At 42.7% G+C, this 108,350-nt stretch overlaps 3 protein-coding genes and 1 pseudogene across 3 annotated transcripts; 1 reads left to right on the top strand and 3 right to left on the bottom strand.

Annotated features, from left to right (window-relative positions):
- Window positions 1-28,301: 28,301 nt before the first annotated feature.
- Window positions 28,302-51,717, bottom strand: LOC110521791 (uncharacterized). The gene is made up of 2 exons (XM_021599658.3): window positions 51,152-51,717; window positions 28,302-30,157 (listed from the first exon to the last, which is right to left on the bottom strand). Exons 1-2 carry the CDS (start codon window positions 51,368-51,370, stop codon window positions 29,318-29,320), a joined length of 1,059 nt encoding a protein of 352 aa, XP_021455333.1. The 5' UTR covers window positions 51,371-51,717; the 3' UTR covers window positions 28,302-29,317.
- Window positions 51,718-73,089: 21,372 nt separating this feature from the next.
- On the top strand, window positions 73,090-77,961 carry LOC149984005 (tetratricopeptide repeat protein 22-like; annotated as a pseudogene).
- Window positions 77,962-78,604: 643 nt separating this feature from the next.
- LOC110520997 (hsp70/Hsp90 co-chaperone CNS1 homolog) lies at window positions 78,605-83,840 on the bottom strand. The gene is made up of 4 exons (XM_090231961.1): window positions 83,460-83,840; window positions 79,796-80,034; window positions 79,455-79,539; window positions 78,605-79,332 (listed from the first exon to the last, which is right to left on the bottom strand). Exons 1-4 carry the CDS (start codon window positions 83,571-83,573, stop codon window positions 79,195-79,197), a joined length of 576 nt encoding a protein of 191 aa, XP_090088087.1. The 5' UTR covers window positions 83,574-83,840; the 3' UTR covers window positions 78,605-79,194.
- Window positions 83,841-87,750: 3,910 nt separating this feature from the next.
- On the bottom strand, window positions 87,751-91,222 carry pars2 (putative proline--tRNA ligase, mitochondrial). Its single transcript, XM_036969336.2, has 3 exons — window positions 91,083-91,222; window positions 89,844-90,433; window positions 87,751-89,717 (listed from the first exon to the last, which is right to left on the bottom strand). The coding sequence occupies exons 2-3, from the start codon at window positions 90,408-90,410 to the stop codon at window positions 88,836-88,838; spliced, it is 1,449 nt and encodes a 482-aa protein (XP_036825231.2). The 5' UTR covers window positions 90,411-90,433; window positions 91,083-91,222; the 3' UTR covers window positions 87,751-88,835.
- Between the last annotated feature and the right edge of the window lie 17,128 nt (window positions 91,223-108,350).

The following is a 108,350-nucleotide window of genomic DNA, read 5'->3' on the forward strand; positions in this document are numbered from 1 at the left end:
GCTGAGAGCCTAACACCACATAACGGAGAGCCCATTACTCCCCTTCTACAGTACACCATTAGTCCATTAGTCCAATTGTTTGTAGGTCGCGAAAGTGAGATGCACATGCTAGGAACAGAGAGCCTTTGAAAATGCCCATGGCCAGCGGATAAAGGGAGCACATACAGACTTAATTTGATCACTCTTTAGTTGCTGAGAATTGTCCTGCACAGCAGGAAATGAAAACATGTATTCAAGGTTTATAAAGACTTCTAAAGTTTGTCATTTCCACTTAAATGTCCGACTTGATTTGCCCAAATGTATAAACCCCTACAAATAAATGTCCATTAATTATAATACACATAATAATTCACATTTCCTGCTGCTGCAAGATTATTTCCCTGCTGTAGCAAACTGGCTGCAATTAAGATTGTTTGGCTGCCTCTCTGCGATGACCAGGACAGTGTCAGACGGTTAGTGTGTGTCTGTGTGTGTGTGTGTGTGGACTTCAGCTTTCAGTAGCTCCCAGGACTGTCTCTTTAGGAGGTGTTTAATACATTACTGGCAGGACCTAACATTCCTCAAGTGCACTGGAGGCCCACAAAGACAGCAGAACAATCACATATATACTGTATAGTTGTTCAATATGTGATACCTGTATGACCCTATGAAGTCACGATGCTGAAGGAACAGATGTAATGTTAAATGTTAGTGAGCAATGCTGTATTATTAAACCAAAACTCAGTGCGGAACCTCAATACAGCCTACAGAACTGATATGAGACCTTTGAGCCAAATTGAATGCAGAATTGCAGTCTGCCTGCAGAGGTTTGGTCAGGGCTGAAGTGCTGGTCTGTGATCCGCTCTTGACAATAAATGCATGAACCAGATAAAGAGTTTATCATTCAGGGTTCACATTGCAAGGACATATCAAGCTACCTCCTTATTCGACTCAATATCAAGCTATAGCTAAAGTCCAAGCAGCCTACAGATACGGTCAAATATATTGGCACCCTTGCGTGATATACTATTTATTTTAAAATAAGATGAAATTGAATTGTTTGGTGGGTGTTCACAGGACCAAAAGTAACTTCACAGGACCAAAAGTAATAATATGAAATTGAGATGTTTCACTTCAAAGTAAAAATGGCATGGACTAAATTATTCAACATTTAAATTAATGTGGTTGGAGGCAAGTGATTCTCGTTTACTGGTCATTTATCTCACTAGTTGTAAGTTACAGGTGCCAGAGTAGAAATAGCCATTCAACCAGTTTTGAAAAGAGAAAACCTAAGGTTACTTGAGTTACCCCGGTTCTCTGATGATATGAGTGAGATATCTCACTTATGAGATTCGCTCCGGCGATCACAAATGAGGAAGAAATCAATCTTACAAAGTTAGTCAGAGACAGACAGGTCGAGTGAGGAATGATGTGAGCTCCTCCCTCCTTATAAGGAGCCACCTGTCCACACTCTGGTCACTCTTGAGCATGCCTCTATTCCTTGCGCTCTTGCGAGCAGGGAAATGTGGTGAGATATTTCACTTATATCATCAGAGAACCAGGGTTATGCAAGTAACCTTAGAAGCGATTATCTTAAAGAGAACCTCTCTCATTTATGTGATATGGCCAACACCCGTATCGCAGACATGCTCTCCGAAGCTAGGGTAGTCCCAACAACATTACCCCTCAGAGGCTCTGAAACTGAGGACAGTATGTGCCAACAAAGGTACAGTGACATCTAGTCAGTAAAACCTCAAATGTATGCCTCAACGCAAATCTCTCATAAAGAGATGTCCGAGAGTTAGCCAAACCTCTGGTAAAATAAGCCCCCTGGGGCTGTACCCTTGCTATTATAAGTCAATATAATAGTTTCCACTATACAGTGAGATAGCCGTTGATGAGAGAGGGAGGTTCCCCAAGAAACTAAGAGTTGGTTGCTGTTGTGTAAAGCTCTTGTTATATCCAAGTAGAACGTTTTATCCAAGTAGATGAGCAAAGCGCTTCCTGTGTTTCCGGTGTCCTGTGTGAATTTAAGTATGCTCTCTCTAATTCTCTCTTTCTCTCTTTCTTTCTCTCTCTCGGAGGACTTGAGCCCTAGGACCATGCCTCAGGACTACCTGGCATGATGACTTCTTGCTGTCCCCAGTCCACCTGGCCGTGCTGCTGCTCCAGTTTCAACTGTTCTGCTTGTGATTATTATTATTTGACCATGCTGGTCATTGATGAACATTTGAACATCTTGGCCATGTTCTGTTATAATCTCCACCCGGCACAGCCAGAAGAGGACTGGCCACCCCACATAGCCTGGTTCCTCTCTAGGTTCCTTCCTAGGTTTTGGCCTTTCTAGGTAGTTTTTCCTAGCCACCGTGCTTCTACACCTGCATTGCTTGCTGTTTGGGGTTTTAGGCTGGGTTTCTGTACAGCACTTTGAGATATCAGCTGATGTACGAAGGGCTATAAAAAATACATTTGATTGGATTTGATTTGACACAAACGGTGGAGACGCTCTTCTTCCGTAGAAGTGAAGGTCAGCTGATGGAAGTTCACAAGCTCCAAGGCGAGACAGTGTAAATTGTCACTAACCTTAGGTATAAAGGCTGCTGTGGAATAATGTTAAGCACAATAGAAAAGGTCCCAGGGCAAGAATAAAAGCTTGTGAGAATGTGTGTATGCGATACACTCCCTTCATAAAATGACATAACAGGGTATGTCTCCCAGTGGAGAAAGCCTTCACTCTACCCAAAAGGTCCTGGAAGAACCATAGAGTCATGGAAAAAGGGCATGGGTAAGGGATGATCTGTTCATGGTCACACCAAGTCTCAAAAACGTGCCAAGTGTATTAATACAGTGAGCGTGTAGAAGGGGCTCTGGCACTCTGGATAGTGTAAATCAGTGGTTCCCAAACTTTTTTGAACCCGTGGCACCACATGATGAGATATAAAATTAAGTGCCACACCAAAGATTTCCCCATTTTGATTTATTTTGTGGTAATGACCTCCATCTCATTTCAGCCATACTGCAAATCATATATTTTCCACGACAAATGGAAAATAAATTAAATTGGGTTTATTTGAACTATTTTCATAGTCGCTTACTCATAATGATTCATTAGTATCGCCAGTAAAATAAGTCTTTAGTTTGGGTTTGGTCTAGAAACGAGTGTTTTTCGGCATTGTAAAAATAACAGGATTTAGTCAACTGTGATGAATGTTCACCAACTCACCACTTTTTCCTCATTTTTTTTTTAGGTTGAATCTCCTACTGGCATTTTGTTGGGCTCTGTGTGTGATGTAAGTGCTGCGAGCACAAACTTGTTCAGAGCTGTTCTGTGTGAGGGGAGGAACAGCAAATGTATAGCCTGGATGATGTCCAGCCCTGATGTCCTTTTGCACTGTGATCCAGCCAACCCTCAGACCCCAGCATGACTACTCTTTTAAATGCGCCAGAACACAATGCAACACACCATCTGACATAGGCGCAGCACCCCCCGGGCTACATTGGTGCTGTGACTATCAGAACTTCAAGCATCTACATAAGCTCGATCACTGTGGGACACCCATTTATGTGGTCCGTTTCACTTTTGCCGGGTGCATGTGTTAAAACTATTGGACTTTTTAATCAAAATAATGAGGGTTATTAAGTCAATTTTAGTGTAAATACCATCCTTAGTGTAATATTTTGTATTTTCCCACCATTTTCTTGTGTACATTTTATTGTGTACATTAAGTGGTGCAAGGCTCAGGTTTCAGAGGGAAATGTATATCCTACTATATTGAGTTTGGGAGAGGGTGGTTGTTCAGAAATGAAATGCTCCCAGAGTACGTCTGATGAAATCCCCCAATTTCTGTTCTACCAGAGTACAAGGTGTGCCTCCTAGATGCACACACACTCCACCAACCACTAGTAATGTAACCTAGGTAGTCTCATCACACAGCTAGCCAATTCAGATTGTTCAGTCAATAACAGCTCAGCTGTGTGACATGGGTAAACGTGTTGGAGACAATGATGCGGCAAAGAGAGTGTCAACAGTGCGCAGAGCAGGGAGGGACCTACACAGTTACATCTCACAGGGGTCAAGCTGGTGATGCAGTCTGTCAAAGAGCCTCCATGCTTAAGGGGAGGTGTCTCAGACAAATGTTCAGTACGTGAGTGGGAGGACGGGGCTATATCTTCTGAAGAGGGTAATACCAACACATGAGCATCTTGGCCAAGCTATGGGGCAGGCTCATGATGTTGATGTAAAAAAAAAATCACATTGCATAACAACCCCTATCTTGACTCTACTCAGACCCCCCACGTTGTCTTTGACATCTTGAAACAGCACTTGTGAACTGAGCATACCCCTAGCCATCTTTTAACCAAAGCTGAGAGAAAGTGCAATGGCATATTGGATTCGGTTGAGTGCCTACGGGGACAGGGCCGTAGTGTTGAAGACAAGGCTTGAGAGGTGACTGTCCAGATCCTAGGCTTGCATGTGTGTCCCTCTTCAAACCACCAGTGCAATGGACAACCAATGATGTCCAGGAATGGCTAGATGGGTTCCAGAGAGAGATCGGAGGGCACAAACATAGGTTAGATCAAAGTGAAGAACGCAATCAGCCAATCCCAGGCTGCCATGTCAGAGGAAGTGGAGACAGCAAATACACCACAGGTGGGTCCCACTCAATCTATTCAGGCACCAACTCCTTCAAAACTCCTAACCTGCCTAAATGACTACTGCCCCGTGACACGCACGTCGGTAGACATGAAGTGCTTTGAAAGGCTGGTCATGGCTCACATCAACATCATCATCCCGGAAACCTTAGACCCATACCGCCCCATATCGCATACCGCCCCAACAAATCCACTGATGATGCAATCTCAATCGCACTGCCCTTTCCCACCTGGACAAAAATAACACCTATGTGAGAATGCTATTCATTAACTACAGCTCAGCGTTCAATACCATAGTGCCCAAAAGTTCATCACTAAGCTAAGGACCCTGGGACTAAACACCTCCCTCTGCAACTAAATCCTGGACTTCCTGATGGGCCGCCCCCAGGTGGTAAGGGTAGGCAACAACACGCTGATACTCAACACGGTGGTAAATCTGCACTTTAAGAGGGCCATTGTGGGAGTAGGGAGTAGGGCAACAATCCCTAAAGGAAGAAGACTTGGATCTTTTCTACACAAACACAGCAGAGTTTCAAGTAGTAGTTCAGGGGTCAGCAGAGGTGCCAGCTTTTAGTGAGTTGTTTTATGCACAGGTTTTAGTTAGTGACCATGTTGAACTGAAAGGCATGCTTGGTTCAGGTTCTATTGCTTGCACTCTTGGTGAGACAGCAGAACAACAGTTGAGAGGAGCAGTTGCCCTTCCAGACAAAAAGCAGACAACAGAGCAGACCGTTTTTTTAGTTGGCTGTGGGGGGAAGCAGACCCATCCAAAATGCATGTACAAGCTGAAGCTACAGCTCTATGGAGTAAAGTGTGTTGTCCCTACTCCAGTAGTGCCAGGCCAGGGTCCCGAACTCATCATAGGTTCAAATGCCCAAAAACATTTAATGCCTCAACTGAAGAATGATGACGACCACTGGAGACACATATCCAAGGAGGATTATCATCCATCCCCTGAACATGAGCAGTTTCATCAAGATGCCAAACAAGGTGGGTACAGTCAAGCTGACACAGGGAGTCACCCTACTCCCGAAACAAGAACACCCAGTGTGGGGAAGGCTAGCTAGCAACGTTCCCATCTCTCCAGGCAGCAAAGTCATGTGGAGCCATGTTCATCTCAAGTTATAACGAGACATCCTCATGCAGAGGGTCATCACACCGATGTGGGGAGACAAGTGGATCGGCATGAAAATTACCAACCCCCTGTGAAAGCCCTTCACACTTAAACAGAACAGCATCCCTGTCTGTTCGGCAATCCCAGTTCGCCCTCACCGCTGGACAGAAGAGAAGAGGAAATACTAGAAACGCTGGAAAGAACCCAAGCACTTACCGTAATTTGAAAGCGTCCAACTGGAGCATGGAATGTGAAGAGGCCTTCAACAAACTCAAGAGCTCCTGAACTGTGCAGTGCTGGCTCCTCCTGACTTCTCCAGGCCTTTGATCTTGTCTGTGGATGCATCTCTGGATGAACTTGGAGCAGTGCTATCCCAAATTCATGCTGGAGAGGAAAAAGCATAACTAATAGCTTGCACTAGCAAGACGCTCAGCAGGTCTCAGCAGAGATATCCGGCACACCGCTTGAGTTCCTGGGTCTGAAGTGTGTCAATGACAAGTTCAGTCACTGGATGAAGGGCCACAACTTCACAGTATGACTCTACAACAACCTGCTCACTCGTGTAATGGCAAAGCCCAAGCTAGACACATGAGCAGAGGTGGAGAGCCAAGCTTGCCTCCTACACCTTCGACCTGAAGTATATCCCAAGTCTGAAGAACAATGTGGAAGATGCACTGAGCCGGGATCCCTTTGCAATCTCCATCAGCAAACGGGTCACTAAAGAACCCCGTGATCGTCCGAACATATGGAATGGTTCTAAGATGGTCATACCAAGGATCATTTCGTTATTTGATTTTGAATTTTAGGACCCCTTTAGGTATAACAAATATAAGAAAAAAACATTTTATGAAACATTGAGTTTGGCCTTACTGCTATTAGCCCATAGAAACGCTTTGAAAAACAGATTCATAAATGTAAAAACAGATAGTCAAAAGATAAATGAAAAATACATTTGTTTTAGTGTTTGTTGTATGTATATATATGAGGCCCTAATCTATGGATTTCACGCCTGGGAAAACAGATATGCATTTGTTGGTCACAGATACCTTAAAAAAAATGGGCATCACAATGGGCCTCAGTATCTTGTCATGGTATTTTAGTGCATTCAAATTGCCATCGATAAAATGCAATTGTGTTCGTGGTCCGTAGCTTATGCCTGCCCATACCACAACCCCACCATCACCATGGGACATTCTGTTCACAACGTTGACATCAGCAAACTCCTCGCCCACACGACGCCATACACGTGGTCAGGTATTGTGCCAGGGTGGACATACTGCCAAATTCTCTAAAATGATGTTGGAGGTGGCTTATGGTAGAGAAATGAACATTTAATTATCTGGCAACAACTCTGGTGGACATTCCTGCAGTCAGCATTACAAATTCATGTTCCCTCAAAACTTGATACATCTGTGGCAATATTGAACATTTTATGAGGCCTTTTATTGTCCCCAGAACTCATGCTGTTTAATCAGCTTCTTTTATTTATTTATTTGAATTTTACCCCCGTTTTCTCTCATATTTCATGGTATCCAATTGTTAGTAGTTACCGTCTTGTCTCATCACTACAACTCCCGTACAGGCTTTGGAGAGACGAAGGTCGAGAGCCATGCGTCCTCCGAAACACAACCCATCCAAGCCACACTGCTTTTTAAGCACACATTCAACCCGGAAGCCAGCTGCACCAATGTGTCGGAGGAAACACTGTGCACCTAGCGACCTGGCCAGCGTGCACTGTGCCCAGCCCGCCACAGGAGTCGCAAGTGCGCGATGAGACAAGGATATCCTTACTGGCCAAACCCTTCCTAACCCGGACAGCGCTAGGCCAATTGTGCTTCGCCCCATGGACCTCCCGGTCGCGGCCGGTTGCGACAGAGCCTGGGCTCGAACCCAGAGTCTCAAACCTTAGACCACTGCGCCACCCGGGAGGCCTTTAATCAGCTTCTTGATGTGCCACACCTGTCAGGTGGATGGATTATCTTGGCAAAGGAGAAATGCTCACTAAAAGGGATGTAAACATATTTGTGCCCAAAAGTTGAGAGAAACAAGCTTTTTTTTGTGTATGGAACATTTCTGGGATTTTTTATTTCAGCTCATGAAAAATGGACCCAACACTTGACATGTTGCATTTATATCTACATAGCTACTCTAATAGTGCTATAATTTGAATGTAGGGTGTCTGCAAATATAATTTTAAAAGTTTACCCTATTCATCTATGGCATAGATACTTATACTGTATGAATCCCCTTTCATCTGTGTCTGGCGTTAGCTAGTTACGGGCTAGCTATGTTTTCAGCCAGCATGAAACAAGAGGAGGGAGGGTCATTCAAAACTCTGATACAGTTGCCATGGCTACACGTCCGTGCTGCTGTGAACAGACCGCATCACAAAAGACATGCCAAATGGGAGGTATAAAAATAGATAATATCATTGATGCAATTTCAGTGTTGCTTTGTGAATCACCAAATTAGTGTGAGATGATTTTACTGCAACACTGCATCCAAGTTGCTTGACATTGGTGTTTTAAAGAGTTGTCAGTCAAGGCGAGCTTATGAATATAAGCTCCCCACCAACTGTCTGGGAGCGTTTGAGCGGATCAATTCTGTCAAGTCAGTGACCATCGTTGGGCACCACCTTTCAAAGTGTGTTGCATTATGGGGATAACAATTGTCTGGCTTGTGCCTACATGTCGACTGCCTGAACTTTACAAAAACCATGTGATCGAAGTTCATGAAGTTTTGACTTGCTGTCGACTGAACATTTTTACAGTTGCTCTTCCAACTCCATCCTGCAGAAATAGCTTGCATTGTAGGGGAGCTCTTTTTTCAACCAACAATAAGAGTGTTTTTGTTCAACCCACGTGAACGTGGCCAAAGACGTGACTGGAATAGGAACCACCTTTGCAGTGATTCATGTATACAGTGGATATGTACAAACTAATGTGATATTAGAGGCTCTCTCACACATTGATTGTACAATGTACACACATATATGTTCAATTTGTAAGTGTGTTATGTAGAGTTTGGAGGCATGTTCATTTCAACATTATAAAGAAAAAAGTTTCTGAACAATGGCAACACTGTCATGTTACACTGAGCCTTGCTGTTGGAAAACAAATATGGATAATAGTGATGTGCAGTTCGCGAACGATTCATTATTTTTTGAACAAATCCTTTTACTGACTTGAGAGTTATAATTTGTTTTTCTAAGTGATTTGTTCATTTTAGTCGTTTGTTTGGTCTTGCTGGTTGGTCGCAAATAGTTATAATATGCGCTCCTCTGGCTCAGCGGCTCCAGAGATGTGCTCCGGCCAACAGCTGTCTATCATACATGTGCGCAGAAAAATACTGTAGATCATGCTGCAGGCATTAGACAGAAGAAAATGACATGTTTAGAACTGATAATTGATTGCATGCTGCAAGAATGAGTACAATTAGCCTCATTAAAATGGACACAGCTTTGTAGAACCAAAACGTATGCACAGCCTTTGCTCAACAAACTCGAGAACTAATCGTTAGGTGTGCTGCAGTTCGAAAACGATATTGTGCTTATCACCCTCACGGGCAGTCAAACAAGTCCTTCACAATCTAGTCCGGTTGCAGCCACAACTACATTTAATTTTAAATGTATCAAGAAATAATCTTATTTGTATGCCTAGCCATCTACAAATGTACATTGTTTAAACTACTCTTTTACAAATGAATAGCTCCAATAATCCCCTTATGATAAACAACATGTGAATGAGAAGCTCGTAGAATCATGACTCTTTCAAGTTTTCAGTTCAAGGTTCGCCAGTAGGGGTCCTGCGTGCTCCGGACATTGCTAACTCAAATTAACGAAATGAGTCAAAAGATTTATTATTTTCACTCAACGAGTTGAAAAGATCTTAGTCAGTAAAGAGCCGAACTTTCCATCACTTTTTTTTATTTTTAAAGTTGGGTGTATCAACAGCAATGGGTGTAACATTAGTGCTCCATAGAACAGCCATAGCCAGATGCACCGCGGGTCAGCTTAATGTTTACAGCGCAGGATAAGAGAACTAATGTATCGAGTTAAGAGAATTAACATCAGGATAATTCATGTGGCAGGTTAAGTGAATGAGGTTAAGGTTAAGAAAAGGGTTGGGCTTAACTAAAATGGCCCAGGACCAAGTTTGGGAAACCCTGATTTAGCAGAGACACTTATCCAGAGGAATTAGGGTTAAGTGCCTTGCTCAAAGGCACATTGACTGATTTGTTTTACCTTGTCGCCCCAGGGATTCAAACCAGAGAACTTTCAGTTACTGGCCCAACGGTCTAAACCGCTAGGCTTACCTGCTACCCCAAATCAGTGTCTGATCTTTGGCTGTCGCACATGCACCTCCCACAAATTCACTCCTCGAAGTTTGTCTGTTGCTTTAGCCTTTCCACTTGAAAGCCTAACGACAGATTTCGCTCCCGTCCTTTAACAAACAAAATGTTGTTAAATATTAATTACATTGCCTTGCGAAAGTATTCGGCCCCCTTAAGTTAATACTTTGTAGCGCCACCTTTTGCTACGATTACAGCTGTAAGTCGCTTGGGGTATGTCTCTATCAGTTTTGCACATCGAGAGACTGACATTTTTTCCCATTCCTCTTTGCAAATCAGCTCGAGCTCAGTGAGGTTGGATGGAGAGCATTTGTGAACAGCAGTTTTCAGTTCTTTCCACAGATTCTCGATTGGATTCAGGTCTGGACTTTGACTTGGCCATTCTAACACCTGGATATGTTTATTTTTGAACCATTCCATTGTAGATTTTGCTTTATGTTTTGGATCATTGTCTTGTTGGAAGACAAATCTCCGTCCCAGTCTCAGGTCTTTTGCAGACTCCATCAGGTTTTCTTCCAGAATGTTCCTGTATTTGGCTCCATCCATCTTCCCATCAATTTTAACCATCTTCCCTGTCCCTGCTGAAGAAAAGCAGGCCCAAACCATGATGCTGCCACCACCATGTTTGACAGTGGGGATGGTGTGTTCAGCTGTGTTGCTTTTACGCCAAACATAACGTTTTGCATTGTTGCCAAAAAGTTCAATTTTGGTTTCATCTGACCAGAGCACCTTCTTCCACATGTTTGGTGTGTCTCCCAGGTGGCTTGTGGCAAACTTTAAACAACACTTTTTATGGATATCTTTAAGAAATTGCTTTCTTCTTGCCACTCTTCCATAAAGGCCAGATTTGTGCAATATACGACTGATTGTTGTCCTATGGACAGAGTCTCCCACCACAGCTGTAGATCTCTGCAGTTCATCCAGAGTGATCATGGGCCTCTTGGCTGCATCTCTGATCAGTCTTCTCCTTGTATGAGCTGAAAGTTTAGAGGGACCGCCAGGTCTTGGTAGATTTGCAGTGGTCTGATACTCCTTCCATTTCAATATTATCGCTTGCACAGTGCTCCTTGGGATGTTTAAAGCTTGGGAAATCTTTTTGTATCCAAATCCGGCTTTAAACTTCTTCACAACAGTATCTCGGACCTCCATGGTGTGTTCCTTGTTCTTCATGATGCTCTCTGCTTTTTTAACGGACCTCTGAGACTATCACAGTGCAGGTGCATTTATACGGAGACTTGATTACACACAGGTGGATTGTATTTATCATCATTAGTCATTTAGGTCAACATTGGAACATTCAGAGATCCTCACTGAACTTCTGGAGAGAGTTTGCTGCACTGAAAGTAAAGGGGCTGAATAATTTTGCACGCCCAATTTTTCAGTTTTTGATTTGTTAAAAAAGTTTGAAGTATCCAATAAATGTCGTTCCACTTCATGATTGTGTCCCACTTGTTGTTGATTCTTCACAAAAAAATACAGTTTTATATCTTTATGTTTGAAGCCTGAAATGTGGCAAAAGGTTGCAAAGTTCAACGGGGCAGAATACTTTCGCAAGGCACTGTACATTTCTCAAAACTATTAAATAAAGTGCACAGAATTGGAAATATGTTAATTATATGTTGAGGAAAATATTTGATAAAAGGTAAACGTTAGCCTAGTGGTTAGAGCATTGGACTAGTAACTGGAAGATTGTAAGTTCAAACCCCCGAGCTGACAAGGTACAAAATCTGTCGTTCTGCCCCTGAACAGGCAGTTAACCCACTGTTCCTAGGCTGTCATTGAAAATAAGAATTTGTTCTTAACTGACTTGCCTAGTAAAAAAAAGCACTCGGCAGCATGTTTGTTAGTATTCTCATAGAGAATGACTGGTGGTGTTAGCATATTAGACTGTAGCTAATGGTCGTTATCCACACGGTGTGTGTCCCTTTTTAATCAAAGGTCAATGCTAGAAATGGCAATGTTGTAGACACAGAACATCAATGACAAAAGAAGGAAACTGTGCCTAAATGTTTTTTGTAGATAACAGGATATTTGCAATCTGTTGTGCCACAAAGCTAACTAGCTAAAAGTACCAATCATTTATGATTGTAACCTAATGGATACTGAGACCTTGGAACCAAATGTATTTTATGGGATGAATTGATCCTGTAAAGTTGACAAGATCGATACATCCCTTTTAAGGACAATAACATGGTGTGAATGATGTGTATAACCATGGAGGAATTCTTATTTACAATGACAGCCTACCACGGCCAAACCCTAACCCGGAAGAGACTGTGCCAATTATGCGCTGTCGTATGGGACTTCAAATCATGGCCGGTAGTGATACAGCCTGGAATCGAACCAGGGTCTGTAGTGATACCTCTAGCACTGGGACACAGTGCCTTAGACCGCTGCTCCACTCAGGAGTCCAAATCTTTCACAGTATATCTGAAACTGTGAGAGATGGAGATAATCCCCACAGACACGTGAGGGAGTGCGCACACACACACACACCTCAATAACATAAAACAGCTTCCTCTGTAACCATATTATGGGATATTGTTCATCACAAACTGTTGGGGTTGGGTAGCCATTGGAGATAGAACAACAACGCCCCACGGGCTACCCTCTAACCTCGCCTAGCTTCTGATTGCATCACTTTGTGTGAACTCCGTGGCCTACTTCTGCCCCTTAGTTCACTTCCCCCCTAATTCCCCCCATCAGGTTCCATAGAGACAGGCTTCCCCATAGTATCACACTGGCAACTCAAATACATAATAACTATAGCTGCAATACAGGGTGTGGAGGGGACAACCCAGGAAATGTGAATATGAAAATACTACAAGCATGTGGCTGTAAGAATGTGTGTGACACTGATCATTTTCAAGCCAGAGCAAAACAACACGTATGCCAGACTCCAGATAGAGCAGAGTTTTTTTTTCTTCTGTCACTGTGGTCTAAGAGTCAAATATGTGTGTGTGTGTGTGTGTGTGTGTGTGTGAGGGACTGGGAGGAAGGCCAGGCAGAGTTACGGTTTGGCCTAAGAGACGAAGCAATACCGCGGGCTTTCCACACACAGTACATCCAAAACAAAGCTCTGTCTGTAACTATCGAGCTATTCTCCACTGTTCTGGATTGTGGTCCTCTCTCCCCTAGGAGTACTACGTCAACATTGTAAACATTTCTTGCAGAGGGAGTCCAAAAGGCCCCTCTGGTGTTGATTTGTGTTCATTTTAGATGAATGTTGGATCCCCTGCTTTTTTGGTCAGCATCTGTGATGGAATCCCCCCCCCCCCCGTCCTGATGTTGTCTAGCCCTGTACTGAAGCTCTTTTCCCCACTGTGTCTATGCTCTTTTACTGCCTCACAACAATCTGGGTACAATGGGTAATACCCACCGCTGTGGTTGGAGTCTGATGGTTAGATTCCCTGGGCCAACACTTGCTGACACGCAGACGTCAACACAATCCACATGTGTTTAGCCTGGAGCTTTAACAGTGTGCGGGCCTTCTTGTTCTGTACTAGCATTCTTTATTAGCCCAGCACCTATGTTTTTTAAGGATGTGCGCATGACCACAAACTTTTCTATAGTCTGTAGTTATACCACACATTATCAGATTCAGACACAACCACTCAGTCTCCAGATAGTTAAAATAAAAGGCCCTGAAACTACACCAGAATCAGACAGGGTCAGGCATCAAAGTGGCCCGTCACGGCTGTATCACCGCCTGGTACGGCAACGGCACTGGCTGCAACCGCAGAGCTCTCCAGAGGGTGGTGCGGTCTGCCCAACGCATCACCGGGGGTACACTGCCTGCCCTCCAGGACATCTACAGCACCATTGTCACAGGAAGGCCAACAAGATTATCAAGGACCTCAGCCACCCGAGCCACGGCATGTTCACCCTGCTAGCAGGCGGAGACAGTACAGGTGCATCAAATCTAGGGCAGAGAGAATGAAAAACATCTTCTGTCTCCCGGCCATCAGACATCACTAGCCTACCTCCGCCCAGTACCCTGTCCTGCACCTTAGACACTGTCACTAGTTGGCTACCACCCGGTGCTATACCCTGAACCTTAGAAACTGCTGCCCTAGGTACATAGATTCATTGAACACTGGAAGCCTAGTGGTTAGGGCATTGGGCCAGTAACCTAAAGGTTGCTGGATTGAATCTCTGAGCTAACAAGGTTAACATCTGTCATTCTGCCCCTGAGCAAGGTAGTTAACCCACTGGGCGCCGTGGATGTCGATTGTGGCAGCCCCCTGTACCTCTCTGATTCAGAGGGCTTGGGTTAAATGCGGAAGACACATTTTAGTTGAATGCATTCAGTTGTACAACTGACCAGGTATCCCACTTTAATAATGTTTCCATAATGTTCATTGTTCTGAAATCGTTTCTGTAGTTAGATACAGATATGATAAGCATTTCTGCAACATTCTGACATTTCATTTGATCTGAGAAATTAAGCTTATTGATTACTCACTTTATATGTACATACTGTATTCTCAACATAGCTCATCCTATATAACAACTGTACGTACCTTTTTCCTACATAAAAAGTGTCCATACTGTCTATGCACGCCACATATTTATCATTACTGGTTCTGATATTGTTCGGATATATCTTAATTGCTTCCTTCTATTTTGTGTATTACTATTGTGCTGACATTTACTGCACTGCTAGAAACACATGCACTTCGCTGCACCTGCTTTAACATCTGCTGATCTGTGTACGTGACAAATCAACTTGGATTTGATCAGTGACTGAAAAGGCTGCATACGCTCTGTTTGTCTATAATGTGGCGTACATTCAGCCCCGTTTACATACACAGATCACAAGCTCACCCTTGTCATCCCCCTAGGCATAATCCAGATGAAAATGTGATTTATAAACACAGTCAAAGAGCAATACACAGAGGTGCTTATCAGAGCTGATACAGTCTGTTCACTAAAAGCTACTCTCAAAAGGATTAAACAGTCTAGTGACGCTATTACTGTAACCTCAATTCATATGTTCTGTAGGGCTAGAGGAAGGCTATAGTGCAGTATCGCTCTATCAATTCACTTTTCTGAGGTGGAAGGTCAATTCAGTTTGGTGGAGTGTAATGATGAACCCTTATAGTATGTAGCTATGGCATTGAGTGTCATGGTTGCCATGGCACCGTAAAAAGAGAAGCCTAAGCAGAAAGCTCTGTAAATATTTGAGTGATTAAGTGATTTTTAAAAATGTTTTTGATAACTTGTTAAGGGGTTGAGCTACAATATGTAAGGGATGTATGTGGTGAAGAAGTCCAGGTGTGTGCAATGATGGTTGCCAGGTGTGCACAATGTGGGTTGCTAGGACAGGTGGTTAGTAGACCGGGGGACCAGGAACCACTGTCCTGAGGAGGAAAACATGAAGAGGGTGAGATGTTGGGGAGTTCTAAAGGTTACCTCATTCACCCTCCGGAGAACCTTGAAGGGCTCCACAAACCTGGTGCTCAGCTTCCTGCAGGGCAAGCGGAGCGGGAGGTTCCTGGTGGAGAGCCAGACGTGAACACCAGGATGGAACACTGGAGCCTCACTGCGATGGCGGTCCACCTGATCCTTCTGACTGCAGATGACGCTCTGGAGCCTCATGTGGGCGGAGTGGATGTGAGTCAGACCGATGGAGGAGTGACGAAGAGAGTTCTGGATGTATTTCGCCCAAGGAAGGAACCGGGCCCACTCCCCCTGCTGGACCTGGCAGTGACTCTTTAGGAACCTCCCCAGCTCTTGGTTGGTCGTCTCCACCTGCCCGTTAGACTGAGGCTGGTACACGGATGTGAGGCTGACCATGGCCCCCAGCTTCTCCATAAAGAATTTCCAGACCCGCAACATGAATTGGGACCACGGTCGGGAACTATGTCTTACAGAAGGCGATAGTGCCGGATGACCTGCTGGAATATTGCGTCAGCAATCAAAAATTAGGTAGGTAGACCAGAGAGAGGGATAAAACGGCAGGATTTGGAGAATCTGTCAACAACAACTAGAATAGTGGTAAAACCGTCAGAAAGGGGACGATTCATTATAAAGTCTATGGACAGATGTGACCAAGGCCGCTGAGTCACAGAAAGGGGAAGTAGTTTACCGTTTACCTGCTGGAGCGTGTTGGGGAGATTAGGATAGAGTACATACCGAACATGAATTGACATAGTGGGCGACATCCTGCACCAAGGTGGGCTACCAGTATGGATTGGATGGTGCAGGGGATACCTGGGTGTCCAGCGGGGAGGATGTGTGTACCCAGGTCAACAGTCGATCTCTCACCCCTATGGGGACATAGATACGCTATGGAGGGTAGGTGGCAGGAGCGGGTTCCCTCTCCAAAGCCAGGTAGATGGCCACATGTACATCCCAAAACACAAGGCCAATAATACGGGAGGACCACTTGATGGGCTGGAGGACACTCACAGGGCCCTCCACCGACATGGAACCACAGGGTGCTTGAAAGCATGTCCTCTGCATCCTGGCCCCAGGCAGGGATTCTCATCTTTGACCAGAAAATGGTGGGGTTATGAAATTGGAGCCACAGGAGGGTGAGGTTGATCTTGTGTGTGGGTGTGGTGATGATGAAGGGAAGGCTTTCCTGGTGCTTGGGTTCCACGGTGAGGGTGAGTGGTGCTGTGACGTGAGTAATTGTGCCAGATCCCAATGGTCGCATATCCAGGGCTTGGACAGGAAAGGAGCGGAGAGCGGGTATGAGGTTAAGTTCAGGGAGGAGGCGAGGGCCTGGTCGATAAAGTTCCCCGCGGCACCAGATTCCACTATCGCTGTAGCGACAAACACTTGAGAGACAGTCGGCCAGTGAAATGGGAACCAGAAAGTGTTTGGTGGAAAACGATGATAATGGAATACTCATGCCTACCCTGGGAGACGGAAGGTCACGGGGCCGCCCCTCTGCTCAAGTGGACCTCGGGTTAGGACGCACCAAACACCACTGAAGGATCACCTGGCCGCAATAGGGACTGAGCCAAAGCTGTCTCTGGCGACGCCGCTCTGCTGCAAAAAGGTGTTTGGCCCCTACCTCCATGGGTTCAGGCTCTGCCAAAGGAGGGAGGTGAGTGGCGAGGTGGACACCGACCCTCCCGAAGAAGGTTATCCAAACGGATGGCCATCGAGATGAGAGAGTCCAAGGATATATTGTCATCCCGACATGCCAACTCCATCTGGACCTCTTTGCGCAGTCCACTGCGGAATAGAGTGCGGAGCGCTGGGTCATTCCATCCGCTGGAGGCTGCCACAGTCCGAAAGGTAAGGGTGTACTCCGCAGCGGTGTGGGCACCTTGCTGAAGTTGGAAAAGTTGCTCATCTCCCTCTCTGCCCTCTGGAGGATGGTTGAAGACCACCCTGAACAGAGCCCTGAACATCTTATAGGAACCCAGATCCTCCTCTCCCCTCTCCCAGATGGCCGTAGCCCACTCCAACACCTGTCCGGTCAGCAGGGAAATGACCGTGGCAACTTTGGACCTCTCGGTGGTGGGGCCTACCATCTCTGATAGGTGAAATAGAGGGAGCACTGAAGTAGAAAGCTACCGCATTTCGATGGAGTGCCGTCATACTTCTCCAGAAAGGACACTGGGGCATCGCTGACTTGGGTGGACAGCTGGGTAGGCCGGGGGACTGGCTCACTGTGACGACCATTGGTAGGAAGCCCTCTGTCAGAGGTATGGAGAACCTCGCTGGTGGTGTCGAGGCGGTGGAGAACGAGAAGGAACTCCTTCATAGTCGTACCCAGTAGAGCCAGCTGGTCGTAGTGTTGGTAGAGTAGATGACCCTGTTCCTCGACCGTCTGGAAGAGGGCATAATCATTTGTTGCTTCCATTGTTCCTTGAGGCAGTATTTTATAAGAAGATGCAGGGAGTCAGGAAGCAGGTACAGATGGTGAGTTTAATCATAACGAACATGGAGTGTTACAAAACAAGAGCAGCATTTGGACATGAAAACAGAACCAATACTGCCTGATGACTGAGGTTGGTGAGGGCTATATGAAGGGAGATTAATCAGGGTGGTGATGAAGTCCAGGTGTACTTAACGATAGGGAGCAGATGTGCTCAATGATGGTTGCCAGGTGTGTGCAATGTGGGTTGCCAGGATCAGTGGTTAGTAGTGTGAGTGCTGGAGGGAAGGAGCAAGGAGCAGGAGTAGGGGGGATAGTTTCTCATCTTTTGGTTGCTAGAGATGCGACCCAGTCGTCCGTTCGATTAGTTCGATATTTACGGACGCGACCCAGTTGTTGCTCGCAAGGTTCTTGTCCCTTGCTTGCTAGCTATCCAACTAGCTATGGCTGACACACTCACAACCTCTGAAACCAGAATAACAGCAAAGTAGCGTCATTTTCATTTGTATAAGCTGTTTACTATTGACATTCATTTGGATACATCCATAACAATGAGCTGATGATGCCTGATTTTGCATGTCATAGCTAGAAAAGTTTGCCTTCTCGTCAGGACAATGTTCATTACGAGGAGATCACATTGCATATCGAACACTAGTGTGAGGATCGACGCTGGAAACAGGAAGCAGGTACAGGGAGAACATTTAATAAATTACGTACATGAAACGGGACAGGAACAGCGTCTGGACTGGATACAAAGTAACGAAATCATTGCAGACAAGGGAACAAACAGAGGAGACAGACAGATAATGGGGAGGCAATCAAATAATGACAGAGTTCAGGTGGGTCAAATGAGGTGCAGGTACGCGTAACGAAGGGGACAGGTGTGCGTAATGATAGGCAGTCTGGCTCCCTCAAGCACCAGAGAGGGAGAGTGGGAGCAGGCATGACAGCTAGGCTAACATAAAAAATTAGCTAAACAAGTTTGATGCTAGCAAACCAGCCAATATGGCAACCAAATTAAAAAATACCTGGTCCAACTAGAAACATGGGTAGAATTAAGAGCATAGCGTCGGTTGTGTCAAGACTGTAACAGTAAGGACAAGAGAAATTCATGTTCATCACATTTGGTCATCAGATGCTAAAAAAAAAAACGTCTCTGCAAAAACAAATCAACGCTAGCTAGCTAGCTACGTTTTTCCTCGTTGGACCTGCGTTTATCAAACATAAAATATATTTTGATATGTTTAACACATTTTTGGTTACTACATGATTCCATATGTGTTATTTCATAATTTTGATGTCTTCTATATTATTCTACGAAGTAGAAAATAGTTTTAAAAAATAAAGACAAACCCTGGAAAAAATAGGTCTCCAAACTGTTGACCAGTACTGTACATCTTCAGTGTCATTCAGTCTATTTCTTCATCCTTTGCGGCTGCTCAAATGGACTTCTTCCCTTCTCTCCCTTCATTGGCTGCTCTCTCAAGCTACCAGCTCTCACAGTTTTCCTCAGAATTAGATGTTCATCCATGTTTCTCAAACGTCAAATTTCAAAGTTGTTCCAAACGTCAATTTTCAGTGTTTATGGTTACGTTTAGGCATTAACTGTACATTTTTAAGGTTAGGGTTAAGTTCAAGCATTAACTCCAAATTCTTTAAGGTTAAGAATCAACTCCAAAGATTAAGGTTTGGAATAGGCTTAAATCAAAAATATCAAAAACTACTTGGAATCAGAGGGAGGTACTTACTTTGGTCACATTACTAATCTTGTGTATGGTTCCTAGAAACAAGGGGTGGCTCAACTAGCCTTTTGGCTAAACTTATCCCACTCTCCCCTATGAGTATAAAACTCAAATATTGGTATTTCATATGAGCTTGGTTACTGACAATAGTCTACTAGGTTGTAAGACATTTTTGCATTTTATTATCAGATGCCCAGTATTGTATGTTTACTTATCAGGTGTCCAGTGTATAATGTTTGGTTTGACTCCAGGTGCCAAACACTCATAATCTATTCTGAGCAGCAAGCAAACAGAACATGATTGTACACAGTAACAGATATCGACTCAGTTACCATGGTAATGATGATCCCAGGTTATACATATTAGAATGTTAGTGGCTGTAATGTGTGTGTATTGACTTTGTGCTACTAATAAACAAGACAATGCTGTCATGCCCAAATGCACAAAATACTGTATTCCCTATCCTAGTAAAGTACAGTTAAAGGAAATGGAGTTGTCTTCATTCTTGCCTCCTGAATGGTCTTATCAGTGACGTTGCCAACAGGTCGTCAGAAATGTTCACACCAACCATCATTCTATGAACCTGTAGCAGCTCGTCATGGAAGATATTATCATCTCTGTCATAGGGGAAGCGTTTAACCAGTAGCCTTTCAGCATCGGGTTGCATACAGTATTTCCCACATTCCAGATTAGAAATCCAGGCTGTGTTTCAAACACATAAAAGACACACCCTCCTCCACTTACTCTCACCTTATGCCCTTTGGGGAATCCCCGGGGCCATCTTTGCCGTTAGTCCAAACAATTAGCCAAGCAAGGGAAGTTGGCAAAGTAAGCCCCTCAGTCCTCGTTTGCGATCGAGTGTGCGAGTGTACAATTATTTTCACTCCGGGGCCTGAAAGCCCCCATATTTCGTTTCACGATGATTGTACATCTGCTAAGAAAAGTCAGACAAAATTGAAAACCAACATCAATATGGAGAACTCAACATACAAGTGTAAGGAAAAAGTAATGTAAATGAGTTCTAAATTGTGCTACTAATGCACATGACGGCAAAAACACGTATCGTAAAAGTAATGATGAGAGGGAATCTGATGACGGACCTTTGGTTGGTGGATGATCATTGGAAATCAGAAACAAACGGTGAGTGACGATTGAGAGACAAGGGGGGAGTTAACATAGAAATACTCCTAGACGTATACCTATTGGTTGAATGAACGGAAAGGGATTATTTCACGAGTAAGTTATTCAGGAAGCGTGGTGGAATTGCCTTAGTGCGCCATGCTCATAGGCTGAAGTTAATAGGTGAAGGACATTCTGCACGCTTGCTAATAGTGAAGGAGGAGAGACGTGATGCTATGCTGACGAGGTCACAATAATACTACCATGTAAATGCCTGCTAAGCTGATTAGGCAATGTTAGACACTACCATAAAAATACCTGCTATGCTGATGAGATAGCAATATACACTACCATAAAAATACATGTGCGATAGGAAGTGATGTGAATTATATTGTGCTTACTAGATACAATTAAAAGTGACGAGCCATTCAGAACAGGCTTACTGATTGAACTTCCGTAAACTACATTTATTGCATTCATCTTAAGATAGCTGGGTGAGACAACCACATATCGCAGTCAAATATACAGGATACGAACATTCCATTCCATCCAAACAATGGATATATAGCATTTTGCAACAAACCTCATTTTAATGCACATCTAAAATCTATTCGTAAAAAAAATCTAAGAACAGTGATATTTTACACACATTAAGGTAAGCAACCATTTCTGATGAAAAAACACAAATGTGAAAAATGTGTGTGTATATAGCTTTTTGGAACTAAACTCTTCATATATATTCTTACAGTGGGTCTTGTCTCAGTCTGTAATACAAGTTAAACCATTAGGAAAATATCTGGTATTTATATATGATCTGACATGTTTGATGATCATGTGCTCCTACACTAAGAATCTGTTTCCTCCATTTGGGGTGGGCTAATTTGAGAAGAAATCCACAACTAGGAGGGAAACACTGACTCGTTGGCATGCCATGACTTAGTACCAGCCAACCCATCTGTTAAATACCATACATAACGGGACACCCAACATCTAACCATGGACAGTCTATTACTTTACTTACAGGCATGCACATTCTATTTCTTACCATAGGCCCAGACAGAGAGAGAGAGAGACAAAGGAGACGATAGGGATTTAAATGATGCAGTCATGGGTCTGTAAGGCAAAACATAAATTTGGAGGCCAGTTTTGGCATAGTCCCCCCTCCTCATCCCCAGGATTGAGTTATGGCCATTGTATCCCCCTTCCAGTCCTTATCGTACCATGGCCCTTGAGTAGACGAGCACTAAATGTGCATGTTGGCACTGGACATGTATTTCCAGCAAGTCATTGTGGTGGAAAGCAGGATGAAAAAAACTGGAGGAGGAGAAAGAAAAACACAGTTTTAAAGTGAAGGGGGTGGAGTGGGGGGATGGAAATAGGGACGGGTGGGTGGAAGTGTGGCCAGTGACGTGTGGTGAGGTCAGCGGCTGGGTAAGGACTGGCTATTATCAAAGCCAGATTTACTCACAAATAAACCTTGATGAAGCCCAAGTTCACCATACAACATATAGCTCCAACAACCAGAGTGACATTGGTTATTAACCAAAATTGACAAAACCATTTTCACCAAATGTAAATACAAATGTAGCCAAGGTACACAAGCGATAGTCTCCGATGGCGGCATATTCAAATTACATCCGATAAAACGACACACTGCTCAACTCAGCTCAGCCATAGACCGATGTAGCATCAGCAGTTACAAGTGAAATGTGGCACTAAAATACCAATATTGGCACATTTCATCAGAATAATTTGCAACACAAACTCCATAGTCTTTCACAATGGATTACCAATTCTTCCAATGCACAGCGTGCGCAAACACACACACACACATAATAATATTATTATGTGAAATATTATTACACACACATATAAAATAAACAGGTTTCTAACGAAATGTCCATATCAACAATCTAAATGACTGAAAAATGCAGTTCAAAACAAAACTCTAGCTTGATAAATCAAATGCACTCAAATGGATGTTGTCTATTCTCATGATTCAACAGTAGCCCAACCTGCAAATTGCAAAGGAAAATAAATTTAGTCCTACCTTGTAAATTCAGTACATATGTCTGTCCTTCAACATGGAAAATAGTTGGAGGTGCAATAGTGTCCATCTGTCAGGTAACATGTTGTTTTTGTTAGCTAGCTAGCTTTGTTCAGTTCAGGGGAAGATGCGAGTGCCAAATTATGTAGATGTGACCGATGTAGATTGTCTCTGCGTTGTGTTTTGATCGGCTTACATATGACCAAAGGATCAAGGTTGCTGTTGATCTTTTATTCTCTGATAATGACAGGAAATTGTATATTGTGATATGTACACTACCGTTCAAAAGTTTGGGGTCACTTAGAAATGTCCTTGTTATTGAAAGAAAAGCAAAACAAAATGTCCATTAAAATAACATCAAATTTATCATAAACACAGTGTAGACACTGTTAATGTTGTAAATGACTATTGTAACTGGAAACAGCTGATTTTTTTATGGAATATCTACATAGGCGTACAGAGAAACTGAAGATCTCGTACAACACTGTGTACTACTCCCTTCACAGAACAGCGAAACACTGGCTCTAACAAGAATAGAAAGAGGAGTGGGAGGCCCTAGTGCACAACTGAGCAAGAGGACAAGTACATTAGAGTGTCTAGTTTGAGAAACAGACGCCTCACAAGTCCTCAACTGGCAGCTTCGTTAAATAGTACCCGCAAAACACCAGTTTCAACGTCAACAGTGAAGAGGTCACTCCGGGATGCTGGCCTTCTAGGCAGAGTTCTGTCCAGTGTCTGTGTTCTTTTTCCCAACTGAATCTTTTCTTTTTATTGGCCAGTTTAAGATATGGACTTTTCTTTTCAACTCAGCTGTGCTAACATAATGGCAAAAGGGTTTTCTAATGATCAATTAGCCTTTTAAAATGATACATTTTAAATTAGCCAACACAACGTCCTATTGGAACTGATGGTTGCTGATAAATGGGCCTCTGTACACCTTTGTAGATATTCCATTCAAAATCAACCATTTCCAGCTACAATAGTCATTTACAACATTAACAATGTCTACACTGTATTTCTGATCAATTCTATGTTATTTTAATGGACAAAAAAATTGCTTTTCTTTCATACCTATATAACACCCACGACTGCGTGGCCACGCACGCCTCCAACTCAATCATCAAGTTTGCGGACGACACAACAGTGGTAGGCTTGATTACCAACAACGATGAGACGGCCTACAGGGAGGAGGTGAGGGCCCTCGGAGTGTGGTGTCAGGAAAACAACCTCACACTCAACGTCAACAAAACTAAGGAGATGATTGTGGACTTCAGGAAACAGCAGAGGGAACACCCCCCTATCCACATCGATGGAACAGTAGTGGAGAGGGTAGCAAGTTTTAAGTTCCTCGGCATACACATCACAGACAAACTGAATTGGTCCACTCACACAGACAGCATCGTGAAGAAGGCGCAGCAGCGCCTCTTCAACCTCAGGAGGCTGAAGAAATTCGGCTTGTCACCAAAAGCACTCACAAACTTCTACAGATGCACAATCGAGAGCATCCTGGCGGGCTCTATCACCGCCTGGTATGGCAACTGCACCGCCCTCAACCGTAAGGCTCTCCAGAGGGTAGTGAGGTCTGCACAACGCATCACCGGGGGCAAACTACCTGCCCTCCAGGACACCTACACCACCCGATGTCACAGGAAGGCCATAAAGATCATCAAGGACATCAACCACCCGAGCCACTGCCTGTTCACCCCGCTATCATCCAGAAGGCGAGGTCAGTACAGGTGCATCAAAGCTGGGACCGAGAGACTGAAAAACAGCTTCTATCTCAAGGCCATCAGACTGTTAAACAGCCACCACTAACACTGAGTGGCTGCTGCCAACACACTGACACTGACTCAACTCCAGCCACTTTAATAATGGGAATTGATGGGAAATGATGTAAATATATCACTAGCCACTTTAAACAATGCTACCTTATATAAATGTTACTTACCCTACATTATTCATCTCATATGCATACGTATATACTGTACTCTATATCATCGACGGTATCCTTATGTAATACATGTATCACTAGCCACTTTATACTATACTATGCCACTTTGTTTACATACTCATCTCATTTGTACATACTGTACCCGATACCATCTACTGTATCTTGCCTATACTGCTCTGTACCATCACTCATTCATATATCCTTATGTACATATTCTTTATCCCCTTACACTGTGTACAAGACAGTAGTTTTGGAATTGTTAGTTAGATTACTTGTTATTACTGCATTGTCGGAACTAGAAGCACAAGCATTTCGCTACACTCGCATTAACATCTGCTAACCATGTGTATGTGACAAATAAAATTTGATTTGATTTGAACAAGGACATTTCTAAGTGACCCCAAACTTTTGAACGGTAGTGTACATATCACAATATATTAGTGGGAGACCATTATAATACACTGTCAGTGAACATATAAACTCATTAGAAGTGTTTTAACGTATACAATTGATAATGATTTCCATGGGACAGTTTTACAGTAACCTAACTCTTCCGCATACAGTTGAAGTCAGAAGTTTACATACACCTTAGCCAAATACATTTAAACTCAGTTTTTTCTGACATTTAATCCCAGTAAAACTGCCCTGTTTTAGGTCAGTTAGGCTCACCACTATATATTAAGAATGTGACATGTCAGAATAATAGTAGAGAGAATTATTTATTTCAGCTTTTATTTCTTTCATCACATTCCCAGTGGGACAGAAGTTCACATACACTCAATTAGTATTTGGTAGCATTGCCTTTAAATTGTTTAACTTGGGACAAACGTTTCGGGTAGCCTTCCACAAGCTTCCCACAATAAGTGGGGTGAATTTTGTCCCATTCCCCCTGACAGAGTTGGTGTAACTGAGTCAGGTTTGTAGGCCTTGCTCACACACACTTTTTCAGTTCTGCCCACTATTTTCTTATGGTATTGAGGTCAGGGCTTTGTGATGGCCACTCCAATACCTTGACTTTGTTGTCCTTAAGCCATTTTGCCACAACTTTGGAAGTATGCTTGGGGTCATTGTCCATTTGGAAGACCCATTTACGACCAAGCTTTAACATTACTGATGTTGCTTCAACATATTCACATAATTTTCCTTCCTCCTGTTGCCATCTATTCTGGGAAGTGCACCAGTCCCTCCTGCAGCAAAGCACCCCCACAACATGATGCTGCCACCCCCCTGCTTCACGGTTGGGAGGGTGTTCTTTGGGTTGCAAGCCTCCCCCTTTTTCCTCCAAACATAACGATGGTCATTATGGCCAAACAGTTCTATTTTTGTTTCATCAGACCAGAGGACATTTCTCCAAAAAGTACAATCTTTGTCCCCATGTGCGGTTGCAAATCGTAGTCTGGCTTTTTTATGATGCTTTTGGAGTAAGCTTCGTCCTTGCTGAGCGGCCTTTCAGGTTATGTCGATATAGGACTCGATTTACTGTGGATATAGATACTTTTGTACCTGTTTCCTCCAGGATCTTCACAAGGTCCATTGCTGTTGTTCTGGGATTGATTTGCACTTTTCGCACCAAAGTACGTTCATCTCTAGGACAGAAAGCGTCTCCTTCCTGAGCAGTATGACGGCTGCGTGGTCCCATGGTGTTTATACTTGCGTACTGTTGTTTGTACAGATGAACGTTGAACCTTCAGGCGTTTGGAAATTGCTCCCAAGGATGAACCAGACTTGTGGAGGTCTACATTTTTTGGGGGGCTGATTTCTTTTGATTTTCCCATGATGTCAAGCAAAGAGGCACTGAGTTTGAAGGTAGGCCTTGAAATACATCCACAGGTACACCTCCAATTGACTCAAATTATGTCAATTAGCCCATCAGAATCTTCTAAAGCAACAACATAATTTTCTAGAATTTTCCAAACTGTTTAAAGGCATGTCAACTTAGTGTATGTTAACTTTTCACCCACTGGAATTGTGATACAGTGAATTATAAGTGAAATAATTTGTCTGAAAACAATTATTGGAAAAATGACTTGTGTCATGCACAAAGTAGATGTCCTAACCGACTTAGTAACACTATAGTTTGTTAACATTTGTGGAGTGGTTGAAAAACGAGTTTTAATGACTCGTTTTTTTGAATGACCTAAGTGTATATAAACTTCCGACTTCAACTGTAGATACAGTAGACAGGGAAGAGGTAAGGGGGCCAGGGGATGTTGAGTGTGAGACATTAAAAATACACTTACGACAACACATGGAATGTACACTAATATCAGACATGGGAACTTTTCAGATTTTGTGTAATTATATAAGATGAAATGTAACACTCATCACATGGACATGGCCAAATATGCACAGCTTACCCCAGGGCAATACCCACACAACATATTGAGGCAATACGCACGCACAAAATATGACATCTGTCTTCAATGAAGCTACTTCAAACTGGGCAAAGCTGAACCTGTCCATTAACAGTGACTGGGATGGAATCGGGAAAGGCAGTGCACATCAAGGATTTCGATGGCTTTGATGGATGGAAAGGCATGGATACCCTGGTTCCTTTCCTGAGGTTTTGATGCAGTTTTAGGAAGTTATTTGACTTTTAAGCGTGTATAATTATTTCGCAACAGCTTTTTTTTTTTTATTAGACTATCACAGGGTAAGCACTGCCTACCCTGCCTGCCCGTCACGGAGTCTCGCTGAGGTCTTCAAGTGAAAACTCATCTGAAACATATTAAAAGGCTGCTCTGATAGGAGTGCTGAGTGGTACAGAACTGGAGCCACGCAAGCAAAGACATCACACAGAGACAGACACCCTAGAAACATGGAACTAAGACCGCTAACAAGGAAGTAAAGGCATGAGTATACAGAATTCAAAACATCACGAAGGGAAATCCTAACTTAATTCAATTGAAAACACTCCTTCCTAAATTGATTTGTTACACTAATCTCGTGCCATGACATGCAGAATAGATCTGATAACATTCACAATGCCTATGCAATACACAAACCTTATCTGGTATCCATTATCTAACAAATACAGTGCATTATATGACTAATGGCGACAGGGTAGAATGGGATGGGATGGGAGAGGGTGATGGGGTGAGACAATTACTATTCATTTCTTTTACATGTTTGATTCTTACATACAACAGATAGGTGCAGTGAAATGTGTGGTTTTCCCTTGATGAAAAATAAGGGGATAGCCTAGTAAAGAACAGCCCCTTGAGACACCTCCATCCTCATCTAAATCTAGCAGAGCAGCTGTGCACAGCAGCCAGTTGCAAACACACATATGTGCACACACACACACACACACATCAATGCATAGACGTGCACTCACACAGACACACATGTACATACACACGTGAACTCTCTCTCTCTCTCACCCTCTATCAGTTGTCCTGGCAACCCCTCCCTTGGAGTGTTGAGATATTATTAGCTTTCAGTGGTGATGGTTCTGTGTGAGAGTGGGTTGTTTAGAACCGAATACAAAAGGCTTCGAGGGAATATCGCTTTCCTTCCCTGATGACTGTATTAAGCTTTTCACACATTTTTCATGGTGATTTTTTTTACCAATAAACCAGTCAGCACATGACATGCAATTTTCACCCACCTAAATGACTAATAACTTCACACCACTCAACACCGAAAAAGAACAGAGACAGTTGGACTCATTAAGACAGCGGAGTACTGAAAGAGGGCAAATCAGTCATTTAAACCATCAGGATTATCAGAAAAACAGTGCAGTTAACTTGGAATGGGAGATACAGGCATAATAGTTTAGGATTACACCGATGACAACATCTGCTTTCCAAATGAAAAATACTGTATAATCCACAAAATAACAATATTAATACTCAGCCATATTGACACATTTTAACACATCCACCCACATAAGAACCTGATGCACAGATTCATTGCATTGTGATTCACTGATTATACATATTGCATTGACTGGTTAAGTACTTTAGGTAGTTTTAGGACATCCACAATAGCAATCGTGTGCAAACAGTAGGAACATTCTAGATGCTCTTTGCATGCTATGGTATAGTATGTATGAGAAGGATTCAGGTATCTATAATTCATAGATAGGGTGTTTTACAATCATTTTGACATGGGATTGATCAGTAAGGGCAAACTTTGGTCATTAACTAGGTTCTATAGATGTGTATGTGTAACAAATATATTTTATTTTGGAAATTGTTAATTTTCCATGGTACTGTATATTACAATGCACACAGGAAGAGAGGGTAAACAAAATATCAACTTTATCCCAAATATAATACTGTCAATGTTCTAGAAAGTTAGTGCAGTCACATTTAGAGTGAATAGAACATAATGTAATGGTGTTGTACTCTCCTACTCATCCACACCTGGTGTATTGCACAATGGCAATTGTAGAAGTTTGTATAATAACTGCAACCAACCACAACACCAGTCCAAGACCCATCTCTTTTAACCTTTGACCTGTTCGGTCATTACATGGGAGCAGGCTAAGCGTCTTTAGTGGCGTAATACATCCACCTCACAGAAATGTAACATCATCCTGCGACTGCACCCATCGCCAATGGGCGTCATACTCCAGGTGCATTGTGCCGTTCATCTTGCAGCCATCCAGGTCGATCTTGCCGTTCTTATAGGGTTTGAGTTTGGGGCTCTGGTTTTTCCCCAGCTTCTCAGCCAGGCAGGCCCGGGCCGAGTCAGCAAGTCCTCCTGCTTGCCTGACTGCCTTCTCCAGGACGCCATTGCTCTTACTGGGCTGCTGCATTTGGTTGGAGTCCTTGGTGCCCTTGGTGATGGTGGTTCCTTTCACTACCTCTTTGGCCTTAGTCCAAATGGGAGGCTCCTCTTTGGGGATCTCTGGCTTGACTTGGGGAGCCCCAGGCCCAACAACTACCTTGACCCCTGTGCCCGGGCTTAACTCAGCTCCTGCCCCTCCTGTCCCAGCCAAAACCCCTGCCCCAGACACTGCCCCTGCTCCAGCACCTCTCCCCACCCCTACCCCAGCACCTGTCCCTCCGCCAGTCCGAGTGGGCATCTCAGTCCCCAGTGGAGTAGAACACAGCGCATACTCAGAACTAGAGGGGCAGTACTCATCCATGTCGTCCGCCAGGGTGTCCAGGTAGCTACCTATAGAGATGTTATCCAGCTTGTCGTTGAGGGGGTCCTGCAGGCTGCTCCAGCTGTCTCTCCAGGAGGTGTCTCCTCCAGGGCCCTCTCCCAGGCTGTACTGGCTGCTGGTCAGGCTGCTGCAGCGGCTGGCCAGGGTGCCGCGCTCCTCCAGGAGCCACTTGCATGCCTCGATCCCCTCGTGCACCGCCAGCAGCTGCTGCAGGATCTTCACATCCACCGAGCGCAGGTGGGCCTATGGAGAAGAAGATGACTGTACGTTATTGATCCAGCAGAGAGGAGAGAGGGTAGGAGAAAAGAGGAGAGTGTGGGAGAAAAGAGGAAGTGGGAGAAAAGAGGAAGTGGGAGAAAAGAGGAAGTGGGAGAAAAGAGGAGAGAGTGTGGGAGAAAAGAGGAAGTGGGAGAAAAGAGGAGAGAGGGTGGGAGGAAATCAATGGACCCAGGAGAGAGGAGCACCCTTAAAAAGAAAAGGTTCCTGGAGGATCCTTTACGGGTTCTTCAAATTGAAACTAGGGGGAACCCCTATAATTTCTTTGAAGAACCCCCATTAACAGTTCCAGAAACAACCTTTTTGGGGTTCCTTTTTTAACCACCCTCTCCCTCCCCCGTTATTATTATTAATAATAATCATAACAATCAGCACAAAAACAACAACAATAACACAATATTTTACTTGTCAGTGTTTATTAGGATTTTAGTGGCAAAGCAGAATCTAAAAATGAGGTACACTGCCAGCCCCAAGTCCAATTGGTATATCCTCTGGCGTGTTGATGTTGATGTCCTCTGTAGGCTATCCATAGCCAGAATGATTTTGCAGTGCATGGTGATCGAACAGGTTTCATGTTATATTCATCAAAGGTGTAGGCAGGGTGAAGTCTGTGAATACAACAAAAATATATGCAATTACACAGATGATTAACAAAATGTGCACATGACAGTAGTAATATCTTGGTTTTTGTAGTTAAAAATGATGTGAATTAAAAAAACGTCACTTTTGACACGGTTTTCATACACATACCTTGTCCATAATGTGAAGGCCTCTGGGATCTTCATTGAAAAGGTAACGGAGGAGGATGGCTGCTGTGACTGAGTCCTATAAGGTTTTAGAGAAACCATTCATTCAAATTAATTGTAGATGATACATGTGCATAACATTATCAGACAAACCAATACCAATTGTTCATACCTTTGTGTGCCTCCTCGTCAGTATACCTGCAAACAGACACACACAAATATGTGTGTCCATTGAATTGTGTTCATTTTCTGGTTTAGAAATGTTTTTTTTAAAGGGAGAAAGTCTCGAATAACACAACCATCTGCACAAATATAAAAAGATAGATGGTATCATCATAAAACAATATACATTTAGATCGTAAAGGGAGGAACCTTACCTGAAATTGAGGAGATCTTAAAATGTTTCTGTTAAGTGCCTGCACCTGCTGTCCTTCAGTTGGGCAGTTAGGTTCCAGCAAGAATCCCCACCTCCTATGGGGTTCTTGGAAGTACTTTTTGGGGGCATTTTTCAGTGCCAAAAGCAAAGGTTTTACAAGGAAGTTTGAGGATTTTAGAAGAACTGTTGTTGAACCCCTAATTTTTTGAGTGAGGGAGGTGTGAGAGAGTTAGGGGAGAGATAGAAGAGGTAGATATGGGTTAGGATGGAGGGGTAAGAGGAAGACAAGGAGAGGGAAGAGAGAGGTGAAAGAATAACGGAGGGAGAAGAGGATGAAGAGAGTAGAAATGAAAGTGTCCGGATATATACAATGCCTTCAGAAAGTATTCACACCCTTTGACTTTTTCCAAATTTTGTTGTGTTATAGCCTGAATTTAAAAAGTATTATATTGAGATTGTGTCACTAGCCTACACACAATACCAATAACCAAAAATTGGGTTTTTCAAAATGTTTACAAATTAATAAGACATGAAACATTGAAATGTCTTGAAAATAAATATTAAGCCACTTTGTTATGGCAAGCCTAAATAAGTCCTGTAGTAGAAATGTGCTTAACAAGTCACGTAATACGTTACATGAACTCTGTGTGCAATAGTGTCTAACATGATTTTGTAATGACTACCTCATCTCTTTAACCCACATATACAATTATCGGTATATTCCTTCAGTCAAGCAGGGAATTCCAAACACAGATTCAACCTCAAATACCAGGGAGGTTTTCCAATGCCTCACAATGGGCACCTATTGGTTAAAAAAAGCAGACATTGAATATCCCTTTGAGCATGGTTAATAATTACACTTTGGATGGTCTATCAATACACCCAGCCACAAAGATACAGGCGTCCTTCCTCCTTAACTCTGTTGCCAGAGTGGAATGTAACCGCTCAGGGATTTCACCATGAGGCCAAAACAGAGTGAAAAGAAGGAAGCCTGTACAGAATACAAATATTCCAAAGCATGCATTCTGTTTACAATAAGGCACAAAAGAAAAACAGCAAAGAATCTGGCAAAGGAATTAACTTTGTGTCCTGAATACAAAGAGTTATGTTTGGGGCAAATGCAACACATCACTGAGTACCACTGTTCATTTTTACAAGCATGGCAATGGCTGCATCATGTTATGGGTATGCTTGTCATCAGCAAGGACTAGGGAGTTTAGGATTTAAAAAAATGGAATAGAGCAAAGCACAGGCAAAATCGTAGTGAATCGTAGGTTCAGTCTGGTTTCTAATAGACACTGGGAGACAAATTCACCTTTCAGCAGAACAATAACCTAAAGCAAAAGGCCATGTATCCACTTGAATTGCTTACCAAGAAGACATGGAATGTTCCTGAGTGGCCTAGTTACAGATTTGACTTAATCGGCTTGAAAATCTATGGAAAGACGTGAAAAGGGCTGAAGGGAGGAGCTATATGAGGACGGGCCCATTGTAATGCCTGGAATGGAATCAATGGAAAGGAGTCAAAGATGCTCCTCCCACCAGCCTCATCTGCCCTCCTGGCTTCATCTGTTCCTCCTCCCCTCTCAACTTTGAAAACACTTCTGTTTGACACCGTTCGATTCATTCCATTCCAGACTTTATAATGAGCCCTTCCTCCTATAGCTCACCAGCCACCTCTGGGGGAGATATACTTTTTCTTAATAAAAATAAAGTGAAAGAGAGAAAAAGGTATAAGGTGAAGGGTGAAAGATGAATGTTGTAGCAGGGTGATGGGGGCAAGAAGAGAAAATATAATTAGGGGTAAGTTTCATTCCTCACAGACAAAAGAAGTTGCCAACAGCAGTAAATTACATTTTTTTTTAAAGGGTTTATTTTATGAGTCCACTTATGGAAATAAGGAGGCACCACTGCTTTTTTAATGCGTGTAGGAGGGATGTTGAATAAGCTAAAGGGAGAGAGAAGAGAAAAAGCAGTGCAAGATGGGAAATCCAACAGAACACAATAGCAGAGATGTGCTCCAGTCCAGTCAGGAGCTAGGGCCTCTCTCTCTCTATAAGTTACATGTATAAGAGTTGTTCTGCTGATGGCAAAGTCACACTGACTTTGCTGTAGTAATGAGTGCCTCCCTGTCTCTGCAGACCCTCCAAAGTATACTCGGCTTTCTGGACTGGCCCCAGGGATAGCAGAACCAACTGCCAACTGAATACATCACACTCTTAGAATGCAACTGTGAGTCTCATAGCCTAAAGTCTACAGTTCCAGGACAGTGGATTAAGTGCGCACACATAAAGCACACAAGATCTTTGATCTTTTACAGTCTTTGTGTACCCCCCCCCCACCATGACCCTGCAGGTCAAGTCAATGAAAAAGCCTATTGATGGATTTCTAGAGCCTTAAAACATGGTCACTACATAGTATTAAAAGGCTGTCCCTTCAGGTCTCTGCATCCCTTAGGCAGAGCAATACATCAATCAGGTGGATATAGATCCGCCATTCATCTAGGTCAGGCTGCATCATCATAACTACAACCACAAAACACTCATTTGGAAATAAGAGAAATGTGATAATATGAGAAGCACAGACGTAATAGAGGACAATGTTGTTTATCAAATCAAATCCAATTTCTTTGGTCACCTACACAGGGATGTTATTGCGAGTGTAGCGAAATGCTTATGCTTCTAGATCTGACAGTGCAGCATTATCTAATTGATAATATCTAACAATTCCACAACAAAACCTAATATCTAACAAATTCCACAACAAAACCTAATACACACAATCTAGTAAAGGAATGGGATGAGAATATACAAGTATAAAATATATGGATGAGCAGTGACAGAACGGCTAAGATGCAATAGATAGTGAAGGACACAGTATATACATATGTGATGAGTAATGTGAGATATGTAAACATTCTTAAAGTGGCATTATTAAAGTGACTAGTGTTCCATTTATTAAAGTGGCCAATGATATCAAGTCTGTAGGTATGCAGCCACCTCTCTGTACAAGTGGTGGCTGTTTAACAATCTGATGGCCGAGAGCTGTTTTTCAGTCTCTCGGTCCCAGCTTTGATGCACCTGTTCTGACCTTGCCTTCTGGATGAACAGCCAGTGGCTCGGGTGGTTATTGTCCTTGATGATCTTTTTTGCCTTCGTGACATCGGGTGTTACAGGTTTCCTGGAGGGCAGGTAGTTTGCCCCTGGTGATGCGTTGTGCAGACCGCACCACACTCTGGAGAGCCCTGTGGTTGTGGGCGGTGCAGTTGCCGTTCCAGGCGGTGATACAGCCCGACAGGATGCTCTCAATTGTGCACCTGTAAAAGTTAGTGAGGGTTTTCAGTGACAAGCTACATTTTTTCAGCCTCCTGAGATTGACGAGGCACTATTGTGCCTTCTTCACCACACTGTCTGTGTGAGTGGACCATGTCAGTTTGTCTGTGATTGTACACCGAGGAACTTAAAACTTTCCACCTTCTCCATTGCTGTTTCATCGATGTGGATAGGGGCCTTCTCCCTTTGCTGTTTCCTGAAGTCCACGATCATCTCTTTTGTTTTTCTGACATTGAGTGAGAGGTTGTTTTCCTGACACCCCATTCTGAGGGCCCTCACCTCTTACCTGTCTCGTTGTTGTTGGTAATCAAGCCTACCACTGTAGTGTCGTCTGCAAACTTGATGATTGAGTTGGAGGCGTGCATGGCCACACAGTTGTGGGTGAACAGGGAGTACACGAGAGGGCTGAGAACGCATCCTTGTGGTGCCCCAGTGTTGAGGATCAGCAAAGTGGAGATGTTGTTTTCTACCTTCACCACCTGGGGGCGGCCTGTCAGGAAGTCCAGGACCCAGTTGCACAGGGCGGGGTCGAGACCCAGGGCCTTAAGCTTAATGAGGTGTTTGGAGGGTACTATGGTGTTGAATGCTGAGCTGTCGTCAATTAACATAATTCTTACATAGGTATTCCTCTTGTCCAGATGGGATAGGGCAGGCAGTGTGATGGTGATTGCATCGTCTGTGGATCTATTGGGGCGGTAAGCAAATTGAAGTAGGTCTAGGGTGGAGGTGATATAATCCTTGAATAGTCTCTCAAAGGACTTCATGATGACAGAAGTGAGTGCTACGAGGCGATAGTCATATAGTTCAGATACCTTAGCTTTCTTGGGAACAGGAACAATGGTGGCCATCTTGAAGCATGTGGGGACAGCAGACTGGGATAGGCAGAGATTGAATACGTTCGTAAACTCACCATCCAGCTGGTCTGCGCATGCTCTGAGGACACGGCTAGGGTTACCTAGCGAAGGTTAACACGTTTAAATGTTTTACTCACGTCGGCCCCGGAGAAGGAGAGCCCACTGTCTTTGGTAGCGGGCCGTGTCGGTGGCACTCTATTACCCTCAAAGCGCGCAAAGAAGTTGTTTAATTTGTCTGGGAGCAAGACATCGATGTCCGCGACGGGGCTGGTTTTCCTTTTGCAATCCGTGATTGTCTGTAGACCCTGCTGTAACGGCAGATTTCCCCTTCGTCTGAAGAGGAGTAAGGATCGGACCAAGATGCAGCGTGATAAGTGTTCATGATGATTTATTAAAAACTAACTGAACACTGAAATACAAAACAATAAACGATGTGATGAAAACCGAAACAGTACCGTGTGGCAACAAACACTCACACGGAAACAAACATCCACCAACCAACAGTGAAACCCAGGCTACCTAAGTATGATTCTCAATCAGAGACAACTAACGACACCTGCCTCTGATTGAGAACCATACTAGGCTGAACACAAAAACCAACATAGAAAAACAAACAGACTGCCCACCCCAACTCACGCCCTGAACAAACTAAATAAAGACAATCAAAGGAAATAAAGGTCAGAACGTGACACCTGCCACATACGTCTCTGGCGATTATATAAAACACAATGGATATTGTTTCATCAATCAACCTTCCACTGAGTGACTGACTGAGTGCCCTTTCAGTGAACTATTCTCCATCCAGGGAAACAAAGGGATTGGAAGTGGGATAACATTGCCTTAGACTCAACTTTTCTGGCCCTATAATTTCCAATAGAAAATGTATGCACTCCTGCCAGCTCAGGTTCACTTTTTTGTAAGTGTAGACAGCAGGACTGGGTTTTGTTCAGGATTGAGGTTGTTGAGGTTTGGGGTTTTAGCTGGCGGTTTCTTTAGAAGCTGAGTGATAAACTGCTGAGCATAGCTGTAAATATTATTCCCATGGCTCGGCACTGAGGCCCTCCAGGACATCTACAGGACCTGGTGCCACAGGAAGACCAAGAAGATCATCAAAGACCACAGCCACCTGAGCCACGGCCTGTGTGCCCCCCCCCCCCCCCCCCCCCGCTTTAGTCACCCCGCTACCATCTAGAAGGCGGAGACTGTACAGGTGCATCAAAGCTGGGACCCAGAGGCTAATGAATAGCTTCTGTCTCCAGGCCACCTTCGAGACCACTGCTCTATGAACATAAGAGTCATAGAACACTGGTCACTTTAATAATGATTACATACTGTTTCCCCCACTTTATTTCTATATAGATTATTGTAGTCTTGACTCATCCTATATAACTACCGCTATACACACCTTTTCTATCACATACATACAGTGTCTATTATTTATATTAGTTCCAACATTTCTTCATTTCTTTCTTTTTACCTTTTTGGATTATGGGTGTATTGTTTTCTATTGCTAGGTTTTAGTGCACTGTTGAAGCTGGAAACACAAGCATTTCGCTGCACCTACAATAACATCTGCAAATCTGAAATAAACTTTTGATTTGATTTGCGGTGGCAGACACACCATGCCATGTCGCTGAAGAGGCTCAGGTCTGGCAGAGTGTCCATCTGTATGCTCTCTCAATGCCCGCCTGTGTGCCAGTATCAATGCCAACCTTCCTATAGGGCTGTCTTACCAACAGTCTGCAGTAGGATGGGGAGAAGGGAGTTTATTGCCTTTGGAGTTTAGCCCTCAGCGGCTCTGAGGATTGTGGAGCTGTTTTCACAGCCAAAAAGACTCCAGTTTTCCGAAGGAGGCGCTGGGCCAGACAGCTCCCGGCTAATCCACAGGATTCTGGAAATTCTTTCACCGGCATTCGGCTTGAATTTCATGCACCATGCTGCGCTCAGCTGAACTCACACCAAATAAACAGCACTCTCTGTGTGTGTGTGTGTGTGTGTGTGTGTGTGTGTGTGTACGCGCGCAGAACTTTTAGCACTCTAGTATCCTCAGCCTTCATCCCAAAATGACAAGCTAGCGCTCGATGCTTCTTGAGATGTAGCTTTATCGACAGGGCCAGGGATAGAACCTCTTACTCTAGGGGAAAATCCGATTTCCAGGCTTGATGTGCCATTTCAACAAGCAGAAATCTAGATGTGCACGCCACTCACACGCACACAGAAACACACACAGTGTTATGATTTAGCTTGAATGCACACACAGCTGACCCTACAGACCAATGAGCCATAGACACGCTCCAATGCTGAAACCAGTCTGGCAATGTCACACTGCAAACAGGCGCCGTGGCGCACTGCTGTAGCCCTGCAGGGGAATAAAACAACAAACTCAATCTCTCAGGCTTTATTGGCATGGGAAAAATATGTTTACATTGCCAAAGCAAGTGAAATGTCAATAAACAAAAACGGAAATAAACAATCAGAAATTAGCAATAAACATTGAACTAAAAAAGGTTTTAAAAGGTTTTAAAACATTCCAAATGTTATATTATTGGCTATGTACAGTGTAATAATGTTCAAATAGCTTAAGTATGATAGGGAAAATAAATAAACAGATAAATATAGGTTGTATTTAAAATGGCTTTTGTGCTCAACTGGTTGCCCTTTTGTTGTTGCAAAAGGTCACAAATCTTGCCGCTGTGGTGGCACACTGTGGTATTTCACCCAATAGATATGGGAGTTTCTCAAGATTTGATTTGTTTTCAAATTCTTTGTGGGTCTGTGTAATCTGAGGGAAATACAGTGCATTGCGAAAGTATTCGGCCCCCTTGAACTTTGCGACCTTTTGCCACATTTCAGGCTTCAAACATAAAGATATAAAACTGTATGTTTTTGTGAAGAATCAACAACAAGTGGGACACAATCATGAAGTGGAATGACATTTATTGGATATTTCAAACTTTTTTAACAAATCAAAAACTGAAAAATTGGGTGTGCCTTCCCTGTCCCTGCTGAAGAAAAACAGGCCCAAACCATGATGCTGCCACCACCATGTTTGACAGTGGGGATGGTGTGTTCAGGGTGATGAGCTGTGTTGCTTTTACGCTAAACATAACGTTTTGCATTGTTGCCAAAAAGTTCAATTTTGGTTTCATCTGACCAGAGCACCTTCTTCCACATGTTTTGTGTGTCTCCCAGGTGGCTTGTGGCAAACTTTAAACGACACTTTTTATGGATATCTTTAAGAAATGGCTTTCTTCTTGCCACTCTTCCATAAAGGCCAGATTTGTGCAATATACGACTGATTGTTGTCCTATGGACAGAGTCTCCCACCTCAGCTGTAGATCTCTGCAGTTCATCCAGAGTGATCATGGGCCTCTTGGCTGCATCTCTGATCAGTCTTCTCCTTGTATGAGCTGAACGTTTAGAGGGACGGCCAGGTCTTGGTAGATTTGCAGTGGTCTGATACTCCTTCCATTTCAATATTATCGCTTGCACAGTGCTCCTTGGGATGTTTAAAGCTTGGGAAATCTTTTTGTATCCAAATCCGGCTTTAAACTTCTTCACAACAGTATCTCGGACCTGCCTGGTGTGTTCCTTGTTCTTCATGATGCTCTCTGCGCTTTTAACGGACCTCTGAGACTATCACAGTGCAGGTGCATTTATACTGAGACTTGATTACACACAGGTGGATTGCATTTATCATCATTAGTCATTTAGGTCAACATTGGATCATTCAGAGATCCTCACTGAACTTCTGGAGAGAGTTTGCTGCACTGAAAGTAAAGGGGCTGAATAATTTTGCACGCCCAATTTTTTAGTTTTTGATTTGTTAAAAAAGTTTGAAATATCCAATAAATGTCATTCCACTTCATGATTGTGTCCCACTTGTTGTTGATTCTTCACAAAAAAATACAGTTTTATATCTTTATGTTTGAAGCCTGAAATGTGGCAAAAGGTCGCAAAGTTCAAAGGGGCCGAATACTTTCGCAATGCACTGTATGTGTCTAATATGGTTATACATTTGGCAGGAGCTTAGGAAATGCAGCTCCGTTTCCTCCTCATTTTGTGGGCAGTGGGCACATAGCCTGTCTTCTCTTAAGAAACAGGAGTGCCAATGGCGGCCTCTCTCAATAGCTATTCTCACTGAGTTTGCACATAGTCAAAGCTTTCCTTAATTTTGTGTCAGTCACAGTGCTCAGGTATTCTGCTACTGTGTATTCTCTGTTTAGGACCAAATAACATTCCACTTTGCGCTGTTTTTTTGTTGTTGATTCTTTCCAATGTTACAAGTGATTCTCTTTTTCTTTTGTTTGGTCTAATTGTACTGCTGTCCCGGGGCTCTGTGGGGTATGTTTGTTTTTGTGAACAGAGTCCCAATACCAGCTGACTGAAGGGATTTTGATAATTAATGGGAATCATCCTAATTCTGCTCTGCATGTATTATATGGTGTTTTACGTTGTATACGGAGGATGTTTTTGCAGAATTCTGCATGCAGTCTCAATTTGGCGTTTGTCCCATTTTGTGAGTTCGTGGTTGGTGAGTGGACCCCAGAAATCACAACCATAGAGGGCAATGGGTTCTATAACCTACTCAAGTATTTTTAGCCAGATACAATCTGACACTCCAATTAGTATGTTCCTTTTGATGACATAGGCCCTTCTTGCCTTCTCTTGTAGCGGCAGGTAGCCTAGTGGTTAGAGCTTTGGGCCAGTAACCGAAAGGTTGCAAGATCAAATCCCTGAGCTGACAAGGTAAAAATCTACCCCTGAAGAAGGCCGTCATTTATAATAAGAATTTGTTCTTAATTGATGTGCCTATGAAAATGTACAGCTTTGTGGAGGTGCCGAGGTAGGTAGAGCTTATTGTGCGCTACTCAACAGTGAGTATGGTTAAATGCACACAACCATGTGATTATTGTGGATAATCAGATGAATATAATAGTTTGATTGACACGTTTACATGCTTTGCAAGAAGAATGACTTCCCTAATAATCCTGTTTCCATGGACACATCTGAAATAAGGCACTCTGATAAATGCAGAGAATGGCCAATCAAAATAAACGTTCTACCACAGCGACCTTGTTATTTTTGGGAAGCATATTTGATTCTGAGTTCAGACATACAAAGTTTGTATGTGAAAACCACTTCTAAGACGCATACATTTAGATGTTCTGAACTCACTTCACTCAAGCTAAAGAGGAAGCTTGCTCGGTTGGTGCTAGCACGTGTGCTGGAACGCCGATTAAGGTGTTTACATGTGTTTACAAGGTGTTTACAAGATTGCTCAGATAATTAGGTGTTTTAATTGGCCTATGCTTACTTCGATTTTGACCTTACGCCAAATAAGATAAGCAGAGTAAGGTGTTTACATGACTATTTCATAATCTGCCTGCTGCCATAATGAGTTTAATATCAAATTATTACTGTGCATGTAAACATAATTGTGGTCAATGTGGAATTTGTAATTACGGTCCTGGCAAGTGGACTTTTTTTGGAACACCATTATTTTTATCTTACTGAGATTTGGGGCCCAAGTCTGACAGAATCTGTGCAGAAGATCTAGGTGCTGCTGTAGGCCCTTCTTGGTTGGGGACAGAAGCACCAGATCATCAGCAAACAGTAAACATTTGACTTCAGATTCTAGTAAGGTAAGCCAGGGTGCTGCAGACTGTTCTAGTACCCTCGCCAATTCATGGATATATATGTTGAAGAAGGTGGGTTCTTTCACGCTATCTGTCGCCAATTCGTTTATATATACACTGCTCAAAAAAATAAAGGGAACACTTAACCAACACAATGTAACTCCAAGTCTATCACACTTCTGTGAAATCAAATTGTCCACTTAGGAAGCAACACTGATTGACAATACATTTCACATGCTGTTGTGCAAATATAATAGACAACAGGTGGAAATTATAGGCAATTAGCAAGACACCCCCAATAAAGGAGTGGTTCTGCAGTTGGTGACCACAGACCACTTCTCAGTTCCTATGCTTCCTGGCTGATGTTTTGGTCACTTTTGAATGCTGGCGGTGCTTTCACTCTAGTGGTAGCATGAGACGGAGTCTACAACCCACACAAGTGGCTCAGGTAGTGCAGCTCATCCAGGATGGTACATCAATGCGAGCTGTGACAAGAAGGTTTGCTGTGTCTGTCAGCGTAGTGTCCAGAGCATGGAGGCGCTACCAGGAGACAGGCCAGTACATCAGGAGACGTGGAGGAGGCCGTAGGAGGGCAACAACCCAGCAGCAGGACCGCTACCTCCGCCTTTGTGCAAGGAGGAGCAGGAGGAGCACTGCCAGAGCCCTGCAAAATGACCTCCTGCAGGCCACAAATGTGCATGTGTCTGCTCAAACGGTCAGAAACAGACTCCATGAGGGTGGTATGAGGGCCCGACGTCCACAGGTGGGGATTGTGCTTACAGCCCAACACCATGCAGGACGTTTGGCATTTGCCAGAGAACACCAAGATTGGCAAATTCGCCACTGGTGCCCTGTGCTCGTCACAGATGAAAGCAGGTTCACACTGTGCACATGTGACAGACGTGACAGTCTGGAGACGCCGTGGAGAACGTTCTGCTGCCTGCAACATCCTCCAGCATGACCGATTTGGCGGTGAGTCAGTCATGGTGTGGGGTGGCATTTCTTTGGGGGGCCAAACAGCCCTCCATGTGCTCGCCAGGGGTAGCCTGACTGCCATTAGGTACCGAGATGAGATCCTCAGACCCCTTGTGAGACCATATGCTGGTGCGGTTGGCCCTGGGTTTCTCCTAATGCAAGACAATGCTAGACCTCATGTGGCTGGAGTGTGTCAGCAGTTCCTGCAAGAGGAAGGTATTGATGCTATGGACTGGCCCACCCGTTCCCCAGACCTGAATCCAATTGAGCACATCTGGGACATCATGTCTCGCTCCATCCACCAACGCCACATTGCACCACAGACTATCCAGGAGTTGGCGGATGCTTTAGTCCAGGTCTGGGAGGAGATCCCTCAGGAGACCATCCGCCACCTCATCAGGAGCATGCCCAGGTGTTGTAGGGAGGTCATACAGGCACGTGGAGGCCACACACACTACTGAGCCTCATTTTGACTTGTTTTAAGGACATTAAATCAAAGTTGGACCAGCCTGTAGTGTGGTTTTCCACTTTAATTTTGAGTGTGACTCCAAATCCAGACCTTCATGGGTTGATACATTTTTCACACAAAATAATTTTTGTGTGATTTTGTTGTCAGCACATTCAACTATGTAAAGAAAAAAGTATTTAATAAGAATATTTCATTCATTCAGATCTAGGATGTGTTATTTTAGTGTTCCCTTTATTTTTTTGAGCAGCGTATATATATATATATATATGTTGAAGAAGGTGGGGTTTGTTCACAAAATGGAACAAACACCAAATTGAGACTCTGCATGCAGAATTCTGCAAAAACATCCTCTCGCTCTCTCTTTCTCTATTGTCCTGCAAACAGAGTGAAGTGGACATCCTTGAGCAGGGGGATACTATCTCTATCTAACTCCATCCATCTCTCTCCCTCTATTTCTTTCTAATAAGAGCACGTTCAGATACAGCAGAAGGGTGACCTCTCAACCCAGCCCTCCCGCTGTTCCATCTGTTTGCATACTCCCTTCCGCTCTGTTTCTTTCTCTCCCTCTATCGATACCTCCCACTTTCTCTCTGACATGGAAAAGTACATGTCAGTCTCCACAGACTTGCACCCCTCGATATACATTGACTCTCTCCCTTCTAAACACTCTGGCTTCCTGTGAGTCGGTCTGTCCTGCCATCACTCTCTCTCTCGCATTCTTTCGCTCCATCTCTGTGAAAACCAGTGGCTCTTAGAGACTGAACAGGCCTCTCGCCACAGCCAACCTTCTGGTCTGCACAATGTCACCCTATCTTTCCATCTCTCTCTCGCTCTCTCAGACAGACAAAGGGAAGAGAAAAACTATAGTATAGCTACCTCGGCCTAAACATCAGCACCACAGGTAACATCCACAAAGCTGTGAACGATCTGAGAGACAAGGCAAGAAGGGCCTTCTACACCATCAAAAGGAACATCAAATTTGACATCCCAATTAGGATCTGGCTAAAAATATTTGAATCAGTTCTAGAACCCATTTCCCCCTATGTTTGTGAGGTCTAGGGTCCACTCACCAACCACAAAATGGAACAGACACCAAATTGAGACTTTGCATGCAGAATTCTGCAAAAACATCCTATGTGTACAACTTAAAACACAAAATAATGCATGCAGAGCAGAATTAGGAAGATTCCCACTAATGATCAAAATACAGAAAAGAGCAATTAGATTCTTTCAGCCACCTAAAAAGGAAGTGACTCTCAAATCTTCCATAACAAAGCCCTCACCAACAGAGATGAACCTGGAGAAGAGTCCCCTCAGCCAACTGGTACTGGGACTCTGTTCACAAACACAAACAGACCCCACAGAGCCCCAGCACAGCAACACAATTAGACCCAACCAAATGATGAGAAAACAAAAATATAATTACTTGACACATTGGATAGAATCAACAACAAAAAAGAGCAAACTGGAATGTCATTTGTCCCTAAACAGAGAATACTCAGTAGCGGAATACCTGACCACTGTGACTGACCCAAAATGAAGGAAAGCTTTGACTATATACGGACTCAGTGAGCATGGCCTTGTTATGGAGAGCGGCCGCCATAGGCAGACCTGGCTCTTAAGAGAAGACAGGCTATGTGCCCACTGCCCACAAAATGAAGTGGGAAACGACCTGCACTTCCTAACCTCCTGCCAAATGTACAACCATATTAGAGACACACATTTCCCTTAGAATACACAGATCCACAAAAAAATGTGAAAACAAATTCCGTCTTGATAAACTCCCGTGTCTATTAGGGATATGGCTGTTTTATCTGCCTGCAGACCATCTCTCCCCTGTGACTTCCATCTGTGCAGCACAGCAGCAGTCAGTGAGAGGGAGAGGCAGGGAGTGAGTCATCCACTGGGCTACGACAACGCTTTGTAGCATTCACATTCACAGGACTTGTCATTTTAATAGGACACACACAGGTACAGTCGGCAGACAGTAGCCTATACGTGGACATAAACGTCAAAATAAGTATTTTTTATTTCATTACAGTTGAGCTCCAGACTGAAAATACAGTCAAAGCCAAACAGGCAGCTACGTAGCTGTCTGATATATAGACAAGAGGCTTGTCTATATGTCTTAGTCCCTATGACAGGGAGCTGGCTGCCCGTCATTGAGGACGGAGCGTCCGTTAACTTTAACTCAATAAAGCTGTTCAGAAAGACAGCTGAGATTCGGCAGCAGCTGTGGACCTTCTGGAGGGAAAGTAGTCCGACAGTAATCAGACAGCCTGACACTGAGCTCATAACAGTCTCAGACCAGACTCTGAGAATGATCTGCGTCTCGGTCTGTCTTCACCTTCCAGGGTGTCGCAGTCTGTCTCAACTAAGCCATTTGTGTCTGAACAATATGATCAACTGATGACGTACGTTCAAAATAACTATTGGACTGGAGTTGAGGGGGGAAAAAAGACTCACATGGTAATAGATCGCTCGTGTTGTGTCTAAATTATTGAGACATAACAGAAAGTTTGCACGTAGGAATGTAAATATTTATGGAGTGGTATTCTCTTACTGTCCTAGCTAGCCTCCCTGTGACCTCCAAACGAAACAGACAGACGCTTCGTCTCTGCGGGAGAGGGTTACACGGACGGACGGACGGACAGACACAGACACACACCACGCATTTATAATCCTATCGTGGAAGCAGGCCATTTCAGAGTGTTTAACTGAAATCCATCATGGAGAGACTTTTAGGAGTCTCTCTGATACTTGGGCTAAATAAACAGAATAGTCTTTATTAAGGAAAGATTCCCTAGCTGTCTGCTCATAACAGAGCCCTGTGTTAAAGTGTTAGCAGTTCTCACTCTGCTCTGGTGGTAGTATCTGGTGAGTCCTCAATGATTGTCCATCCATCCATGTGTTCTGTCCACGCACATGCCCGAGCAGGCACGCACACATGCAGTGAGACAGGTGAGATTCAGTGACAGCCGGCTCCCTGCGTTAAATCCGGGCACATAATCAGAGGGCAGTTAGAGAAGGTGAGAAAATGCAACAAAGGACAGCGCTACCGCCCTATGAGTGGGAGTGTGTGTGTGTGTGTGTGTGTGTGTGAAAAGACACTCAGCGGGCAGGAGCATAGGTGAAAAATGGCGACAAAGGACACCGTCGCCAGTAAGAAGGTGAGAGTGTGACAGAGCATGTGCAAGCAGACGTGTGTAGCCTATTCTGTGTACGCAGAATTCTGAATTCTGATGAGAGTGCAATGTCCGGTACCCCTCTGTTCTCCTGCTACCCAGCCCCGCTCAGAGAGATGAAATACAGGTCCAACACAGAGCAGCCCAGCCCAGCCCTGTACTGGCTAAGAGGTACGCTAGCTCTTAATCACTCGAGCATCTGGCAGCATCCCAAATGGCATCCTTTCCCTATATAGTGCACTACTTTTGACCGGAGCTCTGGTTAGAAATAGTACACTATATAGGGAAAGGATGCAATTTAGGACACAGCCTCTGTCTGCATCCTCTGGCTCAGCAGGGCTGATGAAATCAAGGGGTTGTTATGTGATGCTGGCCGCCCATAGATTTATGACCCTCTTCATGCCCTCTAACCTCCAAACCCTCCCTATTTAGTTTGATCAAACCACTCACTATTGGTCCACCATGTCAGCATTGTGTAAAGTACCATCAGCACTCAAATCATACAATGGCTGTCTATTCCCTTTAGGTAGGCCTATTGACTATATTGCTGGCAAAGCAAGAAAGTTGGGATTAACATTATAGACTGGATTGTTATGGGTACATTTCCTACAACATATGGCATTTTATGATGTTAATTTGACCAGTATTGTTGAAGCAAAAAAATCCTGCAGCAACAGGATTTGAAGGTTTAGTCCATAATGTTGCTTGATCTTTGGTTAGGCTATTAGCTGCCAAAAATCTGGCCACATGAAAAGTGCAATACTGTTAATATAGCCTTGTGTAACTGCAAATTTTCAGTGAATTTATGTAAATCACGAAGCTCTGCTCTGCTTTTCCTGTGTTTAAGAAATTAAGATCCTTTGTATATGTAAACTGCTTTGTGTGTTTTCAATTCAAACCAAGGCGCCAAACGTGTCTTGTTTAGGTTTTTAGAAGGACACATCCATCGGGGCCTTTTGTGTAAAAGCTTTCCAATGCCACATTGATGTGCTGTCAGAACCAGTGGTGGCCACTAATTGGTTGAATACCCGGGGCGCAGGGTGGTTGAAGTTGTCAACAAAGCAGCATGACAGAAATATGACACCACATTTTCGAACTACCGGTAGTTTCTTTGAGAACATACATAAAGCAATCTGTGCATTTGAACAAGATCTTAAATTCACCCATTTCACTGGCTGCCACTGGTTTAAAACAGATTAGATTATACTATTCAGAATTGAGCAGCAGGGTCACGAAAGAGCACAGCCATGGGAAGTAAGGGTACTGAGGGGGCTGCAGCACCATTAAAAAAAATATTATTTTTTTTTAAACATTGAGCCTTAACTAGTCCTCTATTTGTGGACCAATGCAAGCCTCTGTAGTGCATGTAGATTGTTGTTTTAGCTATCTACTTATCAAAGGTAGATAACTGGCTAATTTGACAAAAAATCTACCAAACTATTTCTCAATGTTTTTCAAAATTACTGTAGCTGGCTAATTAATTTGATTGTGCTTTATGATACACACGGTTTTATGTTGTTTTAGTCCACACAACATGTCGCCCTGTAACCTACAGTGGAACCTGAGGGAAACGATCAAATTGGCCAGTCAACGTCATGCTTTTTTTGTCCTACCAGATCCATGATGAGAAGGTTCTAGCTATTGTATTGCTTTGTCCGACTCTTGTTGGATGTAGATGTCCAGTTTATCAGCTCCCAGGCTCCCATGACTATTATGATTATTTATTTACAAGTTAATTACAATTTTCTTTTAGCTTTAGCGCTATCTGTACCTGTTAGAGCAGATCGAGTCTCATTTTTGCTAAAAATATTATTATGTTATTGATCAATTGACTATGACTTTTCAGATCGCCCAGTAATGCTATTTGCAGGGTTAGCTTCAGGAAAATATTGCAATTCTTCAGCCATTCCTGGACTTGTGATCAAAAACAGCTACATATGGACAGTACCAAAACAAATGATCTAATGATTCTGCCTCTTCGCAGCAAAATCTGCAGAGCTGGGAAGGTTGTATCTGTCACGCATTTATCTGTTTCACCTGTTCCTGTGATTGTCTCCACCCCCTCCAGGTGTTGCTTATTCTCCCCAGTGTTTTTATCCCTGTGTTTCCTGTCTCTCAGTGCCAGTTCGTCTTGTATGTTAGTCAAGTCAACCAGCGTGTTTTTATCCCTGTGTTTTCTGTCTCTCAGTGCCAGTTCGTCTTGTATGTTAGTCAAGTCAACCAGTATGTTTTTCCTGTACTCCTTTTGCTATTCTCTTTTTGATAGTCTTCCCGGTTTTGACCCCTGCCTGACTCTGGACTACTTTCCCACCTGCCTGATCATCCTGCCTGCCCGGACCTTGATTCTGCCTGCCCTTTGGTACCTGTTGGACTCTGAACTGGTTTTGACCCTTTTGCTTGTCCACGACCATCCTCTTGCCTTACCCTATTGGATTAATACATATTGTAAGACTCCAACCATCTGCATCTGGGTCTCGCCTTGTGTCATAATAGTATCCCCCATATAAATAACATTCTGTTGGTTGCAAAAATTGTGTAGAATAATTTAAATGTAAAAATCCTACGTTTTGAATCAGGCGTCGTTTTGCATATCGGTTCATAAACCATGTGCCATGGAATCGGTAAGTCAAAAATGTCTTCCCAACTATTTTGCAATCTATATGGCACGGCTATCAATTTCTTTGTCCTTACAAGCCCTTTTAACCAACAATGCAGTCTTAAGAAAAAAAGTGTTAAGTAAAAAAATAAAAGTAACATAATTATAGAGCAGCAGTAAAATAACAATAACAGGGGGTACCGGTACAGTCAATGTGCAGGGGCACCAGTTAGTCGAGGTAATTGAGGTAATATGTACATGTAGGTAGAGTTAAAGTGACTATGCATTCCTCATGAAACTGGTTGAGTGAATGCCAAGAGTGTGCAAAGTTGTCATCAAGGCTACTTTGAAGAGTCTGAATTATAAAATATATTTTGATTTGTTTAACACTTTTTTTGGTTACTATGTGATTCCATATGTGTTATTTCATAGTTTTGATGTCTTCACTATTACTCTACAATGTAAAATAAAGAAAAACCCTTGAATGAGTCGGTGCGTCCAAACTTTTGACTGGTACTGTATATACACACTGAACAAAAATCAAAACGCAACATGTAATGTGTTGGTCCCATGTTTCATGAGCTGCAATAAAATATCCCAGAAATGTTCCATATGCACAAAATACTTATTTCTCTCAAATGTTGTGCACAAATGTTCTTATAATCCCTGTTAGTGAGCATTTCTCATTCACCAAGATAATCCATCTATCTGACAGGTTTGGCATATCAAGAAGCTGGTGCACCTTGTGCTGGGGGACAATAAAAGACCACTCTAAAATATGTAGTTTTGTCACACAACACCATGCCACAGATGTCTCAAGTTTTGAGGGAGTGTGCAATTGGCATGCTGACTGCAGAAATGTCCACCAGAGCTGTTGCCAATGAATTTACTCTTAATTTCTCTACCATAAGCCTCCAACATCATTTTAGATAATTTGTAGGTACGTCCAACCGGCCTCACCACCACAGACCACATGTAACCAAGCCAGACCAGGACCTCCACATCTGGCTTCTTCACCTGGCAGTCACCCGGACAGCTGATGAAACTGAGGAGCATTTCTGTCTGTAATAAAGCCCCTTTGTGGTGAAAAACTCATTCTGATTGGTTGTGCCTGGCTCCCCACGGCTGCGCCCCTATCTAGTCATGTGAAATCCATAGATCAGGGCCTTTTGAATTTATTTAAATTGACTGATTTCCTTAAATGAACTGTAAAATTGTTGAAATTGTTGCATGCTGCGTTTATATTTTTGTTCAGTATAATTTCAACATTTGTTTTTGCCATGTTTAATCTAGATACTGAATGCTTTTACGTTACATTATGGGAGCTAAACATACAAATAAAAAAATATATATATTTTTTAATATATATATATATATATACACATGTATAAAAAAATCCTGAAAGTATATATTTTTTTGAAAGTACTTAGGACTAATGTTACATGTAAGTTTGTCTTTGAAACATTCAATTGAAATACTGTAGAATTCCATTAATTCCTATGGAGGACTGATTTTCTGAGGAGTGCCAATTTGGCCGACCAGTAGCTTAAAGCCTGTCATTGGCCAATACATAGCATCAACAATCCAGGGTTTATATACATCATTGGTCCACTGGCATCCGGTGTATACAGGCCAACATCACATGCGAGCAATGGCACTCAGTGCGCACAGTGAGAAGAACGAGCAACGACGACGTCATCCAAAAACATGGCAGACATTGGATGAATTTAAAATATCTTCAGCTGTGAGTGATGAAGAAAAACAAATCGGCCTCGGGGACAATTATTTGAATAGTTCAATTGATATTTTACGCACAAAAGTGATGACCAAAATGTCTTATTAGGAATTTCCAAATCTGCCTTCTCCATGTGGCCTTGTATGGAAATTGTATTTTTGGACCGGGCGTCAGATAAACTGCAGTACCGAAGCAAAACTATAGGACCGGAACCCTGGCCCCTTACCATAGGAATGCAAGACAGGGGAAAACAACAGCAAGCCCAAAATTCTCCGCTGGAGTCCTGTTTTGCACCGGGGGGAGAGCTGTGATGGCATCTGTTATAGTAAACCAGGAATGTATCTTATCAATGAAAGATGGCTGGCCAGGCCTGTAATAGGCTTGGGAGAAATAGGCTAAGTAATCGATAGTTCGATTGTAATTTAAATAGAATGACAGATGTTTGCCATTATCTAATAGAATATTAATTTACCAGGAATAAAACTCCATCCTTGGACCTATTAACAGGTCAGGTCTCAAACAATCATGACCTGTCAGCAAGAATGAATAGAACCACAACTTTATGGTTCATAGCAGTATGTAGGTCTGTAGCCCAAGGGCCAAGTTATGCTTTATTTCCTCGCAACTTCAGCCAACTGCCGCTGTTTGCATGGTGAAGGGCCATTCTCCTCGGTCGTAATAAAACGGATTGTTTCCGGGTTTCAGGGATACAGTATTTACAACCTAACTTCCGTTTACCCTGAAAACGTATTTGGGGTCTCCACTCAGGTGACGTTAGGTTAAAGACCAGCTGAATTATTGATTGGATGGATGCCTTATTATCAGGAAGAGGATTTAGGACTAAGATGAACAGTAATAAATATATTGTTCACGGTAGGCCTACTGACCACGAACAATATACTTCTGAGTTATTAGGGGATATTTAATATTACATGCCAAAAGCAGAGCAACTGTTGGAGCTTGCTCATAATCCATCTAACAGCAAAATAAAACAGCAGGTAAATAACTATATAGATAGGCCGACAAAAGTCATAGCCCCAATACAAATCCTTACCATATCGACTTTTAGTTTTCTAATCTTCTCATCTAGGCTCTTCCTCTCTGTGATGTCTCCGTCTTTGGTCTCCGGCGAGTTCAACTTGGCATCTCCGCGTTGCGTTGACGCCTCTTCCCGCATCCACTTTAGCAAACCCTCCGGTGTCTTCCGTCCGATTTTCACCTCCAAATCTTTTAAATCTGGAACAGAGTCGTTGGAAACTGTGCCTTCATCCATAATCTTCCGTTCTTTGTTAAATCAAAAGTACACTACGTCCTCAGCTATGTTTCTTGGATATCCTTGTCTGTTAAACTGCAATAACAGAAATCTCTTAAGTGTAATGTCTGGCATCCTATGACCTACACAACTCCTCCACAATCAATGCGCCAGAGAGATAATAGGATAAATAATGCACCAGGTCCTTTTATAGTTTTTTCAAATATGCCGAACACTGGGAAACATTAATAGACTATACTGCTGTTGAGCTCATGGATGTAGAACATAACCTATTACCATTGCAAACACGTCGATATGGTGAAGTTAGTGCGCTGTTATAGCCTATTCCCAGTATGCAAAATGACGTTCCAGAACTTTGACATCAAGTGCATTTCAGATGCTGAATTAAAGGTTAGAAGACCTATTTTCCAGACGTTGAAAATATGTCATCTACAGGATATTGAAAATAGTATTTTTCCATAATTGATCATATGTCCAAATTTGAACTACTATACATTCTCAATTATCACAACAATACTTTTTTATACTTAATATCAAAGAGAACCTAATTGAAGATTCCTTCCATCTATTTGCATTTATGTTAGCTTTTTCAAAACCTTTGAAACGTGCAGCAATTATTTTCAGATTAGTCTATACAACAGACCAAACCAACAGACCATTTCAAATACAATAACATTCTGAGTAACGGTTACAGATTTGTTTTATTGCTATGACTGATATGTTATTTATTTAGCTTAGTTGAATGCACTGACTGTAAAGCACTCTGGATTAGACCATCTGCTGAATTACAAAAATACAAATGTATTTGTTTATTACTTGCAAAGCATGCTGGGTATTATTATAATGTTTTCCGCCCCCAAATAAGTACAAATTTGGCTGTTGCGGACCAGATCCAAATCTGAACTAATCATAGACCTCGGGTATGTTTCACAAGTTGGAACATCACTGTACAGTACAGCACAGTTTAGTACAGTAGAGCATAGTAGAACACAGAAGACAATGTACAGTACAATACGGTACAGTGGTTGCTCAACTAATTGTTTTGAGATTATGCTGCGGAATTCAGAGGAAATTTGTGGTTTAGTACGGTACCCTGCATCACTGCTTCATTGCTCCAGACCAGTGCAAGGGGGAGTTAGAGCACTGATTATGCTTTTGGGTCCCAAAGCGCTAATATGTCACTAACTGACAATGAATGGGCGACATAAACCAAATAGAAACTGATAATTGTGCACAACTTCAAAATGTAATTTCGCCTCCCGGGTGGCGCAGTGGTTAAGGGCTCTGTACTGCAGCGCCAGTACAGCGCCAGCGACTCCTGTGGCGGGCCGGGCACAGTGCGCGCTAACCAAGGTTGCCAGGTGCACGGTGTTTCCTCCGATACATTGGTGCGGCTGGCTTCCGGGTTGGATGCGCACTGTGTTAAGAAGCAGTGCAGCTTGGTTGGGTTGCATATCGGAGGACGCATGACTTTCAACCTTCGTCTCTCCCGAGCCCGTACGGGAGTTGTAGCGAAGAGACAAGATAGTAGCAACTAAAACAACTGGATACCACGAAATTGGGGAGAAAAAGGGGTAAAAATTAAAATAAAAAAATAATAATCATTTCAATGAACTGAATGATGAGGATGAATAAGGTGATTGAATTTAGAACAATAGTGTAAGAATTGCTATTCCTCTGTCCTGCACGCACACCCCAGGAAAAATACACAGGTTTTTTTGTTTCTACTCGTCAGTAACACTAAGGTTTTTATACCCAGAGAAACTAAAATGTTCAATTATATTCCATGATATTCTTATAGTTGATGGTGCAGTAATAGCCTTGGCACTTACATAAAGCTGAGTGACTCACTCATTCATTGCTTTGGATCAAAATAAATAAGGATAAAGATTCTTTCTGATATTCTTTAATAAAGAAATGTTTTGGTTATCCTGACCTGGACACCATGTCTCTAAAAGGAAAAATATTACCACCGTCTTTTGCGCATGTCACTTTCCATATGGATCCATAACAAATTACTATGGGAATAAATATCCCTGAATGACAGAAATATTGGAACAAAGTAGGCTAATTGTTGCTTACTGGAAAATACTCTTTCAAAATTATTGGAAGAGGCAAGTGGAAGGGGGAAAAGACAGCATTCAGAGGTCAAGATAGCGCTGTTCTGAGACAAGCATGGGGACTGGTCTTGATAAATTAACCAGATTTTTTTATTTTCACTGAATCTCCGTTTGGGTATAGGTTAGACTACAATTAGGGTGTGGAAATGTTATGATTATTTTGGTATTACTGTAGTACTATAGCCTACTCCCGACCGGTCACGTTGTACAGCGCCATTATGGGCTATTAGCAGGACAATGGACTCTTGCCAAGAAGGAGGGTATGGGGAGAATTGTATCATAAAATGTATGTCTTAGTTAGGTTGGCTGTATCACAACCGGGAATGATTAGGAGTCCCTTAGGGCGGCAAACAGTTGGCCTAGCGTTGTCCAGGTTTGGCCAGTGTAGTCCGTCATTGTAAATAAGAATTTGTTCTTAACTGACTTGCCTAAAGATCATGTTGTACAGCGTTATATTTTCCTAACAGAAATCTGAGGGTTTCGTTTTTAGTTGTTCTTGGAATAGAAACACCATAATATTAATCAAATTAATTAAGCTAAATTTCTTCAAATCAATCCCACATACTATGTTCTTACAAAAAAGGTTTATGAAGCGACGGTGGGCTTTTGGTTTCTCTCCCTATAAAAACCGAAATAATTCTAAATAACAAACTGACTTTATTTACACAATTAGTAAGAATGTCTCACCTCATGTTTAAGCCTTTTTCTCGCTCACATTCGGTTATTTGAAAACCAAATCATCTCCAAAATATCGTTATTTTTTAAAGAAACCATAGAAAGTTGGTTGCAATTTCAGTTTAATCCACTAGAAAAGACAGAACAAATAATAAACAAATATTGTTGTTAAACTCAAATATACAAGTTGATTAAAAAATATATATAAATTGGAACCTTTAACAAGTGGAAGGGGGGAAAAGTATTATTAATAACCCTATTTTCAACAGGCATAGCAGGCTGTGAATTCTGAAAAAAAAACGTTTCTAGGAGGTGCTGTTAGTAGGACAATATATATTTGTCATATTAGTCATGGCTCCTGATTGGCACAGTGGTCTAAGGCACTGCATCTCAGTGCAAGAGGCGTCACTACAGTGCCTGGTTTGAATCTGACCATGTTTGGGAGTCCCATAGGGCAGTGCACAATTGTCCAGGTTAGGGGAGGGTTTGGCCGGCCGGGATGTCCTTTCCCAAAAAAATAGGCACGGTGGGCTTTTGGGTTTCTCTCCCTCTAAAAACGGAAATAAATATTTTGGCTTTTATAAATATTATTTTGGCCTTTATTCAGATTACAATCGCTCACTTTCGGTTATTTGAAAATGAAATCTCCAAAATATCGTCATTTTTTAAACAATGTGATTATTATTATTAATTCATTTAGAATTATATAAAAGCGCCTTAGATATTGTCACAGATCAGATTTGCCCTTACGAAAAATTCCCCTTAGATATTCATTTAGAATCCTCCATTCTCTAAATGTAATTATTGGCAGAGAGTCACATCATTGACATTTTTTTTTTTACATATACTGCAGGCCTACCGTAGGCGACATGAGTCTCACTAGTGTTGAGTAATATGCTGATAAAAGTGGTGTAGGTCTTATTTATTTAAAAAGCATATTGAAGTTAGAAGCAATAGGATTTGAAGCAATAGCCTAACCGTGTGGGGTCAACTATTTCAGCACCGTTTCGCGCTGCTTTGAGACAAGCATGGGGACTGGTCTTGATAAATCAATGAGATTTTATTTTCACTGAATCTCCGTTTGGATATTGGTTAGATTTTTTTTTATTTTTTTATTTTACCTTTATTTAACCAGGTAGGCAAGTTGAGAACAAGTTCTCATTTACAATTGCGACCTGGCCAAGATAAAGCAAAGCAGTTCGACAGATACAACAACACAGAGTTACACATGGAGTAAAACAAACATACAGTCAATAATAAAGTATAAACAAGTCTATATACAATGTGAGCAAATGAGGTGAGAAGGGAGGTAAAGGCAAAAAAAGGCCTTGGTGGCAAGGTAAATATAATATAGCAAGTAAAACACTGGAATGGTAGTTTTGCAATGGAAGAATGTGCAAAGTAGAAATAAAAATAATGGGGATTACAATTAGGGTGTGGAAATGTTATGCTCTTAGTACTGTAGCCTACTCCCGACCGTCATGTTTTACAGCGCCATATTTTCCTAGCGGAAACCCTGAGGGGTTTGTTTGTCGTGGAATAGAAACACCATAATATTAATCTAATTAATTAAGCTACATTACTTAAAGTCAATCCCTTAAAATCATTCCCATTCTTACAAAAAAAGGTTTTACATTTTCTAGTACAGCCAATATTGAAGACTATCAAATGATTCTCAAAGATGCCCTCTGGTGTTCAAACTAGCACTAACTAGCATTAATGGCAACAATGGCTGACAATTAAATAACCATAGAATTCTGCGGCAGCCCACAAGGTGTGATGCAGTATGACGCAACTTTTACAGGAAGAACCACTGTATGATACGGTACAGGACAGTAGTTTTATTCATTAGAGCACAGTATGGTACAGTATAGTTGACTTTAATTTAGTACAGTAAACTCTACTTTACTTTTATTTACTGTACTCTAGTGTTCTCTACTGTACTATACTCTATACTTTTCTTTACTTTACTGTAATCTGCTGTTCTCTACTGTACTGTCCAATTTGTGAAACATAGATGTCTATATTTGGCCTAAATCAAGGCCGGTTCTAATCGCACCCAAAAATACGGTGCCTTGCGAAAGTATTCGGCCCCCTTGAACTTTGCGACCTTTTGCCACATTTCAGGCTTCAGACATAAAGATATAAAACTGTATTTTTTTGTGAAGAATCAACAACAAATGGGACACAATCATGAAGTGGAACAACATTTATTGGATATTTCAAACTTTTTTAACAAATCAAAAACTGAAAAATTGGGCGTGCAAAATTATTCAGCCCCCTTAAGTTAATACTTTGTAGCGCCACCTTTTGCTGCGATTACAGCTGTAAGTCGCTTGGGGTATGTCTCTATCAGTTTTGCACATCGAGAGACTGAAATTTTTTCCCATTCCTCCTTGCAAAACAGCTCAAGCTCAGTGAGGTTGGATGGAGAGCATTTGTGAACAGCAGTTTTCAGTTCTTTCCACAGATTCTCGATTGGATTCAGGTCTGGACTTTGACTTGGCCATTCTAACACCTGGATATGTTTATTTTTGAACCATTCCATTGTAGATTTTGCTTTATGTTTTGGATCATTGTCTTGTTGGAAGACAAATCTCCGTCCCAGTCTCAGGTCTTTTGCAGACTCCATCAGGTTTTCTTCCAGAATGGTCCTGTATTTGGCTCCTTCCATCTTCCCATCAATTTTAACCATCTTCCCTGTCCCTGCTGAAGAAAAGCAGGCCCAAACCATGATGCTGCCACCACCATGTTTGACAGTGGGGATGGTGTGTTCAGCTGTGTTGCTTTTACGCCAAACATAACGTTTTGCATTGTTGCCAAAAAGTTCAATTTTGGTTTCATCTGACCAGAGCACCTTCTTCCACATGTTTGGTGTGTCTCCCAGGTGGCTTGTGGCAAACTTTAAACGACACTTTTTATGGATATCTTTAAGAAATGGCTTTCTTCTTGCCACTCTTCCATAAAGGCCAGATTTGTGCAATATACGACTGATTGTTGTCCTATGGACAGAGTCTCCCACCTCAGCTGTAGATCTCTGCAGTTCATCCAGAGTGATCATGGGCCTCTTGGCTGCATCTCTGATCAGTCTTCTCCTTGTATGAGCTGAAAGTTTAGAGGGACGGCCAGGTCTTGGTAGATTTGCAGTGGTCTGATACTCCTTCCATTTCAATATTATCGCTTGCACAGTGCTCCTTGGGATGTTTAAAGCTTGGGAAATCTTTTTGTATCCAAATTCGGCTTTAAACTTCTTCACAACAGTATCTCGGACCTCCCTGGTGTGTTCCTTGTTCTTCAAGATGCTCTCTGCGCTTTTAACGGACCTCTAAGACTATCACAGTGCAGGTGCATTCATACAGAGACTTGATTACACACAGGTGGATTGTATTTATCCTCATTAGTCATTTAGGTCAACATTGGATCATTCAGAGATCCTCACTGAATTTCTGGAGAGAGTTTGCTGCACTGAAAGTAAAGGGGCTGAATAATTTTGCACGCCCAATTTTTCAGTTTTTGATTTGTTAAAAAAGTTTGAAATATCCAATAAATGTCATTCCACTTCATGATTGTGTCCCACTTGTTGTTGATTCTTCACAAAAAAAATACAGTTGTATATCTTTATGTTTGAAGCCTGAAATGTGGCAAAAGGTCGCAAAGTTCAAGGGGGCCGAACACTTTCGCAAGGCACTGTATGTCCAAAAGATGTTGCCTGAAGTCAATTGCTTTTTGGGTTTAATTGATGTGCCCATCAGCTGAAATAAATACACTTTCACTGGGCTGTATTATGTTACATTCCCACTGGAATTGATCAAAAAGTACATTGCTTCTCGGTGGAGGTATATCTATAATAATGTGAAGCTTTCTCAGAAAAAACAGTCTCATAAACCTATGAAATAATAGCATGCACTTATCTGTAGTCCAGACGATTGGTTTTGCTTCAGTTCTCACTATGGAATAGTCCTTTCTGGGTAAGGCTAGTAATTAGTTACGCTATTCATGAAATATGCAACAAAGAGCTGAATCCAGGAGTCCAGATTCCACCTGCATGATGACATTGACAGCCGCAGAGAGAAGGGAGCGCACAACTTAGCTGCCATAAATAGCCTACTGTAAAACATCTTTATTGAGTACCACAGTATGAGTCATAATACCCATAAAACCTAGCGGTAAAACTCGGAAGTAGTTCCAATCGTTTTTTCACCATTCATTTTTTTGTCTCTGAGAATTTTAACTACTTCATATAAGGTCTGTGTTTCGTGTAGGCTTACCCTGGAGTGACGTATTGATAACCATGCAAATCTCTCTCGGACAAGATAACTTATATCAATATGTTTGTCTGTAATTGTCCCACAAAAATGAAACACTAATTAGCCACTAATGTGGCTATCATACAGAACTACACATCCTGTCGCAAGCTTTGGCGTCATCCCTCAAAGCATATTTCACCATGCAGTAACCTGTCAAGTAGATACTATAGCCTTTTTAGTTTGATATCCTGTATTTCTTACGTGTATTCTTGTTTAGAATTTTTCAAATTACCTAGCTAGCTACCTTAAATACATTTAATTACTAGAATTACCATCTGGACTTTGTAGCGAACTAGCTAACCTTAGGTCTCTCCGTCGATCTGAACCCAGCTAGCACAGTGGATCTGGGCCGATTCCGGCTGAGTGTCAGGGCACTCGGCTGAGAGTCAGACTCGGCCGACGTCTTGTCCACCCTTGGCAGTATTACCTACGGCTAGGATGCGGGGAATGAGCTCGGAACGATTCTGGTGTAAGTTATCTGGCCCAGATGTATTACTAGGGGCTCGGGACGATTCCGGTGTGAGTTATCTGGCCCAAATGTTTTACTTGGGCCTCGAGCCGATTGTGGCTACTCTCTGGCAGATGATTACAAGGGCTGCTTTATATAATTAACATTTCATTATTTATTTATTTTTCCATATTTTCCTCATTGTTTCCATGATAAAACTTTTTTTTTTTAATAAAATAGTTTAAGAGTCCTGTTTAAGTAGTATTTTAGTATTTTGATACTTTGTGCAAGGCTGGATGTGGCGCAGTATTATTCTAACCTCATAGTGTGGAAATAAATTTAAAACACAAGAAAATCAAGTTTTTGACTGCACTGGACCTTTAAAACTGCACCATTCTCTACGCCCCATGGCAAAATGTGTAGAATTGCAGGAAATGTATTTCAAAACATGACATTCTCTCTCCACTGTCAAGAGGGGGGCCAGTAAAATGTTTTGTAGCAATGTGGGGGGCCTGTCATGCCAAATAATGTCCCCCGGCCAAATAGTGACCCCCTCTACGTCACAATGGATTTCGATAAACTGTTAGCGTCCATTGCTATATCAACGGTGGGATGACCTAATGATTCAAATTTTGTAGATCATTTCAGCCTAAATGACGATCTTTTCATCATCGCTATGCAAACAAGGCTGATTTCTGCCACAATTTCGCTGTTTAACAAGTTTTGTTAAGCTAATAAAATGGAAACATTAATTCGAACAGCTTTTGGGTACCTTGTTAACCTTACAACATGAAATCCATGTCTTAAACATTGCTACATTTCGGGAATGGCGAAAAAAAAAAGTGTAATCTTTTTGATACATTAAAATAACTTACCTTACAGATCAGGAGTTCAGCTAATTTCCACTCCATCCATATGCAAATCTGTTAGAATCATACTCTGGCTTGTCTGGCTGTCATGTTTTAATTTGAACCTGTCCTTCCCTTATCTACACTGAAATAATATAATATCAGTCGTCCTCTATTATGATCATTTGTTTCTGTCTGGCATAGCTCATTAGTATAAACCTTGTGGTTGAATATATATGTATCTATTGTAGGTCCTAGGATACAACAATGAATAATGTGGAACAAATAAATACCATTCAAAGGATACCTTACAACTTACAATAATGAACACCTTGTGAAACAGCTGTGAAAACCAACCTGGCAATATTTAAGATTTAAATACATAAACTTTGATCGTTTTTTGGTACAGTTGTGTCATTAATATTTTTTCACAGATTTGTTGTGCACTCACATGGCAATCATAGACTAAAATACTTAATTCTGGTGTGTGGAATAAAGAGGTGGGTGCTGTGTGGGTGGGAGGGAGGTTCTGCCTGTCACTTGTTCTCAACAGGCAGCCAGTCTCAGAAGGGGGACTTGAAGAGGGAGACTGCAAAGTCCAGGCGCGGCTGCTCTCTTTGTTCTGAGTGTTTGCAGTGCTAGTGTTTTTAGATTTATGTGCCCAGTATGATAGTTTTCTTGCTCTTTCTTAGCAGATAATGACAACAACAGTAGCTGTAGATGATGTAATGAAAAGTTGGAGGGTGGTTGGTAATGGAGGACATCAGGTGGATCCACGTCTGGGTGTTAGAGCCAAAATAGAGCCAAGCAACCAGCATAGCAACGGACAGTTTGGTTCATTACGTAATCCGGTCAGAATGTTGCAAGTTATAGCAACAGAAGCTAGAACTCATTGAATCCCATTGTGACACTATTTGGCATGGCCCCCCCAACCAAATCTCACTTAGGGCCCCCTAAAGGCTAGAGCCGGCCCTGTCTGGCTGTTTAACTTTTTCAGGAGTAGGGCCATTTGAGGTTTTTATTCGGCAGGTGATGAAATACCAATTTCAAAAAATAAATGCATTTGATATATTTCACCTCCAAGTCATCGAATTTGCTAGGTCAATAAAAGCTAAAATCTGTGACAGTCTCTGAGGTCCTATAGAGATCAGAGATGGTCCCTAATTTAGAGAGTCTCCGATGCTATAAATGCTTTTGCTTTTACTACAGGCTATGGCAGTGTTTTTCATTGTTGCAATCCACCCCATTGCAAAGTGCACATTAACTTCCATAACATTTGTTCTAGGCTACCAGAATGTAAGAATATCATCCACAATAAAACTGCAGTACAATGAAATAATGGTTGTTTAGTTAATGGTATCTGGTAGCTTGCTGTGTTTGTTTGCTTCTAATGGTAATCCTTCGTCTGTGTTAGTAAATTGCACCGTTTATTGTGCTGCACATTTTCTTCTGTTCTACTGAATGCTTGTTTGATGTTCTATTATGACTAACTCAATTTGTTTTGAGAATTTGACAAATACCACGTAGGCCTTCAGTATGTAATTTATTATAATAGTCTATTACAGTCCACCAGGTTTTACAAAATCAAATTTTTCACCACATGTATTTCCATCAATAATTATTCAAAAATTATTACACCTGAATTTTACAGTGAAAATATTACCAGTATATTTTCCCTTAAAGCTTTTAAGCAACTAACATAATGTGTGTAGTAATTGTATTTTTATTTCAGTAGCTAAATGAAGAGGTAGGCATATCAGCTTTAGCTAAAACTTGGATTGGAATCTGTTCTTCACACGAGCAATAAGATCTGTGTGCAGGCAGCCTGCTTGTTCAAGTGCACTGGTCAAAATACCATACAACAGTTTGGACAGAGCGCCCAGTAGGCTACACAACAACAGTGCTGGAAAACAATGACAATTTCTCTAAACTTCGAAAAGATTTTACTGCTAAGTGGTAGTCCCGGTTCTCCTTCATTCATGTTTTACTTTTGTAAGTAAGGTGGTGTTTTGTTGGGGAGAAGAACGTCAAGGAATTTTTGGGGGGCTAATTTTAGCTAGCTAACGTTAGCTCACTGGCTAATTCTCCATGGACATAGTACGTTTTCAATTTTACCTGTTGTAGCTAGCTAGCTAACGTTTTGAAATGTTGATATCTGTTTAGTTAATGACAGTGTGTGTGTGTGTGTGTGTGTGTGTGTGAGAGAGAGAGAGAGAGAGAGAGATGGCTGGATGGAGAGAGAGAGAGAGAGAAAAACATTGATTAATTGATTTTGATTTATTAGTTTTGTGCGTAAATGAGCAAGCGAGAGAGAGAGATGGTTGGATCCTTATATGTTTGTGTATTTTGTATTTGACAATCCAATACATTTTGCCTGTCTCTGCTCCCTACCAGCATTCATTCAACATTAATTCTAACATTACAACTCTCAACTGCTTTTTTCAATTTCAATTATTTTTTTTCAGGGATCTTCTAGCTTGGATGGAAGATTGGAGGAGGGAACAAATGGGAGTACAGTAGTTATCCAGCCTGCTGACTAAGACATGTAAATAGTCTGTATTTTGCTGTCTATATCTCTCCGAATGTCAGCCTGACTGCCAGATTGCTGAGGGGCAACATAGTCAATGTCCTTGCTATGCTAAGTCTGACTTAGTGAAGACCTTAGGTAATGGTTAATCATGATTTGTTTCTTTCATTACAGTTCTTGAAACATGTCAATGACCTCTATAGCAAGTACTTGGCCAAGTTACCAGTGACCTATTCCGCCACATCGCAGGGAAAGGAGAGAGCAGAACCACCCCTCCTTAAATCCAGTCATTGACTAAGTTTAGTGTGCAAAAGTTGTTTTTTTTCCGTTTGATCCTCTTATCTTCAATGTGTATTGAATCTTTCTAACCAGCTTTGTAAGAGCTAGGTTTGTACAGCTATGCTGATGATCATTAATGTTTTTTCTCTGCATCAGGTCTCACTGAGACTGGATTCCTCAAGATACATGATATTCAGCTGCCCATGATTGCCTGATTTTACACTCTTAGCCCCTTTCTTGCTATCTAGAACCTAAAAAGGTTAATCCGCTGTCCGAAAAAGGAGAACCTTTTTTGGTTCCATGTAGAACTATGGGGACAGCCGAAGAACCATTTTGGAACCATTTCTTCTAAGAGTGTAGTGTAACTAGATCCAATTGAAACAGCACCACTTTAAATAATATACGTTTGTAAAGCAAATTAAATCCTTTAACTCGCCTTTCTTTTCAGGTTCAAACCCATTCAACAGATCAACAGACCTCCCTTGGTGAATAATGCGAGTTTCTCCCATTTCTCTCTTGCTCATTCTCCATGTCCCTCACTCAAACACGTGTGCAGTTACAGAGAAGAGGAAGAGATTTGACAAAAACACAGTTTTCTAACAATGTTTGTTGAAGGAATGATATATGAATGATATATGACAGACAGCTTTTAAAAATATATAATTTGTCTATTTATTGCCTCTTTACACCTCTTTACACATCCGGGTCAATCTCCTCAGGATTATGGACGGTGCTGATTATAAAAAATGTTGTTTGAATATTACCACATTTATTAGGATTAAGCAAAACTTTACCATTTAGAGATGAATAAATAAAAAAAAAATCATTATCCAACTACTGTCTAATTTTGATATCCTCTTTCTTAAAATGTTTGAGATTGATGACCAATTAGTTAACGTCCCTCTGTAATATAAGGGACAGAGGCGCAAACATGCCTTTGCTACCACTTGTGTGCTCCGTTGTAGTTGGTAAAGAAATCTGAGCAGTTGTGACATAGACAATGACAATGATACATTTTAAGTAGATTCTGACCGTCAAATATATGTTACTGTTCTGTCGTGTCCTGCATGCCCACATTATTCCAACTGTTAATTTATTTTCTTCTCTTTTTATGTTTCCACTATCAACTAAGGTTGATCAAAAAATAAAAATCTCAGTCAAAGCAACTAGAGCATTTCTGTAACCGTGACAGAGTTTTGTTGTAGTTAAACAGGCTTACTTGCAATTTTATTGTAGTATTACAAAATACATGAATTGAACTTCAGGCCAATGAAATGCAAATAAACAAAATAGGGTATTGAAACTATTGAAATACCTTCATCAAATACATCCCAGTGGGCAAAACCTGGTTGAAAAGACATCAGCATGACTTCTTATTCTGGTCACAAACTAGTTGAAAAATGACTTTTTTGTTTCATCTGCAACATAAGAACATAAAGAATGTTGTTGTTGATAAGGACACATTGGTCTTCAAGGCATTTTGTGTTAGTAACAAGATACCTTTTGATGCATCTCTGGCTAGTGCAGAGTATGTTACTGCACTATTTACAGTAACTTACCACCAGCTTGCTGTTACTGTAATATCAGAGCAAAGACAGTACAATACCGCAAAATTTGCCTACTATACTGTAAGAAAGTAAATGCTACTGTAATCCTAATATTGATATTTTACTTTAATACATGGGATTGGTGCAAGCAGGTTGGCTGCTAGAAATGTATATTACAGCATATTTATGAATATTGGGTGTTTTATATCAATTGTACTGCTACAGGCCTAAACAAAGGCTTACAAAGTGGCAAAACACACCAAATGGACTTGGCAAAATATTCAACCAGTAAAGATTTAAGACTTGCTGCCACAGTGATCTGTCCCCTATACAAATTAACCTGTTAAGGCACTACTATCACATATTACTTAAATTGGTACAGCATTCTCACTAACGGGATGCAACAAATATAGCTAGCCATTTACAAGGCACACCTCAAAATATGTTAACAAGCAAATTACAGTAGCTAACTAATTGTTTTGAATGACTCAGTCATTCATCTGGTTTATCTTGATCTTTCTCTTCACCATCTGATATGCCATACTGCTAAATCGGACCATCAAATCACATCTCTCAATCACAAGAATGTGTGCACTCACACAAATGGGCTACACCCGCAAATGTGCAGTATTTGTGCGCGCGCACACACACACACACACACACACACAGAGAGAGACAGCTGCTGGCCAGATGACCTCATGCCACTAGCTATAGCTACATATCTTCCTACAACACCCACTGCCCAACATTTTATGGGTGAGGTGTTTAGGCAGTTTAGTACCTATTCCTCAACATGGTCGTATTCATTAGAGCACACCATAGCAAAATGTTTTGCAATGGAAAGTGATAACAAGCCTTTCTTAAATGGACAAGTTTAGGTAGTCCCATACTTAAAGGTCCAGTCCACGAACAGGCAGCGAGCCAGTTGGCACTAGAGAGATCTTTAGATCTCCAATCTGCAGTCAGCCAGTGCCTCTGGAGAGCTGTGTGTGTGTGTCAGGACAGACCTAGTTATTAATACGATTGATAACAGGGGCTTAGTATCCCAACATCGGTCATTAACATTTACAGTATGTTGGACACACGTCATAATCCTCCAATACTGGGAAAGTCTCTTGGGATTATTAGGGGTCAACACAGGGTCTTCCAAACTCGGTCCTCGGGACCCCAATGGGTGGACGGTTTGGTTATTGCCTTAGCACAACGCAGCTGATTGAAATAATCAAAATCATCAAGCTTTGATCATTTCAACCAGCTGTGTAGTGCTAGGGCAAAAACCAAAACGTACAACCCTTGGGATACCGAGGACAGAGTTTGGAAAATTCTGGGTTACCATCTCTCCTATCCTCTGCCATTCCCATTTGTCTCGGTTTGTAGGAGGCCTCTTTGGGGCTGATGAAGTATAAAATCTCATGTTAAAACTGTACTGATGACTCAAAAACTATAATGTTCAATTTTAGTAATTGCACTGGCACTCGAGGACGGGTGAATACGATGGAAAGTACAAAGAAATTAGAACATGTAAAAGTGTACAATTCAACCCCACACCGTCACAGTTACAAATCTGCCCACCAAAAAAGCTGTACCTTTGAGGTTTTACAACTGTACAACACAGACATACATTTAGAAACCCAGGACAACTCTGACTCTGTCAGATTACATGACTAAGGAACAGAAATGACTTCATGCACATCTGTTCAACAGACTAATAACAGGTAAATTACAGCAGATCGCTACAGTACACAAATGATCCCCATGAAATCCTGACTCCAGTTACATGACAGACTAAGGATAAAACTGACTTCAGAATGACTTCATGCACACATCCCTCTAGGCAAACACTGGTTGAACGTTATTTCCACGTAATTTCTAATAAATGACATTGAAGCAATGTGGAATAGACATCGAGTTGACTTCTGTGCCCAGTGGGACGCGTGTTCCCATCCTTCCCCATTACTTCTATCCGTCTTCCTTCTCTTCCTCCTTCCGCTCATCCTCTCTGAATCTCAATTGCATACTCCTTGCATCCTCTCTCCTCGCCTCCTTGTCAAAACCATTGGAGGGGACTTTTGACTTTCTCATCCAATGGGTTTTGAGATGGAGGCCGAGGAGAGAGAGGACATGAGCATGCAATTGAGATTCTCTCTCTGTCAACACTCACCTTGGTGTTCTCCCTGGTCCTTGTTCTGGGCTGATGACATCACCAAGCAGCTGCAGACAGCACAATGGTGGATTCCCTCCTGTTAAAGTCATTTATGGAGAGAAAAAGAACAGAAAAAGGAAGGCAAAAAATAAGATGGAAAAAAACACAATAGACAATAGATTTTCCAGCTGAGGTGAGCATAACCATTTGGCGGTAGAGGTGGAGGGAGTCTGACTAAAGATAAAACGTCAGACCAGGAGAGAAAGGGCTCCGATGTGATGTCTGTTAACACACTTTACAACCTTGGCCTCTTAGAAATGGTACTATTACAAAATTGTACTATTGTCTCAAAGGGTTCGCAAAGATCACAATTCCTGCTCTTGAAGCAATTAAAGGATAAAAGATAACTTCCAAAATATAATCTAAACTATTTTATCACTTTTAACATTTAATTCATCGCTATAGTCAGATGTTTCAGTTTTACGTCAACAGTTTTGTGTCAACACAGAACACAGTCAATCGGAGTTTGTCACACAGTATATTAATGCATGTTCACCCTCTGGTGGTGAGAAGAGGACTCTCACATAAATGTTTGAGAAAACAACTGGTGGTATCATAAGAAGAAGAAAAAAAACTCCTAATCTATACTGGACAGATCGTAATACAACAAAAAAATATTATCAGTGTTGAGAGAGAGATTATCATGTTTATTGACAGTTGGAGGATCTGCACACTGTTCTTCATCTCAGTGTACGTGCCAAGTCGAAGGGTTTCTTTGCCAAGACTCTCATGCCTTCTCATACAGCTGCAACTGTATATGCAGTCGTAAATCTAGGCCTTTCTTGAGTTGGGCTCTGGGATGGAACAACTGTTGAGCATCTGAAGTGTATGGTTGTTTGTGGAGGAAAGGGGTTGAGTGTGTATGTGTGTATGTATGTGTGTATGTATGTGTGTATGTATGTATGTGTGTGTGCATCCCACAACTGTTGCTAGGGAGTAAAGATGTTTAGAACAGTATAGGATGAATCACAACAATTTTTCACTAAAATAATAATTGCTTGCCAAAATGTAATTTTTGGAACGGCAATACTGGTAAGTGATAACAATCCTTTGCATAAACTGCCTACGTTATTACAAATATTAATTGTTAAATGAGGGCGATGGAAATGCTTTTGGCGGCTGATCTGCTTCTATTCTGTGGGTGGCACTAGCTGTGTGCTCTTTTCAAAGGATGGGTCCCGTGCTCTCGGGGGCCATGGGTTGACAACCCAACTCGGGATGAGGAGGTGGAATAGTGGGGACCAATTGGAGTTTTACTTAGTAGCAATGCAAATATCATGGTATAGCTATATGGACACTCAATCACTATGGTACTTTTAAACGGTGAGTTTACAAACATACACTGTCGTTCCAAGAGTTTGGGGTCACTTAGAAATGTCCTTGTTTTTGAAAGAAAAGCAATTTTTTTTGTCCATTAAAATAACATCAAATTGATCAGAAATACAGTGTAGACATTGTTAATGTTGTAAATGACTATTGTAGCTGGAAACGGCTGATTTTTTATGGAATATCTACATAGGCGTACAGAGGCCCATTATCAGCAACCATCACTCCTATGTTCCAATGGCACGTTGTGTTAGCTAATCCAAAATATTAGCATTTTAAAAGGCTAATTGATCATTAGAAAACCCTTCTGCAATTATGTTAGCACACCTCAAAACTGTTGTTCTAATTAAAGATGCAATAAAACGGTCCTACTTTAGACTAGTTGAGTATCTGTACCATCAGCATTTGTGGGTTCAATTGGAGGCTCAAAATGGAGAGAAACAGAAACCAGTCTCAACGTCAACAGTGAAGAGGCGACTCCGGGATGCTGGCCTTCTAGGCCGAGTTGCAAAGAAAAAGCCATATCTCAGACTGGCCAATAAAAATAAAAGATTAAGATGGGCAAAAGAACAGACAGAGGAACTCTGCCTAGAAGGCCAGCATCCCGGAGTCGCATCTTCACTGTTGACGTTGAGACAGGTGTTTTGCGGGTACTATTTATTGAAGCTGCCAGGGCTTATGAGGTGTCTTTTTCTCAAACTAGACACTAATGTACTTATCCTCTTGCTCAGTTGTGCACCGGGGCCTCCCACTCTTTCTATTCTGGTAAGAGCCAGTTTGCGCTGTTCTGTGAAGGGAGTAGTACACAGCGTTGTACGAGATCTTCAGTTTCTTGGCACTTTTTGCATGGAATAGCCTAAATTTCTCAAAAAAATAGACTGACGAGTTTCAGAAGAAAATTATTTATTTCTGGCCATTTTGAGCCTGTAATCGAACCCACAACTGCTGATGCTCCAGATACTCAACTAGTCTAAATGTAACAGTATAGCTTCCGTCCCTCTCCTCGCCCCGAACCAGGGACCCTCTGCACACATCTACAACTTCCTCCCACGAAGCATCGTTACCCATCGTCCCACAAAAGCCACGGCCCTTGCAGAGCAAGGGGAACAACTACTTCAAGGTCTCAGAGCAAGTGACGTCACCGATTGAAACACTATTAGCGCGCACCCCGCTAACTAGCTAGCCATTTCACATCGCTTACACAAAGGACAGTTTTATTGCTTCTTTAAATCAGAACAACAGTTTTCAGCTGTGCTAACGTAATTGCAAAAAGGTTTTCTAATGATCAGTTAGCCTTTTAAAATGATACACTTGGATTGGCTAACACAACGTGCCATTAGAACACAGGAGTTATGGTTGCTGATAATGGACCTCTGTACGCCTATGTAGATATTCCATAAAAAATCTGCCAGCTACAATAGTCATTTACAACATTAATGTCTACACTGTATTTCTGATCAATTTGATGTTATTTTAAATGGACAAAACAAAATTGCTTTTCTTTCAAAAACAAGGACATTTCTAAGTGACCCCAAACTTTTGAAATGGTAGTGTATATGATAAATAGATTTTAAACTTGTATTTCATTATGGTAAATGGTGAAATAAGTATAGCCTGTTATAATTTGCCATGGGCAAAGAAATTCAAAAGGGATGATGATATTAATGAACAGTAATTTTGATCCAAATTGTCCAAACAGATCGTCAAGGTAGATTTTAAATATGTTATTGGACTATAAACAGATATGGCTTACGAACTTACACGGTCCAATTAATGATGATCCACGCTTCTTTGAAAATGTATATCATTATTTAAATCAAACCTACAAGCAACACAATGCTCTATTATTATGGTGGGAGATAACAGTTTTAAATATGGACCGTAAAGGAAATCACACTAAAAACTATAACCTTCATGCACTTAATGAAATCATGAAGAAATCATGAAAATTCTCTTACATACCATACATACACTGCTCCAAAAAATAAAGGGAACACTTAAACAACACAATGTAACTCCCAAGTCAATTACACTTCTGTGAAATCAAAACTGTCCACTTTGGAAGCAACACTGATCGACAATACATTTCACATGCTGTTGTGCAAATGGAATAGACAACAGGTGGAAATTATAGGCAATTAGCAAGACACCCCCAATAAAGGAGTGGTTCTGCAGGTGGGGACCACAGACCACTTCTCAGTTCCTATGCTTCCTGGCTGATGTTTTGGTCACTTTTGAATGCTGGCGGTGCTTTCACTCTAGTGGTAGCATGAGACGGCGTCTACAACCCACACAAGTGGCTCAGGTAGTGCAGCTCATCCAGGATGGCACATCAATGCGAGCTGTGGCAAGAAGGTTTGCTGTGTCTGTCAGCGTAGTGTCCAGAGCATGGAGGCGCTACCAGGAGACAGGCCAGTACATCAGGAGACGTGGAGGAGGCCGTAGGAGGGCAACAACCCAGCAGCAGGGACGCTACCGCCGCCTTTGTGCAAGGAGGAGCACTGCCAGAGCCCTGCAAAATGACCTCCAGCAGGCCACAAATGTGCATGTGTCTGCTCAAACGGTCAGAAACAGACTCCATGAGGGTGGTATAAGGGCCCGACATCCACAGGTGGGGGTTGTGCTTACAGCCCAACACAGTGCAGGGCGTTTGGCATTTGCCAGAGAACACCAAGATTGGCAAATTCGCCACTGGCGCCCTGTGCTCTTCACAGATGAAAGCAGGTTCACACTGAGCACGTGACAGAGTCTGGAGACGCTGTGGAGAACGTTCTGCTGCCTGCAACATCCTCCAGCATGACCGGTTTGGCGGTGGGTCAGTCATGGTGTGGGGTGGCATTTCTTTGGGGGGGGCCGCACAGCCCTCCATGTGCTCGCCAGAGGTAGCCTGACTGCCATTAGGTACCGAGATGAGATCCTCAGACCCCTTGTGAGACCATATGCTGGTGCAGTTGGCCCTGGGTTCCTCCTAATGCAAGACAATGCTAGGCCTCATGTGGCTGGAGTGTGTCAGCAGTTCCTGCAAGAGGAAGGCATTGATGCTATGGACTGGCTCGCCCGTTCCCCAGACCTGAATCTAATTGAGCACATCTGGGACATCATGTCTCGCTCCATCCACCAACGCCACATTGCACCACAGACTGTCCAGGAGTTGGCGGATGCTTTAGTCCAGGTCTGGGAGGAGATCCCTCAGGAGACCATCCGCCACCTCACCAGGAGCATTGTAGGGAGGTCATACAGGCACGTGGAGGCCACACACACACACACACTACTGAGCATCATTTTGACTTGTTTTAAGGACATTACATCAAAGTTGGATCAGCCTGTAGTGTGGTTTTCCACTTTAATTTTGAGTGTCACTCCAAATCCAGACCTACATTGGTAATTTGTGTGTGATTTTGTTGTCAGCACATGCAGCTATGTAAAGAAAAAGTATTGAATAAGAATATTTCATTCATTCAGATCTAGGATGTGTTATTTTAGTGTTCCCTTTATTTTTTTGAGCAGTATATATATATATATATATATATAGTGCCTTGCTCAAGTATTCGGCCCCCTTGAACTTTGCGACCTTTTGCCACATTTCAGGCTTCAAACATAAAGATATAAAACTGTATTTTTTTTGTGAAGAATCAACAACAAGTGGGACACGATCATGAAGTGGAACGACATTTATTGGATATTTCAAACTTTTTTAACAAATCAAAAACTGAAAAATTGGGCGTGCAAAATTATTCAGCCCCTTTACTTTCAGTGCAGCAAACTCTCTCCAGAAGTTCAGTGAGGATCTCTGAATGATCCAATGTTGACCTAAATGACTAATGATGATAAATACAATCCACCTGTGTGTAATCAAGTCTCCGTATAAATGCACCTGCACTGTGATAGTCTCAGAGGTCCGTTAAAAGCGCAGAGAGCATCATGAAGAACATGGAACACACCAGGCAGGTCCGAGATACTGTTGTGAAGAAGTTTAAAGCCGGATTTGGATACAAAAAGATTTCCCAAGCTTTAAACATCCCAAGGAGCACTGTGCAAGCGATAATATTGAAATGGAAGGAGTATCAGACCACTGCAAATCTACCAAGACCTGGCCGTCCCTCTAAACTTTCAGCTCATACAAGGAGAAGACTGATCAGAGATGCAGCCAAGAGGCCCATGATCACTCTGCATGAACTGTAGAGATCCACAGCTGAGGTGGGAGACTCTGTCCATAGGACAACAATCAGTCGTATTTTGCACAAATCTGGCCTTTATGGAAGAGTGGCAAGAAGAAAGCCATTTCTTAAAGATATCCATAAAAAGTGTTGTTTAAAGTTTTCCACAAGCCACCTGGGAGACACACCAAACATGTGGAAGAAGGTGCTCTGGTCAGATGAAACCAAAATTGAACTTTTTGGCAACAATGCAAAACGTTATGTTTGGCGTAAAAGCAACACAGCTGAACACACCATCCCCACTGTCAAACATGGTGGTGGCAGCATCATGGTTTGGGCCTGCTTTTCTTCAGCAGGGACAGGGAAGATGGTTAAAATTGATGGGAAGATGGATGGAGCCAAATACAGGACCATTCTGGAAGAAAACCTGATGGAGTCTGCAAAAGACCTGAGACTGGGACGGAGATTTGTCTTCCAACAAGACAATGATCCAAAACATAAAGCAAAATCTACAATGGAATGGTTCAAAAATAAACATATCCAGGTGTTAGAATGGCCAAGTCAAAGTCCAGACCTGAATCCAATCGAGAATCTGTGGAAAGAACTGAAAACTGCTGTTCACAAGTGCTCTCCATCCAACCTCACTGAGCTCGAGCTGTTTTGCAAGGAGGAATGGGAAAAAATGTCAGTATCTCGATGTGCAAAACTGATAGAGACATACCCCAAGCGACTTACAGCTGTATTCGCAGCAAAAGGTGGCGCTACAAAGTATTAACTTAAGGGGGCTGAATAATTTTGCACGCCCAATTTTTAAGTTTTTGATTTGTTAAAAAAGTTTGAAATATCCAATAAATGTCGTTCCACTTCATGATTGTGTCCCACTTGTTGTTGATTCTTCACAAAAAAATACAGTTTTATATTTTTATGTTTGAAGCCTGAAATGTGGCAAAAGGTCGCAAAGTTCAAGGGGGCCGAATACTTTCGCAAGGCACTGTATATATGCATCTGAAATATATCCTATTCCAATGAGTGAGGTATGAGATAGACAGTACAGAACTGCATGCAATTCCTTATTCCTTCCCCTCCCAGGCCCTCCCTAGTCCCTAACCCAATCTGTATTACATGTCTGTCCCTGGGGGAAGAAGACAACAGCCAGTCAGTCAGTTGACTCTGCCAGTTTGAAGTAGTGTAAGGGGACAGAAGTCTCAGGCCGTTACTATAAAATTATGCATTCTCAATGAAATACCTGGTTAAATAGGCAATAAATAAATAGGAGGAAGCCATGGAGGAAGCCAACACACAGGAGGACATCAAGTCCCTCACCTCAGGAGTACATCCCAGGCCACTTCCACCTGGACCTCAACTGTGAGCCCAGTGGGCTGGGGGAGCTGCGGAGGAGGGATACCCAGTTGAAGGTGGACTCCCTGGGGGCAGAGCTCGAGGCAGAGTCTGGGTACTGTAACATACATAGAACTTATGGTTAAGAATGGAGGTTGGGATGTCTGATATTGTTCATTGAACTTCTCTAAAAACATAGGCGTACGCATACATTGTTGTTCACTAGCTCGGTAGCTCAAGTAGTGCTGGAGTAAACATGGAACTGGAATGATAAAGTACCTCAGTTGGTACGATGATTAATACACGACATTACAGGTACCTCCATTATTGTGTCCGTAACCTCCTGGGTCTCCTGGACATCCATTTGAACCACCTGGAATAGGCCAAAGAGGCCTTCATGAGCACCAGAGAAAGCTGGATGCAGGGGAGTGCGTAGAGAAGGTGTCCCAGCTTATGGTGAGGCGACTCAGGCGGAGTCCAGGCTGTCTGCGGCCTGATGCCTGGTAGGGCAGGCCTATCTATGCCCATCCCTATAATATGACGTTCATATATCCCAGAAGAAAAGAGGAGATGGTATTTCAAAATGGCAACAATCTATAAGGGAAATTGTGTATTGAGTCCTGAATGCTTCAAAGTCGATAATATCACCAAGTTAATGTGTAAGAATAATGTAAAGCAAATCAATCTTTCCTTGTAGACTAGATATTGAAAAGGACAAGGACTCCAGACAGTCTCACTACAATAAAAGGACTGAAGCTGCTCACAGAGACCCTGAAGTCAGAGAAAACATATCAGAAAGGTATGTATATACTGTACACTGAACAGAAATATAAAACGCAACATTGCGTTTATATTTTGTGTTGGTCCCATGTTACATGAGCTGAAATAAAAGATCCCAGACATTTTCCATATGCACGTAAAAGCAAATGTGGTGCACAAATTTGTTTACATCCCTGTTAGTGAGCATTTCTCCATTGCCAAGATAATCCATCCACCTGACAGATGTGGCATATCAAGAAGCTGACTAAAAAATATAATTTCACAGGTGCACCTTGTGCGGAGGACAATAAAAGGCCACTCTAAAATGCGTCGTTTTGTCACACAACACAATGCCACAGATGTCAAGTTTTAAGGGAGTGTGCAATTGGTATGCTGACTGCAGGAATGTCCACCAGAGCTGGTGCCAGCAAATTTAATGTTAATTTCTCTACCATAAGCCACCTCCAATGTAGTTTTAGAGAATTTGGCAGTATGTCCAACTGGCCTCAAAAGCAGACCACTTGTATGGCGTCATGTGGGCGAGTGGTTTGCTGATGTGAACAGAGTGCCCCATGGTGGCGGTGGGTTTATGGTATGGGCAGGAATAAGCGATGGACAACAAACACAATTGCATTTTATCAAAGGAAATTTGAATGCACAGAAACCGTGACGAGATCCTGAGGCCTATTGTGCAGACCTTTTAAAACATTTTTTTTTTTTTTTTAAAGGTATCTGTGACCAACAGATGCATATCTGTATTCCCAGCCATGTGAAATCCATAGATTAGGGCATAATGAATTAAATTCAATTGCCTGATTTCCTCATATGTAATTGTAACTCAATAAAAACGTTGAAATTGTTGCATTTATATTTTTTGTTCAGTATAGGAAAGGAAAACATTTATAAATTATTATTGCTCTCTCGTTCACTCTTAATCTGAAACCACAAGATGAGAGATGTGTCTAAGTGTATGGATTCATCATTCAGTATCTTCCTACCTGCCTCCCCCTTTCCCCAACAGCCCTAGCCGTGAGTGGTTACCGAGCACTAGAACAAGCAGTAAAGCCACAGCAGTAAAGCCTCATGACACATTTGTATAATGCTCAGCTGAAATAAGAGCTCATTTATCCGCCTGCTTCCTGAACAAATATAAAAGGGCTATAGACTTGGCGCCAGCTCCTGAGAGGGGTTATATTCTAGTCACCCTTGTGTGGGGTTGAAAACTTTTCATAACCTCTAGTGGCGTCTCGTAGGTTTTTATGCACCTGCCAGGTTTTACTAGAGAGCATCCCCGGTCATTATTGAAGTTAATGTAAAAGATAACGTAATATTGACTGGTTGACTGCAGGGCATAAAACTAGCCACGGACAATGTGTTCATCCTGAACAGGCTGGCCAAGGTTCTCTATCTGCTGAGGAAACACAAGATGTCCACAGGGATCTGTAACATGGCTCTCAACTTGCTGCCTGACCCTGAACTCAACTGGCAGGTCTACTGAACCCGCACCAAGGTACAGTAGGCCTACCGCAGTAGCCCTAACACGTCTAAGCACAATGTTCAACTTAGTTTAACACACTTGACACTATTATTCCAAAGCAATGCCACTTCACTAATGTCAATGTCACTATACCAAATAGTTTATCTAAGCCAAGAGAACAGGACACTCTCAGGGAGAGATGCATGACAATCACAGGATACACACAAAATGTACATAAAAGGACATGTGTATACTCTCAGATCAACATGAACGCATACAGTGGGGCAAAAAGTATTTAGTCAGCCACCAATTGTGCAAGTTCTCGCACTTAAAAAGATGAGGCCTGTAATTTTCATCATAGGTACACCAACTATGACAGACAAAATGAGAAGAAACAAAAATCCAGAAAATCACATTGTAGGATTTTTTATGAATTTATTTGCAAATTATGGTGGAAAGTAAGTATTTGGTCAATAACAAAAGTTTCTCAATACTTTGTTATATACCCTTTGTTGGCAATGACAGAGGTCAAACGTTTTCACAAGGTTTTCACACACCGTTGCTGGTATTTTGGCCCATTCCTCCATGCAGATCTCCTCTAGAGCAGTGATGTTTTGGGGCTGTTGCTGGGCAACACGGACTTTCAACTCCCTCCAAAGATTTTCTATGGGGATGAGATCCGGAGACTGGCTAGGCCACTCCAGCACCTTGAAATTCTTCTTACGAAGCCACTCCTTCGTTGCCCGGGCGGTGTGTTTGGGATCATTGTCATGGTGAAAGACCCAGCCACGTTTCATCTTCAATGCCCTTGCTGATGGAAGGTTTTCACTCAAAATCTCACAATACATGGCCCCATTCATTCTCTCCTTTACACGGATCAGTCGTCCTGGTCCCTTTGCAGAAAAACAGCCCCAAAGCATGATGTTTCCATCCCCATGCTTCACAGTAGGTATGGTGTTCTTTGGATGCAACTCAGCATTCTTCGTCCTCCAAACACGACGAGTTGAGTTTTTACCAAAAAGTTCTATTTTGGTTTCATCTGACCATATGCCAATCTCCCAATCTTCTTCTGGATCATCCAAATGCTCTCTAGCAAACTTCAGACGGGCCTGGACATGTACTGGCTTAAGCAGGGGGACATGTCTGGCACTGCAGGATTTGAGTCCCTGGCGGCGTAGTGTGTTACTGATGGTAGGCTTTGTTACTTTGGTCAAAGCTCTCTGCAGGTCCTTCACTAGGTTTCCCCGTGTGGTTCTGGGATTTTTTCTCACCGTTCTTGTGATCATTTTGACCCCACGGGGTGAGATCTTGCGTGGAGCCCCAGATCGAGGGAGATCATCAGTGGTCTTGTATGTCTTCCATTTCCTAATAATTGCTCCCACAGTTGATTTATTCAAACCAAGCTGCTTACCTATTGCAGATTCAGTCTTCCCAGCCTGATGCAGGTCTACAATTTTGTTTCTGATGTCCTTTGACAGCTCTTTGGTCTTGGCCATAGTGGAGTTTGGAGTGTGACTGTTTGAGATTGTGGACAGGTGTCTTTTATACTGATAACAAGTTCAAACAGGTGCCATTAATACAGGTAACGAGTGGAGGACAGAGGAGCTTCTTAAAAAGAAGTTACAGGTCTGTGAGAGCCAGAAATCTTGCTTGTAGGTGACCAAATACTTATTTTCCACCATAATTTGCAAATAAATTCATAAATCCTACAACGTGATTTTCTTTTCTCATTTTGTCTGTCATAGTTGAAGTGTACCTATGATGAAAATTACAGGTCTCTCATCTTTTTAAGTGGGAGAAATTGCACAATTGGTGGCTGACTAAATACTTTTTTGCCCCACTGTATATGAGGGACCTGGAGAGAGCTAAACAGGGTCAGGGAGGGCTCCCTGACAGACATAACCTGTGAGTCCAAGGTGCTTAGTTTGCACCCGTTTACACACACCTGGAGATGGGACAGGTGAGTGGGGATTGTTCTGCCGGCTTTCTTCTGTTTGACAACACACTGCAAGCACTACGACAGCTGTCACATCGGGTGTGTAGAAATACGGTGTGTGGGTGGAAAAACAATCTCTAGTGAAACAATGTTTCACTGTGTTTCCGATAGGCAAACATGAATGAATGCAGGTGTTACTACAGGTGCATCACCACACAAGTATAACAAATCTGTGTGTATCTTACCAGGTGTATTACTACATGGGTGTGGATGTCCTCCAGGAGAGCCGAATGGTGGATGAGGTGGCGTTGAACAGAGCCCTGGTGTCTGTCAGGCCCTGTAGTGTGACCTGGGGGACAGCCTCCCAAACCTCCACCACTGGGTGCTGTCTCCTGCTGAAGGACGATGAGCAGAATGCAGCTGACTGCAGGGCACTAGAGCTGGAGCGGCCTGGGAGCAGGGACACCACGGTTTGACGGTGCCTTCTGAAGTCCCTGCTGGGACTGTTCACCCAGAGCGGCCCCAAACCTGGACCAGCCATCAGTCAGTTGGAGGTGTGGGTACAGAGGGCCCAGGAGAGGTACCCAGAGAATGAAGTGCAGGCCCGAGCTGAAGAGCCTGTGCAGGGCCTACACCGGAGGTGACCGAGCTCTCCAGGGCTCTGATCAGCAGGGGCAGCCTGCTTTGGCCAGTGCAGTCTAACCGGACGGCTAGGAAGAGACCTCTGGCTAAGTCTAGCCTCTGTCCCTGGGAAGTGGGAGCTATGTCGATGGAGAACCAAAGATCAAGCGTTGATTGGAACTGACATGTTCCTTTTCTAAAGTGTTCCCAGTCTTGCAAGAAGAGAGCCATTTTACCGTTTCCTTGTTCCAATGAAGATTTTGGCTTGTGTCAAAAGACTTTGCACTAAACATGCCATGTTCATATTCTTCAGGAACCCCTGTTTCTATCTATTAGGTCTTACTTGAATCAACCCACAAAGTGAATGTGCCTCAGTCATTCAAGGAGTTATAAGACACAAACTGCTGATGACATCTGATTCATTCAGTAAGCAATGAGGACACACTTAATACTTTAGTGATGAACCATACCTTCCCGACAATGGTGATAATCACACAGCTAATTTTGACTCAACGATAATGCTGGGCGATTCAATGGTTTATTGATTTAATCTGGCCCAGAGGTTTTTATAGACCTATAAATAAATCTTCCCATGACAATTAAACTCGATGATTACTCCCCCCCCACTCTGTGTAATCACATAAAGGGGAAAAAACAATAACAGTATTTTCACAAGGACAGACAGTTTATTGGGTCGTACTGCTTTGGGGCTATGGGGTACTGTTACACACAGGCAGCTGGAGAACGTTCTTAACTTCCTACCAAGAGAGAAAAGCTGGTTCAGTCAGATTGAAGTTTGACAAGCGCACATGCAACTAACTACATGTTGTTGTGACAGTGAGAAGAAAATGACAGCCAGAAACTGTGTACATTTCATTAAGGCCTTTTAGTTAGTGACAATATTACAACCGATTGCATGACAGGTTACGCCCACTCTAAAATACAATTTGATCTCTAGGTAGAGTATGCACAGCTCATGAGCACCGCAACATTCTCAATCCCTGAGCATGGGGATGTCTCTTCTTCTATGTAATTTAACTCAATTTGTGTATTCACTGGTGAAAGAGAGAGTTCATTGTTCATTTGATTGACAGGTCTAGGTTGACTGATGAAGAGAACGTGTTAAAAGCTGTGTTTTCCTTTCTGATAAGAACTTCTCACAGAATCGTGACCCCTTTACCAGAATGACGAAGCTGGGAGTTCCTGCCTTTACACCTGTCAAATAAGCAGGGAAGAGCTGTGAGAAAATCAGCAAGTCACAGTATACAAGTGAGTTCAAACAATTTTGTGAGAAAAAAATACATTCTGTACCTTTTATGCTGAAGAATTGTAATGAGAGGCTTCTCGGGGTTGACTTGATGTAATGACTCTCTCTCATGGTCTTCAAAGAACAGCTAAGGAATAGAGGTTTCAGAATGGCAAAATAGTTGGAACCAACTAAGGAAAACAATTTCAGAGGCAGTATAACCCAAAAACTGTTGAATGAAACCAACAAATCAAAGTAAAATATACTAACCTGAAGGTTTTGGGGAGAGTATTTCCTGTTAATGTCCCAGGGTGGGAGTTTCTCTCCAAACATGAGTGTCAGGTGATCTAGGAAGCTGAAAAGCAAATGTCATGTTCATCATTATGCTACGTTACATATTATTTTGAGTAATTTGTTACTTAGCAATGTAATGTTGGTCTACTTTAGACACTACTTGTAGTCATATTTGGGTTGAGTTGGGGTTGGTATTGTAGAGTATTGGATGATTTATAGAACCAACACACCTACATGTAATGTCTGCTTTTATGTAGACCTTTCCAACCCCACCTTCTGTTTAGAGAGAGAGAGCGAGCGAGGGGGGGGGATCATACCTGGAGGACTCGCTGAAGGCTGAGATGAAGTCTGTTTGTTGGTATTCGGGGTACAGGAAGAGAACTGGCCAGTGCATGATTCCCTGTTCGTCCAGGAACACCTTCACACCTGTGGCCTCCGTAGAACACAGACCATCCAGGTCCAGCCCTGCCATGGCTCTATAGGAGCCTCCATCATCCTCACTGTCAGACCTGCGCTTGGGACGCTGATGAGTCATTAGTAACTGGATGCCACGCTCCTGTAAAGCAAATACAAGGCAAGTTAAATGATGAGCAGCCGTTTCCTCATCAACTTATACAGGAATTTTAAAAAAATGTTCCACCTTTATTTAACCAGGTAGGCAAGTTGAGAACAAGTTCTCATTTACAATTGCGACCTGGCCAAGATAAAGCAAAGCAGTTTGACAGATACAACGACACAGAGTTACACATGGAGTAAAACAAACATACAGTCAATAATACAGTATAAACAAGTCTATATACGGTGTGAGCAAATGAGGTGGGAAGGGAGGTAAAGGCAAAAAAGGCCATGGTGGCAAAGTAAATACAATATAGCAAGTAAAACACTGGAATGGTAGATTTGCAATGGAAGAATGTGCAAAGTAGAAATACAAATAATGAATGGGGTGCAAAGGAGCAAAATAAATAAATAAAATACAGTAGGGAAAGAGGTAGTTGTTTGGGCTAAATTATAGGTGGGCTATGTACAGGTGCAGTAATCTGTGAGCTGCTCTGACAGTTGGTGTTTAAAGCTAGTGAGGGAGATAAGCGTTTCCAGTTTCAGAGATTTTTGTAGTTCGTTCCAGTCATTGGCAGCAGAGAACTGGAAGGAGAGGCGGCCAAAGAAATAATTGGTTTTGGGGGTGACTAGAGAGAAATACACCTGCTGGAACGTGTGCTACAGGTGGGAGATGCTATGGTGACCAGCGAGCTGAGATAAGGGGGGACTTTACCTAGCAGGGTCTTGTAGATGACATGGAGCCAGTGGGTTTGGCGACGAGTATGAAGCGAGGGCCAGCCAACGAGAGCGTACAGGTCGCAATGGTGGGTAGTATATGGGGCTTTGGTGACAAAACGGATTGCACTGTGATAGACTGCATCCAATTTGTTGAGTAGGGTATTGGAGGCTATTTTGTAAATGACATTGCCAAAGTCGAGGATTGGTAGGATGGTCAGTTTTACAAGGGTATGTTTGGCAGCATGAGTGAAGGATGCTTTGTTGCGAAGTAGGAAGCCAATTCTAGATTTAACTTTGGATTGGAGATGTTTGATATGAGTCTGGAAGGAGAGTTTACAGTCTAACCAGACACCTAAGTATTTGTAGTTGTCCACGTATTCTAAGTCAGAGCCGTCCAGAGTAGTGATGTTGGACAGGTGGGTAGGTGCAGGTAGAGATCGGTTGAAGAGCATGCATTTAGTTTTACTTGTATTTAAGAGCACTTGGAGGCCACGGAAGGAGAGTTGTATGGCATTGAAGCTTGCCTGGAGGGTTGTTAACACAGTGTCCAAAGAAGGGCCAGAAGTATACAGAATGGTGTCGTCTGCGTAGAGGTGGATCAGAGACTCACCAGCAGCAAGAGCGACCTCATTGATGTATACAGAGAAGAGAGTCGGTCCAAGAATTTAACCCTGTGGCACCCCCATAGAGACTGCCAGAGGTCCGGACAGCAGACCCTCCGATTTGACACACTGAACTCTCAGAGAAGTAGTTGGTGAACCAGGCGAGGCAATCATTTGAGAAACCAAGGCTGTCGAGTCTGCCGATGAGGATGTGGTGATTGACAGAGTCGAAAGCCTTGGCCAGATCATTGAAAACGGCTGCACAGTAATGTTTCTTATCCATGGCGGTTAAGATATCGTTTAGGACCTTGAGCGTGGCTGAGGTGCACCCATGACCAGCTCTGAAACCAGATTGCATAGCAGAGAAGGTATGGTGAGATTCGAACTGGTCGGTAATCTGTTTGTTGACTTGGCTTTCGAAGACCTTAGAAAGGCATGGTAGGATAGATATAGGTCTGTAGCAGTTTGGGTCAAGAGTGTCCCCCCCTTTGAAGAGGGGGGATGACCGCAGCTGCTTTCCAATCTTTGGGAATCTCAGACGACACGAAAGAGAGGTTGAACAGGCTAGTAATAGGGGTGGCAACAATTTTGGCAGATAATTTTAGAAAGGGTCCAGATTGTCTAGCCCGGCTGATTTGTAGGGGTCCAGATTTTGCAGCTCTTTCAGAACATCAGCTGAACGGATTTGGGAGAAGGAGAAATGGGGAAGGCTTGGGCGAGTTGCTGTGGGGGGTGCAGTGCTGTTGACCGGGGTAGGAGTAGCCAGGTGGAAAGCATGGCCAGCCGTAGAAAAATGCTTATTGAAATGCGCAATTATGGTGGATTTATCAGTGGTGACAGTGTTTCCTATCTTCAGTGCAGTGGGCAGCTGGGAGGAGATGTTCTTATTCTCCATGGACTTTACAGTGTCCCAGAACTTTTTTGAGTTAGAGTTGCGCAGGAAGCAAATTTCTGCTTGAAAAAGATAGCCTTGGCCTCCCGGGTGGCGCAGTGGTTAAGGGCGCTGTACTGCAGCGCCAGCTGTGCCATCAGAGTCCCAGGGTTCGCGCCCAGGCTCTGTCGTAACCGGCCGCGACCGGGAGGTCCATGGGGCGACGCACAATTGGCCTAGCGTCGCCCGGGTTAGGGAGGGCTTGGTCGGTAGGGGTGTCCTTGTCTCATCGCGCACCAGCGACTCCTGTGGCGGGCTGGGCGCAGTGTGCGCTAACCAAGGTGGCCAGGTGCACTGTGTTTCCTCCAGCGCATTGGTGCGGCTGGCTTCCGGGTTGGATGCGTGCTGTGTTAAGACAGTGCGGCTTGGTTGGGTTGTGTATCGGAGGACGCATGACTTTCAACCTTCGTCTCTCCCGAGCCCGTACGGGAGTTGTAGCGATGAGACAAGATAGTAGCTACTACAACAATTGGATACCACGAAATTGGGGAGAAAAAGGGGGTAAAAGAAAAAAAGAAAAAAAAGAAAAAGCTAGCCTTGGCTTTTTTAACTGCCTGTTTCTAATGGTTTCTAGCTTCCCTGAACAGCTGCATATCACGTGGGCTGTTCGATGCTAATGCAGAACACCATAGGATGTTTTTGTGTTGGTTAAGGGCAGTCAGGTCTGGGGAGAACCAAGGGCTATATCTGTTCCTGATTCTAAATTTCTTGAATGGGGCATGTTTATTTAAGATGGTAAGGAAGGCATTTAAAAAAAATATCCAGGCATCCTCTACTGACGGGATGAGATCAATATCCTTCCAGGATACCCCGGGCAGGTCGATTAGAAAGGCCTGCTCACTGAAGTGTTTTAGGGAGCGTTTTACAGTGATGAGTGGAGGTAGTTTGACCGCTGACCCATTACGGATGCAGGCAATGAGGCAGTGATCGCTGAGATCTTGGTTGAAGACAGCAGAGGTGTATTTCGAGGGCAAGTTGGTTAGGATGATATCTATGAGGGTGCCCGTGTTTAAGGCTTTGGGGAGGTACCTGGTAGGTTTATTGATAATTTGTGTGAGATTGAGGGCATCAAGTTTAGATTGTAGGATGGCTGGGGTGTTAAACATGTTCCAGTTTAGAATGATGAGATACGGAGCAAGTCTTGTGATTTTTACTTTCTACCATCCTACTCACCTTGATGGCAGCCAGTAGGGCCTCTCTCTCACTGTGCTCCTTCTCTTTGACCTTTGCCTTCCTTGCATCTCTCCTTACCGCTCTCTTAAACCACAAATACAACAATTTCAGCATAGGTTTATATAAAATATGGACTCCATTTACAAAGATCCACCAAACTGCTTTGTCCACCTATAATCCTTTCAGAATGTGGTGACAAAAGAAGAGTAAAAATGAAGGTCATTAAGAGCACTGGATCATAGCCTCTGACATGCCTTGTCTGTCTGTCTGCTGTAGCTCTCAGCTCCAGTAGCTTCTTGTCTGTCGGCTGCAGCTTGAGTCCCTCTTCACACCACTGCAGGGCGTGTGTGTATTTTTTCAGCTCCGTGCAACACGCGGCACCTGGGAACAGTCAAGACAGGACATGGGAGGATGAAAGGAGCAGAAAAGAAGGCAGAACTGCTAACTAAAATGAAATACAATTCAGGGTTGGGGTCAATCCCCATTTCAATTCCAGTCAATTCAGAAACTAAACCAAATTCCAATTTGTCCTTATTGAAAAGCATTGAATAGAATTGGAATTTCACTGTACTTCCTGAATTGACTGGAATTTAAATGTTATTGACCCCAACCCTGACACACTTGCCTCATAATAAATGTGTTGTGTCTACATGTGTCTTCCAGTAGAAAAGTAAAATGTGATATTTATTCTACAGACAAACCTCTGATTAATGCTTTGAGGTGGTCTGGTTTAAACTTCTTTGCAGCGACAGCATCATTCAGTGCAGAACGCATGTTACCTGCAAGGCAAGAGTATGCGAGTGAAGGATTGCAACAAACATCCCAGAACAAGCTTTGGAAGACTCACAGACAGACTATAAGACCAGTGGTTCCCAACAAGGGGTACTAGGACCCCTGGAGGTACTTGTCCTATCCACAAGGGGTACTTGAGAAGAGTCACGAGACCATATGCCTACTGGTAAAATGCACATGTACTCTGGGCAGAGCAAAACTCAGTTGGTGGTACAGTAACTGAAAAAGGTTGGGAACCACTGTACTGGACAAATATCATGAGATCTAACGATGGAAAGATTCTAAGAACAGTACCCAGGTGGAAGTGTGCCGCCGCCCGGTTAGTGTGCAGGATGGCATTAACATTATAGTCACTGCAGTTCTTCTTCAGCCCAGCCATATAGGACACAGTAGCCTTCTTGTAGTTCTTCTCCTTGAAGTAGTCGTTCCCCTCATCTTTCAAGCTCTCGGGTTGCTCTGAGGAAAAACATTCCCCTTGATTCTAAGGTCTGGACTGCTGGTCCTACATCAGCACTGGGTAGAAAGTACAGTAATGGCTGTCATACCTTCTAGTGGTCTGTAATCATTGTGTATAATGGACTGAATAGCAGCCAGCTCCGGGTGTTTCATGGGGTCGATCTCCTCAGGGGCTGTCTTCATAAACATGGGCACCTTATCCTGCAGTGCAGTGGAATAAATGATGTAATTGAATTAGAAATAGATTGGAGCCTGTGGCCCCTGAAAACCAAGCGAACAGTTCTGGGCATAGCAGTGTGCACTCAGTTGAGTAACGTTACACACAGATATGGGCATTGCTGGCCTTTTCGTAACTAATAACCAACTAGTTAGTTATATAGCCAATACATGAGACTTGACAGTATCACAAATTGTAGAGAAAACTGTGTTTTAACTTAAGTAAAAAAAAAAAGGGTTTGGCTATTTAAAACATCTTTGGTAGTATTCTAGCTAGCTAACGTTTCTTGTGGTTAGCTCCCATCCACAGATACTGGTGAAGTCGGAAGTTTACATACACTTAGGTTGGAGTCATTAAAACTCGTTTTTCAACCACTCCACAAATTTCTTGTTAACAAACTGTAGTTTTGGCAAGTCAGTTAGGACATCTACTCTGTGCATGACACAATAATTTTTTCCAACAATTGTTTACAGATTATTTCACTATATCACAATTCCAGTGGGTCAGAAGTTTACATACACTAAGTTGACTGTGCCTTTTAACAGCTTGGAAAATTCCAGAAAATTGTGTCATGACTTTAGAAACTTCTCATAGGCTAATTGACATTTGAGTTATATCCTTCCTGTTTGGCCCTGTCCGGGGGTGTCCTCGGATGGGGCCACAGTGTCTCCTGACCCCTCCTGTCTCAGCCTCCAGTATTTATGCTGCAGTAGTTTGTGTCGGGGGGCTAGGGTCAGTTTGTTATATCTGGAGTACTTCTCCTGTCCTATTCGGTTGTCCTGTGTGAATCTAAGTGTGCGTTCTCTAATTCTCTCTTTCTTTCTCTCTCGGAGGACCTGAGCCCTAGGACCATGCCCCAGGACTACCGGACATGATGACTCCTTGCTGTCCTCAGTCCACCTGGACGTGCTGCTGCTCCAGTTTCAACTGTTCTGCCTTATTATTATTTGACCATGCTGGTAATTTATGAACATTTGAACATCTTGGCCATGTTCTGTTATAATCTCCACCCGGCACAGCCAGAAGAGGACTGGCCACCCCACATAGTCTGGTTCCTCTCTAGGTTTCTTCCTAGGTTTTCCTAGCCACCGTGCTTCTACACCTGCAGTGCTTGCCGTTTGGGGTTTTAGGCTGGGTTTCTGTACAGCACTTTGACATATCAGCTGATGTACGAAGGGCTATATAAATACATTTGATTTGAGTAAATTGGAGGTGTACCTGTGGATGTATTTCAAGACCTACCTTCAAACTCAGTGCCTCTTTGCTTGACATTATGGGGAAATCAAAAGAAAATCAGAAAAATAATTGTAGACTTCCACAAGTCTGGTTCATCCTTGGGAGCAATTTCCAAACGCCTGAAGGTACCATGTTCATCTGTACAAACAATAATACGCAAGTATAAACACCACGGGACCACGCAGCCGTCATACCGCTCAGGAAGGAGATGCATTCTGTCTCCTAGAGATGAACGTACTTTGTGCAAAAAGTGCAAATCAATCCCAGAACAACAGCAAAGGACCTTGTGAAGATGCTGGAGGAAACAGGTACAAAAGTATCTATATCCACAGTAAAACGAGTCTTATATCGACATAACCTGAAAGGCCGCTCAGCAAGGAAGAAGCCACTACTCCAAAACCACCATAAAAAAAGCCAGACTACTATTTGAAACTGCACATGGGGACAAAGATCGTACTTTTTGGAGAAATGTCCTCTGGTCTGATGAAACAAAAATAGAAATGTTTGGCCATAATGACCATCGTTATGTTTGGAGGAAAAACAGGGATGCTTCCAAGCCGAAGAACACCATCCCAACCGTGAAGCAGGGGGGTGGCAGCATCATGTTGTGGGGGTGCTTCAAGACAGTCTTGAAGCAAGTTAAAGCTTGGTCACAAATGGGTCTTCCAAATGGTCAATGACAACCCCATGCATACTTGCAAGCAAAGTTGTGGCAAAATGGCTTAAGGACAACAAAGTCAAGGTATTGGAGTGGCCATCACAAAGCGTGTGTGAGCAAGGAGGCCTACAAACCTGACTCAGTTACACCAGCTCTGTCAGGAGGAACGGGACAAAATTCATCCAACTTGTGGGAAGCTTGTGGAAGGCTACCTGGAACGTTTGACCCAAGTTAAAGGCAATACTACCAAATACTAATAGAGTGTATGTAAACTTCTGACCCACTGGGAATGTGATGAAAGAAATAAAAGCTGAAATAATTCATTCTCTACTATTATTCTGACATTTCACATTCTTAAAATAAGTGGTGATTCTAAACGACCTAAGACAGGTATTTCTTACTAGGATTAAATGTCAGGAATTGTGAAAAACTGAGTTTAAATGTATTTGTTGTATGTACACTTCCGACTTCAACTGTAGCTTGCTGGCTAACGGTTAGCCAGCATATACGGTATAACAGCATAACGGTTAGCCATATATAGGTAACAACTACAAATGAGACTGACAGTGCCATCAGTCGTTTGTGTAGATATGCAATTAACGTTACGTCTTACCTCTTCCCAGTTCTTTTCAGAAAAGGCATTGCTATATTTCTTTTTTGAATTTCTCCATAAAGTCCTCCATGCCGTCGTCGCCCTGTTGTACTAGTGAAGCCATATTCGCTACAAATAAGGTGGATATGTTTGAAGATTAAACTAGTTGTTGAATTACAGTTTCAGTATGACTACTGAAGCGACACGTATGAAAATGTGCATTACAAAATTATACAAGTTGCTTACACGTGAATGTTGCGGTGCCACATCAAAATGCTTCCGTAGAGGGAACAGACATATGACTAAATTGTTCCATAGCAATGTGTGTATCTGACTCGAGTGGAGAGATCCAAAATTTGCACTTTATTTTTCTGTGAGTCCAGTTGAAACATTGATACAAGGCAATAAGAATTACAAATGTGTTCATTGATTTTCACAACAGACTTCAAACATGTATGGCTACTGAACCATATATGTATTGTCTCCTATTCCAACCTACCCAACCACCTGCATGTCCATCTCAGTGTAATAATATATTTCAGTCCAGCTCAGTTCGTATCAGACAAAGATTGGTGCTAGTAGGTGTAGGCCTGTTGAACACTAGCCTCTTTGCTACTTGTCATCATCCCACCCAACCACAAGCATGCCCATTTCAGAGGACCAATAGACTTCCATGTAGTTCAATAGTTTAGTCAAATCAAACTTTACTTGCCAACATGTGCCGAATACAACAAGTGTAGACTTTACCGTGAAATACTTACAAGCCCGTCACCAATAGTGCAGTTCAAGAAGAAAATATTTACCAAGTAGGCTAAAATTAAAAGTAATAATAAAAATTAACACAATAACGAGGCTATATACAGGGGGCACCGGTACCGAGTCAGTGTGCAGGGGTACAGGCTAGGTAATCTGTACATGTAGGTGGGGGCGAAGTGACTATGCATAGGTAACAAACAAACAGCAGCAGTGTAGGGGGGGGGGGGGGGGGGGGGGGTGAATGTAAATTGTCCGGCGGAGATTTTTATGAATTGTTCAGCAGTCTTGTGGCTTGGAGGTAGAAGCTATTGGTCCTAGACTTGGCGCTCCAGTACCACTTGCCATGTGGTAGCAGAGAAAACAGTCTATAACTGGGGTGACTGGAGTCTGACAATTTTATGGGCTTTCCTCTGACACCGCCTACTATATAGGTCCTGGATATCAGGAAGCTTGGCCCCAGTGATGTACTGGGCCGTTTGCACTACCCTCTGTAGCGCCTTACGGTCAGATGCCGAGCAGTTGCCATACCGGGCGGTGATGCAACCAGTCAGGATGCTCTCGATGGTGCAGCTGTAGAACCTTTTGAGGATCTGGGGACCCATGCCAAATCTTTTCAGTCTCCTGAGGGGGAAAAGGTTTAGTCCAGTTCCATGTCAAGATCAGTGCAACTCAGACTGTCTCCACACATCTGAGTAGGTCTACAAGTCCATCCCTATTGAGGAACGTTGTCTCACCAGTCTGCTGACAGATCACCTCAAACCTGGGCGTCTCCTCGGCAGCCTTCTGCCCCACTACCACCACGTACGGGTATCCAAGCCGACTGGCGTCCTTCAGCCTCTTACCAATGGTCATCTGTGTCCGGTCATCCAGAACCACCTCACCTCTTAGCCTAGGCAGAGCCTCCCCCAGACTGAGGGCCAGCTCCTCAGCTAAACCAGCCACCTCATCCACCTTACTGCCCCTTTTAGGGGGCAGAACACAGACCTGATAGGGGGCAAGCAGCGCAGGCCAGCGGATTGCCTCCTCCGTGGACATCACCTCGATGGCAGCAGCGAGGATCCGGGTCACACCCAGCCCGAAGCAGCCCATCTCAGTGACAGCAGGCTTGTTCTGGGTGTTGTTGAAGGTGGCGTTGAATATGCAGGAGTACTTGGTGCCTAGGTAGAATGTATGGCCTACCTCTATGCCCTTAGACTCCACCAGCGTTCCCTCCTGGCACTGTGGGCAGTCTGTCTGGCCTGGTTCCATGGTCTCCACATTGGCAGAGAAGGAGCAGCTACCACAGACCAGTAGCCTGTCCTCTCCGATGTCTGCGAGAAGCTGGAACTCATGGGAGAGTTTACCTCCAATGTTTCCTGTATCAGCGTGGACCTGGACAATGCACAGGCCTAACCGAGAGAAAAGGCGGGTGTAAGCCTGACACACAGATTCATATGTGCGGTATGCAGCTTCTTCGCTCATGTCAAATGTGTACATGTCCTTCATGTAGAACTCCCGCCCGCGTAGAAGCCCAAACCGAGGCTTCGGCTCATCACGGAACTTGCGGGTGATCTGCATATACGAATGAAACACACATCAGTTTATTACCATTATAATATCAACCCAAGTGTATGAAAAGAAGAAAGAAGCCACACTCTGAATAAACTAATTAATCAGGCTTCATACTGTATCCTATACCTGGTAGAGTAGCAGAGGCAGCTGCCTGTAGGACAGGGTTCCCTGAGAGGCCAGTAGCTCTGTCACAGCCTCCTCATGGGTGGGGCCCAGGCAGTATTCCGCCCCGTGGCGGTCCCTCAGGCGGAACAGCTCTTTCCCCATCAGGTCCCAGCGCTCACTGCGTCTCCACAGCTCTGCCGAACACAAGCTGGGCATGTCCAGCTTCTGCCCACCGATCCCCTGCATCTCCTGGTCGATCAGCCTCACCAGCTTCTCCATGGAGCGCACAGTGGCCGGGAGGTAGTAGTAGCAGCCAGGGTTGGAGGGATGAATGAGACCTGCCTGCTGCATCAGTCTCTGGCTCTTGCAGGTCATATCCACCTGAGCACGCTTCTCCTGGCCCACATCACGCAGGTTGGAGGGCTGGAAGAGATGGGAGACTAGGGGAAGGTGTGTGCTAGGTCGGGAGATGGAGTCAGTGGGGGCATGTCCAGCAGCACAGCTCAAATAGATTTTACAGGGAGTGCTCATGGCTCTGGGTAGGCAGGGCAAGACTCTCTGCCAAAGGTGATGCATCAACACTTCCATTGTAGCAGACTGGTGTCAATATCCTTGAATTAAGAAAAATAATACACATAATTGCTTGACGGGTGGTGGGTATAATTTGTGGAACGTTCCAACAGGAATATGTTGATATGAATAAACTTTGTAAATAACAAGGTTGCCAACAAACAACGCATACAAAGTTGTCTAGAGGCCGAATAAGATTCCGGGTAGGGAGGGGGCTATTTCATTAAGTTTTCACTCACCACGTTAATTCTGAAAAATGTCTCTCAAACATTAACAATACGCTATGTGGTGAGTTGATGCCTATTCGGCAGCTAGTTAGCTAGAATTGATTATGCTACTTTGTATGCGTTGTTTGTTAGCAACCTTGTACTTTAAGAAGTTCTTGGAACATATTCCTGTTGGAACGTTCCACAAATTATACCCACCCTGTTACACCATGACATTATTCTGTTGGGCAATGCAATACCATAACAACATTACATCCTCCAATGGTAAAATATTTAACCATTGACAGTACCAGGTTGCTAGCTAGATGCGTTCAAATAAAATGGTAAACCACAAACCAGTATCTTTGATTCAACCTTGACGTTAGCCAGGCAGGTGTAACGTTAACTAGCTTTACAGACAGCTAACAGGCAAGCTAGCTAAGCTCTACACAGCAATTCGGGAGGAAGTAAGAGAGCAACTCACCCCGTGTAAGAAAGTGAAACAATGACCTAGTATTTTGATTCATACGATGTCTATTAGTTACACGAGAGAAGAATGCTAGCCATGCATCCTCTTAAGAGTAATGTAGATCTCCCTGGATAACTATTCCCAGTGTACTGCCACCTACTGTGCTGGAGTAGCTATCGTTAGCTAAAAATGTGTTTGTTTTTTTTAATCCAAAATTAGATTTTCAAAATTTAGAGAATGCATGACGTTATGTTATGGACAAACACAGTCCAGAAAAGCAAACAACGGAGTCCCAAAACTAGGTTATTAATCTCTTTCCTGACCAATCAGGATCGTATCCGTTTCAATGGATGTTCAAATGTAAAAGGTTATGGTTAATAACCATGACAGCCTTGAGTTGGGGAGGAGTCAGCACTTTGGCGTAGAGGTCAGGTTAGATGAAGTGAGGAAGAACAGATATGACTAAGGTTCTGTCTAGCCACAGAGATGAATTGGATGTTCAGTTGTGGAGGAGGTGACTCAGCACAGGAGAAAGGGTTAAATATCAGTGCTGGTGTGAATTTTTTTTTTGTGTCAATTACAGCTGTAACGAACTTTTGGGAAGAATTAAAACTTGGTTAAGCTTCTCTAGTGTCTGTGAGTTATTTACTCTGAAAGATAAGAACCTAATAGGCCTGAATGCTCAAGCGCACACACATTTGTTCTGACTGTCTGCTCAGACTAACAGCCTCACCTGTTGTTCCTGTCAGACACGCAGTGTCAACCAATGAAACAAAGATGCGTGAGGGAGGGCCGAGCCAACTCACTCACAAAGGAAGGAAAGCAACAGCTGGAAAATGAGTCAAGCACAGTAGCATTTGGATGCATTTTAATAATGTAGACAATGTTAGAGCACAGTTCAGAATTTGCCAAAACAAAATCATATAAAGCCGGTTGTACACACACACAACCTGTTGATGCTCTGACCCAAGAGGAATGGGAGGTGGTGTAGGAGGTGTTCAGAGTCCTGGAACCCTTTGAGCAGGTCACTGGAGAGAGGTACAGTAAGCAGTTATTACTACATCATAATTTAATACAGTATTATATATGTATATGAGCAGTAGATGAGACTAGTATCAGTAGACAAAACATGAACCTGGACTATGAACCTGGACTGCCTCAAAAATGATACTCCTGTGTAAGGGTCTGTAGCGAATCACAGCCAGCCACCAGAGAGAAGCAAAGGTAACCACAGGACATGTGACAGAGGTAATGGACACCCTATGTTCATCAATGGACAGAAAGTTCCACAGAATTTAATATAATCAAGTGCTATAAGAAACCGCTGCACTTGACCCCAAATTGTTATTTATTTTTATTTTATATGGTGTAATATTCTATGATGCTGTTCAGATTGTATCAATTTCGAATGGTTAGATTTATATGCACTTTGTGTATATACACATTAAAAAGTTATACTTTAAAATGCAAATGTTTAATAGCATTATTTTTCATAACAAACCAACGCATTTGTCACGGGATTCTTCCTGGGAAGGAGAGGCGGACCAAAACGCAGCGTGGTTATTTTTATAGATCTTTAATAAAGATGAAAATAGAACAATATACAAAACAAGAAACCGAAAACAGCCCTACCTGGTGCAACAAACACAGGAACAATCACCCACAAAACCTAACACAAAACAGGCTACCTAAATATGGCTCCCAATAAGAGACAATGACTAACACCTGCCTCTGATTGAGAACCATATCAGGTCCAAACACAGAAACAGACAAACAAGACATCCAACATAGGGTGTGATCTGAGTGGGCATTCTGACCAAACAAAACATAGAACATACAAAGCAAACTATGGTCAGAGTGTGACAGCATTTTTAAATACATTGTGGTTAAAGTAGAGTATGATTTCATTTAATCATTTAATTAGAATTGTTTTAACACCAATCATAGTCAAACTATCAAACTGTTTGACTTAAAAAAATACAAAACATATTTTTTTTAAAGAGCCGTTTGGGAGCCAAAAGAGCCGGCTCTTTTTGGTAAGCTGAGCCGAATCACTGAAAAGAGCCGGCATGCCCATCACGGCTCTGAAAGTCACAAAGTAAGTTTGTACCCTAAAAGCTAATGTAGCTAACATATTAATGGTGATGCCACTGACAACACTTTTACTCCCACTATATTCTTGTATTGTAAACTTTTATTGTATAGGCTATGCTTTCCAAGACATTTCACAATTTAACACCCTGTCGTCTTACCGCCCAGATAACAATTCTAGGGAGAGAGAACCTTTTTACAGTAACGATACCAGTTAAACGTTTGGGCACACCTACTCATTCAAGGTTTTTTCTTTATTTGTACTATTTTCTACATTTTAGTATAGTGAAGACATCAAAACTATGAAATAACACATGGAATCATGTACAGTCGTGGCCAAAAGTTTTGAGAATGACACAAATATAAATTCACAAAGTCTGCTGCCTCAGTTTGTATGATGGCAATTTACATATACTCCAGAATGTTATGAAGAGTGATCAGATGAATTGCAATTAATTGCAAAGTCCCTCTTTGCCATGCAAATTAACTGAATCCCCAAAAAACATTTCAGCCCTGCCACAAAAGGACCAGCTGCATCATGTCAGTGATTCTCTCATTAACACAGGTGTGAGTGTTGACAAGGACAAGGCTGGAGATCACTGTCATGCTGATTGAGATCGAATAACAGACTGGAAGCTTCAAAAGAAGGGTGGTGCTTGAAATCATTGTTCTTCCTCTGTCAACCATGGTTACTTGCAAGGAAACATGTGCTGTCATCATTGCTTTGCACAAAAAGGGCTTCACAGGCAAGGATATTGCTGCCAGTGAGATTGCACCTAAATCAACCATTTATCGGATCATCAAGAACTTCAAGGAGAGCGGTTCAATTGTTGTGAAGAAGGCTTCAGGATGCCCAAGAAAGTCCAGCAAGCGCCAGGACCGTCTCCTAAAGTTGATTCAGCTGCGGGATCGGAGCACCACCAGTACAAAGCTTGCTCAGGAATGGCAGCAGGCAGGTGTGAGTGCATCTGCACGCACAGTGAGGCAAAGACTTTTGGAGGATGGCCTGGTGTCAAGAAGGGCAGCATAGAAGCCACTTCTCTCCAGGAAAAACATCAGGGACAGACTGATATTCTGCAAAAGGTACAGGGACCGGACTGCTGAGGACTGGGGTAAAGTCATTTTCTCTGATGAATCCCCTTTCTGATTGTTTGGGGCATCCTGAAAAAAGCTTGTCCAGAGAAGACAAGGTGAGCACTACTATCAGTCATGTGTCATGCCAACAGTAAAGCATCCTGAGACTATTCATGTGTGGGGTTGCTTCTCAGCCTAGGGAGTGGACTCACTTGCAATTTTGCCTAAAAACACAGCCATGAATAAAGAATGGTACCAACACATCCTCCGAGAGCAACTTCTCCCAACCATCCAGGAACAGTTTGGTGATGAACAATGCCTTTTCCAGCATGATGGAGCACCTTGCCATAAGGCAAAAGTGATAACTAAGTGGCTCGGGGAACAAACATAGATATTTTGGGTCCATGGCCAGGAAACTCCCCAGACCTTAATCCCATTGAGAACTTGTGGTCAATCCTCAAGTGGCGTGTGGACAAACAAAAACACACAAATTCTGACAAACTCCAAGCATTGATTATGCAAGAAATGGGGTGCCATCAGTCAGGATGTGGCCCAGAAGTTAATTGACAGCATGCCAGGGTGGATTGCAGAGGTCTTGAAAAACACTGCAAATATTGACTCTTTGCATCAACTTCATGTAATTTTCAATAAAAGCCTTTGACACTTATGAAATGCTTGTAATTATACTTCAGTATTCTATAGTAACATCTGACAAAAATATCTAAAGACACTGAAGCAGCAAAATTTGTGGAAATTATACTTTTTTGGCCATGACTGTAGTAGCCAAAAAAGTGTAAAACAAATACAAATATATTTATATTTGAGATTCTTCAAAGTAGCCACCCTTTGCCTTGCCAAGAGTGTGCAAAGCGGTCTTTCTCTCAACCAGCTTAATGGGGAATGCTTTTCCAACAGTCTTGAAGGAGTTCCCACATATGTGACTCCACCTGGATTTGGTCTCATGTAGAAAAATTTGAAAGTGTTTTTTTACATTGCATTTATCCAAAGAGTCAGAGTTACAAAATGGTATATCATACACTGCATTTGAGTAACAATGGGAAAGTAATTCTGATTTTAAAGTTGATCATCTTCTAAATTCACTTTTAAGAAAATGGCCTTTGAATGTTTTGGTATCTAGTTGAAGAGCTCTTCTTTGTCTACATCCATTCAGCATCGTTCACACCCTCTTAAGCTTTAGCCCCACCCATCTCATTTCGCTCTCGGAGCGCACACTTGACACTCTGGCCGATGATTGGATAACATGAAAAAGCCTAACCAGCTCTGCTGTCAACAATTTCATTACGCTTTTTTACAGACGTTTACTGACATCGGCCATGTTCAACGGGTGTTGTACACACGTCACGTAGCGTTAGCTAGCTAGCTGACAGTACACTTTAGCTTAAGACATATAGCTAGCTAGGTAAACAAAGTGTAAGTTCACACACGTCACATAATGTTGGCTAACGAGCCAGTCAGCTAACATTAGCTAGTTAAACAAGAATGAACAGTGCCAACAATGCCACAGTGCTGGAAGCTAACCAACCAGGTTCAATGCTAGCTAACATTAGGTACTAACTAGAAAAGCAAACGGCTCTGGGATACGAATAATAATGTCAGCTAGGGAGCCAGCCAGCTAAAGTTAGCTAGTTAGCTAACATTACACTTTAGCTTAACACACGTAGCTAGCTAGCTAGGTAAACAATGAACCTAGCTAGGTAAACAACGTTTAAGATCACACACGTCATATGTTAGCTAACGAGCCAGCCAGCTAACATTACCTAGTTAAACAATGAACACAGTGCCAAATAATGTCATTACTACTCTGCATGAATATGGCTCTGGGATATGAATAATAACAGTTATGGAGCCAGCCAGCTAACATTGCTAGCTATCTAGCTAAGAGTACACTTTAGCTTGAAATGAAACCAATTTCTGCCAAAATTAGAAACGTGTAATATCTGAAAATGTAGCTAGCTAACGCTAGACTATCTTACCTGTGTACATCATCATGCACGATGGATGCGTCTCCCTGTCAGGAATGCCATACCATGGTTGCCCTTAGGTTGAAGATGTAATCCGGAGACAGGTTTTTTTCTCCATCTCTTTAGCTATCATACTCTAATTCCACTGATTTGAAAACTTGATCCACCAGAAAGTGTAAAGCAACACTTATGCAGCTCCACTACACAATACTTTTTTTAAAAGCCATTGTCGACAGTATTACCAACACAGAGTGATGAGTTCAAATAGACAGAAGCCTTCTATATGGCAGACCAATCCGAACTCATCTCTCGGCATGTCCAGCCCACTCATTATCTCAGCCAATCATGGCTAGTGGGAAGGTTGCACTTTTTCTGTAGCTTAACCAACAAGACTAGTAATTTAACAATGTTATTCATATTTACAGATGGCATACAAGTTTGTTATTAAGGCACATGAAAGTTCACATGTTCGAGAAGGCATTTCTGCCAAAAAACGCATTTGATAAAATAAAATAAAAAATTACATTCAAACAGCTCTCCTTTTTAGTCGTGACTTGCAACATACACCTAGTTTCCTGAATCGGGTCACACATGCTGAGCACTTGTTGGCTGCTTTTCCTTCACTGAGGTCCAACTCCTCCCAAACCATCTCAATTGGGTTGAGGTCATGGGATTGTGGAGGCCAGATCATCTGATGCAGCACTCCATCACTCTCCTTCTTAGTCAAATAGCCCTTATACAGCCTGGAGGTGTGTTTTGGGCCATTGTCCTGCTGAAAAACAAATGATAATCCCACAAAGCGCAAACCAGATGGGATGGTGTATTGCTGCAGAATGCTGTGGTAGCCATGCTGGTTAAGTGTGCCTTAAATTCTAAAGAAATAACTGACAGTGATTGTAGAACAATTTTTGTTCGCTTAAAGATCCTTCACATGTGATAGAGAGACACCACTGTCCTCAATGGTACTCCCACTGGCTTTGGTCTTTGTCATGGTAGCTAGCATCTTGGTTACGCTGTTACTCCTCGCAGTTCCAGACAGGACAGGTCACAGGGAAGATTGAAAACAACAGACAGCAGGAATTTAGACAGCCACAAATCCGGGACAATCCGCGGTACCAGCCACAATGGCTAACCGTGTCACAGGCTGCGTTCAAGCCCTCAAGAAAACCCTGCTAGCTGCTACGCCAAATAGCTCCTCTGACCCGTCCTTGGTCGGCAGGATCACTGGACAGAGACTAGCATTCTCAGCAACTGATGCCAACTGCGTCGCAGGATCCAAACAAAAAGTTAGCTAGCTACTAAGAACTTTCCAATACACTTTGTAAACAACAATTAGAGCCATACTATATTTCTGCGCTCGTGAGCGAGCGTTACAACCCTGCCTGGAAACCACCCTCCATTTACTTTTCATGGTAAAGCGTATATTTTAGTCTTTTGCAGTTACTTTTTTTTCAACAGATAATGCATGCCTCCTATAGCGAGTGCCAAACACTGACCGCACATTCTGCAAGATTGATTGTCTAATCAAACAGTTTAAAAGTAAATGCTACAGCCCACACTTCTATGCAAAAGAGACGAAGGTCAAAAGCCATGCGTCCTCCGAAACACAACCCAACCAAGCCGCACTGCTTCTTAACACAGCGCGCATCCATCCCGGAAGCCAGCCGCACCAATGTGTCGAAGGAAACAATGTGCACCTGGCGACCTGGTTAACGTGCACTGCACCCGGCCCACCACAGGAGTCGCTAGTGCGCGATGAGACAAGGATATCCCTACCGGCCAAGCCCTCCCTAACCCGGACGATGCTAGGCCAATTGTGCGTCGCCCCACGGACCTTGTCGCGGCCGGCTGCGACAGAGCCCTAGATGCAGTGCCCTAGACCACTGCGCCACACGGGAGTTCCCCTGGTCTATTTACTTTTGAGCATGGTTGGCTATTTAATGAGTGATGGTTAAATGCGTAGGCGGAATAAACCAGTCATGTCAGAAAAGGAGAGATGTCCTGCAATATAATAAAATAAATATGTTAGGCGACCTTCTGGTATGCAATGTCCTTATCAACGGCAAATGCGTCTGTTTTATCACTTGGCCTACGTTTTAATGTTTTTATTAGCCCAACATTATTATAATTCCTGTCCATCAAACAGCTCCATTTCCTCCAAAATAACAATATTTGCTTGCAATAGAGCTGATAAACCACTAGACGTTGTGCGTCCACATGGTCCAAGATGTGTGGATATACGCACACTTTCCCATCATTTTCAAAATGGATAAATAATCCTTCAGCCGTGAGCTGACTGCAAGACGGAACGTCAGCGGCATGGCCTGGAACAAGGGGAACCCAGTATGTGCCAGTCGCTCCCCAACAATGCTTTATTTATGTGTCCACTAGAACAGGGTTTCCTAAACCCGGTCCTGGGGCCCCCGCTGGGTGCACGTTTTGGTTTTTGCCCTAGCACTACACAGCTGATTCAAATAATCAAAGCTTGGTGATGAGTTGGTTATTTGAATCAGCTGTGTAGTGCTAGGGTAAAAACCAAAACGTGCACCCAGCGGGGGCCCCAGGACCGGGTTTGGGAAACCCTGCTCTAGATGACGACCACAATGATGGTAATGATTTTATTTATTTAGTGCGTTGTCTTTTGATATGTGTGTTCAAATTGTAAAATAACCTTAACTGCATTAAAATGTCTCTCTCTTTCTGTCTCCAGGACCTTCTGGCAGTGGGGTATGGACAGTTTGATTTCAAGGACCATAAATCAGGCCTGGTCTGCTGCTGGTCTCTGAAGAAACCCACGGGATGGATGTCACTGACACCTCTCACATTCCTGTTTTTTTTTTTTTTTTCATCTCAGTTAATATCATTAGTTTCCACAATAGTGCTGTGCCTGTAACCTGGTCCCAGATCTGTGTGTGCTGTATAGCCAACCCCTATGGTCTTTACAATGACAAACATTTGGCAAGACATCACAAACCGATCTGATACCAGACTACTGTACCTGTGCCAGGTTAGAGAATAGTTTTCTAGTGACTACGCTAATAAGTCTTGTGTCTTGGATCTACAGTGGCCTGAGAGGATCTTTACCTGTGAGAGTGGAGTGACTGCTTTGGACTCCTCTGCTAGCAACGCCAGTCAGCTAGCTGTGGGGATGCATGACGGCAGAATAGCCACCTACAACGTCGAGACCAGAGAGAAGACACCCGTCATTGACAGCAGGTCTGTGTGTCCTCAGAGAGAATGCGAGACAAAATCTACATGGTTTATTTCTCATAGACAGCAGGTGGCACTCACAGACAGACAGGCTAAATGATTTACAAAGCATAGCCAACGTCCACCAACATTTCTGCTTCACCCACAGGCTATACCTTTGTGATTCGTCAGTGGAGTTTATCTTTGAAACAGAATTACTTATGAATTATTACAGTATCTCCTGTACATTTGTTCTCCCCCATTTCTCATTATCCATCTGTATGTCTGTTGTTGTTATGGCTGGTTACCTAAGCTGGGATGACAGAGTAACTATCTATTTTTAATCATCCCCATTTCCAGTAGACACTGAAATATATACTGATCTCATCTTACACAGACGTAACAAAGCTGGTAGAACTGGCATCTGTGAGAGTGCTACAGGAAACCTGCGTATTGACTGCGCCTATAAAAACGCCAACCCTGCACGGGAGGTTCACTGCATTTGTAAAGAACCTCAAACTATTTATTTAAAATTATTTTAACATTTTTAAATTTAACCTTTATTTAACTTGGCTGGTTCTTAGTTGAAGCACACTTATTTGTGTGTGTGTGTTTATCCCTGTGTAGTGACTGTGCCCACAAACACTCTAGCCCAGTTTGGCAGGTGAGGTGAATAGACCATGAGAGGGGTCCGTCAGGGGAGGACAAGGGAGAGACTCTGTGTAGATCAGCAGGATAAGCAAGTGGTTCCTGTGGAAATGCCTCGACTGCATAGGTAAAGATTTACTTTAATATCTGAAAGTTGTGGGAAACCTTTCTCCTAGTGTTTTCAAAAAAGTGTGCCCCTTCCAATTATCCCAAATACCCACTCACTGGAGACTACTCGTCCTATTTGTGTAGACCCTTTTGCAGACAACTATTGTAAACATTTCCCCACATAACCTTCCAGTAATAAGCCTAGCCGTCATGTCCTTTAACCTGTGCCTCCCCCATGAAGAGGACGAGGAATGAGAAAGCCAATAAGCAAGCTGGAGAAAAAAAGAGAGGAAGAGCGAGGCATGATATCACGCCAGGAGCCGGGAATCTGTTTCGACTTCCATCCCACGGTGAGCGGCCAGAGTGTTTTCATGTTCTTACGATTTCCTAAAGGATAGTTACACATGCATTGCTGTAGTTATTTAGCTAGGCCTTCAAATTCCTTTTGGAACATAGGCCATCGACGAACAGTGTCCATCCCATTCTGTGTCATTCATTCGAGATGTATTACGTACAGTTGAAGTCGGAAGTTTACATACACCTCAGCCAAATACATTTAAACTCAATTTTTCACCATTCTTGACATTTAATCCTAGTAAAAATTCCCTGTTTTAGGTCAGTTAGGCTCACCACTATATATTAAGAATGTGACATGTCAGAATAATAGTAGAGAGAATGATTTATTTCAGCTTTTATTTCTTTCATCACATTTCCAGTGGGTCAGAAGTTCACAGACAGTACACTCAATTAGTATTTGGTAGCATTGCCTTTAAATTGTTTAACTTGGGTCAAATGTTTCAGGTAGCCTTCCACAAGCTTCCCACAATAAGTTGGGTGAATTTTGGCCCATTCCTCCTGACAGAGCTGGTGTAACTGAGTCAGGTTTGTAGGCCTCCTTACTCGTACACGCTTTTCAGTCATACCCACATAGGATTAAGGTCAAGGCTTTGTGATGGCCACTCCAATACCTTGACTTGTTGTCCTTAAGCCGTTTTGCCACAACTTTGGAAGTATGCTTGGGGTCATTGTCCATTTGGAAGACCCATTTGCGACCAAGCTTTGACTTCCTGACTGATGTCTTGAGATATTGCTTCAATATATCCACATAATTTTCCTCCCTCATGGTGCCATCTATTTTGTGAAGTGCACCAGTCCCTCCTGCAGCAAAGCACCCCCACAATATGATGCTGCCACCCCTGTGCTTCAAGGTTGGGATGGTGTTCTTCAGTTTGCAAGCCTCCCCCTTTTTCCTCCAAACATAACGATGGTCTTTATGGCCAAACAGTTCTATTTTTGTTTCATCAGACCAGAGGACATTTCTCCAAAAAGTACGATCTTTGTCCCCCTGTGCAGTTGCAAACGGTAGTCTGGCTTTTTTATGGCGGTTTTGGAGCAGTGGCTTCTTCCTTGCTGAGCGGCCTTTCAGGATATGTCGATATAGGACTTGTTTTACAGTTGATATAGATACTCTTTTACCTGTTTCCTCCAGCATCTTCACAAGGTCCTTTGCTGTTCTGGGATTGATTTCCACTTTTCGCACCAAAGTACGTTCATCTCTAGGAGTCAGAACGCATCTCCTTCCTGAGCGGTATGATGGCTGCGTGGTCCCATGGTGTTTATACTTGCGTACTATTGTTTGTACAGATGAACGTGGTACCTTCAGGCGTTTGGAAATTGCTCCCAAGGATGAATCAGACTTGTGGAGGTCTACAATTTTTTTTCTGAGGTCTTGGCTGATTTCTTTTGATTTTCCCATGATGTCTAGCAAAGAGGCACAGAGTTTGAAGGTAGGCCTTAAAATACATCCACAGGTACACCTCCAATTGACTCAAATTAGCCTAACAGAAGCTTATAAAGTCATGACATAATGTTCTGGAATTGTTCAAGCTTTTTAAAGGCACAGTCAATTTAGTGTATGTTAACTTCTGACCCACTGGAATTGTGAATGACAAGTGAAATTATCTACCTGTAAACAATTGGTGGAGAAATTACTTGTGTCGTGCACAAAGTAGATGTCCTAACCGACTTGCCAAACTTTAGTTTGTGAACAAGAACTGTGTAGAGTGGTTGAAAAACGAGTTTTAATGACTCCAACCCATGTAAACTTCCAACTTCAACTGTACATGCATTACTTCTGTGTTAATACTTTATTTATAGGTCCTATGTCTTTAGGACTCCAACGTCTACCTGGCTGCTATTCTGTTCTTCTGAAATAGACTACATTTTCTTCATATCATGTTTCTTTAGACCTGTCTAAAATAAATCATGGATATATTGTGTAGGCTATATTACACAGATGTAATATACATTTTAAAATGGCATGTAGGCTATGTGTGGAAGCCAGGAGATGCTAAATGTGTTTGTTAATTAATGGTCAATTACCGTGAGACCAACATTTATTTGCCTGACAATCACCGGCTGATGACATTGTGTGACCTTCACAGCCCTAGTTCAACCCTAAACCTAATTGAACCACAACCCTAACCCTAACTTCATGTTCTCATCCCAGTTTAACCCTAGACCCAACCCAACCACAACCCAAACCCTTCATGTCCACATCCCGGTTCAACCCGAGCCTCAACCACAAGTCTAACCTTCTCCTTGCTCCCAGGGCCCTCTGTCCCGCATCACATGGTCTCTGTTCTGCTCGGACATCTTCCTGGGCTGCTCTGATTAGACAATTCAGCTGTGGCGGCAGGATCTGTTCCCTCCTGTGACAGTCTATGAGGACAGTCTATGACATCATGTGTTCCCCCAAGTGGGCCACCGTGCTTGCGTCCGTCCTGGGAGCCAGCAGGTGAGTCGTCTCTTTCTTTATCTCTCTCCTTTTCTGTTACTTTCAATCGCTTAATAAATTGTGAGGGAACAATTGATTTCACCCCGTCTCTTTCTCTCCCTCTCTAGTTCCTTATCTTAAAATGATATTCCAAAGACATTATTGATCAACACGTTACTTTGAGCATCATGGCCTACTGTATGAATAACCATCGCCACCATGCTCTTGTCTCTTTCCCCAGCCTGGACCCCATCACCTGTACATAGCCCACATATAATTTAGCCCTATCAACTACCTCTTTCCCAACTGTATTTAATTTATTTATTTATTTTGCTCCTTTGCACCCCATTATTTTTATTTCTACTTTGCGCATTCTTCCATTGCAAAACTACCATTCCAGTGTTTTACTTGCTATATTGTATTTACCTTGCCACCAAGGCCTTTTTTTGCCTTTACCTCCCTTCTCACCTCATTTGCTCACATTGTATATAGACTTGTTTATACTTTATTATTGACTGTATGTTTGTTTTACTCCATGTGTAACTCTGTGTTGTTGTATCTGTCGAACTGCTTTGCTTTATCTTGGCCAGGTCGCAATTGTAAATGAGAACTTGTTCTCAACTTGCCTACCTGGTTAAATAAAGGTAAAATAAAATAAATAAAAAATCGTGAGCCTTGCCAGTCCTGGGGTGAAGCTGACCTCCCTGCTGTTTGCTACTGAGACAGACTGCAACCTGGTGGGGGACAGTGAGGGGCAGGTCAGTGTCTACTGGCTCAAGAACCTCACCGTGGGAGAGGGAACTCAGGTGAGCAGGAGATTAGATTAGAGTGCATTTTACAGCACACTCTTCAAGAGAATCTTAATTGAAAGTGCTTTTTAGTCCAAGACTAGGTTAAATGATGTCGTGTAAACCGGCCCTTCGGGTTTGAGTATAAGCCAACTGCATTGTATCAACTACAGGACAGAGTAGAAAGATGGGTCTTGTTGCATTAACCTTGCAATTGCAGTGTTTTATTGCTCTGTTCTTACAGAGGGACTCATCTTTGTGCAGTATGTCCTATCCTGCATGACCTATGTGAGTCACCATCTCAATCACTGAGAGCTTTAACTTTCAAACATGCTTCAAACTGTTCCCTGTGTGATAAATCCGTCTGATGACAGACCACCGAAGGGGGCAATAAGCAGTTGGTACATCCATTTTTGGACTTATAAATGAATTATATGTACCCATTGATTCCCAGAGATGATTACTTATAAATGCCCCGTGAGCTTAGTTCAACTGCCGTACCATATCAGAACCCAATTTAAACTTGTTTTACTCCAATGTTTGTAAACAAAGTAAATGTAAACAAACATTGTATATCACAATAAATATGGTTCAAATTATAATCCAGTCCTTGCATCCATAGCTGTTTTTGAATTTGACAGTGGTTGCATTTCTCTAGCCCCATCCCACCGCGTTATACCGAAACAGTGGTGGGGAGAACGCTGTCATTGTTTCAACTGCTGATTGTCACTTGCTACAGTACTTTGCCGACTAAGAATGTATTTTATAAACATGCTGCTTTGGGCTGGATGTGTCAATGTGAAGTTTACCATTGAAAATGATCGATGAGCAGAATAACTGTGTGGCCTCAATTAGCCACTAAATCCCTAGTTTGAATGCACCTGTTTTCTTGAAGCTGTGCAGCACCATTTTCCCTACATTTTTCCCCACGTGGGCTAACCAGCTAGCCATTTGAGTTCTAGACAATGAGCTTTAGCCCCTTACATTTGAGTGACAGCTAGCAATAGGCCTGCCCAGCGTTATCTAATGAGGTGGCAGGCTAGGCCCAACGGCTCGAGGGACACAACAGAGAGTGAGAGCAATGACTTAGTGCCCATATAGGACGTTGTACGGGGACCACATTGTGAGGGATACTACTTTCAGAACTACTGGCTAAAAAGTATACAAATGTAATGTAGAATCTCTTTAAAGGGAAACTCCACTCAAAACAATTTGTTTTGTGGCCGGTGACTCTTTGCTTCTTGAAAGTCATATCTTGAAAACTTGATTGCTGACATGCAAAACAGTTTGGGACTAATGAAAAAAAATACCACAAAAGGTAGTTTTTGATTGGATTTTCCCATTAATTGCCATATTCTGCCCAGATCAAGGCATCATTTCCTCAGTCTGTGGGGGCTGTTATCTCCCTGGGCAAACAAAGTTTACAGTCAAATGTCTTCCACAGAATTCAATATTACATATTGTATTGTATCTTATGGCATCTTTTCTCTCTCCCCTCAAGTGTAAGACGTTAGAGGACATCATCGGCTCCACCTTGGCCAGCCAGCTGTGCGAGGGACAGATCTTTCTATGGGTGGAGAGTAGATGGACACCCTGGGTCTTATGTGTCCCACAAGCCTGCCTCATCATTGGCTGTCTCCATACTGTTTGGTCCTCAGGGAAGTACTGTAGGAGACTGAACGTCTCCATTGTAGACCTCCAATGAGATTAGTGAAGAGCATGTCTGCAGACGGACTGCATATTTGCCTGTTTTGGTTTTATATTGAGAATAGAAAATATGATAATGTATTATTACCTTAAAACATGTTTCTGCTTGTACACTCATTCTCTCTCAAAGTTTAGATCAATATCTATATCAGCCAAATGTTTTACGTCTTTTTTTTTTTTACCTGGCCCAATGCCCAGTTCCAGTCTTCAATAATAGCATAACACAGAAATACTTGGAATTGATGTCATCCAATTTTATGGAAATTCTGCCTGATTCTATGAAGCTGCTGATCTTGTTGACCAAATCATACAGGAAAGGTGTCATTGCGCTTGTTCTGATGACTGAGGGTCTCTGAGTGACTGACACACACACACAACTCAGCTAATGCCTGTCATTATATGGTTAAAGGTTTTTCCTGACATTTCAGAAAGTGTTAAAGGTCAATGTTATGGGAGTAAAAAATGCTCGAACGGAGTGGAATGTAATGCTTTAGGAACAAATGGGCAGAAAAACATAAACATCTGGTAAAGTGGACATCTGACAGGAGTCTCATGATGGTAGTAAACAGATATACCATTATGACTTCTCTCTCTCTCTGTGTCTACCTATCTGTTGTCTGGATCACTACCCTGGTTTCCAAATCAGTAGTTTTCATCAAAGCAGACAACTAGATTAAAAAAAAAATGTATTTAGACTCAAATCCTTGAGTCTACTGATGCAACCGTGAGTCAATCTAATTAACATAACTCTTATTTTTGCTCTATGACCCCTACAAGTGTCATGAGACTCTGAAGGTTACCAGGAACGAGTGTAAAACATTCATGGAAGTATGGAGGAGGTTTTGTAGCAACAAAAAAAGGTGTTAAATGTGTAAAAAAAAATATATATATATATATTTCCGGAGCTTTCTTTAAAAAAAACCTGTGTTATTGTCACGGCTTTCGGTGGAAGAAGAGGAGTCATTGGACCAAAATGCAGCGGGGTAAGTGTAACACGGTGTCTGACCAGTACCACGCTGCTTCCGGTAAGCACGGGGAGTTGGCTCAGGTCTCTCACCTGACTTTGCCAATCTCCCCGTGTGCCCCCTGCGCAGGATACCCTGGACCGAAACGGCGCACCGGAGACCAAACGCGCTGAGCTGGCACAATCCGCCCTGGCTGGATGCCTAGTCTCGCATGGCACTTGCGGTGGTCTGGTATATAGGCCTCCGGGCTATGAGCGCGCACTGGCGACACCGTGCGCTTCATCGCATAACACGGTGTCTGACCAGTACCACGCTGCTTCCGGTAAGCACGGGGAGTTGGCTCAGGTCTCTCGCCTGACTCCGCCAATCTCCCCGTGTGCCACCCCCCCAAAAAATATATTTTGGGGTTGCCTCTCGTGCCTGTTGCGCTGGCTTACCACATATCGCCGCCGCTCAGCTTTAGCTGCCTCCAGTTCTTTGGGGCGGCGATATTCCCCAGCCTGTCTCCAGGGTCCCCTGCCATCCAATATCTCCTCCCATGTCCATGAGTCCATCAACCTCTGCTCCCGGTTACCCCGCTGCTTGGTCCGTTTGTAGTGGGTGGCTCTGTCACGGCTTTCGTCGGAAGAAGAAGAAGAGTCATTGGACCAGAATGCAGCGGGGTACGTGTTCATCTTTATTAGCTTAACTGACTGCCAAGTTCCGCGAGGTGCAACCAACACTAAACAGAAAATAACCACCAAAACAGGCTACCTAAGTATGGTTCTCAATCAGAGACAACGAAAGACAGCTGTCCCTGATTGAGAACCATACCCGGCCAAAACATAGAAATACAAAACCTAGACATGCAAACATCGAATTCCCACCCACATCACACCCTGACCAAACAAAAAATAGAAACATACAAAGCAATCTACGGTCAGGGCGTGACAGTTATTCAATGCATTTCTATAGAGATTGTAGCCCTTTCCTGCAGTCAAATGACCTAGTGGCCTCATGGATGGAATATTTTTCATAGTTTCATAATGAATAAACTTTCCTTTTTTTCCGGCAAAAATCCAGTGTTACTATGTCAAACAGTTTTGTTATATTTCAATCTTCTGTGATGTATATAAAGTTAAATATTGGGACGCAAACTAAAAATGTAATACATTTCAATTCTTTATCTGACATGGTACAGGTGTCTTCTTTTTATTAAGTCCATAACCATGTGTGTGAGGTGTATACCTTTTTTTTAAAGGTGATTTGTTTAATACTACCAAGAAACACTGTGTCCCAGATTTAGCCCACTGCAGTAAAAAGTTAATTAACCAGGAAGTCCCATTGAGGTCAAAATACCTCTTTCCCAAGGGAGACCTGACAAAACTGAAGAGCACTGACGGATGGTCTCCAACCCTTGTCCTGAATAACCACTGGGTCCGAGAGGTTCGCCCTGTAGGTCAGGATGTCAAATCAAATAAAAGTTTATTGGTTGCATACACAGTTTAGCAGATGTTATGGCATGTGCAGCAGAACTCCTGTGTTACTAGCTCCCTAACGCAGCAAAAATGTCAAACAAATACACAAATAATAATCAAAAACTAGAAACAAGAAATCACGACTGACAAAATGAACCCAGCTAACAACAAATGTTCCCGAGGCTTTAGAGAACGTTCCCTTAAGAGTCTCATTAGGTCATTAACAAACGTTTACACAGGAATTTCCCCGTGATGTGCAAGGAACGTTTCCGGAGAGACCATTCCGTTAATGTCAAAAAGAACTCACCCAGAATGTGGTTACCACGTTATCAGATATGAATGTTCGATACACATGTCATGGGAACGTTGCACGAACATTCATGTTTCGAGTTTTCGGTGGGTTAGGAGAATATTCCATCAACGTCCCACAAAACATGGTTGTTCAGCACTTACATTGCTGAAATAAGTCAATCAAATCAATGATGAGAGAATTGTCAG

This window comes from Oncorhynchus mykiss, chromosome 4, assembly GCF_057628025.1.
Source record: "Oncorhynchus mykiss isolate SJ-2025 chromosome 4, ASM5762802v1, whole genome shotgun sequence".
NCBI lineage: Eukaryota > Metazoa > Chordata > Actinopteri > Salmoniformes > Salmonidae > Oncorhynchus > Oncorhynchus mykiss.

What these genes read in the sequence shown, in the direction of transcription:
- pars2 (XM_036969336.2), bottom strand. Translation starts at nt 90,410, where the DNA reads ATGGAAGTGTTGATGCATCACCTTTGGCAGAGAGTCTTGCCCTGCCTA. An exon ending in TGCCTCTGCTACTCTACCAG is followed by an intron (nt 89,718 to 89,843) that starts GTATAGGATACA and finishes TCGTATATGCAG; the next exon opens with ATCACCCGCAAGTTCCGTGA.
- LOC110521791 (XM_021599658.3), bottom strand. Translation starts at nt 51,370, where the DNA reads ATGGATGAAGGCACAGTTTCCAACGACTCTGTTCCAGATTTAAAAGAT. An exon ending in GAAAACTAAAAGTCGATATG is followed by an intron (nt 30,158 to 51,151) that starts GTAAGGATTTGT and finishes TCTTCTCCATAG; the next exon opens with GCCCACCTGCGCTCGGTGGA.
- LOC110520997 (XM_090231961.1), bottom strand. Translation starts at nt 83,573, where the DNA reads ATGCTGAAATTGTTGTATTTGTGGTTTAAGAGAGCGGTAAGGAGAGAT. An exon ending in CCCTACTGGCTGCCATCAAG is followed by an intron (nt 80,035 to 83,459) that starts GTGAGTAGGATG and finishes TTTGCTTTACAG; the next exon opens with GAGCGTGGCATCCAGTTACT. An exon ending in GCCTTCAGCGAGTCCTCCAG is followed by an intron (nt 79,540 to 79,795) that starts GTATGATCCCCC and finishes TTTGCTTTTCAG; the next exon opens with CTTCCTAGATCACCTGACAC.